This window comes from Hemibagrus wyckioides, linkage group LG08, assembly GCF_019097595.1.
Source record: "Hemibagrus wyckioides isolate EC202008001 linkage group LG08, SWU_Hwy_1.0, whole genome shotgun sequence".
Classification (NCBI taxonomy): domain Eukaryota; kingdom Metazoa; phylum Chordata; class Actinopteri; order Siluriformes; family Bagridae; genus Hemibagrus; species Hemibagrus wyckioides.
In genome coordinates, this window is record NC_080717.1 from 12,472,047 (window position 1) to 12,593,942 (window position 121,896).

The following is a 121,896-nucleotide window of genomic DNA, read 5'->3' on the forward strand; positions in this document are numbered from 1 at the left end:
TTTTTTTTTTACATAATACTGTAATGTAAAGTAAACCAAGGAAGACATCTTGACAGGAACCAGGCTCAGAAGGGAACCCATCATCATTTGGGTGACACTGGACAGTAAATAATGTAAATGTAACTAAACATTGTCATATCTACAACAGCAATCAAGGGCCCATGAGGAACTATTAGGTCAATGTAGTTTTTGAGTTCATTAGACATTAGACACTAATTCCGAGAAGCTGACAGAAGTAATGGCATATCCGTGACGGTGTTATAGTTCCCAAGAGGCTCTGTCCAAGGCTGTCCACATAGATCCATCCACAGCATCAGTGAGCATTACCAAGCGACAAGACTCTGACCAGGGATAGAGCCAGTGGCCACACTGAAAACTCAGAACAATGGGAGCTCGGGAGTGGGACGTATAACCCATACTTTGATATTGCAAGCTATGGCAAATATAGCACATGCCCAGTGGCTCTGTGATGTTTTGGCCATGTCTCCAGAATTTGTTCAGGATTAAAACCTGCTCCAATCTATGTACAAAAAATATGTGGTATTTCATCTGCCTCCATCTGCATAATTCCCAGCAGTACAATAAAGGAGATCAAGTATATTAGAATACTATTAACACACAGGCATGTTTATCAATCAGGTAGAGATTTAGATAATGATTTTCAAAAAGCAATTCATAAAAACTGTAACTCTAGTTCCACTTTGTTAAGGTTGTTCAGGGTGTCACAAAAGTCTCAATACATCATGGAAATTTCCAAAATGTTTCATAACACCAGATCTGGAACATAAGTTCATCATAAATGGGAGAGATGTATGCTTACAAATAAATGGCAGTCATGTAGTAGCTGTATTGTAAATGAAGTAACATTTTGCTAACGTGTTAATTTCCTCTCAGTATGGAGACTTCAGTGACAGCCTGTATAGAGAAGAAGTTCTCTATTGTAAAGAGAAAACCTTTTTAAATAAAGTTTTAGTAGTTTGAAAGTTTTTACTTTTTAACTTTGAATTTAATTGCCTCTGTCCTTATTTGATAATGCTAAAAATGTTAAGTACAGTATGGGCAAACATTAAAGGGTATTTAAGTATTCTTGAAATACAGTAAATGTTGTCAAATATGAATGTTAGTGAAAAATAATTATAAATTACTGTAACTTTCAGAAAAGAAATAATGAGCCATATATTAGAATTACAGCCATTTGTTTTAAAATTTACTCTAAATAAATACTATGCTGATGCTGGTAAAATTGCTGTCATTTAAACTACTGTGAAGCTGCTGAAAATTACTGTAATTTTACAGAAAGATTTTTACAGTGTATGTTTCTATATGCAATGGCAATGAGAGCTGTTAATGTCTTCCACGTCTGCTCACAGTCAGTGCTGCCAAGACTCTAGTAAGGACAGAAATCTCCAAATTTAGAAGAAATATGAAAATTGTCAATTGTGCCTTCCATAGCTGAAAAAACACACCCACCTCCAGCTTGAGTGCTCCTCCCCAGCTGCAGCACACTCCATATCCTCTCCTACTCATACACTGTGGGTCACTGCCTGGGGTCATGGAGGCTCACACACATGGAGCCAATCACAGTCATCTGGAGGATTTCCCTTTTTACTTGCTATTAATGTATGCCTGCCTCTTGCCTCATATAAGGTAAAAGAAAAGTTTTTGCTCCCCAAGTGATGCATCATTCAAATAAGAGGTTTCCCTGCGAAACTCCATTAGTAGAGACATTAGATAGCAGGGTGCATTTGAAGTACACAGCTGCCATGCTCTACTTACACATGCCTCCACTAATGTCACATTTCTCTAGGCAGCAGCACTCTTCTGCTTAGGCTGTGTGTTGAAGACATACCTTTATAAATTCCCTTCTCTGCTACGGACCAGTCTAAGGTAAGTTTTCCTCATATGCATCACATTGTTTTTCACAAGTTTTTAACCCAGCATGATTTATGGTGGTAAATGTATATTTTACATTTTTAGACTTTGAGTACTTTAACAAGTTTCAACATGTGGCTAATACTTTTTTCATCTGCTACTGTAAAACATGTATGTCAAACTTGTAAAATCACTAAAACCAAACTATTAATATATTTAAAGCAAAGATTTAGCACCTTTCTGCAGGTTATGTGTTATTAGATTGTCAGTATATGTATAAAACAAATGCATACAACCAGATACTTCAAGCAGGTTACATATTGCATCGAGTGGGTACTAGATCTAAATAGATTTTTCTATCTAGATTTTTTGACAAATCAAAATATATAAATAGCATACAAATTTTAATTAAAAATATTTTGCTTTTATAATAACCTTACTGCTAATTATCAGAGTACAGGAATCTCCACCCTATCTAGACCAGAAAGTAAAACAAAGAATGAGGAACACAAACAGTGTCAGCTTTCTACTGTGCATACCAAAACCTGTTTCTCTCAAAGAAAATAGTTATATTTGGAAATTGCTTTATTAAATGGTTCTGGTCAAATGATAGATAAATAATCCTTTTATTTTACTGAACAATATGTGTTGCTAAAGGTACATTGACAGATTAATAGATTAGACAGTAAGGTGGAGGAAGTTCATGAACTGGAAACTATGAAGGAGAGAGGAAGCACATTATTTTCCTAGAAGTCTGGGATCCATCAGAGCCAAGTGCTTTCACATGACCCAAAAGTCCCAGATTTCCCTTACTTGTCACATGCCCCCCTTCTCAAGCCCCTTGAAATCCTTGATCCCAGGGTCAGTTTCACATGAACAGAAATGTATCTTGGTTTTTCATTTGGGATTTGGGATTGCCAAACATCTTTAAAATGACACCAATCCAAAATTAAACAAATGGCTTACAGTTATTCTCATACTCAGAAGCTAGGGTTAAGTTATGTGTGTGTTTTGGAATGTTTCCACACATCCAGTGAATTGAAATCCTCATTACTTCCAGTTAAGAAATTTTCTTAGGATTAAGCGATTTTTTAAACAATCTTTGTCACCACAGCATTGATTTTACATAAAGGTTTGCCAAACAATAGGTCATTTATTTCAACCTAATGTTTATTGTACCTGATAAAAAGAGAAGTAAAAATGAATTTAATAAAAATAAATAAAAAATATTCCTTATCATTAGTGTAAATGTACAACAATGAGAGAATAAACTTCAGGTATAAACTTAGACTGAGTGTTTAAGGTGAAAGAAACTTTCTACAGGTTAAAACAGTTAAAGTTCAAAACAGACTTCAAAATAAAACAAAAACATATATGCAATTAAAATCAGAAAACAAAGAATATAGTCATAGCATTATATTATATATTATCTGCTTGAATGTGACAGAGGAGAGAAAGAAGTTTTGTGACTAGCAAAAGCAAGCCCACCACCCTTTATCCCTCATGTTTCTTGTTGTGATTATTTGAGGAGATGAGAAGAAACATGACCTTAAAAGGCAATGTTTGCATGTGCAAGAGCATTTGCTCTACATTATCAGCACAGAGTCTATGACTATGTAAACACTGTATCTCCCATGTTGTTGGAGGTGAGCACTTTGCACCAAGCCAAATCTGAGACTTGAACAGTAGTAAATCTCATTTACTGACTTTCTAACTTACACACACACACACACACACACACACACACACACACTTCCACTCAAATTCTTTTTATTTACAGTAGCTGTCTTTATACAATGTCCATGTATATTCCAAGAATATACTGTTGGACTAAGGGTAGATAACATGATGTCATGTATGTCACAGGGCCTAATTATATATATTTTAACAATTATTTTATGATATCCTCCAGCATTTTCATACATGAATAAAACTCATGTGGTTCATAAGTTTAAATAGATATCACTAGCAAAGGCAGAATCTCAGACACAAAATCAGAATCTTTGCAGTTGCAAGCAAGCCAACCTTTGCTTATGGTTATGGTCGAGTCACATATGAAACTTTAGGTATAATATTGTTTAGTAATGTTATTCTATAATAATAAATACTTAGCAATGGTAATGACTTCATTTCTTGGCTTCTTCATCACCTTTGCTCCTTTTTGCCTTTTATGTCATACTGCAGCTGACTGTGACTAGAAAAGGGAATGTATGCAGTCAGCACACAGAGACAGAAGGGGAGGGACAGCTACGCTTAGCAGTGACAAACCATCTGCTTCCACAATCACTAGCCATAAGAGGTTGAAGTGTTTATCACAACCACAGCTACATTTTCCATTATCCCAAAATAAGATTCTTTCAGAATTCCTTATATGGGCTCAAGGAGACTCCAGATGAGGTTGCTGAGGCAATCAAATCCTCCTGTGTCTTGGAGAATGCTCAAAAATAGCCCAGGAATTTTTGTGTAGCATTTTTATTGAATTTTCTGCTATTTGGGCAAAGTAAATACAATTTCTACTAGTGGAGATTTCTATGTTGTTTATGTAATCAAATGTAGATTATTTAAAACACTACAAATATTAAAAGATGTGATTTTATAATTTTATGATGAATTCTACTCAAATGCAGATATCACATATGTTTTCTTGTTTGCCACTGCAGGTAGTGACAGTTGTACCCCATGGTATTCCACATACCATAACAACAGTGAGTCTGGCATGTTTATCACCATCTTTCTCTCTCTCTCTTTCTCTCTCTCTTTCTCTCTCTCTCTCTCTTGCACAAACTAATAGTTACAATAAAGTAACTGAACTGTATATTACTTTTGGGCTAGTTTAAAATAGCAAGAAATTTTAGACCAGTGGTATTCAACTAAAATTTGACTTTAAATAATTTTGTCTTATTTAAAGTCATGTTTAAAGTGATTATATTTTGTTTCACAGTGGTGCTTCATGTTACTGCTGGTTACGGAGCAACCTTGCTGTTCTACAGCTTGTTGATTTAACATAATGTATGCCTAATGCTGGGAAAGTAAAGACCATTGTTTGTTCTGTGGTACAGTGAAAATACAGCTTACAATTTACTTGTGAGCTGGAAATGATAATAAGTATTTAACTGTTAATGCTTTGACTGACAAAGATCAGAGGCCTAGCACATATTTTAATATCCTACAAGTACAAAAAAGAAATCAGCATCCAGTGCTCTACAATTTGGGAAAGAGTAGGAATAAGAACTTGAAAAGATATACTATGTATTCAGCCTGGGGTTACTGTGTTCATTCTTTCATCACTTTCAAGGATGAAAGTACATTTTTCCTGCACAGTGTGAATCAGTGTGAATGTGAACGAGTCCTCAGGCCCAAGGTGCAGTGCTGCATCTCTGGTCAGTTGGGAGTCTGAGATGAAGCACTGTAGCACGGGAAGAGGGACACTGCAACTGTAAGCACACATCAGCATTTGAATTATCTTTATCATCTTTTTATTAGCTTTAAAGTGTGTACATTAAAATGTTATTTATTATTATTTTTAACACATAAAAGAAGATCAGTGCTCGGTATAGGTAGGCAGTTTTGGGTCAATATTTAAGGATCTTAGTTTCTAATCAAAAGGTTGTGAGTACAAATAACAGCACCACCACTTGCTATTACTCAGCCCTTTAACTCTTTTTGGTTCAGTAATTTGCTTGAATAAAAAGCTTCTGTTAAATGTATGAATGTATGAATATTGTATATAGTATTTACCTCTTGATTTCATTTTGTCTAATACACACGTTCTTCCCTTTCCCCAGGGTCCAGTTTTCCCAGGAATCCCTTGGGAATTTACAAAGGGGATTCCTGGAAATACTGTTCTTGGGGGTGGGGTTACACATCATAAATGTCTATAATACTATTCTTTCTTATTATTTTTGTGGGTAACATAAGAAAAACAAATAATAAACATGCCTCTGAAAGAATATTTTGTCTTAAGTATCTTGCAATTTGTTAACAGAATCTGAACACTTAATAAATATGTGCTTGATTTAAAACATGTTTCGAATTTAATGAGTTACTAACTAGTCTCAATTTAAAAGTATCAGGCTAAAGATATGGCATGGCAATCACTATAATAACAGAAATATTGCACTGGTTTTGTGCATCAGAAACAGTTGATCTTAAAGTGTTGCAGATGCAAGTAAAAGGTTTTAGTCTACTGGAGTCCTTGACTCTCATCAGGCTTTGGGTGTGCCTAATTGTGTCTAAATAATTTAGACTGTAGCAGGAATCCTTCCAGAGGGATTTTAGTACCCTAGTAGAGAGCTTTGGTGTCCATGAGCTTACACTGGAGAAATTAGTCAAATGCTGACATTGTCTTGAATATTTATCTGGGTGTGCAATGAGTGAGAAAGCAAATAGGAAGGTTGCTTCTGAATAAACTAGAGAGAATGAGGAGCTGTGATGCATGACTCTGCATGGCTCTCTGGTGCTGGGTGCTCTATAGGTATTGGTACTCTATACTAAAGTGTGTCTGTCTGCTTAACTGTCTATATAAATATATCTATACAATTGTTGTCATCCTATCTATCCATCTGTCTATCTCTACAGTTTTTAGCTCTACAGTACAGTGTGTCTGTCTGCATGTCCATCTATCTATACAACTATCTATACCAACTCTGCAAGTCAAATTCAAATTTTATTTATCACATACAAAATCATACACAGAACGACGTAGTGAAATGCTTTTTTTACGACTATCCTTGTTACAAGAGAGAAAGAATAGAATAAATTTAAAGTGTATAGACATAAAAAAAAGTTATATGGATGTAAATAAAATAAAGATTTAAGGAAAACAGAAATATAAAACTAACAGAATAATAAAAATAGATATATAAGATATTAGATATGCATATATATATAAATAATATATATATATAAAATGACGGTAGAAAAACAAAGTAAAAGCAAAGTAAAAAAATGTTCAGTATAAAAATGTTCAGCGAGTGTGACCTGTGCAGAGTAGTGCAGTTATTGTGTGTGCAACAGTCTGCTGAGGTAGTATGTTAAGTGTGAGGAAGTCCAGAGAAAAGTACAGAAAATCCAGGTTCTAGGTTTACTGGTTGAGGGCCCGAATGGCCTGTGGGAAGAAGCTCGACGTGTGGAGGAGGACGGTGGTGGCTCAAGTGGTTAAGGCTCTGGCTCGTTGACCAGAAGATCAAGCCCCAGCACTGCAAAGTTGTCACTGTTGGTCCCTTGAGCAAGGCCCTTAACCCTCTCTGCTCCAGGGGTGCTGTATCATGGCTGACCCTGCACTCTGACCCCAACCTCCAAGGATGGGATATGTGAAGAAAAGAATTTCACTGTGCTGTAATGTATATGTGACAAATAAAGGCTAATTATAATTATTCTTTCTGTGTTTGCCTTCAAGGAGCAGGAATATTTCCCTGACAACAGAGAGAAGAGCCCATTGTTGGGATGGCTGAGGTCCTTCATTATCTTCCTGGCCTTGGTCCAGCACCATTTGCTGTATATAGTCTTCATGTCAGGGAGCTTGGTGCAGATGGTACTCTCTGCTAATCGCACCATCCTCTGGAGAGCTTGCCTGTCCTGCTTGGTGCTGTTTCCAAACCAGGATGATCTTAATGGTGCAGGTGTAGAATGTCTTTAGTACAGGACTTTAGTTTAAAGTCCTTTAGGCATCTGAGATTATTAAAGATGCTGCTGGACTTGACAGGACCATGACAGGTCCTGCGTGATGTGAACACCTAGGTACCGGAAACTGTCCACTCTCTCCACTGGGGTCCCATTGATAGTGAGGGGCTGGTAATTTCTCTCCTGCTTTGTACTGAAGTCCACTATCAGCTCCTTATTCTTGCTGATGTTCAGGAGGAGATTGTTGTCCTGGCACCATGTTTCCAGGTTTTTAATCTCCTCTAGGTAGGCCGTCTTGTCATTGTTGGAGATCAGGACCACCACCACAATGTCGTCCTCAAACTTAATGGTGTTGTTGGAGCTGGAAGTGGCCACACAGTCCTGGCAGGCAAACTTTTGTCTTCCTGTCTGTCAGCCAGTTATCAATCAATCAATCAATCAATCAATCAATCTATCTATCTATCTATCTATCTATCTATCTATCTATCTATCTATCTATCTATCTATCTATCTATCTATCTATCTATCTATCTATCTATCTATCTAAAGAAAGAAAGAAAGAAAGAAAGAAAGAAAGAAAGAAAGAAATATACAAACAGATTATACTAGTAGCAACCAAAGCCCTTCTAAATATAATAAATTCTTCCGTTAGTACTGGTAAATAACCAACTACTGGCAGGGTTGTAATTCAGGGTTGTGTCTCCTTGCTGGTGTTGCTTGACCTTAGTGCAGCTTCTGACACCATTTCTGCTTGATCAGCTTAAAAATGTGGTAGGTTGGAAGGACGTGAGTTTGAATGCAGGTCCACCAAACTGTCACTTCTGGGCCTACGTGAGACCCTTTTCTTTTTTGTATAAAATGAGATAAAAAAAAAAACATAAGTCTGGATAAGTAGTATACAACAACATAATATTGTTATGATGCTGAAATCCACAATTAATTTTTTGTGTCTGCTTTTCCATACATTTAAATCAGATTTTTGAAAATGTTAGTTTTAATAAATGCTTCATGGATCATTTTACATGTCTTTATTATGAGACATACATTTAGCTTCCTTTTAGTTGTTTGTAAGTTTTTCCTCAAAAACATTTAGTCATTAACACTCTTAGTTGACATTGAATTGTTTCTGGAAAACTATTCAAATATTTTATTTGTATTAGGAAAACTGGACATTTTCATGTATTTTAAATAAACATTTAAAAGAATGTTAGAATATAAAGTTAAAAATTCTAACATTATTCTAACCTTGCAATAACACTCTAATGTATCAGGAGAGCTTAATATTAAGAGCTTAATTAAAGATAAAGATTTTCAAATAATGTTATATTTTGTTTAAAAACAAAGTTAGGTGAATGTTGCAAGAAACATTTTTGTAATATTCAAATAATGCTAGAGAAACTAGAATTAAAACAAACTATAACCAAAATCTCACCTCAAATATAAAAATAAACAAAATAAATGAGCATAAACACAATATTCCAGCAAACAAAGAAGGGAAAGACAAAACTTAAATAAAAGATAAGTTAAAAGGGAAAGTATAAAAGAGGTATGCAATAATCAAAGAAGGAAATGGAGCAAACAACAAAAGAAGTAGTTCAAACACTGGGCAAGGGTGCCCTCTGGTGTCTGTTGTGCCGATGACTGGTAGAAGTGAGGCCAAGAGAAATCCCCTAAGTAATTGGTTCAGCTTCACACCATACCTTGTCTCCTCAGACAAGCAGGCCCTTTCCTTCAATGCAATTTGATTAAAGAAAATAATAATAATAATAATAATAATAATAATAATAATAATAATAATAATAATAATAATAATAATAATGATAATAATAATAATTTGTCTCTGTTTGGAAAGGGCTGTAAAGACAGGATTTAGATCTGGATCTGCCAACAGGTTTGGCCTAAATGAGAGAGAGATTAAAATGCTGAATGTTAAAGTGAAACACTACTGTGCTAAACCCTGCAATTCTTCTTCCCAAAGAAGCTGATGGAGAACAGAAAAGTTTGCAGGAGACACCACTGCAGAATACAGACCTTGAACTGTTTATTGACAGATCAGCCTTCAGAGACCAGAAAAGAGGCCACCATTGCGGGGGGTATGCACTAATCACACAATACAATATAGTGAAAGCTGAGCCATAATCTGGACACCTCTCTGCACACCCAGCAGAGTTGATCGCCTTAACAAAAGCATACAAATTAATACAAGGCAAAATTGTCACCATTTGTACTGACAGCAGGTATGGAGTAGTACATGATTTTGGCACGTTATGGAAACATAGAGTTCCCTTTCGAGGGAACTTGACGCTGCGTCATGGCTGATGCTATGGGAACGCTTCATTGAGGAAGTTGTGTCTAAAGCAATTTTGCAATATATTGTCTCAGATAGGACACGTGATGAGGGAAAATATGTGCCAAATAAGGGCATCTACATCACATTACTCTGTGTATGTTTGTTTCAATGTCTGTACTGCTTGTCTAGACTAGGGAAAAGATTTTATGCATATATATATATATATATATATATCGAACCAGAAGAGGATATGTGACTATTGTGGGAGATAATTTTGTAAATGAGAATATATGTATGAGGTATGTGTGAAATAATCGGGGGACAGCAGGAGTGAGTTCTCAGGTAAGGTTTATTCGTTAGGTCGTTTGAGCTTAAGAACAATATAAGGTTTAACACGGCATGTTGGCCTGTCACGGGCCTTGCACACAGGCTGCAAGGGCTTTGAAGAACAAATAGTTGTATCAATGATGTCAGTCTGGCAGGCTTTCTCTGCGGTACCAGGCCTTCCAAATTTGGACCAATCAGTGGCAGAGACGCACCCTAGATTGTTATGGTCAATCTTCGCTCCACTGGTACCTTGAGCGGTAGTGAGCTCATCATGAAGTAAACGCAGCGCGTGCTGGATGGCAATGGTGGTACCAGGCGAAATATCTAGAGTACATACGTAGAAGACAGCGGATAAATCAGAAAATCCGTGAGGTGTAAAAGTTAATAAAAGAAAGGGTGTTGGCCCCTGAAGAACTGAGAACTTACCCATGCTGTCTCCTGAAGAAGAATGAGGTATTGGCGAGAGTGAGGCCAAAGACAATCCCACTGGTGGGGGCGGAAACGCCCAATTTTTAATATAATGATTCAGGAAAGTTTAATTATAATGGTATTCGAAAAGTTGTAAATTCAAAGATAATGGTGTAAAAAAAAGAATCTAAAAGGTCTAAAAAAGAAAGATGGGTGGGATTGTCTAGGTAAAGAACCAGTGACGTGTTGCATTGGGAAGATAAGGGAAATGTATATAAAGGCTGTAGTTGGAGTTCCCCGGAGAGAGGTTGTTGGGACGTTCATGCGTGAGCATCTCAATTCTTGTGTCAGCGCTGATTACAAAATAAAATCTCTTATCTGCATTCATCTAGTCTGCTTGATTGGCTTATTTAGTTTTGAGGCCTTACTAACTACGAGTCTCACTCAGACTGAGCTGTCGGGTCAGTGTGGAGCTGGAGTCAGATTCTAGTAGTGAGTACAGGAGAATTTTTATTCCACACTATAAACTGCATTAAAGGAGTTCCTTGAGGTGGTAACGTGGAGTTGGTAAGCTAAATTTAAATTGGCCTGAAGAGGAAGTTGGCGTTGCTCATTGGCCGCTTCCTTACAGGCTGTGTACCGCCCCCATGCAGGCAACTCGTGCCGTTGCTAAGCTAAATTTAAATTGGCTTGGCCTAAATTGGCTTGCTCAGTAGAGATAAATAGTTTAAAATGTTGTCATTTTTATTCTATATTTTTATATTTCTGTAAAGTTGCTTTGAGACAATGTCCATTGTTAAAAGTGCTTTATAAACAGAATTACTTAGCTTACTTCTGATTGTTAGCAAGCAAACATGATCAAATGTCCTTTACACATTCTTCAATCTCATTAAGTTGATATATATCTCATCTGGCTTTGCTAAAACATTGTCATCAGGATAACAGTGGAAATTAATACCATGTTTATGAAAAATTGTACCAAGAGGTAGCATATAAGGAGAAACAGGGCCTAAAACAGAACCTACTGGAAAACAGAGCATAACCTTGGTATGCATTGAAAAGTCACAATTTACATATACAAACTGAAAACAATCAGTGAAATAAAACATGAAGCCAGGAGACAAATAAAAAGAGAGCCAGGAAACTGCGTTTTCGTTGGCTTTTCCACTTCTTGTCTTAGTCTAATGATTTGTTTTAGTTTTTCTAGCTTTTGTTTCTTTTCCTGTCTTTTTATTTATTAGTTATATATTTGCTAAGGATACTCTATGTGGGATATTTCAAATTCTGGAAAGTATGGTTTGCATTCTTCCAGTGCATGATGACGACCAATTTCAAGCCTTTCCCAAATATTGACACTTAAGAAGATTTGGAGTACCAGATATTATAAGCTGATTTTCTGGTCTGTGTCTGTAGCTGACTGACTGGCCTGTTTTTTTCTTCTATTTTCTCATTAGATAACGTACACACAGTAGATATGTATTTGAATACAAATAAGCTGAACAGATTCCGTGTTCTAAACTAATACAGATACAAATACAAAGTCCAATTTCTGTTGCTTAAGTTCAGAATGTTTCCAAGAAGTCTTCACATTGAGACTGTGTGTGTATCAAGTTGGCAAGTATCAGCAAAAATTCCAACTCAACTACGACTAAAGAAACTAAGCTATACACAAATAGCCTTAAAACCAGCAGTTTCTACTTTTTCTGAGTCTGCAAATACACTGCTCAGAAAGAGTTAAGGATATTTGGCTTTTGGGTGAAATTTATGGAAAATGTAAAAAGGCCATCATTTCTGCTCAACGTGAATCAACATTCATCAGAGAACAGCACTGAGGCTCACTGGTCCCTTGTCCAGCGTAAATGCTCCCTGGCCTGACGCCTCTGCCTGGTGGTGTGGTCAGGTACCCTTGCAGGTCGTCTAGCACGCAGACCACGCTGATGTAAACGGTTTCGAATGGTCTGACGTGATACTTGGGTGCCTCTCAAAGGCCAAAGGACATCCACTTCTATGCCTTTCTGTGACTCTTCCAGTCTCTCTGTATCTCTGTCGCAACCTGCTGATGACACTCTGTGACACTCTAAGCTCAGTGGCCACTTCCCTCTGAGAACATCCTGTTTGAAGCCTCACAATGGCAAGGTACTGTTGATCAATTGTTAGTTGTCGTCTTGGTCTCATGATGTCAAAATGATGTCAACAGCATGATGAAGAGGACTGTTTAAATACCAATTCTAATTGAACCAGAAAATTTGATTCTTGGATCAAACACCAGTTGTGAATTTTGCCGTTAAGCACCTTGTTAAAGAACAGCAAGTTATGCAAACTGTACTGAAACACTGAATAGTTAGACATGTGCATTCAAAAGTGTAGAGAAGGTCAAATTAAGTTCACCTGTAAAGGTTATAGTGCATTTTAGGTGCATTCTGATATTTCACCTGAAAGCTGAATATTCTTAACTTTTTGTGAGTAGTGTATATACTGGCTAATACTACTATACTAATATAGAAGTAAAGTTTTGACAACATGTTTATGCTGACAGTTTATTACAGATGTGAACAATTATGTGATTGTTTTCTTTTTCATTTTATTTTTTATTTTATGTTTGCACTGGAATTTCATTTATACTTTACTGTGCAGGTCACTACTGCATGGATCATATATTCATAATATATTCATATTAATTCATGAAACACTCCATTCTCCAAAACATTCTGCAAACAGTTAGAATTAAGCATTTCTAAGCATCAAGTTTCAGGACATCTACATATTTTACCTGACGTTCCATTTTTATGCAGTGCAATGCAGTTAAAATATATAGAATTTTGAATTAGTCATACAGTCATATAATGATATCTGGATCTGATAATGGACTTTATAAAACATTCAACTAGAAAGTTTTGAAAAAAATCATAAATACTAAATAATAATTGTAAATATAGCTGCAATTCAGGACCCAGTGTTTTTATTTTTGCAGGGCTACCCTTATAAACAGACATTTCCTGCCACTAGGTTGGTGGTCTAGTGCAGATTGTCAAGCAAATCCTGAATGGCCATCACAAGATCCTGAAATGTGGGCCGTTCATCTGGCTTCTGAAAAGAAAAAGAAAGGCTTGTATCAGTCACTAACTCCTTTGATTTTTATAGATTTTCATCAACCAGCATATATTTACTATTTCAATACTGTCCAGTCTGTACCTCATGCCAACATTTGGTCATTATGGAGTAGATTCTGTCATTGGCCATCTGAGGGCGATACAGTCTGTATCCAGCAGTAACTTCATTCACTATTTCAGTATTATTCAGTCGTTCGTATGGCATTCTACCTAGTGTGTAGACTTCCCACATTAAAATACCTGTGGAAAAACAGTTGTAGTATTTTTTAATCCTGTTCATTCAAAAAAGCAAATGTATGTTGAAAATGTGACACATACTAACCAAATGCCCAAATGTCTGACTTGCTGCTGAATTTGTGGTAAAGGAGTACTTCAGGAGGTGACCAGCGTACAGGGAACTGTGAGCCAACAGAGCTAGTATATTCATCATTAAGGACATACCTACAGTAAAAAAAGTATATTTTAAACTGTTTTTGTAACTGGTGAAGCCCTAAAGAGTGGTGTTTAATGAAAAGTTTAAAAGTACTCTAGATAGAGAAGATAGAGATATGAAAGGGCAAAAAAACATTTTACCGTGACAGTCCAAAATCAGTCACTTTAACAGTCCCATTTGAATCCACTAAACAATTTCTGGCAGCCTAAAAAGACAAATATACAACTAATCATAGAACCATAGATCTATGCCATAGATCATGTTTAATCTTTTGGGTTTGCTTTTTGTTTCTGTGTTTTTGTATAAAAACTCACAAGGTCTCTGTGAATGTACTGCTGGGATTCTAGGTAGGCCATTCCTTCACTCACATCTTTACACATCTCAAGGAGCTGAAGAGCACAGGGGTGTCGCAGGCACTCCCGTAGGTAGGTCAGTAGGCATCCATTGGGAAGAAACTCAGTTACTATGTAAATAGGTCTTTGTTTTGTGCAAACACCATACAGCTGAACTAGATTTTCATGATGAAGTTTCCTAATTTTATAAAGAACAGATGTATTATATATACATAATATATATACCAATAGGCATATATACATAATATATATATATATATATATATATATATATATATATATATATATATACATACATACAGATCTGGAAAAAAAATAAGAGACCACTGCAAAATAATGAGTTTCTTATGTTGTTGTTTTTTTTTTTCAGTTTTGTTTCATTTTTTGTGAACTGCCGACAATATTTCTCCTGGATTCAAAATATAATTATTGTTATTTAGAGTGTATATTTAAAGGAAATGACCATCCATCTTCCTCTTGATGACATTCCAGAGGTTTTTAATAGGGTTCAAATCTGGAGATTGGGCAGTGGTCTCTTATTTTTTTTCCAGAGCTGTACATACACTACTCACAAAAAGTTAAGGATATTTGGCTTTTGGGTGAATTTTATGGAAAATGTAAAAAGTTCACACTACAGTGATATTATATCATGAAAGTAGGGCATTTAAGTAGAAGCATGCAATGGTTATTTCCTCATCTCAAACAATTTATTGAAACAAAAGCCAACAACAGTGGTGGGTATACTACAACAAAAAATGTCAATGTCTCAATAATTTGTCATGCGCCCTTGACCATCAATTACAGCTTGACAATGATGTCTCATGCTGTTCACGAGTCAACTTATTGTCTGCTGAGGCATGGCATTCCACTCTTCTTGAAGGGCGGCCCTCAGGTCATTGAGGTTCTGGGGTGCAGGGTTACGAGCCTCTACACGGCAACTCAGCTGATCCCATAGGTTTTCTATGGGATTCAGGTCTGGAGAAAATGCAGGCCACTCCATTTGAGGTACCCCAGCCTCCAGCAGCCATTGCCTAATGACCTCGATGAGCTGGAGCATTGTTGTCCTTGAAGATGAAATTAAGCCTGTGTTGTTAATGCAGGGGCACAATGACTGGATTATTGATGTTATTCAGGTAGTATTGGCTTGTCACTGTACCATTCACAAGATATAGGGTAGTTCTGTATTGAGTAGACACACCTGCCCAGACTGTAACACCAACACAACAGTAGCTGATGCATAGTGCTCTCCTTGATGTCTCCAACATTGTTGGCGGCCATCATTTCTGCTCAACGTGAATCGACTTTCATCAGAAAACAGCACTGAGGCTCACTTGTCCCTTTTCCAGCATAAATGCTCCCTGGCCCATGCAAGACGATGACGTGTGTGGTCAGGTACCCTTGCTGGTCGTCTAGCATGCAGACCACGCTGATGTAAACGGTTTGGAATGGTCTGATGTGACACTTGGGTGCCTCTCACCTCCCTTAAATGTACCATTCATCACCTGGTTCCGCAGGGCACTGTTCACAATGAAGCGGTCATCAATGTGGGATGTGGCCAAAGGACGTCCACTTCTATGCCTTTCTGTGACTCTTCCAGTCTCTCTGTATCTTTGTTGCAACCTGCTGATGACACTCTGTGACACTCTAAGCTCAGTGGCCACTTCCCTCTGAGAACATCCTGTTTGAAGCCTCGCAATGGCGAGGTACTGTTGATCAATTGTTGGGTGTCGTCTTGGTCTCATGATGTCAAAATGTGAACAGCATGATGAAGGGGTTTAAATACCAATTTTAATTGAACCAGAAAATGTATTGGTCGATTCATGGATCAAACACCATTTGTGAATTTTGCTGTTAAGCACCTTGTTAGAGAACAGCAAGTTATGCAAAAAGTACTGAAACACTGAACAGTTGGACATGTGCATTCAAAAGTGTAGAGAAGGTCAAATTAAGTTCACCTGTAAAGGTTATAGTGCATTTTAGGTGCATCCCGAAATTTCACCCGAAAGCCGAATATCCTTAACTTTTTGTGAGTAGTATATATACTGTATATATTCACAATATAGTGTATATATATATATACATATATATTTATATATATATATATAAAATACACAAACACACGTATGACAATTTCAGTTGACTTACATCATAACTTTAGCCTCTTCGATGAAATCATCCTCTGACATAGAACCCTCCTTGATCATTTTTATGGCCACATCATGCCGACCCTGCCACTTTCCATACTTAACAACCCCAAATTGTCCATTACCTAATTCTTTAATAAACGTGAGTTGGCGGGGATCAATCTCCCAGACTCCTGAAATGGATAAAAGATACAATTTTTAACCTCTTCTTAACCTTCCCTTTCTTAAACACTTATTAAAAGATTTAAAAAAGCAGGAATGTTAAACCCATAAAAAAATTAATTTTATGATTTATAAACTTTCAATAAAAATAAAAAATTTCAATTAAATTAAAAACTTACCATATCCTAGGCCTGCGGTGGAGGGAGCATTCTGAGCTCGATTTGACACAATGTATTTTAGTCTGCTCACCAGTCCTAAAGCCACAAGGAATCAAACAACTGTTAAATTAGTAATTTAGAAAACTGCTTTTGTATGTGAGTAGCATGATCAGGTTTTACCTGCAGCATTGTGTTGATGGTAATTGATGAGGTCTGGAATATTACTGAAATAATGCTTCTCTGCCAGGTACAACTGTCCTTTTTGAGTAGATAATATGTTGTAGTGTCTGCAGCTGCCAACCACTTCTCTGAAGAGAGACCAGAAATTCTACTGTGTTCAGGCTACTCTAGATACTAGTTGTCCAACCCTATGCATCATTATCCAATTACTGTGGGCACATTGGTTAATATATGAAATGAGAATATTGTGAAATATGTTATATGAGTAACATATAGGGACAATATTGATTTATATCATTATATGTTATATGTTATATTAGTAACATTTGGGGACAATATAAATTTATTTATACACAATAGTCCTTTATAAAGTTGTGTACAGTCATTCCTTCATGTACACAATTCCTGAATGAATTTGAATAGCTTCCTAATTCCCTTATATTTGGTGTGATATGATAGGTATGATAAAACCTCTAGTTAAAGTGTTTGTAAAATTGTGCATACTATTCCAGCAAAAACAATAAAAATAGCAAATAACATTGATAATTGAAATTACATTTTCATCCCTACTAAAACATAAGAAATGGGATTTAGTGTTAAAATGAAATTTGTAAATGATCATACAAGGATATTTATTAGCTCATAAGTACATGTTGGGTAATAAGTCATTTGCTTCCAAGAATATGCTGACATGAAGGCAGAGTTTTGGGGAGCTTTCTGAGGTTTTTTATTTAACAATAAAACACACAGAGGCAACTTTTTGGGTGGTAAGTTTTTAAGTGTTTAATTTCTATATACAATGGGAATTAGGCTCACCTATTTTTTGCGTGAAGCTTTAAATAAATCTGGCCAGTTAAATCTGATCTATTCAAATTCTTCAACTGACATTTTACAGAAACCTTGCTCAGTTTCACAGAAATGTATTTTTCTTATCTCCATTCTTATCTCCAGACAACAGTAATGAATCTCTTCCTGCATTTCCATGCTATGTGAACAGCACTGGAACTGCAATTGTAGTTTTTAGTTTTGCTAATACTAAAGACATTTGAGCTTGAGATCAAAAGATGAATATTAGATGAATTTCAACTTTCATTTCCTGCAGATCAGATCCATCTAGAACATGGCATCATTGGCCTCCATGGATCAAACTTGTTTGTCCAGCACATCCCACAGATGCTTGATTGGATTGAGATCTGGGGACTTTTTAAGTCCATGTCAACACCTCAAACTCGTTGTTATGCTCATCAAACCATTTCTGAACCATTATTGCTTTGTGGCATAACACGTTATCCTGCTAAAAGAGACCACAGCCATCAGGGAATACTGTTTCCATGGGTGTACATGGTCTGCAACAATGCTTACGTAGATGGTACATGTCAAAGTAACATTACACCCACTTACACTCAAGCACCCACAGTTTCCAAGCAGAACATTGCCCAAAACATGACACTGCCTCTGCCGGCTTGCCATCTTCCCATAGTGCATACTGGTGCCATGTGTTCTCTTGGTAAGCGACTGTGTATTCTGACACCTTTCTATCAGAACCAGCATTAACGTCCTCAGCAATTTGAGCAGTAGCTCGTCAGTTGGATTGGACCACATGGGCCAGTCTTTGCTCCCCACATGCATCATTGAGCCTTGGCCACCCATGACAGTCACTGGGTCACCACTGTTCATTCCTTAGACCATTTTTGATGGATGCTGACCACTGCAGACCAGGAACATCCCACAAGTGTTGCAATTTTGGAGATGCTCTGATCCAGTCGTCTAGCCATCACAATTTGTCCTTTTTCAAACTCGCTGAAATCCTTACTCTTGCCCATAATATATCCCACCCACTAACAGGTGCCATAATGAGGAGATAATGATGAGGAGAGTTTTGTTATTCAGTCACTGTCGCTGTGTGTTTTTTGGATCTCTCTTCCCTGATATCAGCTCAGAGGTAGTGGCAGCAGTGTGACTCAGACTTTTTCTCTGAGGGCAGTTGAAAATTTTTCAGACTGGTAGTACAGTTTCTTTCAGCTGTTGTCAGTTTTGGGGGATTTCTACCTTTAATCTTCTCTTTAGGAGGTGAGATGCATTCTCATTTAGGTTAAGGTCTGGTGAGGCTAATGGTCAGTGTAAAAACATTCCATTATTCCCCCTTTTATAGATTTCTACAGACTTCTACAGAATGCTACCATTATAAGTCATGTCGTCAATAAAGGTTAGTGTGTCCATTCTAGAAGCAGCCATGCAACAACAAATGCCTAGGGCTTAAACCAAGATATAGAGTTCAGTGGCATGTTCCACTATTGTTATTTTATTTACCACTTATCACACCATATCAAAGAGTCAAGAAGCATATCCCAGAAGTGCACAAGCCTGAGGGACAACCTGGACTGTGAGCCAACCCACTGCAGGGCACAATTACACACACCATGGGAAATTTAGAGATACTACCATGTCAACCCTGTGTTTGAACCCCATTGCAAAGCCACACTTTGGCAAGGGCTCAACCTGTAACTGCTCATAGAGATGGCATGCCATGACGAGCCACTAATTCTTGATTCTCTTATTTACCTTGCCAAATACCTTGACTACTTGCTTAACATCTGTTAGTACTGCTGAGATACCAGGAGCCCCAAGAGAGCAACCACCCCACCAGAACCCATGCACCTGAGCACACCAGAAAAAGGGAGGGAGGGAGAGAGAGATAGAGGGGGGATAGATGCTGCAATGGCTGATGAATCTACTGGATTTTGTCCTCTGTACCCAAACCTATAGCTAAGACAAACACCTTCGTCACACGGGAGTGCCACATCCCACACTGAAACAGTGTTTAAATACCAATCGCTTTCTCACCAATTGTTCACACTCCTTGTTAATGTGAGATTTTCATGTGTGAATTCCCTGTTAACAGTATTCAGTTAATCAGCGATTCTGGATCACTGGGTAATTTTATGGATTTAGGAACTGTAACCATGCCATGGTTACAGGAGCTCCCATCGGTGGAGGCACCATCTGCACACAGTCCCTCCTGCTGAAGGGCAGTCTACTCCACCAAGAGTAAATGCTCTTAAATACAGTGATCTCTAAACATCCTAATGTCTTGGGTTTCCCTTGTCTGCGATTCCACAATGCTCAAACCTCTTGGTGGTGCATGGAACTCACTCAGTGGTTTGACCAATGTCAGTAGCACTGCATTCTGCTTCCTAAGCTCTGTGTGGGCTCGACATCTGTGGAGAGTTCAGAGCAGACTATACACAGGTATTCCAGGTAATACCAAGGACTTCATGAAGCCATCTTTATGTTTGTGCTATTGAGCTGCATCATGGAACCACACCTCCCCATAACTGGATTTACCCACTTTCACTCACCAAACAGAGGGATATGGAGTATTATATGGAGTATTATATCTAGGAGCCACTGAACCAAGGATATACATGCCATTCCACAGTCCTCATCCTGAAACACCATAAGCCTTTGAAACCTTTCATTTTTAGCCTAGATTTAGATGTCAATAGACTAGAGTCTAGGATATACACACGTGGACAATAATTAGTACCCTTCAATTAAAGAAAGAAAACCCACAATAGTCACTGAAATAACTTGAAACTGACAAAAGTAATAATAAATAAAGATTTACTGAAAATTGACTAATGAAAATCAGGCATTGCTTTTGAATTGTTGTTCAACAGAAGCATTAAAAAAATAATGAAACTGGCCTGGACAAAAATGATGGTAACTTAATATTTTGTTACACAACCTTTTGAGGCAATCACTGCAATCAAGTTATTTCTGTAATTTTCAGTGAGACTTCTGCACCTGTCGACAGGTATTTTGGCCCACTCCTTGCGAGCAAACTGCTCCAGCTGTCTCAGGTTTGAAGGGTGCCTTCTCCAGATATGTTTAAGCTCTTTCCACAGGTGTTCAACAGGATTTAGATCAGGGCTCATAGAAAGCCACTTCAGAATAGTCCAATGTTTTAGCTGTGTTTTGGGTCATTATCCTGTTAGATGACCCATCACCTGAGACTGAGACCAAGCTTTTTTACACTGGGCAGCACATTTCGCTCCAGAATGCCTTGATAGTCTTGAGATTTCATTGTACCCTGTACAGATTCAAGACACCCTGTGCAAAATGCAGCAAAGCAGCCCCAGAGCATAAATTGAGCCTCCTCCATGTTTCACAGTAGGTACTGTGTTTGCATGTGTGAACGTAGAGCTGATGTGACTTGTCAAAAAGCTCCAGTTTTGTGTCATCTGTCCAAAGAACATTCTCACAGAAGCTTTGTGGTTTGTCAATATGCATTTTGGCAAATTCATTTCTCAGTGATGTTTGGTGTGATCTGACACTGACACACCTTGGCCTTGGAGTTCACCTCCAATCTCTTTGGAAGTTGTTCTGGCCTCTTTGATTAATATTTGTATTACCTGTCTTTTCAATTTTCAATTTTTCAATTGACTGTCATAAATTTTCTTCTTCCGGCCATGTCCAGGGTGGTTGTTCTGAATAATATGCGCAACTGTAGTCACAGAAACATCAATTAATATTAACATTTAGATGGTCTTATAGTCTTTACTTTTAAAAATGCTTGTCTATAATTTTCCTTCTAATCTCCTGAGACAACTCTCTCCTTAGCTTTCTGTGGTCGATGTTCACAGCACAGTAACTACCTTTCACCCTTTAAATAGGGAGACTGACTAATTACAAGTTTGAAGACACCTGTGATGATAATTACAGGACACACTTTAGTTTCCTATGGTCAAATTATTTTCAATTTTTTCTAGAGGTACCATCAATCTTTAATGGAAGGGTACCAACAATTTTGTCCATGTGTGTATTTTCCCAACAATTTGGGGGAAAACCCAAGTTCCACCTTGTGGCTTATTATTCTAAGAAACTCAACCCAGCTGAACAAAACTATGACACCGGAAACAGATAACTGCTTTCAGTCAAACTGGCACTTGAAGAGTGACACTACTGCATCCATTTTCCTTTTTTACTCAATACAATGTAATCAGGATTAACTCAAAAAATGCCTGAAACCTTGGTGAGCTTTCCGAAGCTATTTCCTGGAAACTGGACTGAGTGATTGCTTGCATGCCTCCAAAGAGGATTTGTTGTAGATACCTCCCAAACAGGTTGTTTTCAACTCCTAATATGTGCCTTCAGACCAAAAGCCCGCGGCCATCTAGAAAAGTAGCGCACTTACTATATGCTACAAGAGAGGTACTGGTAGCCCCACATGCTCACATTCATTCATCCTGCTCTACTTGTGCTCAAGCTAAGGTCCACAGAACCATACTAGAAAGCTCCTCCCCTTGCAGGTACCACAGAGTCCTGGTTACAGTCCTAGAAACCCAGGGTGACAACACAATCCTGGTTGTCACTGACCAGTTCTAAACCTGCTAAATTATCCCACTGCCTAAACCACAGTGGAAATCTACAGCCATGTGTTTAGACACTTTGGGTTCCCTGAAGACATTATAAGTGACAGGGGTCAATTATGGCATCTCAGATTGACATCTCAGATTGGCCCCTTAGAGCCTGCACTTGACCCGCTAACAATTGTATTCATAAACCTCATCAACTTCTCTATGGCACAGTTGGAAAATTCCCATACGCTTGAAACATTCAACTATCCTTTCTTTCCCAAAGGAACCCTATCCCTACTGACTTAATAACAATCACCTAGGTCTGACTTCAGTTGTGATGATTATCTCTTCATTACCTGACATGCTGGACATAGTTTGCATACTATCCCAAGTGCTCAACAGGTGAGGTGATCACACAACTACTATACACACTGTCCCTAAGACAATGGATCTCTAACTTCCTGATAGGCAGAGCACAAGCAGTAGTGGTGGGCCTACATGTCCCGAACAGGCCCTCATTCTCAGAACAGGAGCACCATAGAGATGTCTCCTGAACTTTCCATACCTATTGTACATTTATGACTGCATGGCCACTTCCAACTCTACCACCGCTTTCAAGTTTGCTGATGACACTATTATGGTGGGGTAATCCCTGATGATGATGAAAAGGACTACTTGGAGGAGATTAAGACCAGGAGAGCTAGTTCCAGGAGACCTCCGCCTTGAAGTCTTGTAGAGTTGATAGCGGAAAGAAGGAAAGGAGGCACCACCCTGGCCCTGTGACATTAACACTGATGTGTGTGTGTGTGTGTAAAATAAAATGGCTGAAAAGTGAAAATAAAACATATAGAATAAAGTGTATTTTAAGTTGTACCAAGCCTGCCTCCCACTTCCTTGTTTCTTTCCTGAACTTGGGAAGTGTCAACCCATGTCATTAAGTGTTTTGACAAATTTGACGAGTTTTGAATGTTTGTTTGGAATGAGAAAACTCAGTCTGCTGTTCTTTTTCTTCTTCATTTTTCTTCTTCTTCTGGCTAAGTTGCATATGGCAACCCACGAAACATTCATCTGAAAGTTGTGAAATTCACTATTCTTTTTTTCATGACTAATTTGGGCAGTAATCAAAATAATTTTAAATTCTCCAAACATTTTTCCCATAATGGGACAATGGCTCTTACAGCAAAGCACCAAACAGGAAATGAGGCTGTGTATACTGACACAAAACTTGGTTGAATCATAACCAAAGTAGAACCTGTATTTCAAGAATCAGAAGCAAAAACAATTACAAATTATTTTTGCATTTGAAATGGCTAAAAAAAAGTAAATAATTCTAGTAAAATAACTAAATACCTAAACTAAATAACTAACTTAATATTTGGTTGCATATCCTTTGCTTGAAGTTACTGCATCAAGCTGGTGACTTAATTCTTTTCTAGGCTTGTACCACAACTTTTTTTTTCAGTTGTTGTTTGCTTGTTTTGGGGGGTTCTCTCTTCAGTCTTCTGAGCAATTAATGACACACACACACATACACACACACCTTGTTTTGCTCTGTTTAGAGCATGGTATTATTTGATTTTCCTATACATTTTCTTGTGATTAAAATCAAGGGTGTAACTTTGGTTTGAGAAGTGGGGAGAGACACAAAATGGGGAAAAATGTTTTTCATTCGAATCCCATTTCCTGCATTTACATACATTTAGGGACTATGGTGATACAAAATCCAGGAAACAATTAAATTGACTATAATGATAAATTCTGCCAAAAAGAATAGTAGGCTACTAAACTACATATATTAAAAAATGTCTTACTTTCTTTATTGTTTAATAGGGGCTGATCACCAAGACTTGAGAGAATCATTTATAAAGTCAAAAATGTTCACCATTAATGTTTTGTGTGTAAATAAAATTTAAATAATGTGAGACTCAATTTCCACTGTTAAACAAACTTTTATTTTAAACTAACCACTGTACCTGAAAATGTATAATAAATCAGAGACACATCCACCAAACCAAAAGTGTTTAGAATAGAAAAAGCAAATGAACTGTGTGTGTTTAATCACTATTTTTTGTAATATCAAGTGCAGATAGACAGCAAAATTAATATGTGATTATATGAAAATGTTGATCATTACTTTAATAATTGTCTTTCAGGCATAAACAACCACCTTTAGTTAATGAACAAATTAAAATATTTACATTCCTGGTGCCAATTTTCTATGCAGCACAAATGCTTAAAGTAGATCATTTTTATCCATCCATCACTGTATTATAGCAGGGTAGGAATTAATGATCTGTAATCCTTACTTCTGTAATCCAAAAGGATGGGAAAATTGATAACACAATAGACACACTACTTATTTGGTACACAGGATGCAAGATTGTCGCACAATTTCACAAACGTAAAAAAAAATTAACTTTAATATAAAGAAAATTTTTCATTGTCCTCTATCTATCCATTCAATCCCATCTCTCCATGCATCCTAACTATCCACCTCATCTGTCCTCTGATATGAAAATGTCTGAGTGAATTTACTGAATCAATCAACTCACATCTCCTTCCTTTCTTTTCATCCATGATGAGAGTTGGTACGGGCATTCCGGTCTCAGCAGCACTACCTCGCTCACAGTCACCTGTTTACTGATCGCGCCACCTGCACTTAATTTACCCGGTACCTATTTAAAGCACTCACTTGTCAGTGACAACAGCGAGTATTAAGACTGCATTAGTCAAAGCCACTAGTCTCCTCTCTTGCATAAGAGTATTGTCCAGTCTGCCTGTTTTTGCCTTAGTTATGTTTTATGAGTTATGTTTTATCTTCTGCCTGCCTGTGTTGGATTAAAGTGGCACTGAACTTGCTCTCTGCTTCCTGTGTGTGTGTGAACTGTGACAGAATACTCGCCCCTCAACAAGTTAACTGGGTCCTACCTGCGAGATGGAAGGTCAGCACGACGGCGCACCTCCTAGACCAGATCAGCAGCAGCTGCAAGCTGGCCCGTCTCCTGCACCTGATCCGGTTGCTGCACTGGTGGCCGCGCTACAGCAAGCCGTACTATCCGCGGTGGCTCCCGTGGTCTGTCCCGTGGCCAAACCAGCATTGTTATCAGGTGAGGTATCGGAATGTCCTGGATTTGTGATTCAATGCCAACTCTATTTTGATGCTGTTCCCCAGCAGTTCCCCGATGACCGCACGAAGATCGCCTTCATCCTCTCGCTACTGTCCGGGGAGGCCAGATGCTGGGCAGAGGCGCTGTGTACCACCAAGATCCCAGTCTTCGCCTCCCTAGCTGACTTCCTGGCCCACTTCAAGGCGGTCTTCGGCACGAGCGCATCTGCCCTCTCGGTTCCCGATGAGCTGTTTACTCTGTGGCAAGGAAAGAACACCACCCGCGAGTACACGCCACGCTTCCACACGCTGGCGGCATCCAGTGGCTGGAATGAGGCGGTGCCACTCGCGGCTTACCGGCGGGGTTTACGGCCCAACATCCGACGGCAGATGGCGATATACGATTACTCTGCCAGCCTAGAGTCCTTTCTGCTGAAGGCGCAGAGTGTGTCCCAACACTTGCCGTGGTCACCGTTGAAAGGAACAACAGATCCAACTCGCGGCTTACCGGCAGGGTTTACGGCCCAACATCCGACGGCAGATGGCGATATACGATTACTCTGCCAGCCTAGAGTCCTTTCTGCTGAAGGCGCAGAGTGTGTCCCAACACTCGCCGCGGTCACCGTCGAAGGGAACAACAGATCCAATACCTCACCCCATGAGGATTTCTCCGCACCAGAGCCCATGCAGACGGACGAGTACCATCTGTCCGCAAGCAAGCGGCAGCACCGGCTCCAGCGTGGACTCTGCCTGTACTGTGGACAGCCTGATCACTCCATCCAAACCTGCCCAGTTTGTCCTCCCCACCCAGCGGTAAGTACAATCCACCTTAGTTCTATAATAACCAACCCGCGGTATCATGAAGCCACACTAATGCATGGGTCTCAATCTCACGCAGTTACCATGCTGTTTGATTCCGGTGCGTCTGGGAACTTCATCTCCTCTCGTGTCTTATTCCCCTGCCACATCCCACGTCTACGAAGCCTGACCCGTTACAGGATTACGACCATTCAGGGAAAACTGCTGGGTCGCAGGCTGGTGCAGTGGATCACCCCAGAATTGACCCTCTGACTCGGCTGTCTACATGAGGAGACGCTCTCACTCCTGGTGTTGGAGGATGCCCGGGTGGACATCCTCCTGGGGCACCCCTGGTTAGTGCTCCACCAGCCCTACATCAGGTGGAGCAACTGGAGCATCGATCGATGGAGCGACTATTGCTTCCAGTCATGTCTACAAGCACTCCCCATCCCGGTTCCTGTGACAGGCATGCTGCGGGCAACCACTGTAGAGAGCCCTCACCAGAATGCCGAGGTGGACATCCCTGCAGAATACGGGAGCTACAGGGATGTATTCAGTAAAACAGCCGCGACGAAACCACATCGACCCTGGGACTGTGCCATAACCCTTCTGCCCGATGCTAAGATGCCCAAGGGGCGTGTTTACCCTCTGTCCATCCCGGAGCAAAAGGTCATGGAGGAGTACATTCAGGAGGCGCTACATGAAGGATTTATATGTCCATCCACCTCCTGTGGGCAAAAAGGATGGAGGGCTTCAGCCATGTATCGACTACAGAAACCTGAACTTGCAGACAGTAAAGTTCGCTTACCCCCTGCCTCTGGTCCCTGCGGTGCTCGAGGAACTCGTGGATCTCGCCTTTTCACTAAACTCGATCTGCAGAGCGCCTATAACCTGATCCGCATTCGGCGTGGAGATGAATGGAAGACGGCATTCATTACACCTTCTGGGCACTATGAATACCGGGTCATGCCGTATGGTCTCTTCAACGCGCCTGTGGTCTTTCAGAACTTTATGAATGAAGTCTTCCGTGACATGCTCCACCAGTTTGTGATTGTGTACATTGACAACATCCTCATTTATTCATCCAACCGTTTGGAGCATATTCGCCATGTCAAACAGGTGCTCAACCACCGACCCATCATCCAGTTCTTGGGCTATGTCATCTCCACAGTGGGCATCGCGATGGATCAGTCCAAAGTGGAAGCGCAACCTCACACTATTAAAGATCTTCAGCGCTTCCTGGGGTTTGCGAACTTCTACCGTCGCTTCATTGAAAACTTCAGTAAGCATACCGCGCCTCTCATCTCCACCTTCAGCTCTGCGCCCATCTTAATCCACCCAGATCCTAGTCGACCCTTCGTAGTGGAGGTGGATGCTTCAACTTCAGGAGTAGGGGCGGTATTGTCTCAGAGAGGAGGTGACCCACTTGCACTCTGTCCGTGCGCCTTCTTTTCTAAGAAATTGTCCCCGGCAGAGCAGAATTACGACATAGACAATTGGGAACTTCTCGCCATTAAGCTGGCCCTAGAAGAGTGGCGGCACTGGTTGGAGGGAGCTAACCACCCTTTCGAAGTTATCACTGACCATAAAAACCTTCAATACCTCAAAGAAGCGAATACCTGAATCCGTGACAAGGTTTCGCTTCACTGTCTCATACTGACCAGGAAACCGAAACACCAAAGCCGATGCACTATCTAGTCCATTCACCCGAACCTCAGCCGGAAGAAGACACGCCCATACTCCCTCCTGATCTTTTCGTCTGCCCTCTCCTATGGTCCATAGATGAAGAAATCCGTGCCGCCTCCACTTCCAAACCTGCTCCGCTGGGAGGTCCGGAAGGGAAAACCTACGTCCCAACCTCTCATCGCTTAACCCTTCTAGACTCAGTACACTCCTCTCCGGGCTCTGGACATCCGGGCAGACAGCAAACCCTCTCACTCCTCACGGGCAGATATTGGTGGCCCAACATGTCTCGTGACGTCGCAGGATTCGTGAGAGGATGCCCAGTCTGCGCCGTGATCTCGACACCATGACGTCTACCAGAGGGTAAGCTAGTGCCCCTACCGATCCCTCAACATCCCTGGTCCCATCTAGGGATCGATTTCACCACCGACTTGCCCACGTCCAACGGCTTTACCACTATCCTCGTCGTGGTAGATCGATTCTCCAAGGTGTGCAAACTGATACCTCTCAGGGGCCTGCCCACTGCCCGAAGACATTGTGTCGGATAGAGGACCTCAATTCATCTCCAGAGTATGGCGAGCCTTTTTCAATCGACTGGGGGTATCAGTAAGCCTGTCGTCGGGTTATCATCTGCAGATGAATGGACAGACTGAACGCAAAGTCCAAGAGATCGCACGCTACCTCCGCGTGTATTGCCATCAGTATGACTGGAGCCAATATCTCCCTTGGGCTGAGTATGCACAGAATTCACTCCGCCAGGAAGCCACCGGACTCACTCCATTTCAGTGCGTACTCGGCTTCCAGCCATCTCTGTTCCCGTGGTCAGGTGAACCATCTGAAGTACCAGCTGTTGACTACTGGTTCAGAGAGAGTGAGAGGGTCTCCACCTGCATCCACACATCCACCTGTGCCGCGCGGTGTGCCGACAGAAAGGCCAAGCAGACTTGCGGCGGAGAGAAACTCTCCAATACCACACAGGTAATAGAGTCTGGCTCTCCACACGGGACATCCGCCTCCGACTCCCATGTAAAAAGCTCAGTCCACATTACATTGGCCCCTTCACCATCCGGCGGCCCACGAAGTGACTTATGAGCTTGATCTCCAGAGGAGCTACCGGATCTTGCCATCCTTTCACATTTCACTGTTAAAACCGTTCACTAACCCTGTTCTCCCTCCTTCCACAGAGCCCGAGGTGTTGTCACCGCCCGAGATCGACCATCTACCAGGTCCGGGAAATCCTGAATTCCAGGCGTTGAGGCGGCTGCCTGCAATATCTGGTCGACTGGGAGGGGTATGGACCAGAGGAAAGATCCCGCTCCTAGAGGCCATGGCTGCCCCGATCACCGTTCCCAGACGTCTGGAGATGCCCGTGGGGGGGTACTGTCATGGGCATGCAGGCAAACAGTCACCTGTTTACTGATCACACCACCTGCACTTAATTTACCCAGCGCCTATTTAAAGCACTCACTCGTCAGTGAAATTGGAATTTGGAAAGTGGTTGGGAAATGTCCCCCTGTCCCCAGTGGAAATTATGCCCCTGCTTAAAATATGTTTTATTCTCTTTATGCTGATTCTTATTATTTGTGAGTGTATTCTATACAAGGCTGTTATGACTTGATATGGCACACCATAAGGTTTGTGGATATAAGCCCATGTTCTTTAAGCCCAGCTTAGCTTTGAAGTCAAACCAAAAGAAGAGAGAAAACAATATGTGCTAGTTATTATTTAACACATTTTTGGACTCATCCATGTGCATGCAGTTGACCTTTTTTCAAAGGAACCTCACCATAAGTCCCTAAAAGGTTTGCTGTTTTAGGACCTCTTAGATATCATCACTTTTCTATTATTTACAGTTGCACCACCAGTGACCAATCTGTCTCGCAGATGACACTACCCTCATTGGGCTTATCTCTGAAGGGGATGAGTCTGCCTACAGGAAGGAGATTGACCATCTAGTAACCTTGTGCAGTCAGAACAACCTGGAGTATAATGCTGTTAAAAAAGTGGAAATGGTTATAGACCTTAGGAAGAACCTAGCCCCAATCAATACTGTGGACTTCTACACCTCCATTATCAAGTCCTTCATCACCAACTGGTATGCTGCTGCCACTACCAGGGACAAAAACAGACAGAGTGTCATTTGCTCTGCTGAAAAGAGTGATTGGCTGCACTTTGCCACCTCTTCAGGACCTGTACACTCACTTCAAGTGAGGCACTCCTCTACGGCAGAAGGCTGTGGTCCATCAAAACCTCACACAACAAAAACAGCTTCTTTCCATCCACAACTGGCCTCATAAACAATATCCTGGACCCAGCATGATTTCTTATCCGCCTTCTTGGACATTAATATACAACCCCTCTTTTGCTGTTTTCATATGTGTTACATTAACACATACAACTCAGACTTCTATGCTGCACCTGCACCTTCTTACATTCCTACCTCAAACTATCATTTTCACTAGTTTACTAATGTACAGTTATTACTGTACCTATATGATATTACTTATATCATATTAATGCATCATGCTAAAGCAGCTCATTCACAGGGACTTGCATGGCATTATCATTTAGGTTTTGTTGTTCTTTAACAAAAATAAATTTATTATCATTTTTATGGAGCTAGTTATTGTTATTATGTTATTACTTATGGCATCTATATAAAGACATTCCCTCACCAGCCTCCCTGAGTTTCTTGAACTTAATGAGACAAAAAAAATCACACAGAAACCAGAATGCAAGTCATATGGCATAAACAAACAAGGCTCATGGATATAATATTAAATGTAACATTAAAGAGTTAAGAAGTGCAATAATTTATTCATTAGTATATTTTAAAAATTGTACACCCATGTAAGATGCCCACTAAAGCTTTTCAGATATGCATATGGAACTTGGGTAGTCACACTCATTATATGTCTGGTGTAAATTTTAGAAATGGCTGAGCTATCGCGATAATGATGAGTAGCAGGTTCTAGGTTTCTAAGTTTTTGCAGGCAGAATGAAATGTGGCCTCTGTTGTAAAGAGACTTGACAGCAATTAGTGGTTCCCTTACCACTAATTAAAACCTTTGTTCAAGGTTTGCATATATTTACATTTATAATTTTTAAAATAGCTTTTTCATATTGTGTACATTATGCTCACCCAATACCCTTGGTGTAAACAGAGACAGTATATTTTCCAGTGTATCTTCCTGAGTCTCGCACCAGAAAGCCACCATCTTTATTCTGTATGTAAAAGAAAGGTATAAAAGCTTTAGTAAAGTGTGTAAAAAGAGCATAATTGTACAATAAGAGTTCTATTTTAACCCTCTTAAACACCAAGAGAAGTGCCTTCATAGTCACCTGCTGTGACTCAGTAAGCCAATGTTTGATGGAGCAGCTAAAGAACTCCTATTGCTGGTGGATGCTGAGAGATATCTCTAGCTTTAGTAGCTTTAGATCCAGTAGACAGTTAGCAAGTTGACAGTAGCTGAAGTGGTGGTATGGTAGGTATTTATCAATTCATGACATTTTTTTTGACTGTCTCAACATGGTGCACACACTAAATCAGTTCAGGTATTAAGCAGAACCCCTAATGGTTATCTAGTGTTCACAGGGTGCTCACAGACACACAATGACATTATTAATAAGCATTTTGAAACATCAGGCTTTCAATATTCATAATGCCTAGTCTAGTCTTATACTCACCTCAGTCTTAAGTAAATTTTCTGCTTGACTGCGGTTCATGTTTTTGCAATACCATCTATATAAAGATGAAAAACCCATATGTATTATTTATTTAGTTGCCACTGGATGGCATGTATCAATAATCTGTCTTTATTAAATTATGTTAATAAGAGATTAATTTGTAGATTAATCTCATTAAAATGGTGAACACAAACTGACAGAAACATAAAATTTGGCACATGCTAGTCTGTTGATGTGTGCATTACTAATCATATTTGCACGACAATAGTTTTTAGTAAATATTGCATGAAACATACTCACTCAAACTTCTCCAATCCGTTCAAGGCCTCAACCACATAGTTACTTGGAATATATCCCTCTTTACTGCAAAATACATTCAGACAAATCATTTTTGCTCACAACATCTCAGAGACAGAATTTTTTTCAGACACTAAAAGCAGAGCTGTTCTAGCATGTCTATTCTAATCTGTGGACATTTTGCTGTTCTAGCATTTGTTGAAAAGCAATGGTATTTTTTTGTTCATCATTCTTCATTTTGTCATCCAAGGCTTACCCATGTTTGTCTCTGGCTCTAAACCAGTTGGCATCACATATTTCCAAAATTGTGTATTCATCATCCTTTTTCAACTCCAGGTCTTGGGGTGCCATGGGGCTGTAGTCATATTCAGCAATGACTGTCATACCCACCGAAAAGCCATGCTGCTTTGGTAACTCATGGGGCAAAGATATAGAGGGCTTTTCCTGAGGCAAATAGATAACAAATATCTAATATCAGAAAATATAAAAATAAAATATGAGATCCTTTGACATGGTGACAGAATAAAAATTAGCTGACCTCTTCAGGTGTAGGTGGGAGAGGTTTTCTAGATTTACGCCGGGATCCAACAGAAAAACCTTTAAAGGAGATGGATATTGACATATTATTAGAATACCACTATAGAGTTACTATAGAGAAATTTATCAACAGAATATTTCAATAAATACGTTTAAAACTGTGTTCAGAAATGACATTGAAGGTAAACTTATTGTCTTTTTTTCCTTTACAGACCTCCATTTCTCATTTCCAGCACCTTACAGCCCATAGCCTGCTTGACTTCCTGCTGGCAACACTTCCACACACCATCCTCCCAAAAACAAGGGTGGTATTTTTGCATGAGGTCTTTGTTGAACCGGACCACTTTAACAGATATAAGACATTAATATAATGTCTGCACATAGTGAATTCAGAGATCTGCAAAAACTTTAGCCCATATATTAAGAAACTGACCATGCTTAAGTTTATGTATCCACTGCTTTCTTATATCATCTGTTTTGGCAAACATGTAGAGTGGTCCCTCATCATAGACTATCTGTAATGAAAAAAAATTTTACTTAAAGATTTTTTAAGACATTTTACTTGACTTAGTTAATTTATGGTTCCAACTGTTTGTAGTAAATGAAAGTTTCACCACAAACACCTTATCAAACATTTGCCATTCTTTTCTCTACAATAATTCTAGAATTATTTAGATATTCATTCTTATTTTAATTCTGGTTGAAACAGAGTAGGCTTCTCAAACAATTGCCCAGTGTTCATCTTGTGATTTGATCAAATTCCAAAAGAAATATTATAATAATGCTATACAAATTTCAACATCTATGTATAGCAAAGATGACTGAGTTGCTTAAATTATTATGTTGATGCTCATTGGCAGATGCATGTTTCTCTCCACTTACTCAATCCACACTGATTTCTTTACTTTGCAGTACAGCTTCTTTTAAAAAAGAAAAACACAGGCTGTGATCAAAACATGGCAGGCAAACTATCACAGGCTAGGCAAGGGTTGAGAAAATAGGCTGTGTATATACATCTCAGTTAATACTAATCAGTCATCCCTTGATTGACTCAGCCTATTTGAGTATTGTTGACCATGTGCTGGATTATGGACTTCTTAACAAATCGACCTCTTTCTGTAAGGTTGGGTAATCACATATCCTCAACCCTAATCCTGAACACCAGCGTCCCACAAGGCTGTGTGCCGAGCCCACTGCTTTACTCCCTGTTCACCCATGACTGTGTTCCGCAGCATAACTCCAACATCTTCATCAAATATGCAGATGATACCACAGTTGTTGGCCGAATCAGCAACAACGATGAATCGGCCTACAGGGAGGAGATCCATGGTGTTCCATGAACAACCTCACCCTCAATGCCACAAAGACCAAGGAGCTCATCGCGGACTTCCAGCAGCAGCAGACACTCCCCAATCTACATCAATGGGTCTGAAGTAGAGCGTGTCTCCAGCTTTAAGTTCCTGGGTGTCCACATCTCTGAGGATCTCTCTTGGCATCTGAACACCTCAATTCTGGTTCAGATGTCTGTCTAATTATATGTATGTATATATATTTATATATATATATATATATATATATATATATATATATATATATATATATATATATATATATAGTCTATTCTGGACATTTCATAGTTTTTCTCTTGGTTGCGCTGCTTCCAGTAGTGTATATTTATGATAAGAGTATTTATCCAATCATATTTCAGCTAGTGGCTGACATCATGTGTTGCCCGGCCTTAAGGCCTTCAGAATCAATAGTGCCGACCCCCGTAGCTTAAAATAAGTGGCAATGAAATTGTTACCTTAACCAATCAGATTTTGAGTTGGCGTCACTGGGGCCATCTAGCAGGCATACGATTACGTCAGCAATTTCCCGCCCTTTGATTGGATAACTGGAGTAGTCAGAGGCAGCGACCTGCCCATATACACTGTTTCTATATTCGATCCGTCTCATTTTGGATGCTGTGTCCTCCGGAGATTGCAGTTTGCTGCATACTTCATCAAGAATGTCTTTTTTGAGAAAAGTAACCGTAATAAAATGGACTATTCCTTGTGAGGTGTGAAATACTGTAGTCTAATTTCTTTTTTACTTTGTTATTTAATTAGTATCTATTGCCATGGCTTCCAGGGGCAATTCTACTATTTTTATTTAAGGGCCATCAATGAGGATATGTTAGTAAAAATATAAATAAATAAATGAAATAAAATAAAGGTTTGACTAACAGGGTAGGATGGTAAACCTATTGCAGCATTCCACTGTACTGCATAGATGTGTATAACATTTGAGTACTGAACAAGCCAAATATGAGTCTTCCTGATCACACACACACACACACATACACACACAAACACTTGTCCTCTGATCCTCACTCTGCTATGCCGTGGTCTGCGGATTGAAGAACACGCTGAAAGACGGGAAGGAGCCGAAGTCTGCCGTCGTTTTCATATGGAATTTAAAGGAGACTGAGGCGATCATGAACTTGTGTACAGTTTATGGAGAATCGCAGAATTTTAGGGGGGCTGAGTAGAAAATTCAATTCAGTTCAATTCCAAAAACCCTCGGGGCAATTAAAGGCATGTGAGCCGCATGAAGGGCATAATAACAATAATAAAGATAATAAAAATACAGTTAAAAAAATATATATATATATATGTAAATTAGATGGTGGACTTTTTTGCATCAGTGTAAGAATCTGAAGAAGCCTAGCTATTTTTTTATCATGCCTTTACCAAAAAGGTAATTTGGTCTTTTCTTCGAAGGGTAGGAAAATAGAAAGTAATAAAAATGTTGACTCTTAAATGCTGTGCCTTTCAGTTAAGTCCTGTCACTTGGTGCTTGTATTGTTTTTATTCTCCATGTCTTGTGTTGGATGGTTTTTCAGGCAGATTATAGTATGTTTGTTATTTACTATCAACAAGATAATTTTTTTTAATTTAGTTATTAATTTATTAATTTAGATTTTTTGAATATCCATTTAGCTAAGAATTTAATCAAAGTTGACAAACATTCTTGTTTACACAGCATAAATGTTGTAAGCACCAAAACAAATTACATTACAAAATTACATTACAATTTTTACAAACATTAACAAAAAGTCATATTTTGTATAAAATGTTAAAATATAACTAAATCGTATTTACTTTATCACTAGGCAGAAAAAGTTTGAAAAAATTTGTTTAACATGTGGTTAGACTATAGAGCTGCACATAGCCAGCAGTTCACCACCCCTGGTACACAGTCTGCAGACATTTCAACAGGAAAAAAGTGGCACATACTGTTTGAATACACTGACTAAGGAATATACAAACCTTCTATCTGACACAATATTTATCACAAACTTAAGTGAAATGTAATAATGCAATAATGTCATAATCAGTGAAATTAATTAATTATATTGACACTTATCATTACAATCACAAAACTTATTTCAAGGGGCTGTCACCTCACCTGAAATGGGAACAATCGTTCAGGAGGAGCATTGTCTTCTGGAATCACAAGCTCAACACATTTAATCTTCTCAGTGTCAACAAATCCCTTCAGTCCTTTTTTTTTCTGTATTCAGAAGGATTATAGTTAATAATAGCTATCAAGTAAAAGTAATCAGATTGCACTGCAGTTCAATCATTGCATACAAATACTCATCTCTCTTTACTAGAATATACATTTTGCTAGTGAACATTTAAAATATTAAAATACATTTCTTACCCCTTTTTCAAAGTCGTAGTCATAGTATGCAATCTTTTCCTGTGTGAGTACAAACAATCTCTCTTTGAAGTTCAGGGGTGAAGTTTTCTTCTTTTGCTGAGAGCGTTTTATGAATACCTCTTCCAGCATGATATCTGACATTTTTCATTCAGATATGATCATATGATCTTAAACACAAATAAATGTTATTAAACAAAGGAATTAATTAAATAGAAGTATATTGAGAGTCTCTTTAGGAAAACCAAACACACACACACAGACACACACACAACACACACTCACTTGCATCTCTACATGTACAAGCTTTCTCATTCACACTCTCACACTCTCAGTAACTGAAAACTAACTATGAGTACTAACTGTGCACATAACATCATGTTACATGAATTGTATGTCTAGGTCCTTCAATACTAATACTATTTCCATGAACAAATCCTAATGAACTTTATTGTCATAGCCCACAGATGCCCTGCCATGACACCACTTCTACACTCCACCCTCTGCAATTTTTACTTTGTAATTATCTTGTTTCTTATTTTCTTTCCCTCACCTTCTGGTGTATTAAGTGCACTGTATAATGCCCACCCCTGATAACTTAGTCAGTAGAGTGCTTGATTCTACTCATCTGTATTTAATCCCTGCAGTCACATGTTCTCTCTCTTATCTAATTCTATCTGTTCTCTGATCTCCCTGGTTTCTGCCATTCCTGACACACCATCTGTTAATTCACTTTTGACTGCCCAAACTCTTCCATTTTTCGGCATTCTGCACACAAGCGGATTTTAAGACACTTATTCAGGATATCTTACAACTCTGTTACAGCACTACACAAAGTAGAGACATGACGGACCTTAAGAAAGGGCTTTATTTTCATTTATTATTATTTTTAAATTTCGCAAAATAGCCAATGACCACAGAAAAAAAGTGAAACAAAGTTGCAATTTTACTTGCTTGATAGTGATATCACAGTTAATACAGCAATAGATATGTTAGCTACATGTTTGTAGAACAGACTGATCAGATCTATATATTGTAAAATGTAAAAATATCTGTTATTATTTGGTAATAAACTAGATACAGATACTGCTCAGATACATTTTTAGTTGAATTTTCATATGGTTCTAAATATTTTCTCTTCAATATTAGCTATGGAAATAGTGAAATTTTGAAACAGAATACATCTTTGAGAATAATAAGTCTGACTAACATAACTCTGACAGCCTTTGAAATGAGCCTTTGTTCATGCAGAACAAGCAACGTTAATGTTGACATGGCAAACTACTGTATATTGTTTACCCCTAATCTTTGAGTGTATGTACAGTGATGTGAAGTTAACGTTTCTGTTACTGAACAGAAAAAGTTTACTGAACAGTTGTGTTCAGTACTTTTTTCTGGCTCAATTTGATAGACCAACTTTCAAGGCCTGTTTTTTTTAACTGACCTGCAACATCTAATTAAATGTTTCCTCTTTTGTAGTTGTTGCAAAGCTGACAATAAGCAAGGTATTTGTCTCTTTTTGTTTTCTTGCAACTGGAGAACTGCTTATATTTAGCTCTAACCTCCAAGTTTTTTTGTGGACAGTCTAACTTTTACAAAGCAGGCCAAAGAAAGGGAATGGCAATTGTATGAGAACAGTAGTTATATTATATAATATGTATTACAGTCACTTTTTAATGTTGATGAAGTTGTTGTATGTGTGTGTGTACATTACGACCACTGCAGCAACTTATTGACTGGATAATGCTTGTTAGAGAGGACTAGCCCAAGCAAGAAGAAAAATCTATAAACTTCAGTAATTTTCCATTGATTAGGAATAACATACTTGTCTGTGAGAACTTTCCTTGGCTACAGAACTGAAATACTGCAAAGGAATTATTTTTTTCTTGAAAGATACTTTATATATACTTAGAGCCTCCTCAAATATAGTGCTTTTTACCTTTTACCTTTTTCATACTACTAACACTTTTAGTTAAATGCTGAGCATTCTTCTGCTAATTCTGTCTGCTTGACAATAGAGGAAATGAATTGCCTATTTTTAAAAACAGTCTAAACATTTCCTGGTGTCAATCATTTCCTTGTTTATCACTACTACATAAACCATTGCAACTCAAAATATTTAGCCTTTCTACCACTTTAACTTTGAAGATGAAAGTTTGAACAGTCACACTGTTTAGTTTATTAATTAAAATCACAGTACACAAATAATTTGCATATTAATTACTCATCTACACTTGTACATTAAATATCAATTGTGATGATTACTATTAACCTTGTTTATTTTATGCAAGAAAGCAAGAATTATGTAACGTCTACTTTTGTTTGTACCCCTTGGCAGACAAAGAGGATACTCAGCAAGCCAACAAAGCCAAATGCATCTATTTTCATGGAAATTAATTACTGATTATCCTGTTATATCGATGAACTAAATATTCAAGTTCAAAATCTTTACTTATATACATTGTGTACTTCAGTGAGAAAAAAATGATGTGAAAATGGTCAATGGAAACCAAAATCATTAACCATGCAACCAGGAACAAAATGCACTTGGTTAGTTGATCATTAGGATACACAATCAACTAATACAGCAGTTTTGGATAATGTTCACACCATCCATCAAAATCGGAAAAATATGTGATCTCAGTGATTTTGACCATAGCTGAAGATTGGAAAAACTTAGCTTGGTCGGAATCTTGACTTCTGCTCAGGCACACAGTTGGTAGGGTCAGAATTTGGCAGCAACAGCAGGAATGCATGGACCCAACCTGCCTTGTCAACAGTCTAGTAGAGGTGGTAGAGGTGCTGTAATAGTGTCATACTATTAATACCATTTAATCATTTCTTGAAAAATATAGCCAATTTATATATTGTTGCTGACCATGTGCATCTCTTCATTGCCACAATTTACCCATCTTTTTGCTACTTGCAGCATCATAATACAATTTGTCACAAACCATCTCAAACTTGTTTTGTGAACATGACGATAAGTTCAGTGTTCATCAGTGGCCTTTCCAATCACTAGATCAGAATCCAAATAGAACATATTTTAGGATGTGCTAAAATTTAAGATTTGCAGCATTAAAGTTCATCTGAACAATCTACAGGATTTGCATGATGCAAGCATGTCAGCATGGACCATAATCTCAAAGGAATTTTTCCAACATCTTGTGGAATCCAAGCCATAAGGAACTGAGACTTGTTCTGAGAGCAAATGATTACAGTAGATTGCACATACTGTTAGATGGAAAACATGGCATATTACCACAAACACCGCAGGGTAGTGGTTTGTTGATGGTTTGTATTTTGCAGCCATGGCACAGGGCACATTAATCTTAATCAGATGACCATGATCTTTTCATTATACCAAAGCATTCTGGAGGCATAGCATCAGTCCAGAAGCTGAATCTTAACTGAAACTGGGCAATACAACATACAATGATCCTAAGCTGTTTAATGAAAGAACAGCTAAAATGCTGATAGAGAAAAACCAAATCAAATTTCTGGAATTGTCAATTCTGGACCTCAGGGTGTGGGCCACTGAATCCTGACCTAGCGGACTGTCCAGCTTCTCCAAAAACATATTTGACAATTAGTTGATTTGGAATTGGTGAGAAGGTCCACAAAATGCCCTTCCCATTCCAAGATCCAGAACATCAAGCCACTCTGCTGCACCACTTTCATCCCAGCAACTGACCATGGGGACAAGAGAGTGTGCCATCTGGCCCTGCCTCCCTGGCGACTGACGTACACTATGGGTTTTTCAAGGTATTGAAATTAGTACATTTTGCTGCCTCAGGACCTCAACAAATAAGCATTTGTTGGATGGATAGGCCTCCCTCAGTTGCATTGGGGATGCTCCTCAATGATCCAAGATTGTAGCATGCCATGGTCCAGAATATGGCTATGTTACAGGTAGTCCATACTAATTGGGATAAATTTATCATGGATGTGCATTGAAAACACTGGTTAACATGTCTATCATCACCATCATTTGCTGAAAAATGGAAAACAAAGCCCAGGAGAAATGAAGAATGATCTGGAGGAGCTACATGACCTCAGGCTGCTACATGAAACAGACAGTGGATTGTGGTATGGCCTGATGCCAGAGGGCAGTAAGGAGGTTGCAAGATATGCAATAAGTGAGAGCGCATCTATGCTAGGCTAAAGGCTAACCCTAGCTGCCTGACTCTTCAATCCATTCTCCTGTCCAATGTTCATTCCCAAGACAATAAACTGGAGCACTCAGGGACTTCTTGTACATATGGAAATATGGCTCAATAACAGCAGTTTGGGTGCAGCCATTTAGATTTGGTGGCCTGTGTGTTTACACCAACAATGAATGGTGCAGTAAAAATGGCCATTCTATTTCTCTCAAATCTAGAATTTGACTTAAACCACCAGCATGCTTCTGAAGTAGGAAGTATGCTGTTTAGAAATGCTTGTTTAGAAACATGGAATCTACTTTTTCCAGTCATGACTGTGTCCAAAGGGTATTAACTTGGAACTGTGTCATAAACCTGGTGGGCTAATTTATGAGACCCTAAATCCTAGAAGGATTGTTGATCAGTGGTGGAGTTTGTACCACTGAACCATTGTCAACAGGACACACAGATGTGATTGACAGTGGAGTAGTTGGTTGCTATATGTCCCGGGATGCATTCATGTCTGTGTCTTGCCCAGCTTGCACTCTGCACACAATGTACATTGTGATCATAAGCATGCTTAATTATTGCTGTCTAGTAACAACATATTGTAGGATATTTATATGTTTGGTTAAGAGCTAAGGTAATTGTTTTTACTGTGGTTAGTTAGTAACATATTTAGACATTTAACTATTTCTGATCAATAGTTCATGAACAGCACATGTTAAATAAAATCAAAGAAGTCTAAGAAATGTTAAATAAAATCATAAAATTCCTGATTCTGAGTTTGACCACCACTTTCTCTAAATACTCTCCAAGATACTGTCTTGGTGCAGACCCCTTAAATAATAGTCTGTAAAAGCACCTTTTGCTCATAATACAGCACAGCGATTTTGTCTAGGAGTCTAAAAACTTAGCTCATCTTGATATGGCAATTTAAATGCAAAAATGTTCCAAATTTAACAAATTGTGAGGGAATCTCCTGTGGCCAGTCCTTTCAAGCTATTCCAATGATTTTTAAATAGGATTTAGACATGGGCTCTGGCTGGGCTATTCCAGTTTCTGAAAGCCTTTCCTTTTATTCAGGAGTATGTAGACTTTTTATATAAAATGTATAATGGGACCATATTGACATGTGAAAGTTTTTCATTATCTCTTCAAAGCCTCCCTCCAGTGTCCTCACTACTCAGTACACCTAATCAGGACTTTACACAGTGCATACTCGGAGGACATATCTGTTTAGATGCACCTGGTTTACTGATCAGAAAGAGTCTGTGAATGCATAGTCTGAGTACAAGTGTCACAGACTTCTTAAATGAGAAATTTGATGGAATCTATCTTTCTTAGTTGGGGATCAAAGGTAGCTCAGTGGTTAAGATTTTGTGTTACAGATAGCAAGATTGTGAGGTCAAATCCCAGGGCTACCAAACTGCTACCAGATGAGACTCTTAACCACTTATAAAGTCAACTCTCCAAAACATATATTTTACTTAACAGCCAGTAAACAACATACTGAATATTATTTTCTTTATATATAAGGTCATGCAGTATATCCTATGGGCTTTTTTTGTAACACTAAATACTGAGAACATTTTCTGTCCATCACAAAATCAATTTAGGTCTCGTATAAAAGATCATAACAGTATACAGTAAGCAATGAACGATATTACTGTAAAGCTGCTTTAAGATAATGTCCATTGGTAAAAGTGCTATACAAATAAATTGAAGTGAATCCAACTATAAAAAAAAAAAAAACGCTGCAACCACAATTCACCTTAATGTAGTCTGACAAATTATCATGGCAACTGCATTTGTTTTTAAAGGGGGGTGGGGGCTGTTCTTATTCGCTAGTGTTAGCACAGTAAACCTTTTATTTGTACTCTAACCGATACAGTACATGATACAGTACAAATGGTCAAGGAAGTCAGATGGTAGCTGCGCATTTACTATGCTATTGGAATTATGATTTCCATCAAACGCAAGTGCTTAGTTAAATCTTACAAATGTTACTTGGTGTCAGGACTGTATTTGTTGCTGATATTATATCAGCCGATTTTTTTTTTCTGTGTATAGTATTATTTTGCTAGGTTGCATGAGCTTAAACATATTCTGGATGTTTTGTTTTTAGCGAAAATAATCTAAGAAAATATAAACATATATGAAGAAAACATTAAATTAGGGAGTGAATGGTTATTTAGATAACAGGAAATTTAGACACAAGATATTTGCATACATGCTCTATGGGTATGTTACTGTTACCTTAAATAAATCCTCATTATTTGAATTAGCAAGAGACAGTGAATATAATATAAAAGTTTGTTGTCTGTTTGCATTATTATACAGTATAAACACATGCCCAAAGAAATATAGGGGGACCCATTTGTCCATTGCTGAAGTCTTTAGAAATCTTTTATTTTTAGAACTCTATCACAGCACATACAGGTTCTAAGATGTAGTAAACAAGCTTATAAAATGTATATTAGGCCAGCTCAATCTTTCAGATTTATCTTTCAAAAAATTTTTTCCTAGTAAATAATTGCAACTTGGTCTAAGTTTCAAATTTTTCTTAGATGCTTCACATAAAACTGTCCCAACTGAAATTGTCATCCTATATCAATAGAATCCAGAACACCTACCTGTTTTTCTCCAGTATGTCCTGTGAACAGTTTTTAGAGACAATCTTGGTGGAGGTAAATACGTTTGACTTCTCTATTCCTCCGATTCAGAAAGTGTCTGTCTGCACAACAGTTGACTAAACCCCACCCTTTCACAGGATTTCTTTACCAGTTCCTCTTTTGCTTCCTGTTAATTTTCATATCACCAGTTGTTTTGCTCTTCAGCACATATCAGCAGACATTCTTGCAGTCTATCTAACTGTAGACAAGTTGTAAGCTTAAGGTTGTCCCTATTACACAAATATTACTGAAATAAAATATTATAAGTAATTATATGTAATTATTTGTACTTAGATATGATTACACAAATCTGCTCTTACAGAAGGTATATACATATATATTTATAAATACCGCTCCCTCAAAAATATCGGAACATTAAGGCCATTTTTTAGGCCATATCCCTTGCTTGCAATAACCACATCAACCCACTTTTTTCATTCATTGTTTGTTTTGGGTGTTTCTCCCTTCAGTCTCCTATCTCAGGAGGTGAAATGAATGCTCAGTTGGGCTTAGATCTGTGACTGACATTGCCTTCCACTAAAACATTCCATTTTTCCCGTGAATAAGGACCTTTTGTTGGATCATTGTGTTGCTGCATGATGAAATGACTCCCAATGAAAGTAGATGCATTTCTCTGTAAATTGTCAGACAGAATGTTTCTGTAGACTTCTGAATTCAATCATTCATATTCACTGTGCATTTAACAAACCCAAAATGTTTTAACTTATATCATGCAACAATCTCATTTATGTTCACCAATTTCAAGTTGTCTTTGATAGATTTCTCTCATAAATGTGTAATGAGAGGCTTAAAATAACAAGGTGAGTGTTTTTGGGTTCAGACATGGAGTTGGCAAATACACAAAATGTGGATTAACTAGCATCAACAGTAACGGCATATAGAGATTAAAACCATTAATTTATTTAAACATTTAATTAATAATTTACTTTCAAGCTATAATTTGGGTGATAGTGCTGTACCTTGAAGTGATCTTGCCAGTCAGTATCACAATATCACTGACAAAAAAAAATGAGATTTATTTTTCTTTCTTCCCGTGATCTTGGCGTAATTTAGATATAGCAAACTCCTGATGAGTATGTGGCTTGAATATTCCAAATATTTATTACAGAGAAGTTTATTCAGGTAAGACGGCTGATTGAATGTTATGGGAAGCATTTTTTTAGAGAATATAATAGATGCTTTGTGGAAATTTTAATTTTTATATTTCAAGTATTGAATAATTCATCTTCAAATTTAATGTTACATTTTAAGCAAACACACAATTCATTTTCAAGTTAAATATTGTTTCTGATTGTTGTAGATCTGTTTAAAGCTTTCAGTTATTTATTTGAAACATGCACATAGACAGTGGTTAAGGACATTTCATCTGTGTTTAAAGAGTCTTCAACCTTTACATTAAATACAGCACATCAGTGGGGCACAAATGACATCTTAACTTTGGTTCAAAATTACCCTTCTATCTATTTTAGCATAGCAGTTAATTTAAATCTCTTTTGTTTACAATTAATGTCATCTTAAAGCTGAAATAAAGATTGAATATAATGATTTGCTATTTAAAATGTATTTATGAAAGAGATTCACAAGTCCCAACAATACCACGGTAACCCGTGGCTGTGATCCAAGGAAGCAAAACTGGTTATGCCCTCTGGATGGGAGGGATGGCATTATTCTCTTGCTCCTGCCAAATCAAAGAGACACTAGCCAATTGTGGGCATCTATAAGCTTGTGTATTCAGATAAGAACAGTTAACATTTTCCGTTGGCCTGTCATGCTGCATGAGCAGCAGTTTGAAAAGATGGTTGGTTTCATATGCCTTTGTAGAACACACATGTTTTCCCTACCCTCCCCACTTTGTAGCTGTTGAGTGGTGGTGGGTAATTTAGCTTGTTAGTGGAAAGTGGCAAGGATAAATCTAGGAAAATTAGGAAAATAGGGTCATAGCCTTTTGCTGTCAGAGACACCTTTAACTGTAAAACGAATTCCACCAACGCCCTCAGTGCACTTATTTTTTAACGTTTAAAAGCGTTTTTAAAAAAAAAAAAAAAAACATATCAGTCTAGAGACTTTATTTTAAATTTATAAGATTGGGGATTAGATTAAACCAATTCAATTCAAGAGGCCAGTCAAATAGGTTAAATAACTATAAAAACTCAATATAACAGCTTTGATAATGTTGGGTTGAGATTTCCACTATTTTAGCAGTTTTAAAAACCATGAAACGTTCACACTTGGTATTTCCATATGTTTATAATATGTCTTAACTGACTGCATGTGAATGCATTTTGTGACAAAACTGGCAAATCAGATGTCACTCCAGTCCCAAAAATATTAATCCAATCCCAAAAAGAAGGATATATTTAGTTGTTATGCATTGATACTTGTAGGTAAACTTTGCCAAAGGCAGACTATGCAACATTGGTTCATCAATTTTTACTTGGTTAATCATACATCATGTGCGTTGAACAACCACATAAAAGTAGTTCTTAACGGAAAGGGAAGGAAGTATATGCAGAAGTAAAGTGTGAGTCCCTCACACATACAGCTGTCACAAACTTGACCGCAGCACATCCTTTAAAGTAATGAAAATTTATGCTGTATTTTTTTTTTTTTTTTGCATGAATCCCTCAAATTATTTAGGAGACATGTGAATGAACAGTAGAGAAGGCAGCTCATTTGTAAGTCTGTGCCTACAAAGTCTATTTTTAAGACTAGTCAAATACAGTGCTAAGTGTAATAACAGTGCTTTTGTATTGTAGCTATTCTGTACATTTTGTCAGGAGATTTATTTGTTGTGAGATTTCTGGCCATTTCCTGGGCTCAACATTTGGATACTGTTTCCTTGTTTGTGCCATTTGGTGGCTAAACATATATAAGGCCAAACTTAAAATATGCACTGTCCAACATATCAATCAGTGTTGTCAGTAAATGTTTTCTAATAAAAGAAAGAAGCAGAAAAATGTTAAAAACACATAATGGGTTGCCACTTTGGCAATCAATTTATACAGTAACAAGAAGTGCTACTGTTAAAAACTATAACAAGATTATGCATAAGAGTGGAGATCACCTTGTGTGTACATTTTTGGCTTTATTTATTAATTTGGCAGCACAGATATACAAAGCTAAAATAAATAGAAGGATATTTTGTATCTCTGCCCCAATGTCAGACAGCAACTCAATAGCTGTGGTGAAAATTGGATCAATCTGTAATTCCTGATCCAATTGTCAATTATCCCGACCCTATGCTTTCATCAGAAATAGCAGCTTTGCTGGGTCGTTCAAGATACAAGATCGTGTTGCAGATACAACATATGTAGAATGTTAGTGTGTGTATTAATTAGGAGGTTGCTGTCATCCTCAAAGTCCACATAGTGTTGGAATTGTTGCTTTGAATACCCAAACCCTCACAAAGCAGAATCCAGCTGGAGGCGGTCCATCTCTGGATGCCTCAGGATCCTCACAGGGTCTTCTCACTGAAGGTCTACTGAAGCTGGCACAATCTCTAGATGCCTCGGGATAGGTTGAAAAGAGGAAACAAGTGGAAAGGAATTAGCATTACTGATGTTCATAATATTAGCAACCACTAGACGATAGTGTGTACTTAATCATACACTATATTGCCAAAAGTATTCGCTCACCTGCCTTGACTTGCATATGAACTTAAGTGACATCCCATTCCTAATCCATAGGGTTCAATATGACGTCGGTCCACCCTTTGCAGCTATAACAGCTTCAACTCTTCTGGGAAGGCTGTCCACAAGGTTTAGGAGTGTGTTTATGGGAATTTTTGACCATTCTTCCAGAAGCGCATTTGTCAGGTCACACACTGATGTTGGACGAGAAGGCCTGGCTCTCAGTCTCCGCTCTAATTCATCCCAAAGGTGTTCTATCGGGTTGAGGTCAGGACTCTGTGCAGGCCAGTCAAGTTCATCCACACCAGACTCTGTCATCCATGTCTTTATGGACCTTGCTTTGTGCACTGGTGCACAGTCATGTTGGAAGAGGAAGGGGCCAGCTCCAAACTGTTCCCACAAAGTTGGGAGCATGGAATTGTCCAAAATGTCTTGGTATGCTGAAGCATTCAGAGTTCCTTTCACTGGAACTAAGGGGCCAAGCCCAGCTCCTGAAAAACAACCCCACACCATAATCCCCCCTCCACCAAACTTTACACTTGGCACAATGCAGTCAGACAAGTATCGTTCTCCTGGCAACCGCCAAACCCAGACTCGTCCATCAGATTGCCAGATGGAGAAGCGCGATTCGTCACTCCAGAGAACGCGTCTCCACTGCTCTAGAGTCCAGTGGCGGCGTGCTTTACACCACTGCATCCAACGCTTTGCATTGCACTTGGTGATGTATGGCTTGGATGCAGCTGCTTGGCCATGGAAACCCATTCCATGAAGCTCTCTGCGCACTGTTCTTGAGCTAATCTGAAGGCCACATGAAGTTTGGAGGTCTGTAGTGATTGACTCTGCAGAAAGTTGGCGACCTCTTCGCACTATGTGCCTCAGCATCCGCTGACCCCGCTCCGTCAGTTTACGTGGCCTACCACTTCGTGGCTGAGTTGCTGTCGTTCCCAAACACTTCCACGTTCTTATAATACAACTGACAGTTGACTGTGGAATATTTAGGAGCGAGGAAATTTCACGACTGGATTTGTTGCACAGGTGGCATCCTATCACAGTTCCACGCTGGAATTCACTGAGCTCCTGAGAGCGACCCATTCTTTCACAAATGTTTGTAAAAACAGTCTGCATGCCTAGGTGCTTGATTTTATACACCTGTGGCCATGGAAGTGATTGGAACACCTGATTCTGATTATTTGGATGGGTGAGCGAATACTTTTGGCAATATAGTGTATGTACTGGAGTACAAGCTTATGGGATGTATTATGTGTATGCCTGGCTAAAGAGACATGTCTTTAATCCAGGTTTAAACTGGGAGACGGTGTGTGAGCCCCGAACACTGTTAGGAAGGCTATTTCAAAGTTTAGGAGTTAAATACGAAAACAACCTACCACCTTTTGTAGACTTTAATATTCTGGGAACTACCAGACATCATGCCAAATCACTTATTTTTGTGGAACCTACTACAAGAGAGTGGTGGTTTCCAGGATTCATAGAACCAATTACATCCTTAATGAGCAATTAATTACACTCATGATCACTGAACACATGCTACAAGGAAAGGGGGCAATGTTGACTTACAGTCTGGAGAAGGCATATTTTAATGGCAGGTAGCTGCAGCACAGATCTCAGTGTCTTAGTGTCACACTATTGTTGATTTCTTTCAATAATGTATTTTTTCACATAAGTAGTGCCTTTTCCCCCCAAGTACATTTGTTACCATTGTTTGATTCAGCCTGTGTCTGGGTGCAGTGCTCTTATAATCATTTGCAATCCATGTGTTAAACAAAATAAAGCAGGTCCAGGTGAATAACAGTAAGCATCTATAATGTAATGAGAAAGAGGAAGTGCTGTGTAGGAGGACCTTCTGACTTTTACAAAGCACATATACTGGAGACTCTTTCCATAAACGTTAGATAGCTAAAGCTGTTAGAGCTGTTATTATAGCAAAGATAACTTATTTACGTCTTTTAACAGAAAAGCTCACCATAATAATTACTACGGTGGCCTAGAGGTGCAAAACAAAATAATAAATCAGTAAACATAATAACAAACTCGAAAACAAAATAACATCCGAAAACACAATGACAATTCAGACAAACCGGAAAAGGTAGGTATAGTTTGCGAATGGAATTCTTACCGCTGATTGGACGAGACATCGGTCACTCAAGATATACAAGCGATAGGAAATTGTGTAGCTAACTTTATTTCTTGTACATGCGTGTTCTGCGCTCACTTTAATTCTTTCAAAGAAAATTACAAACATATATTTATCTTAATAAGAAAACGGAATTCATTAGACGCTACTTTGAAGATGGACATTCATATGCCGTGATTTTAAATATACTGATATATATTTATATTTAAATATACTGCGTATCATGGCATAAAGATTGTTTGCGATGTCTAAAACCTACACACCTAAAGAACGTAAGTATGTTTCGAAGACCAAACTATTCCAGATTAAACGATGTAATAAGCGTTATAAGAGCAGAGCTGTGTTCATATACAAGCCAAATCAGCGTCCTACTGCCGCAGCCAGCTGTACTTCCGTATATCTTGAGTGACAGATGTCTCTTCAAAGGTAAGAATTCCATTCGCGAACTATACCTACCTTTTATTGTTTCTCTAAGTTGTCGTTGTGTTTTTGGATTTGTTATTTTGTTTTCTGATTTATTTTGTTTTTCAGTTCGTTATTGTGATTTTTTTTTATTTTGTTTTTGGATTTGTTATTTTGTTTTGCACTTTTGTTTCGGCCACTGTAAATTACCCACATTTAAACATTTAAATTGTTTTTTGTTTTCATTGAACCCCTGTGAGTGAGCCCAGAAGGAAGAACCCCAAGGAGGTTGTGCGAGAGAGAGAGATTTCAAGATAATAACAGAATAAGCAAAATAACGACCGAGTGGCTTTATACGAGACAGCTAAGGTAACAAGTGAGCACTAAACATACACAATACAAAGGGTGAATAGAAATTGAATACTATTTACAAAGGAAATCTGGTAAAGAAAGAACTTAAACTTAGCATACAACAGGACAGAAATTAACTATAAAATTCAACCAAACAGCAACAGTGTATAAAATAATACACACAAATCATAGAATTAAATACAAAATGTTAAAAATAACGGAAAAAAACTAAAAAGAAAAGCACACAAAATAAAATTTTGATTTAATTCTGAGTATTATTTTTAAGAAGACCATTGGGTAATAACACTAAAATACTATGTTTAATTGTGAGAACAAAATGACTTGTTTATTTAAATAAGAAAGGAGTTAAACAAATAAAGAAAATAAACAAATAAATAAAAATCAGTGACGACATATTTTGGGTTACCAAGAGTTGTACCTTGTGGGGATGACCAAGTAAATTATTTTGGTACTAGTTTTGGGTCCCAGGGTCACATGACCTAGAAGATATTAAAGGAGTAGTGATTTTTTATTTAATAAAATAAATAAATAACTACAAATTAATTCACATGATGCATGATTAATACTATCTGGGTAATTCTCATGAAACCATTGAAACACCATGGCACTAATGATTTTAAATATAAAATGTGTAATTTAGTGATATAAAAAGCATCAGAATAAAGACAATACTGTTCTCTACCTTGCACAATGTGTAATTTCAACATGAAAATTCATTCATTTTTTCTATTTTACTGCATTTTCTACTGAAATTCTCATTAACGCAATGTGTCCGGCTGTGTTTGAATGTGTGTTATGTTGTAATTTAAACAAATTAACAAAAAAAAATTAGAAAAAAAATAAATGGATGTTCTACTAGATTATTTACTGAATATTCATGTATAATCATGTAAAAAAGTAGGAAAATGATGTGTCCATGCCTGATGTTCTCATCCTCCGAATCATTTATTAAGGACTATTTAAACACACATACAGAATGTAAATAAATTTTGATTATGAGTGATGGAGCCCATGGGACAGTTACTTCAAGATGGCTACTAGGTAAAATCATCTCTTCATATCTCTCCAGTTAAATGTTAAATATTCTATTGTCAGAATGTTAACTTTTTGATTATCATTACTGAAACAGGAAGTTTTCTACATTTCAAACATTTTTAGAGTTAAAATTTTTTTATGAAAATGTATTTTATTGAGGCCTAATTATATGCACTGAGAAAAATTAGTAAAGCCATCATGTCTTCTCTATTGTTAGCACCAATACTGAGGCACCTCATCCTCTACAACACCATTCTCATATACCGCAACAATTTAAGGCTAGTTGTGGTTAAGAGAAGTTATGTTTCGGGAATGAGAATTTAAAGCATGTTGTTTGACTTTCAAATATCTCTTATGAATTTGATGTTAATTTAAAATTTACTTACTGTTGATATTTTGCCTTATGATTTATTTCATTGTTGACAGTCAGTAAGTGAGAAAAAAAAAGCTTTAGCAAAGGCCAGGTTGACAAAGTTAAGAACCCAGAACTGCTGGAGGAGTACAGAAGGAAAGATGAGGTTAGGTTTGGGGATGTTACAGCAGGTGTAATTAGCAAAAAACACCCTACAGTGTTAGGAAATGTACATGAGAGTACACAGACAGACACACACACACACACACACACACACACACACACACCCCTTTAGCCACTACTATAACAGGACTTTGGTGCTGGATTGAGTTTACTGTTCATACTGTGGGAAATTCCCACCACACTAAGGCATGTAGGTTGTGTGATTCTTAAAGTGACAGCAGCCTAATAAATTTGCTGGACTCTGTCATTAATTTTAATTAAAAATAAACTTCAGTAGTTTCAATTGTTAATAATTTTGTTATTATTTAGTAATAATTGAATTACATAATAAATAAACAGTTATTTGTTCTTCTATTTGTAATTTGTTTGTTTTTTATTTTCTTGTTTACTTTATTTTTCAATTCATTTCAAAGACTAAAATTAAGCTCTACCCCACCCCAAAACTTCAGGCCCAGTACACACAGTACACACACACAGAGTAAGCATCAAGTCTATACTATATGATGATGCATACTTAAAATGTTTTTCCCCATGTTATGAGACATGCTAATTTAATGTAATGCTTTCTTTCTGGTTTCAGCTATCAAAAACGAAAACAAACTGGCAAAATAAAAAATAAGAACAGCTGACTAAGAAGCAACATGAAAAGAAAAAAAAGACAGTGGTCAGTTATTTTTTAGTGCCATGGTAAAATGGTTCATGTTTTTTTTTTTTTAGACATATTGAAATCTACAGTATCTCACAAAAGTGAGTACACTCCTCACATTTTTGTAAATATTTTATTATATCTTTTCATGTGACAACACTGAAGAAATGACACTCTACTACAATGTAAAGTAGTGAGTGTACAGCCTGTATAACAGTGTAAATTTGCTGTCCCCTCAAAATAGCTCAACACAGCCATTAATGTCTAAACCGTTGGCAAAAAAAAGTACACCCCTAAGTGGAAATGTCCAAATTGGGCCCAAAATGCCACCATTATTTTCCAGCACTGCCTTAACCCTCTTGGGCATGGAGTTCACTAGAGCTTCACAGGTTGCCACTGGAGTCCTCTTCCACTCCTCCATGATGACATCACAGAGCTGGTGGATGTTAGAGGCATTGCGCTCCCCCACCTACCGTTTGAGGATGCCCCACAGATGCTCAATAGGGTTTAGGTCTGGAGACATGCTTGGCCAGTCCATCACCTTTACCCTCAGCTTCTTTAGCAAGGCAGTGGTCGTCTTGGAGGTGTGTTTGGGGTCGTTATCATGTTGGAATACTGCCCTGCAGCCCAGTCTCCGAAGGGAGGGGATCATGCTCTGCTTCAGTATGTCACAGTACATGTTGGCATTCATGGTTCCCTCAATGAACTGTAGCTCCCCAGTGCCGGCAACACTCATGCAGGCCCAGACCATGACACTCCCACCACCATGCTTGACTGTAGGCAAGACACACTTGTCTTTGTACTCAATTCAATTCAATTCAATTGCACCTTTTACAATGAACATTGTCTCAAAGCAGCTTTACAAAAGAAGAAAACAGAGGAAGGGGAGGGGAAAAATGAAAAATAATAATAAAAAATAAAAACAAAAAATAACTAATTAACTAGAAATAAGAATAAATTATTAAATTCTATAATTAGACTATTTTATCCTATTTTATCCCTAATGAGCAAGCCTGTGGCAACAGTGGCAAGGAAAAACTCCCTGGGATGGAAAGGAAGAAACCTTGAGAGGAACCAGGCTCAGAAGGGAACCCATCCTCATTTGGGTGACACTAAACAGAAAATAATGTAACTGTAGCTGATTAATGTCCTTTCTACAACAGCAATCAATGACCCATGAGGAACTATCAGGTCAGTGTAGTTTCTAAGGTCATTATAAACACTAGTTCTTTGCTGTCATGGGCTGACAGATGAAATGGCATATCTGTGATGGTGTGAAAGTCCCCAAGTGGCTCTGTCCATGGCTGTCTCCTGGTCCACACAGATCCATCCACAGCATCAGTGGGCACCATCAAGCGGTGAGACTCCGACCAGGGGTAGCGCAGCGGTCGCACTGGAAACTGGCAAACACTGGGAGCTCAGGAGTGGGGTGTATAACTCGACAGAGAAGGTAGAGAGAGAAAGAGAAAGATATTAAGTTTCTGATCATGTGATGTTTAAGGACAATGTAGATTATGTGTAAAGTGCAAGCAGGGACTCCAGCAAGACTAGCTATGACAGCATAACTCCTCACCTGGTTGCCGCCACACACGCTTGACACCATCTGAACCAAATATGTTCATCTTGGTCTCATCAGACCACAGGACATGGTTCCAGTAATCCTTGTCCTTAGTCTGCTTGTCTTCAGCAAACTGTATGTGGGCTTTCTTATGCATCATCTTTAGTAGCTGTTGGCTATTGTCCCACCTTCTGGGACAACAGCCATGCAGACCAATTTGATGCAGTGTGCGGCGTATGGTCTGAGCACTGACAGGCTGACCCCCCACCCCTTCAATCTCTGCAGCAATGCTGGCAGCACTCATGCATCTATTTCCCAAAGAAAACCTCCGGATATGACGCTGAGCACGTGCACTCAACTTCTTTGGTTGACCATGGCGAGGCCTGTTCTGAGTTGCGGTTGCTGTTTTCTTAGGACTTATCCTAGAAATTATGTTCAAAAAGGTGTTAAATGGTAAGTAAAAGTTTTTAAATTAATGTTCACAAATACTCCAGACTTTGTTGCTAATGTCTGGAAAAAAAAGTTAATTTAAGCATTTTTAAAATTTTCATGTTTGAAATTTTTAAAACCAAGATTTTGTGAGAATCACCCGTCTATTAATTAAATTATTATTAATAAATTAACAAAAGCTGTATGCAATGATGCATGGAATATGTATATTTAAGAAGAAATTAACAAGTGCCACATTTCATTTGAACAGAAATTTTTCGACGGTCCCTAAAATACAGCTTCCAAATATCAAACTAACTTCACCGCAGTTGTAAATAAAATATATCGACATTACAAAACAATACTCATTTTAACATAAGTGATATAAAAGGAAACGATAAATCCAAACGTAGACCTCTGTTCTGTTAACTTCATCTGTTGTGACTTGAGTCTCCAGCTGATGATGTAGCTTTGAAGGAGGCCTGCCTGGGCCTGATTACCATGCCCCAATACCTTGACTCCACTCCCAAGTCAAAACAGTGCCAGAAAGTCAAACGTAAAGAAACGTGAAGCGCAAAGAAAAAACTGTATCGCAAACTCACATTTCACTGAAGCGCAAAATAAAAGCAGCATCGAATATAAATTTAAGTCATTTATATTTTGCAACTCTATTTTTGTTTTGCAAAACTTCTCTCACAAATTTCATTTTTTCGTTTGCAATACATAATTCTTTTGCGAATATATGTGGCAATGAATTGACTCCATACATATCTAATTTACATTTTCAACTACTTAGAATAAGGAACAATTATTAAATTATTAATCAACATAATGATTACAACATTTAAAAAATTGTTTTTTCAATTCAGTATAAAATTAGAATAAAGAATAAATGCAAATTACAGGAACCTCAAACAATATGCATTTTTTGGGACTTGAGTGAATCTGTTCTCTCTCAACCCATATAACAGCAGCTGAGAAGTGAGCTTGAGAGCCATATTGTGTGCAGGACAGTCACTAATATCTGTTACTAGATTTTTTTGCTAGGCCCTATATACCTTTGAAAAGTAACATTTTAAGCAGTCTCTCAATGAACACAAAAACAATCTCCAAAATGTTGACAAGACTAAGTTTTAGATAACATCTGTTTAACTTATAACATGAAAGTAAGGTTAATAATATAACTTAGAGAACAAAATTTTCAGTTTTACTCAAATTAGGGTCTCTGGTCAAGTCTCTGGAACAAAGCTAAATCTCGCAGACATATCCAGGTCGTCCACGGAAGTTAACACCTCGACAGGAGCGTCTTTTGATGAGAAGTGTTGAAGAAAATCGGCATCTAAGTTCACTGCAGTTATCTAAAGAAGTAGAAAGCCAAACTGGGGTGACTTTTCCTGTGACATAATATGGCATACACTGCAGAGGAATGGCATGCATGGGTGCCGTCCATGAAAGAAGCGTCTCCTAAAGCCCAGGCACAAAAAAGCGTGTCTAGATTTTGCCAGGGCCCATGCTGACAAAGATAAAGACTACTGGGACTCTATACTCTGGAGTGATGAGACCAAGATAAATGTTTTTGTAACTGATAGCCTTAAAACTGTATGGCATTGCAAAGGTGAGGAATACAAAGAAAAATGCATGGTGCCTACAGTGAATCATGGTGGTGGCAGTGTCTTTATGTGGGGCTGCATGAGTGCTGCTGGTGTCGAGGAGCTGCATTTCATTGATGGCATCATGAATTCACAGATGTTATGCTGTATACTGAAAGAGAAGATGCTACCATCACTCTGTGCCTTTGGTCGTTGTTCACTTTTTGTGCACTACTACAGCAACAAGAAGTATACAGTTTTATGCAAAAGTTTGGGCACCCCTGAAAATTATCAATTTCAATTTAGAATCTGCTGGGTTTTCGAAGTAGCAACTTCATTTGGATATAATTTATAGATTATGGAAACAGCAACATTTCAGTTTTGAAATAACATTTATTTAATCAACAGATACAATGCAATGTAAATCATAAAAACAGACAGGTGCAAAAATTTGGGCACCCCAATGAAATAATGACATCAATATTTAGTAGAGCCACCTTTTGCTGAAATAACAGCCTGTAGATGCTTCTTATAGCCAGTGATAAGTCCTTGAATTCAGCCTGCATGTATTTTGGACCATTCTTCTTTGCAAAATTTTTCCAGTTCAGTCATGTTTGATGGCTGGCGAGCGTGGACAGCCCTTTTCAAATCAATCCATAGATTTTCGATGATGTTCAAGTATGGGGACTGGGATGGCCATTCTAGAACACTATCTGTGTCTGTGCATGAATTCCTTGGTAGATTTGGAGCAATGCTTTGGGTCATTGTCCTGCTGAAACAACCAACCCCGGCGTAACTTCAACTTCTTGACCGATTCTTGAACATTGTTCTTGAGAATCTGCTGATACTGGGTGGAATCCATGTGACCCTCAACTTTGACAAGGTTTCCAGTACCCATGCTTGCCACACAGCCCCACAGCATGATGGACTCTCCAACAAATTTCACAGTAGGGAGCAGGTTCTTCTCCTGCAATGCTGTTCTTTTTCCACCATGCAAAGCGCCTCTGGTTGTGACCAAATAACTCAATCTTGGTTTCATCTGTCCAGAGGACATTATTCCAAAACAATTCTGGCTTGTCCAGATGAGCCTTTGCATACCTTAAATGACTCTGCTTGTTAGCAGTATGCAGAAAAGGCTTTTTCCGCATCACCCTTCCATTGAGCTGTTCCTTGTGCAAAGTTCGCCGGACTGTAGAATGATGTCCAATGATATTGTCAGCAGCAAGATGTTCTTGGAGCTATTTGGAGGTGGTTTGTGGTTTGACCGTGACCATTCTAACCATTCTTCGTCTTTGCCTTTCAGATATCTTTCTTGATCTGCCACATCTTTCTTTCACAAGGACTGTTCCTGTGGCCTTCCATTTCCTAACTATATTTCTAACTGTGGAGACAGACTTTAAACCTTTGTGACAACTTTTTGTATCCTTCTCCTAAATAATGTTGATGAATTATCCTAGTTTTTAAGTCATTAGAGAGTTCTTTTGAGGTTCCCATGTTGCTACCTTTCCATAGAGATGAAGGAAAAGCACAACTACCAATAAGCTACCATAAATATATTTTTTCATGATTGGTTTCACCTGTTTCTTTTTTCCTTTCTATTGCAATCAATTAGTATTAAGTATTAAGTGACGACATGTATTCAAATCCACACAAATGAGAGGGTGGCCAGACTTTTGCACACCCTTTTTTTCACTTTCAATTTTATTTTACACAACACAGTACTGCTACACTGAGAATTTCTGTCTGAAAAACATCACATTATCCAGCCTTCTCTAAAAAAAAAAATAATGGCATATCACTACAATCTTTTTTTTTGTAGAGAAAGAGCACATTATTATAAAGCCATAGAGGGGTGTCCAAACCTTTGCATAAAACTGTATATGGGATACATTTGAGTTATAATAAAACTCCTAACCTTAAATGTAGAAAGCATATTTATAAACATTTAACATTAAATTTATGAAATCAATTCAATTTTTAATAAACAAAAATATTTCCATTCCAGTTGGTATGCTTCAGTTTCTGTTATATACAAACTTTTGTCCTTTTGTGTTAAGCCATTTTAAATTTTAAGGGAGTATTAATGGTTTTCTTCTTCCCTTACAGTCACTCCTTGCATTTAACAAGAGTTAATGGAAGCCTCCTGTGCAAGTATATGTTCATACTGATTTATTTCTAAGATTTTTCTAAATATAAATCAGGCACTTTGAGAGAATCAAAAATGTTTTCTTTGACAGTTTAATGAGTTATTTTACTGTGAGTAAGGGGAACAGATGACTTTTTTCTGTTGAGATTTTAGGTTCCAGCTAGTCAGTTATAGTCTCTGAGAAGGAGTCTCTTGTCTTCTGAGTTTGTTCAAGTCTGTTGAGGATAAACTGGCTTGTGTCAATGAAACGTTCGACACAATTTATAAAACACACTTCTGTCCTTGAGTCAAGCTTGGGACCAGGCTTTTCCGTGCACTTTTCCTATACAGAAAAACAAGTACAAAACCACAAAGATTACAAACACTCACATTGTATTTACATTGGGCAAAATTACATCATGTTTAAAAACTAATGAAGAGAACCACAATAAATATAATAAGAAAATAAGAACCTACATGACTCATACTGTAAATGCTACAAGATTAGCAAAGAAGGCAGCTTCAATATATTGTATGAAATGCTAGCAAAATCAAGTAGTCAATAGGCTCTCAACCATGGGATGGAGCCATAGGAAGTTAACATAATATGATCATATACATTCACTGGCCACTTTAAACCATGGTGAACAGAAAAGCATCTCTGCATGAACAAATCATCAAACCTTTAGGTGGGTGGACTACAAAACAACAGAAGACCACATCAAGTTTCTCTCCTGTCAGCCAAGAACAGGAATCTAAGGCAACCATGAGCTCAGACTCAGAAAAAATTACCTGTTCTTTTAATCATTTGTTCCATTATAGCCTTAGATTCTTGTTGCCTAAAAGGGTTTAGATATTTTTGTGCATGCTGAGATGCTTTTTTGCTCACAATGGTTATAATTTGAGTTACTATATCCTTTCTAGCAGCTCAAAGCAATCTGGCCTCTTGCCTCTCAATTTCAAGTCATTTTCAACCATTAACTGTCACTCACTAAAGGTTTGTTGCACCATTCTACTGTTTTGTATGAAAATCCCATGCAGTTTTAAGACCAGCCTGCCCAATAACCATGCCATGGTTAAGTCACAAAGATACATTTTTTCACAATTTAGATATTTCATGTGAACAGTAACTAAATCCTTTGACCTGCAGGATTTGTGCGGTATGCTGCTGCCACATGATTAAATGATTGTAGTAGTACATAAAGAGCAGGTGTACATGTGTTCCTATTAAAGTGCACAGTGTGGGTACAGTGGAAATGCATGCTTATATCACTATAAACATGCATTACCACTGTACACACACTATGCACTTTAATAGGAACACATGTAATGAAATAAAATGACTGGCCCTCTTCTGGCTCTGGTTTTATTTGACTGAGCTTTATTGCTTTGAAGATAATTAGTAAGATAAGTAAATGGTGGGGGGTGCTGTTGAGCACGTAATGGAGTAGGACGTGGTTTAGGAGGCTCCGGTGGATTTTTGACATAATTGTTATTAATTTACACTTTCCAGTTTTAATTTCGCTGTTACTCTTCCCCGTTATCAGTTTTGTTTTTATATTTGATTTTGGAGGCGGTTATGATGTCCGGTAAGAACACCAAAACCCGCAGTACAACTCAGACACAAGTGAGGCCTAATCCACAGGTCATGGCCTCACCTTCGCATGATTCACCACCGCACGCTGATCCCTCTATTCTCCAGACAGTTTCTGTAATTGACACTGGTGCGTTGAAGCTTGAGATATTGTCTTCTTTGAGGAACGAAATTGCCGAATTCTTTAAGGCGGAGCTACGTGCTGCATTGGGGGATGATCTCTCTACAATAAAATCTGAATTACAAGCTGTGAAGACACAACTGGCAAATGATAAGGCTGCCATCGATGCCGGGCTGTCTGCGCTAAAGGGTACCGTAGGTGAGATGGAGCGTTCGCTCTCTGATTGTACCGATGACATTACTTCCATGCAAATTACGATACAACGTCTTACTGCAGATTTGGTTAAACTGGACAATAAATGGGAACAACTCTGTGACGTTGAGGGCATGCGCTATGGTCCGTTTTACCCAGCACAACTGCGGAACACCTACAATGGTGTAGGGAAAGATTTTCTTTCCGCGGATGAAGCCAAAGACTACGTTAAAGCTATCCAAACTGTGTGAAGTGCAACAGTGCAAATACTTCACGTTTAATTGTGGCTTATTGTTGAATAGTTTTTTTTTCTTATTGAATCAAAATGTGTGATCTGTTTATATTCTCTAATGCTGCTTCTGGCTATGCCAGCTTCTAATTTAGTAAAGTTAGTGTTTTTACCTTGATATATTGCACATCTGATCCTAGGTTGTCTTGGGAAACAACAGATTTAATTTATGATAAATATGCATAGTTTATTTTATATATTTGGATAAGGTATGTGGGGTGTTCCTAGAAATATTCACCTCTAGGGTTGTTTTCCCCCTCTTCTAAGACCTTAATCATTTATCTATATGTTCTTCTAAGCTGGGGATGAGAAGATTTAAATAACTTGCATTTGCCCATAACTCTTGGCTTTATTTAATCTGTGGGAGCCTTTCTGTTTTGTTTTTTTTCCTTTTACATTAGGCTCACTCTCCGAGTCGTGGTCACAGTTACTGTGAGAGCGACTTTTGTTTCAGATAGTTTACATTGCTGTCTCCTAGGGTTACTGTTAGGAATGGAGACTAGATTTGTGTTTGGTTTTATTTATTTTTGTGAGAGGGGTTTTTTTTGGGGGGGGGGGGGGCATCCTTCTGGCTCTTTGCAATTCTTTGTCACTCTACATCTTTCTGGATAAATGGCTAATTCCTGTGTAGGCCCAAGTTTGGCTGGGAGTCGCACACCTGTCCGTTTTCTTAGCTGGAACATCAGAGGTATGGGTAATCTACTAGCGTTTTTATTCACCCGAAACGTTTACATGCTGATATAGTGTTTTTACAAGAAACACATTCAAGTTAAACCACCATATCACCATAGACTTCTCCGTCCCTGGGTAGGTCAAATTTTTCATTCTAACTTTAATTCTAAATCATGGGGTGTGGCCATATTAATAAACAAAAAGATACAGTTTTCACCTACCCATATAACTGCTGACAGGAATGGTATCTTATTGTTGCAGGGACACTATTCCAGACCAAGGTTTTGCTAGTAAATGTATATGCTCCAAATTTCAGTGATCCAGGTTTTGCAAATAAATTACTTTTATTATAAAATTACTTTTTGGGGGAGATTTCCGATCCAGTTTTGGATCGCTCTAGCTCCTGCCCTGTGTCCCAGTCTGCCATGTCTAAAACATTCTTTAATTTCATGTCCCAGAAAGGCCTTGTAGACCCATGGAGATTCTGCAATCCTGAGGCAAAAAAATTCTCATATTTCTTCTCAAGTGCACCATTCATATTCTAGAATTGATTATTTTTTTATTGACAGTCTTAATCCCTCTGTTGTCTCTTCAGATTATTTAAGTATTGTAATTTCTGACCATGCTCCCTTATCACTGAATATCCAATTTTCAACTCCTAACCCCATCTTCTTGGCGGTTTAACTCGCTTCTTCTAGCGGACAAAGATTTTTGTTTATTCATTTCTAAAGCTATTGACGAATTTTTGTTGTTTACCCATCTAGATTCCACTTCTTACACGTTATTATAGGAAACTCTCAAAGTTTATCTTAGCGGGCAAATCATTTCATATTCTGCTTTCCTACATCGAAGTCGCAGGACTAGGCTCAATGAACTTTCATCTATTAGCAAACTCGATCATATGTATGCATCCAATCCTTCTCTGGAGTTGTACAAGCAGCGCATTGATTTGCAAACAGAATTTGATCTTTCAACAGAAGAAACTGAACGTATGTTATTACAAACTCAGGGAACGTATTATGAATATGGTGATAAATCAAGTAGATTATTAGCACATCAGCTAAAACGACAGGCTGCTTCAAGCATAATACCACAAATAAAAAATGATTCAAATATTATTACTACTGATCCCATAGAGATCAATGCAGTTTTTAAATCATATTATTCCTCCCTCTATACAGATGTGGCAGTTAAGAATGCATGTCAGAGGGACAGGAATCCCGCGACGACTCGCGGCATTGTGAGTCACACTCTCGCGCAGGAAAGATGAGACCAGTAGGCGGCAGTCATTTTTCGTGTACATTGAAATCGATGAACATAACGTGGCACTGCGGAGAGCAATTGGCGTATTCAAAAGCTATTTAAAAGCTTACGGAGCAGTCTGTTCTTGCAGTAGGCTACTTTGATGTCATAAACCGATTGGTCTGTGAAGCGCTGCATGAAGACAAACACATTAAATGATGTGCTTGGATCACGAGATTCGTAGCAATATGGGATTAAATTCGTAATATTTTGAGATTAATGTCATTATTTACATTAACGTGTTTAGAGTGATGAATATATTAGGCCTATTTGTGTATAGTGAAATTAATGTATTAATAAAACGACTTAATGCATTAAGCTACGTTGAGAATACGCGTAAAACTGAAACTTTACTCGTTGCATGCGCATCTACCTGTTTTAATAATAAGGTAGGTATAACTTATCTGCTTTGAACATTACTCCAAACACGATGTATATGGCATTATAAATAAAACATTACAACTTAATCCCTATATTGCATGAGTTTAATAATGTTGCATGAAGTCAAATACATTAAATGATGTGCTTGGCCACAGAGTTTCTCTCAGAAGCAGATTAAAACAAGCAACAAAGAAAGTAAACATGTGGAATTCATATTTAACATTTTCAGCTGTGAGTTTTCAATGTGATAACATGGAGTGAGGTTTTATTGCGTGTGATGGTAGTGGGAAGAGCGCATTGCCCTGCAGGCAGCTGAACACGGTGCGCGAGCATCCATCAGGATACGTTTAAAAAAAATCTCAAGATTCTACAAATGCGCCCTTCTTCTACTTACACACTTGTTTTGAGTGTAATGGGTAAAACATATTGTGCCTAAAAGCTATTTTAAGCCATTGTTATAATATTATAGCAATATGTAAAAATTTGTTTATGGACTGGTCAAATGGCTCTAACATTTTTGTGGCTCAGTTATTAATAGTTTTTACATCATACGCGTTTGATCGTTACTGTAGCACTTATATATTATCTTATGTCACGTTTATATATTCTCTAAAATACTTCTAACTATGAAATACATCTATCTGAACATGGTCTCTGTTTAATAATCACTGCGGCATCTTACTCCTGCAGCCCGCTGCTATGTACAGTACTGTAAACTCGTGCACTCTGATTCTTACTTCCCACATTCATCCGAGTTTATGTAGCGCATTTCTTTGACATTAAATGGCATATAAAAAGCTTTACAGGAGCCTCCGCCTATTACAGTAGTTTTGATATACTATCTGATTTAATATTGTTCGTTAATTGTTTCACAGCTTAAATGTACATTAATATACATAGACTAACCCAGACAGCTGTTTGTTAGTGGATTAAAATATCGGAAGTTTTACGATGTTTTTGAGGCGATCTCTTCGCCTTTCTTCCCCAAAGAGGTGCTAAATGTAATTTACATGTAAAAACCGGTTTGAGCAGTGTTCAGACGATCTGAGATATCTTCCCCCACAATGCTTCCCCCACATTGACTTTTAGGGTTGGGGAGGGTTTACTCTTATAAGTTAGATTGTCAGAACACGGTGCCAAATTCGGGGATAAAACTGTATAATAACTCACCTTTGTATGTCACAATCTAGTCTTTAGTTAGTTTAATCGGTTTAATATTTCCTAACCAAAATGATGAGCAAGCTGAAGAGTCTGCGTAATGTTTATTTTTGATTTAATGCAATCAGACCACGTTTTTATTATTTTAAGGTTTTTATTGAGTGATTACATTGGGCGGCGGTTTCTTTTATGATAGTTTCCTCGAAGAAAGACCGGTCCATTATCCCTTCAAATATTGCAATCGGTCCTGGTCCAAGTCTGGATATTGCCCCCCAAACAGTGCTTAATTTGTAAATGAATAATTTCCGGAACAAAACCAGCAGTCTCTCGCTGCTGTGACCGACACCAACCACACAACTTCAGTTTTCCCGGAACATGACGTCACTAACTGGTGGTAGCGCAATTATAAACATTAACCCGTTGCTGAATGGTTTTGTGTATTATTCTGTTCCATATCGATCATATATTTCAGATGATATGTGTTCCTAAATACTGACACCCGCTACATTAGAATGTATATACGCCCCAAGTCGAAGCCATTTAACTCTTTGCCAGGGGCGATTCTAGGATTCTCTACACGCACTCTATGAGGGTAAATAGTAAAAATAAATTAATTAATTAATTAACAGGCTAGGATGGTAAACATTTGAGTACTGAACACACACACACACACACGTCCTCTGCTCCTCGCTCTGTGACACCGCGGTCTGTGGATTGAAAAACGCGCTGAAAGACAGGGAGGAGCCAAAGTCTGCCGGTGTTTTTATATAAAATTTAAAGGGGACTGAGGAGATCAATTTGTGTAGAGCATGGGCTTCGCTAGGCCATGGTGATCTCCTCAGTCCTCTTTAAATTTCATATGAAAACAGCGGCAGACTTCGCCTCCTCCCCGTCTTTCAACGCATTCTTCAATCCGCAGACCATGGCGTCACAGAGCGAGGATCAGAGGACAAGTGTGTTTGTGTGTGTGTGAGATCAGGAAGACTCATATTTGGCTTGTTCAGTACTCAAATGTTATACACATCTATGCCATACAGTGGAATGCTGCAATAAGTTTACCATCCTACCTTGTTAGTCAAACCTTTATTTTAATTAATTTTTTTTAACTATTATACCCACATCGGGGGCTGAGCCCACCTTAAGTGAAAATCCTAGAATCGTTCCTGGTGTAGAGTTTATGGAGAATGGCAGAATTTTAGGAGGGCTGAGTAGAAATGTTAGGGGGGCTAAAGCCCACCTAAAAATGGCCTAGCGTCGTCCATGCTGCTACCATATGCTTTCTGCTATCTGCATATGCGATTTAGTAGGACTGTGCTCAGTATCATTTATCTGATCAGTGGAGGTTTCTGTCACCGATGACGTGGTTGCGTCCTCCGTTACTGACTGGTGTAACTCGCTTTGCTTCTGTCTCCCACTATCTTGATAAAAGGTGTGCAGTTCCATTTTCCATTTGTTCCATGATCTCTTTTGATCAGGCACACCAACTTTTCTCGTGGATTTTAAAAAATTAAAAAATATGTTTGACGGTCTCTTTGACATTTTTAAAATATCATATCATATTTATTTAGGTAGATCAATAAACCATTCTTTTTTCCGCTGCTCTCTGCGCGCGAAACAATAATCACCAACCAGTGAGTAATTGTAAATGCGCATGCAACGAGTAAAGTTTCACTTTTACGTATATTCTCAACGTAGCTTAATGCATTAAGTCGTTTTATTAATACATTAATTTCACTATACACAAATAGGCCTAATATATTATTCATCACTCTAAACACGTTAATGTAAATAATGACATTATTCTCAAAATATTACGAATTTAATCCCGTATTGCTACGAATCTCGTGATTTTTACTTTAGTCTCATAGTGTTAACTTTATTCGCGAAATATTACTACTTTGTCACAATTTTATTTAGTTTGACTTTTTTCTGGAATAACTACCAGTTAAATTTTGCATTATAATGACTTTAATCTCAAGAGGTTTTCCATTTTAATTTTTATCTTTGCACAGGCATCTTTAAAGTTGAACAAAAAAAGTTATGCGCAGATGGCAGGAAAACACCAGCACAATTAAGTATTTACAAAGCACATAAAAATACTTCGCAGCTTTACACTCACACAGTCACAGGTAAATTTATACATATTCATTTAAAATGTAAATATTACTATATATGTATTAAAGTATTAAAATATATATATAAGAACTGTGTTATACTGTATAATGTGCTCTGGCCAGAGTTGTACCATGTGCCACCTGGTGAAAATTCTGTGAAGTACAACACATGCATTTAAATACCAAAGCACCGACTCACAGAATCTCACGGCAAACTGCGGGCGGAATCGCGGCATTTTAAAATGACCATTCTTCCTAAATTTCTTTATTTTTTTCAATCACTTCCTTTATTTCTACCTAAATACTTTTTTGATTCATTCGATAAAATCATAAGCTCTTATCTTTGGGGTGGGAAACCTCCTAGAATCCGTAAGACCTTATTACAGAGATGTAGACTTAGTGGTGGACTTGCTCTGCCTAATTTTCAAATATATTACTGGGCTGCACACATTCAAAAATTAAATTTTTGGATAAACTCATCTGAATCTCCATGGTGCAAATTAGAATTACTGTCTTGTAAATCATCCTCTATATTAGCTCTACTTTGCACTTCCTTTCCAATCAAGCCCACTCAATATACTGATAATCCAGTAGTATTTAATACACTTAAAATGTGGTATCAATTTAGACGTCATTTTAAATTTGGAACTGCGTCCATTGCAACTGCATTGGAACTGCAAATAGGTCCATTGAATAAAAATCATTTGTTTCCCCCATCACTTCTAGATTCATCATTTTCAACATGGTACAAAGGCATCACGCATTGTTATAATTTGTATGAAGATGGAGTCTTTAAAAGTTTTGCTAGTCTGTCCTTGGAGTATGAGCTGCCTGCATCTCGTTTCTTTCGTTACCTACAAGTCCAGATGTTTTCCTGATTTTCCTTCTGTACCTCCCAAGCAGCCCTGGGAAAGCCTGCTCACATTTAATCCATATCAGCGAGATGTTATTTCAAGAATATATAATTTTATATTATCGCTTAATAATGGTATAATTACTAAAACCAGGACTGCTTGGGGAAAATGAATTGGGATTGCAGTGGAGTGAGGAATGCTGGGAGAAAGCCATAGACAGGATACACTCCAGCACTTCCTGTGCCCGCCTCAGTCTTATTCAGTTTAAGGTTTTGCACAGAGTACATTATTCCAAATCTAGGCTGGCTGAAATATATCCTGATGTTGAGGATAGATGCGACAGGTGCCATGCCTCTCCCTGTAATCTAAGTCATATGTTCTTTTTGTGCCCAAACTTGCAGGACTTTTGGACAGGTTTTTTCAATATCATGTCCACTATACTTGGGGTGCAGTTAAAACCATGTCCATTAATTGCCATATTTGGCATTCCGGATGATTCAGTCCCTTTGAGTTCTGCACAAAAAGATGTTATCGCTTTCTTTCTTTATTGGCCAGATGCTCCATACTCTTACACTGGAAGTCCATTGAGTGTCCCTCTATCTCTCAGTGGATTAAAGATTTATTATTTTTTCTTAAGTTGGAGAAGATTAAATACACACTGAGAGGCTACTGATATGTTCTTTCACAAATGGCAACCACTAATTTCTTATTTCACAAATTTACAGGTATTGCCTGAAAGTTTGTCTGAATTAGGTCATGCATCCGAGTAACCTTTCTGATTCACACAGATTCGAGCTGGAGGATGTGGGGGGTGGGGGGAGGGGGTGTGAATGTGCGTTTGCGTGTGTTTTTGGGTTTGTTCTCATTTCATTTCTCTTTTTTCTTGTTTTATAAAAACAATAATATACTTCACTCATTGTTCTTTGACATATTTGTATATAATTGTTCTATAAAAATAATTTGCAAAAAAAAAAAAAAAAGATGTAAATGGTGACTTCTCTAGTTTACTATGGTAACGTTTGGTGTTCCAAAAGGCTCTGTTTTAGGGCCACTGGTTTGTTTATACATGTTTTCTTTGGGAAAATTATAATCTAATCATAATATTAGAGTTCACTGCTAATGAGAACTGTATGCTTCAGCAAAGCCAAATAAGCGATAGTCTTAATAAGTAAAATATATAATGTGTAGGCTACTGTAAAATATAATGTTGATTATCATTAATTTAATATTTATTGCTATGTATTATCTAGGTCATACACTAGGTCATAAACAGGAAATATAGTTACAAGCAACGATGATTGGGCCCAAGCAATGGTGGCATCGCCGCCCAAGCACACCAGACAAAGTAGGCACAGTGGGTACATGCATTTAAAGGGGAAATATCAAAAGGACAAGAGTGACAATTTGGGTCTAATGAAAGTGATCACAGCAATGTACACTGATGGCAAAAAGACAACTGCCTCTCGCTCTAAACTATATAAGGGCAAAAGTGACAGTTTGGGTGTAATGAAACAGATCATAGCAATGTCCAGTGATGTCAAAAGGGACAATGACTCTCCCTCTAAACTATATTACTATATCAGTTACACTATATTGCCAAAAGTACTCACTCACCCATCCAAATAATCAGAATCAGGTGTTCCAATCACTTCCATGGCCACAGGTGTATAAAATCAAGCACCTAGGCATGCAGACTGTTTTTACAAACATTTGTGAAAGAATGGGTCGCTCTCAGGAGCTTAGTGAATTCCAGCATGGAACTGTGATAGGATGCCACCTGTGCAACAAATCCAGTCGTGAAATTTCCTCGCTCCTAAATATTCCACAGTCAACTGTCAGTTGTATTATAAGAACGTGGAAGTGTTTGGGAACGACAGCAACTCAGCCACGAAGTGGTAGGCCACGTAAACTGACGGAGCGGGGTCAGCGGATGCTGAGGCACATAGTGCGAAGAGGTCGCCAACTTTCTGCAGTCAATCGCTACAGACCTCCAAACTTCATGTGGCCTTCAGATTAGCTCAAGAACAGTGCGCAGAGAGCTTCATGGAATGGGTTTCCATGGCCGAGCAGCTGCATCCAAGCCATACATCACCAAGTGCAATGCAAAGCGGCGGATGCAGTGGTGTAAAGCACCTCGCCACTGGACTCTAGAGCAGTGGAGACGTGTTCTCTGGAGTGACGAATCGCGCTTCTCCATCTGGCAATCTGATGGACGAGTCTGGGTTTGGCGGTTGCCAGGAGAACGGTACTTGTCTGACTGCATTGTGCCAAGTGTAAAGTTTGGTGGAGGGGGGATTATGGTGTGGGGTTGTTTTTCAGGAGCTGGGCTTGGCCCCTTAGTTCCAGTGAAAGGAACTCTGAATGCTTCAGCATACCAAGACATTTTGGACAATTCCATGCTCCCAACTTTGTGGGAACAGTTTGGAGCTGGCCCCTTCCTCTTCCAACATGACTGTGCACCAGTGCACAAAGCAAGGTCCATAAAGACATGGATGACAGAGTCTGGTGTGGATGAACTTGACTGGCCTGCACAGAGTCCTGACCTCAACCCGATAGAACACCTTTGGGATGAATTAGAGCGGAGACTGAGAGCCAGGCCTTCTCGTCCAACATCAGTGTGTGACCTCACAAATGCGCTTCTGGAAGAATGGTCAAAAATTCCCATAAACACACTCCTAAACCTTGTGGACAGCCTTCCCAGAAGAGTTGAAGCTGTTATAGCTGCAAAGGGTGGACCGACGTCATATTGAACCCTATGGATTAGGAATGGGATGTCAATTAAGTTCATATGTGAGTCAAGGCAGGTGAGCGAATACTTTTGGCAATATAGTGTATATATATATTATATATATATATATATATATATATATATATATATATATATATATATATATATATATATATACACACATATACATACATATTACACATACACAGACACACGGGTTGGACAATGAAACTGAAACGCCTGGTTTTAGACCACAATAATTCATTAGTATGGTGCAGGGCCTCCTTTTGCAGCCAATACAGCATCAATTCGTCTTGGGAATGACAGATACAAGTCCTGCACAGTGGCCAGAGGGATTTTGAGCCATTCTTCTTGCAGAATAGTGGCCAGGTCACTACGTGATGCTGGTGGAGGAAAACGTTTCCTGATTCGCTCCTCCAAAACACCCCAAAGTGGCTCAATAATATTTAGATCTGGTGACTGTGCAGGCCATGGGAGATGTTCAACTTCACTTTCATTTTCATCAAACCACTCTGTCACCAGTCTTGCTGTGTGTATTGGTGCATTATCATCCTGATACACGGCACCGCCTTCAGGATACAATGTTTGAACCATTGGGTGCACATGGTCCTCCAGAATGGTTCGGTAGTCCTTGGCAGTGACGCGCCCATCTAGCACAAGTATTGGGCCTAGGGAATGCCATGATATTGCAGCCTAAACCATCACTGATCCACCCCCATGCTTCACTCTGGGCATGCAACAGTCTGGGTGGTATGCTTCTTTGGGGCTTCTCCACACCATAACTCTCCCGGATGTGGGAAAGACAGTGAAGGTGGACTCATCAGAGAACAATACATATTTCACATTGTCCACAGCCCAAGAGTTTCGCTGCTGGCACCATTGAAACCGACGTTTGGCATTGGCACAAGTGACCAAAGGTTTGGCTATAGCAGCCCGACCATGTACATTGACCCTGTGGAGCTCCTGACGGACAGTTTTGGTGTAAACAGGAGAGTTGAGGTGCATATTTAATTCTGCAGTGAGTTGGGCAGCTGTGGTTTTATGTTTTTTGGATACATCCCTTTCAGACAGCTTCCTCTTGCGTCCACAGTTACTCCTGTTGGATGTGGTTCGTCCTTCTTGGTGGTATGCGGACATTACCCTGGATACCGTGGCTCTTGATACATCACAAAGACTTGCTGTCTCAGTCACAGATGCGCCAGCGAGACGTGCTCCAACAATTTGTCCTCTTTTGAACTCTGATGTCACCCATAATGTTGTGTGCACAGTTTTTAAGCAAAACTGTGTATATAAAACTGTGTATTCACCCAGAAAAATGTCTACACATTTCAGGAAAGGAAAAATTTGTATAAATATTTTATTACTAAATGTATTGCTATATATTGATGTATATGATGATATTATGATATGATAATATATTAATTGTGAACATGAAGCCATATTTAAAAAATAAATAAAGGGAAAAGAGCCTCTAGTGGACATAGTCTAGCACTGCAGGAGTCAGGTCAAAACCATGTCTAGTCAATTGACAAATGTATGGATAAATGTAAAAATTTGTTGTGAGCCACGCGAGCATCACAAAATCATGAAACTAAGCAAACTTACTCACAACCAGTTGTTCTTTCTATATAATATGTTTTGAAACAGTAGGACTTTCCACTGTTAAGATATAAGAACATTAATTTTCTTCAATTATGTTCTTATTTACATCCTCACCATAGCAACATCATTCAAAATATTACAAATTCCTTCACAGTTTCACATCAGCCATGTCTTGAAATTATTCTGTGACTAAATCAGGTGAAAGTAAGGGACAAAACATTAGATTTCTAAAAGTGACACACTTCCTGCTGCCAGTTGGTGGCGCTATGACTGAGATTCACAGTAGTCATGTCCGTGTGATCAGCTTTCTTCTCTTAACATAAAGTTGAAGTTTGATTTACATCACTCAGTATACACCGAAGTTATTAGTCCTTTCCTGTTTCCTTTTATTCGCCATAAGTTTAAGGGCTCCTCCCAGCTGAACCGTTTGAGATATTAAGAATCCCTTAACAATTTTAACTCCTCAATGTCTTCAGATCATACTGGACCCTGTTTGTGCCACGCCCAGGGCTGAGCCACAGTGACGTCCTAATGGCCGTAGGTTCCAACCTGTCTGCTGATTTTCAAGAGTTTTTGAGCATGTTAAGGGGTCCGAAATGCCCCGAAAGGTTGAAAAAAAAATATATATATATAAAATTCTAACGAAAACAATAGGGCTTCCGCACCTACGGTGCAAGGCCTCTGGCCTTGCTCCTTCGGTGCTCAGGCCCTAAAAAAAGAATAATCCTTAGAAGAACAAGAGGGCCCTTCGCACTGCTAGTGCTTGGGCCCTAACAAGTATTAAGGACTGCATCCTCAAAATCACTGCATGGAGTTATGATGACTAAAATTTCAGAGTTCAGTGATATTAACTATGTTAATTTTGATTGAAACAGTATGGCTGTTCATCTGCCTGCTGCTTCACACTTGCAACACATTTATGGTCTGATTTTTGCATTTTGGTATATATTTGTAATGTGTCACTCATACAACCAGTGATGGTGAAAACATTATATTCCAATGCCAAATCAGACACATATGTGGTTAAGAAACCAGTCTTTCCAAATAGATCAGAGCCAACATTACGCTATTCTTGAACTGCACACAGAGCAACAGCAGTGTTTGGAGGCTCTCCTCCAGGAACAGTTTGATGATCAACAGGTGCTTCAGAGCTTGGTTCACCTGGTGGGTACTCCAGTAACAGCTTATTACATGTCTAAAAAAGGATCTCAGGATGAGCCAAAAACCTTTATTGAGCTCTTCCAGTGAGGTGGCAATGTGGGCCTGCCCAGAGACCCAGTGAGCAGTTTGTCATCTACCCCTAATATCTGGAGAAGCCCAGCTTGGAGGAGGTGTTCCAATAGGCTAAGGTGCACTTGATGGTACATTAGGGGACTGGCAGCTGCTTTTCAATTAAAAAAAATTGAATTTCCTTTTTCATTTAAAATAGGAAAACTATTAATTACACATTTGTGATACTATGTTAACTTTGTACAGTGACTACATCAGGTTTTAAAGGAAATGTGTGTGCAAATTTAGTTAAGTCTAACTAAAACCCAGTATAAAGACAAAATGTTTTATTGTGCAATGAGTGTTGAGCACAAGTGTTAACACTTACTCACACAAGACAGATCGATATATATTTTGAAAGTCAAAATTGTAAAATAAAATATAATTAAAAAATATCTAAAACATGAATTATATTGGTATTTTGCAAATTTCCAATTTCATAAATAATTCAACCACTTAGTTATTTATAAGCACTTTTGTCCTCCAGAGTTGTGGTCAACACTCATTTGGCAATAAGACCATTTACTTTACTTTTTATTAGGTTTTACTTTTTCCAAGGACAATAATCCTTATAGTTTTGAACACTTTTCTCCAACATATACATGCAGTGTATAAACGGTGGTAAGAATGGTGCAAAAAACAAAAGATCATACTGTGAGGTTGTGCACTCTATTTAAAAAAAAAAAAAAAAAAAAAAAAGGGGGGTTCCTTGAGGTTCTATATAGAACCCTGGGGTTCTGTACTTGGCCAATAGAACCTTTTACCAAATAAATGGTTCTATGTAGAACCCTTGGAGAGCAAAGAACCTTTTTTATTAAAATGGTTCTATAATTCATGTTTTATGACTGAAATGTAAACTAAAGATTACACAATAATTATAGGCCTACACAACACATTCACAAAGCTTTTTGAGTCAAGACCCAGGAGAATGACTGCTGTAGTGAAAAACGAGAGTCAATAAATATTAATATCTAGTCAATGTATCATTTGAGCTTTTTTGTGCAAGTTTGTACATTAGTATGAAACTTATATTTCCTAATACATTATAGTTTGCCTTTTTGACGAATCATTTTGCGAAATAAATAAACTAACCAGGTGTTTTCTTTATTTCGTACTATACCATATTGTGATGGTTAACCCGAAGGGGGCATTAAAAACAAATAATGGTAAAAATGCCCTCTGCTGACGTAGATGTGTTTCATCATCCTTGAATTCCTATTGGTGTATTGGCGAAGATGAGCCTCGAGACAGCGACAGTTAATTTTTCAAACTGAGGAGTCCGCCATTTCTGCCCGTTCATACCCTCAGGTAAGTTAAGTTTTTACATTTTTGAAATCATATTACTGAAATATTTAGTATCATCAGTTAATATTTCTAATTGTAAGAGTAGCCCTTGTGTTAAATAGTAATACTAGAAGCAAAATGGATAATATTTACCTCAGTTAAAAATACTGCTGGGTAGCACTGACGGGCTTCCTCAGCCGTCGGTTCAGAAAGCCCTGTTAAATTGATTTTGCTCCGGTTTTTAAATGAATTAAGTTACAGTCTCCCTTTATTTCCTTTTCAATGTTAATTAAATTGTCAACAACAATTAGACAGCTGTGTTATAAGGAGACGAGCTTCGAGACAGAAGCGTGAATATTAATTTCAATGAAGCGCGCGCGCTGTTCGCTAACGGTAAGCTAACGATAGGCACCGATTTAAAAAAAAGTGAACCGGGTGGAAGGCGGAGGGTATGATATGTGAATGTTTGTCGCAGTTTCACACATACTCAGTTTGCGGTGAGTATGTTTCTCAGGCCCATGTTAACAGGTGTAGTTCAACAAGTTATTAACTTTGGCCCGCGAGGTCCACTTTCGTGCACTTTTTAGCTCCAACATTGATCAGACTGTTACTTTTCAGTATTGTATTTCATTGTATTTTATAACAGGTAAATGTCAAACATGTTGGTTGTTGGGTACTGAAATAATACATTTTATTATATTTCTTAGGTACCCAAATCATAAAATGTATGGAGATGTTCTGGGGAGTTTGATCACCCGCTTTCCATTATTGAAGGATGACAGCTCCTTTGGTTATGTATGTACATATTGCTGCTCTTTTAAAACTGTGAAAACATTGGGGTCATTGCTCATTAAAAAATCTCACAGAAAAAAAAAAATCTACTTTAAAAGAAAGTATAAATGTGTCTACTGGATACCTTGTTGGAATGCCTTTAAAAAAAAAAGGATTCCCTTGGTTAGCTCATCAATCGTCCTGCAAATGAAGGAGAAGTATGGGATCAAAAGGAAGTGTGCTGGACAGACAGACTCTGAGGGACTTAGTCGACAATAAAAGGCAAGTTCAGTTAAATAAATTTTGTGTCAAGGCAGATTAAATTTGTCTTAACATGAAAAACATGTTGACTATTATTTCAGAGTGCAAAATGTAGAAGAGAACCATTGGATATAACAGCATATAATGATTCTGCTTGTTCACAGGAGGTATTTGGTTTAGTTTTCCTTAAGTGATACATCAGTTTTTAAGATTGATGTTTCAATCTTAAATATTTTATTCTGTGACTTTGATTCATATTTACATACTGCACAATACTGTCTTCCTACTTCAGATTGTGTTGGACCTGGAAGTAACGGGTTAGGATGAGAAAAGTTTCCGGGAACACATTAATGCCATCACCCTGGAGTTGCGTAAAAGCAACCCCAGTTAATCTGAGGTCAAGAGCCAGATGAAGCGCATTCTTTTCCAAAGAGTACAGATTATGGAGAGGCCTGCAGCTGAAGTAATGAAGCAGTTTCCTTTTCTTGGAGTGCCACAGCTTGTGAGTAAACACTGTTACATTTTGTGCCAGGCAGATAAGAAAAATCAATGTATATTATATTTTTGTGAATTCCTATGGCTCATTTGGTACAGCAATGCAATGCAAAAGGATATCCCAGGGAACACATACTGATAAATGTATAGATTAAATGTATTTTAAGTCCCTTTTGATAAAAGCGTCTGCCAAATACAAAGTATATATATATATATATATATATATATATAGCTGTTAAAAATTGAGGTCACTCAGAAATGTCAATGTTTTAATGAAATTTCACAACAAATGAATTGTAAATTGAATAGAAAATATGATCTAGATGTCTACACTGTATTTCTAATCAAGTTCATGTTATTTTAATCATATGGGCTTCAATGCCTGGAGTAATTTTGATTACTTTACCATGGCCACTCTTTTTCTTATTGAACATTCTGTCTCGGAAATACATCACTATATGGTAGTCAGTTGCAACCTCCAGTTTATGCTGACTTTAAGGAACTTGTTTGACTGAAAGTGTGTAATTTGGATATATGCACCTGAAGTAAACAAATGTTTTGTATTTAAGATGCTGCATGAAATGACGATGAGGTTTGGCACAGACTTGCCAAAGAACATGGAAACATCTCTAAATGAAATGGCCCCAAACATCATCAGGATTGCAAAAGAAGTATAAATTGTAGTGCTATTTAATAGATGTTTTAATTGTTCATGTATTGGTTTTATCTGCATTGTGATTTGTTTTTCCTCATTTCAGAGATACATGTAAAAGTTAAGTACTGTATATGTACATACAGTACATAAACAAGCTTATGTATGTTTATTAAAAATTGAAAATGCTTAAGTAAAATAATTAAAACTAAATGATTGAACATAATTAAACATTTTAAATGTAAAATAATTTAAAGTTTTGCTGTCTAATACAGAGGTGCAATTTTAAATATGACACTAATATTTTTGTATAATAAATTCAATAAATTTAAACTTTTTTAATTTTCTGGATTGGTTATATTTTCTTATTCAATAATAAATAACTCTTTCAATAATAAAGAACCCTTAAATGGTTCTAAAAAGAACCATCTCACTTGGATTCAAAGAACCATTTGGGGTTCTAAATAGAACCATTTGTTTTAAGAGTGTGGTGACAATCCTTGGTTGAGAAATAGGTCAGAGGAGACTGGCCATACTGGTTTGAGCTGACAGGAAAGTTGAATGAGCCTGTATGTGTTCTGAATAAAATAAAATAACAGTGCGTGCATAAAAGGATGCAGTTAAATTAAAACTAAATATTTATGTTTGTGCTCTGTAATGAAAAACGGGAATTTACATTGATGTTATTTCAATACACTTAACTGACAATAATAAAAATTTTGATAATAAATAACCCACATCTTATCTTAACAGCAGCAACTTTACCAAAATAGAGTCGCGTATCATATTAACTCAGAAAGCTAAAGCAATTTAATGCTAATATGATTAGCTTGCTTTGACTTTACTTACCCAACAGACTTCCGTCATTTGGTGAACCAGCTGCTGAAATCTTTGCTTTTGAGACTCAGTTTCAATGAACTGCTGCAGCTGGGGGTCAGTCCTCACGCCTTCACTGTCCATTAGATTAACGTATGTTCAATTTAAAATTACTGGAAAATAGCGCCTTAAATCTCGTGATCCTACCCTTCATGTGTTACATGCCTTAGTCGAGGAGAAAAAAGGTTTCCTTCTTGAGCTTTGTGGCGGTTGGCAAACAACAATATGTGTATGTACGCCATCTACTGGTGTGGAGTGCGCACTGGTATTTACGAGTCGGATTCATTCCTACTAGGACCACATGCAGCCAGAAGTAATCTTTCTGATTACAGGGTAACTGGATGGTCGTTCGGTTTCATCATGTCCAGAAGTAAACGATCTTGGTGTGATTATTGACTCTGGTCTTTCATTTGAAGCTCATGTAGATAATATCACAAGGGTAGCCTCCTTTCAGCTCAGAAATATTGAGATAAGAAATATGATGTCACTCCATGATGCAGACAAACTTTGTCGTAAATAAATAAACTTTGTCGTGAATAAACAGGCTCTAGTTAGTCCAGAACGCAGCAGCTAGAGTGCTAACTACAATCAGAAGATATGAACACATCACTGCCACACCTACTCCGATCAAAGGGTGTCGCCTTACCACCCTAGCAAGTCGCTCAGGTTTGCTGACTATGAAATGGTTGGATGCTTTATGTCTCTGGAAGCCTTTATGTTTGTCACCTTCTCAAATCAAATCAAATCAAATCTCTTCATTGTCACATCATAAACACACAAGTGCAGAAGTGAGTGAAATTCTTTAGTGTGGCTCCAGACATTGCAGTTGTAAATGTGTAAACGCTTTGATATGTACAATTGAGGTTAAAATTAAGAGAGAAAGATAAAAAAAATAATCACAGTGTAATGTGTGTAGCAGCATAAATGTTATGTACTTCAACAGTGTTCAGTGTGCTATGTACAGTGTACAGATACAGTATGTTCAAGACTGGCGAGGTATAAAGTGCGGTGCTTTTCGCTGTTAAACTGTGAGTGATGTGTGGTGTACTGTTTGTCCTGATTGTTTAGTGGGCTGACAGCCTGGGGGAAGAAGCTGTCATGGTCATGGTGATGTAGCTGGTCAAGATGCTCTCCACAGTTCAGACTTCAGTATGTTGGGGTTTGCACCGAAGAGTGAGCCTTTTTCACCACTGCATCTGTGTGAACAGTCCATGTGAGGTCTTCAGTGATGTGTATCCCGAGGAACTTTATGCTGTTGACCCGTTCCACTGGAGTTCCCTTGATGGTGATGGGGGTGTGTTCTCTTTCCTGTTAACTGAAGTCCACTATTAGCTCCTTGGTCTTTTCGATGTTGAGAGAGAGATCTTGGCACCAGCGTGTCAGAGTGCTCACCTTTTCTCTGTAGGCCATCTCATAATTATCTGTGATCAGGCCAGCCTTGTGGGGCTCCAGTGCTGAGGATGAGTGGGGAGGAGATGGGTTGTGGGTTATTGGACTCAGCAACAGAGAGAGATTCACAAGGGGAAGAGGCAGAACTTGGGGACCTCTCAACAGCAGTTACTGGCTCAGTGGGGCTAAGTGAGCTGCTGAGGTGCTCTTCAGTAGCAGTCAAAGTTGAGGTAGACAAAGTGTGAAGTTGAGATGCAGTGGTTGAAGAGGCTGGATCACTTTGGTCACTGGGAGCAAACTGAGATGACACTGATGGAGATTGAAGACGCTTGTAGGTATTTTAGGAGTGAATCTGTTAAAATATTGAAGAGACCAGAAATGAGCAATACTCCCAAACAGAGAAATGCAACCCAATAGCATACAGTGACAAGTACTTATTACAACAAAGAGTAATAAAAGAGAAATATAAGCAATATAAAATGCCTAAAATAGTCTAACAGACAACAAAAGCAAGAAAATAAAGGCTACAAATTGTAAATTATTTGTAGTTATTAGCCAGCAAGCTAGCTAGTTTGTCTAATTAGCCCCCTACTTTTCATTTCCATTTTGTGCATACAGTGAAAAATGATATAACTTACAATATTTCAATTCATGAATGCTAGATTATAGTCATCAAAGACATTTAGACACTTTTTGGTGAATTAAAAGCAAGCAGTAATGTAACTGAAATTAAATCAACATTACAAAAGCTTACATTTATTTCAAAGAAAATAAAGTAAAATAAAATAAAAAACGTTCCACAGTGTCAGTGTTGCCAGTTAAGATGATCTAAAAAGGCTATTTCAAAATACTACAAAAACATAACAAGCTAATACACAGTCGTTAACTTGTGATTCTTACCTCTATTTTGCTTTTTTCTGCTCCTCTTCTTTGCGTCGTTTCCTGATAATTTTCTTTTTTCAATCATTTTTTGGACAGAATACTTTAAGAGCACACAAACGGCAAAACTAATATATATGGTAACTGCGTGTGCATGCATAATTAATCTCATGATTTTTTGTTGATGTCAATTTTATTTTGTTATAACAATATTTTAATCAGTTCTGCGGTTAGTTGAAAATCAGTATTAAAATTATGTTAACTGGCAAAAAATATTTTTGCTTAATATATGGGTGTAGGAGTGCATGATGGTCACAAGAGGGTGCACTGTGGACAGCCTGTTACCAGGAGACAGCTGTGGACAGAGCCACTTGGGGACTATCACACCGTCACTGATCTGCTGTTACATGTGTCTGCTTGCAACAGCAAGGAATTAGTGCCTATAATGAACTCAGAAAGTACACTGACCTAATAGTTCCCCATAAGCCCTTGCTGTTGTAGAAAGGACATTATTTATTTACATTTACATTATTTACTGCCCAGTGTCACCCAAATGAGTATGGGTTCCCTTCTGAGCCTGGTTTCTCTCAAGGTTTCTTCCTCATATCATCACAGCGAGTTTTTCCTTGCCACTATTGCCGCAGGCTTGCTCATTAGGGATAAAATAGGGATAAAATAGTAACTTTAATTTACACTTGGAATGTTTAAAGGATTAATGAATTAATTAAAAAATGAATTAATGGAACAATCTCCAATTTATGTTCAGTACACAGTACAATTCTAAAAAAGTATTTGTTTAGTCAAGCCTTTTGAATAGTTTTTAACCCTTATGTCTGGTGATGTTGTCTTACTGGCTCTCCCTTTTAGCTATGCCTTCATAGTTAGGATCTGCCTGTCTATATAGGATCTCTATATAGATGCCATATTTCTGGTTGGAGTTGTAATTAGACAGTAACTAAACAGTGCATAGTCCAAAATGCCTACAGATACATGCGATTACTATGGATGGTAACACTTAGAAACCATACAGATGGCTTTGGTCTGCAATTGATATCATCAATAAATCAAACTTGAATAGATTTACTGGTTACATAACTGCACATTTTGACCATATAATAAATAGAAACAGAAAAGAAAGTATATATAATTGTCCTATTCAGTGTAACCTAAGTGAAGGGTTCCTTTAGAGTCTGTTTCCTCTGAAGGCTTCTTCCTAATATCGTCTCATGGAATTTTTCTTTGACAACACCTCTGCTGGCTTCTGGCCAAAACAGTCCATTACAAACTTTACGCTTTCATTTTTTGTAATTAATTTCAGTTACCTTAACTTTTAGCAAATTGCAACAAATATCAACTTTAGTTTGAGGCTTTTCAGAAGTCAGTTTAAATGTTGTGCATTATTATGCATTTTAAAGGCAGTCAACATTTGATTTCATCTATGTTTTAAAGAATGCTTCTTGGAACATCTTTAAACTGAAGAAAAAGCACAATTCCAAGAGTTTATATATACAATATGCAACCTCTATACAGGCATATCATAATAACTGTAATAATTGTAATAATTTGTAATTTGCTCTGGTACAAGACCATTTGCTACACCACAAGACCATTCAGTGATTTAGAAAATTAGAATTTTATAATCAGTGATAAATTTTAATGAAAGCCAGTGCAATGTGGATAAGATAGTGTTGATGTTATCTTTCTGGTTTCTGATTAAAGTGAAGACTCTGTCTGCTGCATTCTGGAATCGAGCTTGTTTATGCTGCTTTAGCATCAAGACAACAAAATATTGCAATAGTCCATCCCAGAGATAGCAAAAGCATAAATTCATTTTTTTGTGTTATGTAGTAAGATTATATTTAACATTATCATATTATGACAATTTAACAATATGTCAGAGATGAAAGAAGGCTATCCTAAAAATTATTATTTATCTGAGTTTCAAATAAAAGACTGTAGTCAACAATAACACCAAAGTCACTTATTGTTGCACATGATGCAAATGAAAGGCTATCCAGGGTTATGTAGTTAGAAGGCTTCCTTCTAGCTGCCTGTGGTCCCAGAAGAAGTAGCTCTGTCTTATTAGAATTAAGAAGGAGGATGTTACTCAGCATCAACTTTATTAAGCTGGTGTCTCATATCCAACTTTACTGATACAACTGTGTATCATCAGCATACCAGTGAAAGCTAATACCATGTTTACAAATAATTATACCCAAGATCATATATAAAGATCATACATTGAACTGGGGGAAGGCAATTCCTTTCAAATCCAAATATATGCTAGCAAGTTCCACTTTATTTGTCTATAAAAATGGCAGTTCACCTCGATTGCTTCAGAACTGAAGATCATCCCAGGTGCTTCTGGGAAATTGAGACAAGTATTTATGATTTTATTGAGAAATGGTTTTCACCTCACTACTGTTGTAATGTCTTCTACTGCAGTTTCCCCTCTGCCTCATCAGAGGAAACAATTGCCTAAGCTTTGAGTTTTGAGAGAGACAAGTGGAAAACTACATTCCACACCACTAAGGGCACTATAAGTACCTAATGCCGTATGGCCTGACCAACACGCCCGCCATATTCCAAGCTGTTATGAATAAACGACATACATCATTGTATACATAGATGACATTTATATTAATTCTGTGAATTCCACAAAGACTACATTACCTTCCTGGGTTACATTATCAGCCGGCAGGGACTGGAGATGGATGTCAGCAAAGTGAGAGCAGTTACAGTGTAGCCCACACCGACAAGCATCAAATAGCATACATTCATCCCATTCATCATGGAGGTAGACGCATCCAACTGTGGCATTGGGGGTGTGCTTTCACAACTCTGGGTTAGGTGCTAGAAGAATGGAGGCACTGGCTGGAGGGGGTGTGGCATCCCTTCCAAGTCATCATAGACCACCGAAACTTGAAGTACATTAAGAACACTAAACGGCCTAACCCCCGTCAAGCCCGGTGAGCTCTTTTCTTTATGAGATTCCTCTTTACAGTTACCTAACATCCTCAAAGAACAGCAAGGGTGACGCCCTCTCCTATCATCATGATCCTGTCAACAAGCCCTTGACTCCTGAACCCATCCTCCCACCTTCTATTGCACCTTCATGGCGCAATCATGGAGGAGATTCATCTTGCACTGGCCAACGAAATGATTCCCCCAGGCTGCCCACCCTCCAAACAGTATGTCCCTATTGACCTACGTCCCAGGGTCATCCAATTGGTACACTCTGCTCTGAGTTCGGGGCACCTGGGGATCCACCGCACCGCCAAGTTGTTCCAGAATGCCTTCTGCTGGCTCTCCATAACCTTTGACATCAAAACAAATGTGGAAACCTGCCTGGTGTGTACACAAGTGAGAACCCCATGACAGCTACTCTGTGGCCTGTTAGAACCTCTCCTGATATCTTGGCGTCCACATCTTTGTCGACTTCGTCACCCACCTCCCAAGCTCTCATGGATACACCAGTTGATTGTTTCTCCAAGGCCTGCAAACTGGTACCTTTGAAGGATCTCCCTACATCCATGGAAACAGTGAAGGATCTAGACCACATTTTCAGAAATTATGGCATGCCAGAGGACATTTTATCTGATCAAGGGCCCCAATCTACCTCACAGGTGTGGTGGGCCTTTTGCAAAGGGCCACCCCCAGGCCAACAGCCAAGCTAAGCATGACAACCAAGAGCATGGCCACTTCCTACAAACTTAATGTAGCTGGTAACAGCAGCGTTCCTCACCTTCATTTTCTAAATCTTTATTTGCATATTGCAGTTAATTGTTCTTTTGTTTTCTCTCGGGAGAAGCCTTTTTTCCGGTTTTCATACAGCAATCGGAGGAAAACCATCTCCGGATCTCTTTATTATCAGGATAAACTCACTCAAAGGTACGTGATCATACAGTATGACTAACTTTCAGCTTGTACAGTGTGTGAGCTGCAGGATGTTTAGTAATTCTTCCTCCGATAAGTGATAGTGATAAGTGTACGCTAGTTAGCTCTCTGACGGAGAAGATATTAGCTTTAGAGGTGCGCATCCAGACACTAGAGAGGGTTATTGACAGTGAGAGCAGTGTAGTGTCTGTAGGAGGAAGTCTGGATGCCTTAGGTGGAGTTAGTAATCCCCCAACTCCGGCATTAGAGCCCTCACAGTGGGGTGAATGGGTGACGACTCGGCGGCATAGTCGCGTAGCCAAGGCTAATGCTAAGGCTCGCCCACAGGAGCACCACTCCTCTCTGCTTCACATGTCCAACAGGTTTGCTCTCCTCAGTGAAGCACCCGCTGAGAAACCTGAAAGAGCTCTGGTTATAGGAGACTCCATTTTAAGGCATGTGAAATTAGCTAGGCCTTTAGGGGCTCCAGCAGCACATTCAGGTGTATTCTGGGAGCCAGGGCGCCGGACATTGCAGGTAATCTTAGGGTCCTAGGCAAGCACAGGTTCTCGAAGATAGTTTTCCATGTAAATGCTAATGATATACGCCTTCGTCAGTCTGAAGTTACTAAGAGTAATGTTGTAGAGATGTGTAAATTAGCGAAGGTGATGTCCAATGCTGTAGTATGCTCTGGCCCCATCCCAATGCGGCGTGGCGATGTATCTTACAGCAGGTTATGGTCGCTGAACTGCTGGATGTCCATGTGGTGCTCCGAAAACAATGTGGGCTTCATAGATAATTGGAGCTCTTTTGAGGGCAAGGCTGGCCTGTTAGGACGGGACGGTGTCCATCACACTCAGGAAGGTGCTGCTCTCATTTCTTGCAGCATAGCACATAGTCTTAGAGCAGATCTAGTTAATCTGTGACAATCCAGGGCCAGGGCCAGGGAGCAGACAAGCAGGCTAATCCGACCGTCTGCTAGCTGCAATGAGTCGTCACTCAGGGTTCATAACACTGAGACTGTGTCTATTCCCCGAGCCAAATGAAAATGTTTTAACAGAAATCAGAAAATTTGTTTTAGTAACCTGATTAACATAAAACTAGATCATAGTGAATGCACAGCCAGCACCTTTGATCTGAAGCTAGGACTGTTAAATATAAGATCTCTGTCAACTAAAGCAATTATTATTAATGAACTGATTACTGATCAGGAGTTCAGTGTTCTTTGCTTAACAGAAACATGGATTAAACAAAACAAGTATGTAGCATTAAATGAAGCTTGCCCGTCTGGTTTTAGCTATATACATCAACCACGTCTAACAGGCAGGGGAAGAGGTGTCTCAGTTAATTCATGATAATAAGATAGGCGCCACACAAAAACTCATACATCAATTCAACACATTTGAAGTTCTTTATACTAACCTAACATATGCAACTACAAATAATAAGTTCACAGGGTCAATTCCACTAATTGTTGTTTACAGACCCCCAGGGCCATACTCTGAATTCCTCAGTGAATTTGGAGATTTTACTTCAAACCTTGTTGTTTCTTTAGACAAAGCATTAATAGTAGGAGACTTCAACATTCATTTTGATAAGCCAGAAGACCCTCTGAGAACAGCAGTTGTGTCCATCATAGATTCATTAGGTATTAATCAAAATGTAATAGGACCCACTCATAATGGAGGTCACACTCTGCACCTCATAGAAAACATAGTCACTCTTCCACAGTCGGAAGCAATCTCTCACAATCTCAGATCACTATCTTGTTTCATTTAAAATGTGTCTTAGACACGAGATGCTCGATTTGCCACATTACCATATGAAGCATACATTTACGTCTGCTACTGCAGAGAGATTTACCAATAGTCTCCCAGAATTATCACGCATGATTGGTTCACCGTCTGACCCCACAGAACTTGACCAGGCGACTGATTACTTGGAGTCAATGTTTTGGAACACCCTAGACACTGTAGCTCCACTTAAATGGAAAATAATTAAAGAGAAGAAACTAGCACCCTGGTACAATGACCACACACAAGCTTTAAAACAGTCTACTAGGAAACTAGAACATAAATGGCGTCAAACTATCAGTATTTCAGTTAGTGTAGAAGGAAAGCCTTCTTAGATACAAAAATTCTCTTAGTGCTGCTAGATCAGCGTATCTTTCTGCCCTAATCGAAGATAACAATAACAATCCTAAATATTTATTTAGTACTGTAGCAAAACTAACTAGGAGTAAAACCACTGTTGAAAAGTGCACACCATCTATATTTAGCAGCAATGACTTCATGAATTTTTTCAATGAAAAAATTGACAATATCAGGCAAAAAATTCAGACTATAAATACTTCTTCAGATAATAAAGCTATTTCTGATCTAATTTCGCCAATTTCCTCTTCAAAACTTTCTACCTGCATTCTAGATCCTTTACCCACATCTTTCCTTAAACAGATATTACCAGTAGCTACCCCTCTAAAAATCATGAATTCTTCCCTAAGCACTGGCTATGTGCCTAAATCTTTTAAGCTAGCAGTTATCAAACCTTTGATTAAAAAAAACGGACCTCGACCCCTGTCAGCTGTCTAACAATAGACCAATATCAAACCTGGCCTTTATCTCCAAGATCCTAGAAAAGGCTGTAGCACAGCAGTTATGTTCATACCTGCATAGAAATAACATTTATGAAATGTATCAGTCAGGATTTAGGCCTCATCATAGCACAGAGCCAGCACTGGTTAAAGTGGTAAATGACCTGTTATTGGCTTCTGATCAGGGTTGTGTCTCCTTACTGGATCTGCTACTGGATCTTAGTGCAGCTTTTGACACCATTGACCACACTATTCTACTTGATAGGCTAGAACATGTTGTTGGTGTTAAAGGAATAGCCCTCTCCTGGCTCAGGTCTTATTTGACTGACCAACATCAGTTTGTAGATCTAGATGGTGACTTCTCTATGCATACCAAGGTTATGTTCGGTGTTCCACAAGGTTCTGTTTTAGGCCCACTGCTTTTCTCCCTATATATGCTACCCCTTGGTGCAATTATTCATAAACAGGGTATTAGCTTCCACTGTTATGCCGATGACACACAGCTATATGTTTCAGCTAAGTCAGATGAGAGACACCAGCTTATTAAGATAGAGGAATGTGTAAAGGACATAAGACACTGGATGGCCACTAACTTCCTCCTGCTTAATTTGGACAAGACAGAGGTGCTAGTACTAGGACCACATGCAGTTAGAAGTGAGCTTTCTGATTACAGAGTAACAGTGGATGGTCTTTCTGTTTCATCCTGTCCAGCAGTAAAAGATCTTGGTGTGATTATTGACTCTGGTCTTTCATTTGAAGCTCATGTAGATAATATCACTCGGGTAGCCTTCTTCCATCTCAGAAATATTGCTAAGATAAGAAATATGATGTCACTTCATGATGCTTTTGTTACCTCTAGGTTGGATTATTGTAATGCCTTACTGTCTGGATGGTGCAGTAGGAGCATAAACAAGCTCCAGTTAGTCCAGAATGCCGCAGCTAGAGTCCTAACTAGAACCAGAAGATATGAACACATCACTCCTATTTTAGCCACACTACATTGGCTCCCAGTCAGATTTCGCATTGATTATAAAATACTGTTACTGACCTATAAAGCACTAAATGGTCTCGCGCCACAGTACTTGAGCGATCTTTTAGTCTTTTATGATCCGCCACGCCTACTCCGATCAAAGGGTGCTGGTTACTTGGTATAGTACCTCAAGTAGCAAAGGCTACAGCAGGGGGAAGAGCTTTCAAAAGCTCTTTCAAAGCCCAAAATTATGGTACAGCCTTCCAATTAGTGTTTGGGATTCAGACAGAGTCTCAATGTTTAAGTCTAGGCTGAAGACACATTTGTTTAGTCAAGCTTTTAATATATAGTTCTTAGGTAAGGGAGCAGATCTGAACATAGAGTTCATGGGCATAGAGTTTTTGGTGCATTGGGATGTTTGGATGCTGTCGCCTTACCACCCTCGCAAGTCGCTCAGGTTTGCTGACTGTGAAGTGGTTGGATGCTTTATGTCCCAGGAAGCCTTCATGTCTGTCACCTTCTGGCTCTCCCTTTTAGTTATGCTGTCATAGCTAGTCTTGCCAGAGTCCCTGTGTGCACTTTATACATAATCTTACATTGTCTTTAAACATCACACGATCAGAATCATACTTAATATCTTTCTCTTTCTCTCTCTGTCTTTCTCTGTCGAGCTGTACACCCCACTCCTGAGCTCCCAGTGTTTGCCAGTTTCCATTGTGACCACTGCCCTACCCCTGGTCGGAGTCTCGTCGCTTGGTGGTGCCCATTGATGCTGTGGAGGGATCTGTGTGGACCAGGAGACAGCCATGGAGAGAGCCACTTGGGGACTTTCATACCATCACAGATCTGCCATTTCATCTGTCAGCTTGTGACAGCAAAGAAATAGTGTCTATAATGACCTTAGAAACTACAATGACCTAATAGTTCCTCATGGGCCATTGATTGCTGTTGTAGAAAGGACATTAATCAGCTACAGTTACGTTATTTACTGTTTAGTGTCACCCAAATGAGGATGGGTTCCCTTCTGAGCCTGGTTTCTCTCAAGGTTTCTTCCTTATTCCATCCCAGGGAGTTTTTCCTTGCCACCGTCACCACAGGCTTGCTCATTAGGGATAAAATAGGGATAAAATAGTTTAATAATTAAATTTAATAATTTTATACTTATATCGAGTTATTTTTTATTTTCATTTTCCCCTCCCTTTTCTCTGTTTTTCTTCTTTTGTAAAGCTGCTTTGAGACAATGTTCATTGTAAAAGGTGCTGTACAAAATAAATTGAATTTAATTGAACAGTTTCAGTGTGTTTGGGTCAAGGGACATTTTTATTTAGCGTATTTTAAGTGTTTTAGGTGCTTTTAAACCATGCTCACGCTGGTCATCGGGGCAAAGTATTGTGATTTATATTACAGTTATATTACATACAGAGCCGTTATATCTCCGCTTTCTGTTGTGTTTGCCAATTGTGTACAGACCTGTTTAATGTGTTTTTGACCACGTGTTTTTTATTTGTGTTTTTGGATTTGTTTGCTCCGTGGATTGTCTTATTGTGCATTAAACTCTGTCTGCTTTCTTGATACTGTATTTTTGGATTACATTTTGGATTGTTTGCCTTGGATTATTTAATAAAACTCCACAAATGGAATCCAACCAGCTGGGTCCCGACCCTTCTTTACAACTGCACCATGGATTTTTGCAAAAGGTCTTTCTGATAGTAGTCATAATAATCCTAGCCTAAAGATCTTTGGATATTATTCTAGGAATCTTTGTAACTTCCTTGATAATTCTACACCTTGCTCTGGGTTAGATTTTTGCAAGACAATTAGTCCTGGGAAGATTGTAGAGTATTCAAATGTTCTACATTTGGATGCTATGGAGTCTTAGAAATGTATCTGGCTTCAGTAATTTTTGCAGAGGTCTTCAGAAATTTTGTTTACAAGAGGAGTATTGTGCCTGACCTGTTTGGGGAGTTAGATTCATATTCATATTGTAGGGATGGCTCAAAACCTCTGGTTTAAAAATGTGCCCAAATTCAGAAATTCAAACAGGGTGCAGAGACTTATTTCATAATAAGTAATAATATATATGCCTATAGTTCCCATATATTATATTTTTTCTGGGACTCCAAGAATCTAACCTTTAACCATTTTCAAATTAAAGATTTATCACTTTTGAATACTGTAATATTTGAACATTTCATATCAGTAACACACTGTATATGTACATTCAATGACTAAAACCCAAAGCAATATACCTTGCTTACCAAACTAGTGGGGAGGGTGAGCATGAATTTATACTGGACTTTATGCGGAAAAGTGTGTAGAGTAGCATTGTTTACACACTCCCACACATAAATTACATGTAATTTGTGTACATCTGGAGGTATAAAAAGGCACATCCACTATAGTCAGAAAATAATTACCAACTAATGTAACATTAACTAAAATATAAATGAACTAAATCATCCCTGTCAGTCAGGTTTTCATTTCGAGATTTAAAATGTTTATAAATTTCATGCACACTGGTATTAGTCATCATTTTGCTGTTACTGCTATTGTTGTGATTGTGCTTTCTGTCAGGAGCTATGTTTTAAATAAAAAAAATCTGACCTTACAGTTTTATTAATTTAGAAAATCGAAAACATAACTTTTAGTAGGTTTAAGGCTAGAGAGGAGGTATATACATTTTAAACACTAACTGTAAGGAAAAAAGCCAGTTAGTGTTACTTCTCCATAATGATAATACATGCTATTTTAGTTTCATTTCAGGATGGATATAAGTTAACTTAGTACAGACACGTTTTAAATATTTATTATGAGGGTAAAACATTAAATCCATATTTAATATTTATGGTGGATGCAGTCTTTGTGTCATCAAACATTTATTTTATATATAATTATATTAATGCATATTATAAATGTGTTTCCAAACCTAACCATGCAGTTTTACAATCTTCAAACGTCAAAGAGTGAATTAAACTCTTATTAACCAATTAACTAAAATATTTGTCAAGCTAATTTTTATCAGTATTTTAATCAGTTTATTCTTTTATCATTTTTATTGTACAGAATTATCATAATAAAGTGTGGTATTCTGTACAATTGGTTGTCACTTTCAATGTCTGCAGCTGCTGCATTACATTATATATCATATTATTATTATGATGATTAGTAGTAGTAGAAGTAATAGTAGTAGTAGTATATATCATATTTTTTTCTGTGACGTCACACTTCAAGTGTAAGGATGCATCAGTGTAGATTATGTCCTTGTCTTAATCATTCTGTGGTCAACTTCTTCTTTCTTCTTTTTATTCCTATACAAACATATACACATGACAGTTAGACAGATTGATTCGAATGACAGAGTAAATATGAATAAAGATACTAGCATGCATTAAGCCAAATAATAGATAATTATGGTTATAGTAAGAGAAGGGTAAGAGGAACCACCCCAAGTTAAGAAATCATGTACAGGTCAAATAATGTAACAGGAAAAGACAATCATTTTATTTGGTCCAGAGTGCATAAGGGCATATAGAAATGTAATGAGTGAATTATGTTAAAATGTTATACTTTACAAGACCATTATGACAACATATGGAAAAAAGTTCAGTTAAAACAAGAAGACACACGTCATTTTCTTTTCATGAACCCCACACCCAACCCCAGACAACAGACACTCTCTCTCTTTCTCTCTCTCTCTCTCCCTCCCTCTATCACACACACTCACATATTTCTTTTAGTTCTGCCCTCCCCCACTCTTATTAATAGGTGCTTTTAAGCATGAGAGCCAGAAAAACTTTTCAACAGATGGCTTAGGAAGAACTGGGGATCCAGCTAGGGTAATGCACTGTGTAATGTGCCAATTCCTGCAGTAAGTGAATTCTCCTGGTTCCAACTCGCGTGCCTTCACCCTGCCCTCTGCCCTGAATGGCGCCAGCAGGACTTCCTAGCTAGCTTTGCAAACATCTGGTGTCTAGGACTGCCAGAAAGAGGGGGAGGAGTGCCTGGCTATTTTCCTTCTGACTGTGCTTCACACAATGGTAGCACAGTATTTTACATATGAAGCAGATTTCTTTGGCATTGTATGTAAATTGCAAATGGTAAATTATAAACCAGTATTATATTTGCCCTTTAGAGTGTTTTATATGTTCCTTCTCAACTGGCTTTAAAATAGAAACGTCTATAAACATGATTATGATCATTACAATGATCAATGTTACTCTTTCTTAAAAAATAATGTTATTGTAACAACATGAGAAACATGAAAAGAAAAAAAAATAGAATATGTAATTCAAAAGTCCTGCACTTCAGTTTTGGGTTAAGTAAGTTGTTTTAAAATAAATGTTTTTTTAAGTAGGCTGGAATTACAAGACATTAAATATATTTCCCTTGCTTTCCTGATTAATAGGGTGCTACTTCAAGTAGCTGAACTTCATAGGGCATGAAGGTGAGCTTTTAAAGGTTATAACCAGCAGAATTTAAGTCTAATTCAAAGGTGAAAAAGTTCGGTTCATTTAGCTAAGAAAACTACAAATATTACAATTACAGTTGTCTATTTAAATTCTAAATTGTTGAATTAAATATCTAAACTGTCATAAATATTGTGTGTATGGAATTACATTACATTACAAGCAAAGAAATAAAAAAAAACTTTGAATAAAACTAACAATATAAATAAGGAGACATTTGTGTCAGGAAGGGCATCTGGCGTAAAACATTGCCAAACTTAATCATGCAAATCGTCAGTACTCTGAATTTCATACTGGATCGGTCGAGGCCTGGGTTAACATTGACCGCCATCAGTACCATTGATCTACAGGGCGCCGGTGGAAATTGGGCTACTGTTGGTTGAAGAAGTAGAGGAGGGAGGAGAGTGCATAGACAGAGTGAGAAGAGGAAAGGTAAGAGTGTAGGACTGAGAATCGGAACTCTGAATGTTGGTACTATGGCAGGGAAAGGTAGAGAGCTGGCTGATATGATGGAGAGAAGGAAGGTGGATATACAGGAGACCAGGTGGAAGGGTAGCAAGGCTCGTAGTATAGGAGCAGAATTCAAGCCCATTATTATATTTATTATGGTGTGGATAGTAAGAGAAATTGGGTAGGTGTGGTCCTGAAGGAGGAGTTTGTGAGGAATGTTCTGGAGGTGAAGAGAGTGTCAGATAGGGTGATGAGTCTGAAGTTAGAGATTGAAGAGGTGATGTTGAATGTTAGTGGCTATGCCCCACAGGTAGGTTGTGAGTTAGAGGAGAAAGAGAGATTCTGGAGTGAATTAGATGAATTAGAGGTGGTAGAGAGTATTGTGCAGAGAGAGTGGTGATAGGAGCAGATTTTAACTGACATGTTGGTGAGGGGAACACAGGAGGAGGTGATGGGCAAGTTTGGAGTTAAGGAAAGGAACCTTGAAGGGCAGATGGTAGTGGACTTTGCTAAGAGGATGGACATGGCTGTGGTTAACACTTATTTTCAGAAGAGGGAGGAGCATAGAGTGACTTACAAGAGTGGAGGTAGGAGCACACAGGTAGACTACATCCTATGTAGAAGAGGCAATCTGAAAGAGATTAGTGACTGTGGTAGTGGGAGAGAGTGTAGCCAGACAGCATAGGATGGTGGTGTGTAGGATGACTTTGATGGTCTGTAAGAAGAAGAGGTCAAAGATAGAGATAGAGAAGAAAACCAAGTGGTGGAAGCTGAAAAAGGAGGAATGTTGTGAGGAATTTAGACAGAAGTCAGGCTCTGAGTGGTCAGGTAGTGCTGCCAGATGACTGGGAAACTACAGCAGAAGTGATCAGGGAGACAGGAAGAAAAGTGCTGGGTGTGTAATCTGGAAGGAGGAAAGAAGATAAGGAGACTAGGTGGTGGAATGAGGAAGTTCAGGATAGTATTCAGAGGAAGAGGTTAGCCAAGAAGAAGTGGGACCTGGACAGGACTGAAGAGAATAGACAGGAATACAAGGAGTTACAACACAGAGTGAAGAGGGAGGTGTCTAAGGCCAAGCAGAAGGCATATGATGAGTGGTACACTAGGTTAGATACTAGAGAAGAGAGAAGGACTTGTACAGGTTAGCTAGGCAGAGGGATCGAGAAGGGAAGGATGTGCAGCAAGTTAGAGTAATAAAGGATAGAGATGGAAAGGTGCTCACAAGTGAGGAGAGTGTACAGAGGAGATGGAAGGAGTACTTTGAAGAGCTGAGGAATGAGGAAAATGTGAGGGACAAAAGAGTAGGGGTGAACTCTGTGGAACAGAAAGTAGATAAGATTAGAATGGATGAAGTCAGGAAGGCTTTGAAGAGGATGAAAAGTGGAAAGGCAGTTGGTCCTGACGACATCCCGGTGGAGGTCTGGAAGTGTCTAGAAGAGGCAGCAGTGGAATTTTTAACTAGTTTGTTTAACAGCGTTTTAGAGAGTGAGAAGATGCCTGAGGAATGGAGAAGAAGTGTATTAGTGCCGATCTTTAAGAACAAGGGTGACGTGCAAAGTTGCAGCAACTATAGAGGGATAAAGTTGATATGCCATACAATAAAGCTATGGTAAAGGGTAGTGGAAGCTAGGTTAAGGAAGGTAGTAGAAATTTGTGAGCAGCAGTATGGCTTCATGCCCAGAAAGAGCACAACAGATGCAATTTTTGCTCTGAGAATTTTGATGGAGAAGTATAGGGATGGTCAGAGAGAGTTGCACTGTGTGTTTGAAGACTTGGAGAAAGCATATGACAGGGTGCCAAGAGAAGAGCTGTGGTACTGTATGAGGAAGTCAGGAGTAGCAGAGAAGTATGTCAGAGTGGTGCAGGACATGTATGAGAGGAGCAGGACAGTGGTGAGGTGTGCTGTAGGTCAGACAGAAGAGTTCAAAGTGGAGGTGGGACTGCATCAGGGATCGGCTCTGAGACCCTTCCTGTTTGCTATAGTGATGGACCAGTTGTCAGAGGAGGTCAGACAGGAGTCTCCTTGGACAATGATGTTTGCAGATGACATTGTGATCTGTAGTGAGAGCAGGGAGCAGGTGAAGGAAAATCTGGAGAGGTGGAGGTATGTGCTGGAGAGAAGAGGAATGAAAGTCAGTCATAGTAAGACTGAATACATGTGTGTGAATGAAAGGGAGGGAAGTGGAACAGTAAGATTACAGGGTGAAGAGGTGAAGATGGTACAGGAGTTTAAGTACTTGGGGTCAACAGTCCAGAGTAATAGAGAGTGTGGGGAAAGAGGTAAAGAAGCGAGTGCAGGTAGGTTGGAATGGGTGGAGAAAGGTGTCGGGAGTTCTGTGTGATAGAAAAATATCAGCGAGAATCAAGGGGAAGGTGTACAAGACAGTGGTGAGACCGGCCATGCTGTATGGTTTAGAGGCAGTGTCAGAGCTGGAGGTAGCAGAGCTGAAGATGTTGAGGTTCTCTTTGGGAGTGACAAGGTTGGACAGGATTAGGAACAAGTACATCAGAGGGACAGCTCATGTTGGACGTTTGGGGGACAAAGTTAGGGAGCCCAGATTAAGATGTTTTGGACATGTTCAGAGGAGGGAGACTGAGTATATTGGTAGGAGAATGTTGGACATGGAGCTGCCAGGCAGGAGGCAAAGAGGAAGGCCAAAGAGGAGGTATATGGATGCAATAAATGAGGATATGAAGCTAGTGGGTGCAAGTGTTGAGGATGCAGAAGATAGGGATAGGTGGAGAGAGATGATTCGCTGTGGCGACCCCTGAAGGGAAAAGCCGAAAGAAGAAGAAGAGGATGGTACCATGACACTTGAGATTACTGCCAAAGCATAAATCATCCATAGAAATGATGAACCTGGGTGGGGCAGTGGAGCAACTCTATTCTGTTCTGCAAGCATGGCTCATCCTGGCCTACCATTCCTCAAGACTCAAAACTGTAGTGACACCCATGTCTGTCAGAATAGATGAGCAACTTTAGACCCCCCTACTTCATAATCAAGTTAATCAGGTTATAAGCCACTATAAGGCACTTATACAATAATATAAGTATATAATATTATTATATTATATAGTAATAATAATAATAATAATAATAATAATAATATTAATGTTATTTACAAACTTAAATAACATAGGCTGGTCAAAATGCTGTGTAATTAACTAAAACTGACAGGTAACCAGCTAATTCAAGATCTGTGTAATATGTGCTTGCTTTTTTGGTCTTGGTATAGACTGACTATTGCATATTGTTTAAGCTGGAGGAATTATTTTGTAGGGGAATTATTTTCTTCCTAAGGAGCCCACTAATCAGAGCTTTACACTAAAAAAATTATGCGATAGGTAGAAATGGCCCACCAGTGTTTCTTGATTGATAAAAGCATGAGGAATAAAACAAATATATTTTATACATCTAAAGCCTAATTTCTCATTAATCCATTTTCCAAGAAATCACTGGATTTTCCTTGACTGATCTGCAAAAGGTTTTGTGACCTTGAGATCCATTAAGAGATATTTGATATACTATTATTCCATCAAATCAAATATTGAAATACTGTTAGTCTACTAAATATGACTCAACCCATTCAAACACCTACACTGAGACACCTGCCCTGTTCAAACTGATTCGCATACATCCTTGGTGATCGAATCACAAGTGGTCACCTGATATTATCACACCTGTTGTTTTGAATGCCTATCCAAAGACCACTTGTGATTGGATTTTTCTGCTGGAGAAATGCTATGCATACATTTTATTTCTAAAGTCTTCACTGCCTTTATTTTCAGTCAGACATGTCCCATCATATCTTATGTATCTGTGCTCACTGTTTCAAACATTTTAATTGTGTGGTCTGCTAATGAAACTTATAAATTAATAGAGATGAGATTAGGAATGCAGTTATAGAAAGCAGCTGCTGTTATTCGATTCAGAAATTATTCTGATCCTCATATTCATAAGTTGCTCAAAAGCAATATAATTTATATACAGAATTTTTATATTTAACCCATTTACTCCACTTTAACACACAGGACACATGTTAATACCAGATGTGAGCAGGACTTATAAAAGAAACTGGATCAGGGTGTGTGTTAATGCTGTAAAGGTAGATAAGTTAAAATTAAATAGGATAAAATATGATGAGGTTTTTCATCCAAGATTTTTTTTTGCCAGCAGCTACTCTATAAATATTACAGAGACAGAAGTAACAGAGATAAATATTAACAGATATATTAAAAACAGCAGATTTGTTGTATTTTACAAATTGTTACTGTTTGTAGGATTACAAGTTTTCTTGAAGTGCATATGGTGAAGAGTGTAGGACAGTGCAAAAGTACAAAAGTGTCCATAGTACAGCAACTCCCTTGCTCAGTCATAGTAATCTAGCTCACTGTGGAAGAACGACAAGTGTTTTGTTTTATAACAACGGGGAGGTATGATTACCTAGTGTTCTGTGGACACCTTGTTGGTCTCAGCCTCCTGCTGAAAGTACTTCTGTACTGTTGCACTCTGCTCCAGTGTGTGTGAGTCTTTATCCAGGATGTCTAGGAATCTATGAACCATGCTTCTTTATGACACCTTCTCCAGAGAGTTGAATTGACCCCAATAACAGAGTTGGCCTTTCTGATAATCCTTTTCGATCATAAGCTTTAATCCTGCTGCCCCAGCACACCACAGCATGTATTAGGTCACTGGGCACTTCTGCCCGGTACATGACTTCTACTGCTATGTTTCTGCAGATGTTGAAGGACAAGAGCCTAATCAACAAGTAAAATTAGACTTTTTTGTGCAGTATGTTCTTTGACCAGTACAGCTATTTATAATCCTGAACCATCTCCACATGCATACTTATGAAGGAAACAATTGCCAAGTATGTGTTTGCTTCTCTATCTCACGTCTCAGCCTCTGTGCTGGCCTTCATGCCCCCTATACATTTTTGTACTTGCCATTTCTTTCCCAGTTTCATGCTGTATTTGCCCTTTCCTTGTCCACACAGAAGCTAATGTAGTCTTCTACTCAATGAGTCATTTTTAATATCCAGTGTGTGGACTATAGATTTACATCCCAGTCTGTCAACTCCAACAGCCGGGTTTTAGCAGTCTCCTGTGGCCATTTTCTCACTGTGAGGGCAAGTTGGAGTAGAACCAGGTTCTAGCCTGCCAATCCTCCTTTAACATTTGCGTAAAATAAGTCTGTTTTCCATTTTCCCTGGCTTATTGAGAGTCTTTCTGAGAAAGCATAGTTAAAGTCCCTTGAGATTGCAGGTTAGGTTTTGTGTGGAAAATGTTTTCATCATCTCGGAGCACAACATTAGAAAGGCAGTCACCAGAATGAATACCAGAAAGGCAGCAGGACTAGTCGCAATCTCAGGTCCTGAGAGCCTGTGTTGACCAGCTAGCACCAGTGATCACTGATATTCACCCTGTCCCACGAACAGTCTCCAAACCCCATGTGCTTTAAACAGTTCATTATTGTCCCTGTCTTAAAGGAACCCCAGCCTGCCTGCCTCAATAATTATTGCCCAGTAGCCTCAGTTGTGATGAAGTGCTTTAAAAAGATTAGTCAGAGACTTCATCATCTCTTCATTACCTGAAACCCTGGATCCACTACAATTTACATTCTGTCCCACCCACTCTAAAGAGGATGCCATTGAATACCTCCTTTAAATAGCCCTGAGCCTCCTGGATAGGAGAAAGGGGAATTTAGACTACAAGCCCCACTGGGATGTAAACCCCCTGCTGTATTCACTGTACACCTATGGCTGTTTGTCCACTTCCAACTCTATCGTCAATATCAGGTTTGCTGACAACACTGTTGTGGTCGGCCTCATCTCTTACAATGATGAGTTTGCCTAAAAAAAGAAATTAAAAAGCTGGAGATATGCTGCTAGGAAAGCCAGCTTCTCCAGTACATCAGCAAGGCAAAGGAGCTCAGCACAAAGCAGGAGAGGAACTACCAACCACTTATAATCAATGGGACCCCAGTAGAGAGAGTGGACAGTTTCTGGTGTATAGGTGATCACTCAGGACCTGTCATGGTCCTGTCACATCACCAACCAGGTGAAGAAGGCCCAGCAGCGTTTTTACCACTTTAGATGCTTAAAAGACTTTAAACTTCACCCTCCACTGATACTATACTTATGCATCACAAACTGGTTTGGTATTGGTCTAGAATGACTTATAAATAAAGTGCATATGTCTTGTAAAGTGGATATAATTTGTGTGCAGTTTTTAGTGCATAAAAATGCAAAACGTGATCGATATCAGTGCATATCATCAGTCATTGTATTGTTTTCATATGCTTGATATTTTATATTTTGTCTATTTATTTTCCTCTGGTCAAATGTACATCTAATTCCATTCCTTTTGATTTAATTTCATTTTATTTTAATTTAAATTAAACCAAATCAACCCATTCCAATAGGACAAAAGAACTTTCAAGGGAGTAACCTGCTAAGCATTCCATTCACCAATGACAAGCCAGTCCGATGCGTGGATTAGCAGTAACCACAACAGTTGCCATCTAAAAAGCAAACTATGTTCAAGTGTCAATCTAGCTTCAGTCAGTTCCTAGCTGAATGACTAATTACAAGCATGATGCATGAGTCAATGAAGACTGCATCAGACTCATTTCTACAGCTGCATTCAATGCTTTGGCAGCATACAGTGGGGCATTGTGTATCTACCAATGATGTATTGCAACAGCAGGCATGTGACCCAGGCACAATACAATAAATCATGTTGTCTAAGCCGTATGCTATGAAACCCAGATGGAACAGAACCTAACATTCTCAATATAGTCTTTGCAGTGTGAAAACCTTTGTTCTTCTGTTTTTCTAAAATGATCAATACAGAAACATCAGGCAAAAAAATCTCCCATTCAGAACTTAGCCACTGTCTGCACAAGCATAAATTTTACATGCTGGCTCATTAATCACTTGAAGCTGACACTGTATAAAGTGGAGTCAGTGGTTCACCACAGGGAATGCTCCTTTGGCAGAAACCCACCCTGTACGATAGCAAGTGAAGCCACAGGCCCACTATTTGTGAATGACCCATGACCAGAATAATCTGGTTTTAAAAGGTGAATGAATGAATATGCTGAACCTGTCTGGGGAAAGAGACATACATATTTGTATTGTTAACAAGGTTGTTCAAAATGACTTCTAAAAAAGTCGGGTTTGGAAAATGGCAGCTATTGGTAACTGGTTCATTGTAAGATACTTCAGTACAAAAGTAATTCAAAGTATTCCTTCAGAACCACAAAGAATGGGGCAGAAAGCCCAAAATAATTATATATATTTGCCCTAAACCTCACCAGGACCTAAAGTGAGGACACCAATCAGGACCAATGACTGAAAGAAAGAAAGCTGTTAAATTAGCTAAAGCTATACCGTTGTATATGGGCATTAAAATTATGTTAATCATATGCTGTGGTCTTGTCACCAGATCCAAATGTGATGGATTAACAAAAGATTTTAGAAGATTCCACCACCATCATTCATCCAATTCAATTCTTCAAGTGCAGTTCCAGAGACTATTCAAATTTATTAAGAGAATTATTGAAGTTCTCATAGTCGCCCCAAACCTTACATGTTGATTGTCCCCTGTATATTTAGAATTCAATTCAATCCAATTGTTTACAGTCAGCAAATATGAACTGTATTTTATATGATAAATAATATAATTTTTTGGTTTAACTTAAGGGTATTTATATCCAATTCAGATGAACAGTGTAATTACAGCAATTTTAATTTTAATTTTTTAAATTAAATATTTGGTTGCAAATGTTTTGCAGTCAATTAAGGCATGACGTATGGAACCAGTAGACCTCAACATATGTTAGTGTCTTTAGTTCCTTTGTGTTCTTGGGGCTTTTTTAGTTCAATACATGAAATTTATGATAAATTTGTTTTTTTATTTTAGATGATTGAATTGACATTTACAAAACATTACTCTAGTCAGTCTTGAGCTGTTTTCAAAGTTATTTGCTTTAGGTCATCTGCATTGTGAAGCTCTGTCCAGTGAGTTTTGGATGATATTCTAGAACTATACAAGGTATTTAGTGGTTTTCTGCAAGGACTAAACTACTAAAAGTGGTTTACAGTAGTTTACATCTTGTGAGAAACTCCCTGTATGTACTCTAGTGAAGACCTCTCTTGACTGTTGTCTTACTATCTACAGGATGGTGTTTTTGATGTGTGGAAATATCATGGAAAGAATTTCTGTCATCAATCCTAGTTGTTTTCTGTTGACTTCTAGGGCTTTTAGTGTTCCTGACCTCACTGGTGCATTCTTTTTTTTTGAATAATAAATTTAGCAATAAGTTTTTGCCACATTTTTGTAAGTGCCATTTGTATGGTGTTGGGGTCACATTCACCTGTTTTATAATTTTGCTAAAAGTGTTTTGCATTTGTTGTAAATCATTCACATTTGCCTGTGCATTTTTGAGAGCTGTATTTCAAAGCCAGTGACTGCAATACATTTTTGTTTCACATGCTTCCATATTTAAGAACAACTCTAGAAATTTTGTTTGCTAACTTGTAAGTCTGGAATGTCTGGAATGTATGGAATTCCTACACAGTTTTCGGTATAAATACCCTCAAATTAAAATAAAATGACTGCATAAAATGTCATTTAATTTCAACTTGTAATTTGAAATGATTTAATATCATATGTTCTGCGGTACACAGTTAAAATAACAATAAATTTGTCAGTGTCCATATATTGATGGACCTGACTGTATATAGTGGTTTTAACAATGGATATTTTCAAAAAGAAATCCAGTTATAGATCTATGTTAGGTGACAATGAGTAAGATAGATTTGACCGTCTAAAAGAAGTATAATATAGATGTGGGTAAGCATGCATTTTTCTGCATCTATTTTAGGCTTTGAAAATAATTATAGAACTGCATGGTCTAGTACCTTGTAAATCATACTTTACTGAAGCTCACATTTGAAAATCTAAAACGAAAAACATGCAGCATTATTTACCTTTCTCTTCTTGGAGCGACCCTCAGCCTGCAAGGTTCTGGTGCACTGCTCAACACACTCTCTGAAGCTCATGTTGCTGTGGTCTGGTGTATAGTCCAGATCTACAAGTTGTGCCAGTGACAGTATATAGTTGCAAGCAATTCTTAATATAGCCAGTTTGGAAAGCTTCTGTCCATAAGAGTAGCAGGGCACCTAAAGAAGCAGTGTTGAACACAGGTTAAAGGTAGCTTGGTATAATTTCAATTACATTAACTCCATAAGAGGTTTATATGAAATGCTCATACATTCCACTTTAAACATGTGTAGTATTGGTCAAGCAGTTCTACAGAGCTTAAAAATACAGCATGACAAAATTTCTACATGATTACATGTTAAAACATTCATCCTCAATAACAGTTTTAGCAGCTATGAAAATGTCCACATAGCACCTGCACCTTTACATCATTGTCAGAAGACAGAAGAGTGCTCATACACTCCACACTATAAAACAGTGGACAATGTTTTAAAATGTTTGAATGACCTAATGTAAATATGAAAAAAATATACAACAAAAAATGTATACATATTTCTCATAAACCTGTAATTGTTTAATAATAAATGAGGTACAGTCTTAAAGATTAGGTTATAAATGTAGCTCAGGATAATATTAAAATAAATTAAGATAATTCCAAAATAAAGAAAATATATGATATGAAAAGATATAAAAACATTTTATAAATATTTTGTATTTGTAAAGTGCCTGTACTAGAAATATTATAAAGATATTGGAATTAAACTGCTTTACTACTTCTACATAGGCTGTATTTGTAAATAAATAAGTCTGTAGGTTGACGAAATAAATCTATTGCTTTAAGACAATTGGTTAGATAATTCAGTCACTTGGAGTGATTTTTCAAAATGCTGTATGTAAATGCAGTTTAGAAAACTTATAGTAGAATATATAGTAGAACATATGCCTAATGTCACATTACATACAAAGAATACATGAGGAAACACAAAATAAAATATAAAGCATTTCTTTTATTGAAGAAAAGATTTTGACACATCTTTGACACCCATGTGTAATTCCTGACTGGTTTTGCCCCTGTAATGGAAGTTCAGATCAAATCTAGTAAACAAATAACAGGTCATACACATAGGCAAAATGAAAGCAGAAATACAAGGCTTGGTATGTAGATACAATGAGGGAAAAAATTATTTGATCCCCTGCTGATTTTGTACGTTTGCCCACTGACAAAGAAATGATCAGTCTGTAATTTTAATGGTAGGTTTATCTGAACAGTGAGAGGCAGAATAACCACAAAAAATCCATAAAAAAACATTTCAAAAAAGTTATACACTGATTTGCATTTTATGGAGTGAAATAAGTATTTGACCCCTTTGCAAAACATGACTTAGTACTTGGTGGCAAACCCTTGTTGGCAATCACAGACGTCAGACATTTCTTGTAGTTGGCCACCAGGTTTGAACACATCTCACATCTCAAGGAATTTGGGCCCACTCCTCTTTGCAGATCCTCTCCAAGTCATTAAGGTTTTGTGGCTGACCCTTCAGCTCCCTCCATAGATTTTCAATGGGATTAAGGTCTGGAGACTGGCTAGGCCACTACAGGACCTTAATGTGCTTCTTTTTGAACCACTCCTTTGTTGCCTTGGCCGTGTGTTTTGGGTCATTGTCAGGCTGGAATATCCATCCACGACCCATTGTCAATGCCCTGAAGGAGGTTCTCATCCAAGATTTAACGGTACATGGCCCCGTCCATCGTCCCTTTGATGCGGTGCAGTTGTCCTGTCACCTGGAGATGGTGTACTTGGGGTCATAGGCAGCATTCCTCCTCCTCCAAACACGGCGAGTTGAGTTGATGCCAAAGAGCTGGATTTTGGTCTCATTTGACCACAACACTTTCACCCAGTTCTCCTCTGAATCATTCAGATGTTCACTGGCAAACTTCAGATGAGCCTGTACATGTGCTTTCTTTAGCAGGGGGACCTTGCAGGTGCTACTGGATTTCAGTCTTTCACGGCGTAGTGTGTTACCAATTGTTTTCTTGGTGACTATGGTCCCAGCTGCCTTGAGATCATTGATAAAATCCTCCAGTGTAATTCTGGGCTGATTCCTCGCCGTTCTCATGATCATTGAAAGTCCATGAGGTGAGAACATGCATGGAGCCCCAGACCGAGGAAGATTGACAGTCCTTTTGTGTTTCTTCCATTTGGGAATAATTGCACCAACTGTTGTCACCTTCTCACCAAGCTGCTTGGCGATGGTCTTGTAGCTCATTCCAGCCTTGTGTAGGTCTACAATCTTGTCCCTGACATCCATGGATAGCTCTTTGGTCTTGGCCATGATGGAGAGTTTGGAATCTGATTGATTGCTTCCTTCTGTGGATGGTGTCTTTCATACAGGTAATGAGCTGAGATTAAGAACACTCCCCGAGAGTCTCCTACTGTAATCTCAGCTCGTTACCTGTATAAAAGACACCTGGGAGCCAGAAATCTTTCTGATTGATAGGGGGTCAAATACTTATTTCACTCATTAAAATGCAAATCAATGTAGAACTTTTCTGAAATGTGGTTTTCTGGATTTTTTTGTTGTTATTCTGCCTCTCACTGTTCAAATACACCTACCATTAAAATTACAGACTGATCATTTCTTTGTCAGTGGGCAAACGTACAAAATCAGCAGGGGATCAAATAATTTTTTCCCTCACTGTAATACTAACGATATTTTGAGAAGCTATGTTTAGCGTGAGTGTGCTTGTATGTCCATAATTCCAGAAGTGAGATACCAGAAGTGAACCCTGTAAACCGGAAATCTAGTATTTAGTTAAGAGGCGGGACGGAGGAGGCATTGTGTGTGCATTTGTGACAGCCCCCTTTAGCAGCAACCACTGCAACTTGTCATCTGTCACCAAATTGATGTCAATCTACAGTTCCCAGAGAACAACACAACAAACATGGCCCCAAGTTCTCCAAATCCCATGACACACATTCCAAGCTTGCCTGATTAATGATTACAGCAGGTGGTCTTGATTAATTCAATTCAATTTATTTGTATAGCACTTTTAACAATGGACCACCAAGCGACAAGACTAATTAAGTACATGTAAATTACACATATGTAACATAATACAATTATATAAAGACTCACAGTTCATTCAAATTAATGAGTCTTCTTTTACAGTGCTGATTGAATCTGCTGTGGCTAGATATTTCATTGATTGCACAGTAAAATTCTAGCTGCCATAGCATCCACTACAGAATCTCTTTTAAAGTTTTTGTCCTGAACATAGAACATATAGCAGGGGTTGTCATTCACACATTGCACAGTACCAATCACTCTCTATGTCAGAGCCATGCACCAAAAGCACATTTCTCTTCTTGTCTAAGGTCCCAGTGGTGTTGGGCTTCAAAAGGATGTGGTCCCACAATCCTTAGAGCTCCTGGAAGGAAGGTGAAATGATGCAGGAGTGGCAAGTGCCTCCGTGTCCCCACCTTCAATGTGCACTTCACAGAAAGCCCAGAAACACAAATTCTAGTGGAAATCCCACCAGAGCATCAATAGTTCCATGAGGTATTCGCCTACTTCAAATTTACTCTCTCATTTTGTCTTGTGTCCAAAAAACTAAAACGGTCTGTCTATCCCACATAGACCCATCTTCTCCTTGGGAACACTCAGAAGAATGCATTAACTGAATTATGCCTTGTGCTTCTAGAACGCTAACTGGGGACACTGACACCTCTAACCTAGGACATTGCCAGAGAGATTGAGAATGTTTGGGGGTGAGAGTCGCAAAACAATCCTCAGTGGGTAAAGATTTTGTGGCCTCTGCTCTCTGAGTGAAATCAACCATGTGGCACCCAGGCACTCATAGACCACATTAACTACAACTACTATAATGGCCATTATCACATCTAGCTGTATATTTCAAGACTGATCTTATTGAAACTGATTTTGAATACTGATGGCTGTGTTGTGCTACTCATCATAGCACAACACAGCCATCACAGCAACCCTTGACTGATTTTCCAAGTCCCTGTGATTACCACCACTCCCTGTATCGTCAGCTGTCAATAAAGTAGAACAGTTCATGGAAAAACTAGGTGTCTCTGTGAGCCTAACATCCTGCATACTTCTGTGCAACAACCAGGAAGGCTGGGCACAATTCCTCCAATGGGCAGAATATGTGCAAAAATTACACATACAAAGCTCCACCATTTTACGATTTCACGATTTTACAGTGAAGACCCCATTTTCTGATGGTTAATTAGAATCTAATTCATGTTACATGAAAATTAAGTGGATGTGGACACCCTTTAGTGCCCTTTAGTGCTTTAGTGCCAGATTGTGAAGGGAGGGCAGAGCCAGAGAATGTGAGTGGTTAGGAATGCACACCTGCAGGGACATTCATTCATCGACATTCATTCTGTGTTGCAGTAAGCTATGGCAAGGATAAAATGAGAGTGGTGAGTCTTTGAAAGAGAGAGAACCAACCAACACATAGCTGTTTACATGAGTGTGTTTAGAAAATAAAATAGCCAAAATTTGAAAGTAACAGATGAAGAACAAAGCACCTTTTGATTTGCCCCAAGCCCGCATTCCATCCTCAAACCTTGGAAAGTGTTACAACCATGTTGTCTTGGTTTGCTTTTATAAAGCATAGCAGCTGTTGACATCAGCCTTCAGAGTTGTCAAGTATGGACGTGAATAGCATAGTATCAGAGCTCTGCTGACATCAACAATCATATCTAGTTAAAGTAGGACACAACTACATGTTTCGTATAGTATTTTTTATAGTATTTAAAGACATAAATTTGTGGATACATGCTTTTTTAGATTAATCTTTAAGCAGTTCCCCAAAAGTATCTTTTCAAGTAAACTAAAAATAGGAACATGCGGCAGGTATTTTTGTTGCCTGGATGTGTCCTGTTAGATTGATTTTAACTCTGAATGTCTACCCTTGGATTCAGCCCTGTGTGAAAAAGAATAAACCAGCATGAAAATGGGAAAAAAGCAGCCATTTTGAAGCCGAGAAAAGAAGGAAATTTGAGCAGAGCAATTAGACATGCATTTGGCATTGACAATATAACAAATAATAATGTCCTGGAAAAAAACCCTAAAAACGGGTCATCCAAAAAAACAGCAGCAGTTGATGACAGAAAACTTTGAAAGCTCAAATGACTCAAGTTTTTCTTCAACTGCTCCCTCTAAGGGGTCATTTCACCTGATTATCTGGTCCATGTATTTGATCTGGCACAGGATTTATGCCCTCTTTGGTCTTGAGACTTAACCCCTCAGTGGCTGGTTTGGTTCCCTTCCTGGCTACTGCTCAAAAGTTTGGGATCGCTCAAAAAATTTTATTGTTTTCCAAGGAAACACACACAAAATTAGTCTTAGTAGAAAATATACCAAAAGAACAGGACATGCTGACATGTCAGAGCTAGAAAAAATGATTTTGATGGAAATGATGAAAAAATGAAATAAAAAAAAACAAACACCTTCAAAAACAATCTTAATCTGGCCTCCCTAACGTTGTCCCCCAAACGTCCAACATGAGCTGTCCCTCTGATATACTTGTTCCTAATCCTGTCCAACCGTGTCACTCCCAAAGAGAACCTCAACATCTTCAGCTCTGCTACCTCCAGCTCTGACTCCTGTCTCTTCCTCAGTGACACTGTTTCTAAACCATACAGCATGGCCGGTCTCACCACTGTCTTGTACACCTTCCCCTTGATTCTCTCTGAAATTTTTCTATCACACAGAACTCCTGACACCTTTCTCCACCCATTCCAACCTGCCTGCACTCGCTTCTTTACCTCTTTACCACACTCTCCATTACTCTGGACCCCAAGTACTTAAACTCCTGTACCTTCTTCACCTCTTCACCATGTAATCTTACTGTTCCACTTCCCTCCCTTTCATTCACACACATGTACTCAGTCTTACTACAACTGACTTTCATTCCTCTTCTCTCCAGCGCAAACCTCCACCTCTCCAGATTTTCCTTCACCTGCTCCCTGCTCTCACTACAGATCACAATGTCATCTGCAAACATCATTCTCCAAAGAGTCTCCTGACTGACCTCCTCTGACAACTGGTCCATCACCATAGCAAACAGGAAGGGGCTCAGAGCCGATCCCTGATGCAGTCCCACCTCCACTTTGAACTCCTCTGTCTGCCCTACAGCACACCTCACCACTGTCCTGCTCCTCTCATACATGTCCTGCACCACTCTGACATACTTCTCTGTTACTCCTGACGTCCTCATACAGTACCACAGCTCTTCTCTTGGCACCCTGTCATACGCTTTCTCCAAGTGCAACTCTCTCTGACCATCCCTATACTTCTCCATCAAAATTCTCAGAGCAAAAATTGCATCTGTTGTGCTCTTTCTGGGCATGAAGCCATACTGCTGCTCACAAATTTCCACTACCTTCCTTAACCATTTCCCATAGCTTCATTGTAATCAACTTTATCCCCCTATAGTTGCTGCAACTCTGCACGTCACCCTTATTCTTAAAGATCGGCACTAATACACTTCTTCTCCAGTTCTCAGGCATCTTCTCACACTCTAATACCCTGTTAAACAAACTATTTAAAAATTCCACTGCTGCCTCTCCTAGACACTTCCAGACCTCCACTGGGATGTCGTCAGGACCAACTGCCTTTCCACTTTTCATCCTCTTCAAAGCCTTCCTGAGTTCATCCTTTCTAATCTTATCTACTTTCTGTTCCACAGAGTTCACCCCTTCTACTCTTTTGTCCCTCTCATTTTCCTCATTCATCAGCTCTTCAAAGTACTCCTTCCATCTCCTCTGTACACTCTCCTCACTTGTGAGCACCTTTCCATCTCTATCCTAAATAACTCTAACTTGCTGCACATCCTTCCCTTCTCGATCCCTCTGCCTAGCTAACCTGTACTACTTAAGTCCTTCTCTCCGTCTCTAGTGTCTAACCTAGTGTACAACTCGTCATATGCATTGTGCTTGGCCTTAGACACCTCCCTCTTCACTCTGTGCTGTAACTCCTTGTATTCCTGTCTATTCTCTTCAGTCCTGTCCATGTTCCACTTCTTCTTGGCTAACCTCTTCCTCTGAATACTATCCTGAACTTCCTCATTCCACCACCAAGTCTCATCTTCTTTCCTCCTTCCAGATTACACACCCAGCACCTTTCTTCCATTCTCCCTAATCACTTCTGCTGTAGTTTCCCAGTCATCTGGCAGCACTACCTGACCACACAGAGCCTGCCTCAACTTCTGTCTAAATTCCTCACAACATTCCTCCTTTTTCAGCTTCCACCACTTGGTTTTCTTCTCTATCTCTATCTTTGACCTCTTCTTACAGACCATCAAAGTCATCCTACATACCACCATCCTATGCTATCTGGTTACACTCTCTCCCACTACCACTTTACAGTCATTAATCTGTTTCATATTGCCTCTTCTACGTAGAATGTAGTCTACCTGTGTGGTCCTACCTCCACTTTTGTAAGTCACTCTATGCTCTTCCCTCTTCTCAAAATAAGTGTTAACCACAGCCATGTCCATCCTCTTAGCAAAGTCCACTACCATCTGTCCTGCAAGGTTCCTTTCCTTAACTCCAAACTTGCCCATCACCTCCTTATCACCTGTGTTCCCCTCACCAACATGTCCATTAAAATCTGCTCTTATCACCACTCTCTCACCCGTGGGAATAGTCTCTATCACCTCATCTAATTCACTCCAGAATCTCTCTTTCTCCTCTAACTCACAACCTACCTGTGGGGCATAACCACTAACAACATTCAACATCACCCCTTCAACCTCTAACTTCAGACTCATCATCCTGTCTGACACTCTCTCAGAAAATTCCTCACAAACTCCTCCTTCAGGACCACACCTACCCCATTTCTCTTACTATCCACACCATAATAAAACAGCTTGAATCCTGTTCCTATACTACGAGCCTTGCTACCCTTTCACCTGGTCTCCTGTACACACAGTATATCCACGTTCCTACTCTCCATCATATCAGCCAGCTCTCTAACTTTCCCTGTCATAGTACCAACATTCAGAGTTCCTATTCTCAGCCCTACACTCTTACATTTCCTCTTCTCTCTCTGCCTATGCACTCTCCTCCCTCCTCTACTTCTTCGACCCACAGTAGCCCAATTTCCACCAGCACCCTGTAGATCAATGGCGCAGATGGCGGTCATTGTTAACCTGGGCCTCGACCGATCCGGTATGAAATTCAGAGTACTGACGATTAGCATGGTTAAATTTGGCAAACCTCTCTATTTATCCGGGCTTGGGACCAGCACAGAAGTCATTGGACTGTGACCCCCATGGCTAGATTCATTTTTACTGTACTAATATGTAAAAAATACACATTGTTACTGTGAAAATAGAACATTTTGGTAAAATTAACAGTAAATTTCCATAACTTCATAAACAATTAATTACCCTAAAATCAATGGTATTACTCTGTCTAAATTACAGATTGTGCTGATATGTTCTTTTTTAATTTACAGTGTAAAACATTTCACCATTCAGCACAAAATACATTCATTTCTACATAAACAAGATGTTAAAAATATGAAATGTGTTTGTTAAATTAGATTGATTTCAAATTAAAATATGTTTAAATATGGGTTGAATCTGATAATTAATGTGAAAATGAAAATTATTATAGGCTGTAATTGTTTGGGTGTATGTGGTTGTTTTGTGGTTTTGTGTTTGTTTATGTTGTGTTTACTTGTGTCTGATATTGCCCCAGTTTATTTTTTGTTGCTGAAGCTTTTCTAGTTCTGGGCTAGCTGTAAAAATACACAAAACATTAGGCAGGTGCCCTAATTAAAAGAATCAATATCCTAATTAACAGACTTAAATATCTTTATTGGCATAGTGAGAATAAAGATATTGTACTGTGTATTGTTGTATTCTACGAACACTGATTTAACCGCCCACTGCGGAGGTCACGTGAACTGTAAACTTGTTTATTTTGTCTGCTCATGTGTGTGTGTTTCATGAGTGCTCAACTTTTAAAATTACTTCAGAGTACTTGATGATTTAGTACGAGGGAGGAGAAATAGATTATCGTGCACAGAAAAAAACATTTTGTTTTTTGGTTACAAAAATATTTTGTAGATATCTATCGTTTAAGGCCATTAAAGCCTGAGCTCATTTAAGGAAATGTTACGTGAAATGCTCTATTATCTTTTAAAGTGGTAGTTAAGGTTGTTTCCCACCCCTTGAATGGAGAAGAATCACAATCAGTGGTGGCTGTTAACTGACAATCTGCTGAGTGGTAATGAGACTCATTGAGAATGCTCTAATCACATGAGGCCAAATATATAAAAACAACTTTGATTCGTTAACAAAACTGGGAGGATTCATGGACAATTTGAAACAAGCCAATCAGAGCTCAGCCTCAAGTCACGTGCTTTTCAAAAGTTTACAGACCTACATACACACTAGGGATGGACTATTATAGTTTTTTAAACCGATACAATACCGATACTTTTTGTTACGACACAGATACTGATACCGAAAGTACTTATTATTTTAAATGTGATTTTTCAAAATAATGTTCATTTTTAGAAAAGAAATCATTACATGTAAAGGCATATTGCAAACACATAATGTAAATTATGCACATTAATAGCAAATTACACAAAATATACACACTGTACACACACAGTATATATACATATACACACATACTGGTATTGCTAACATTGAGGGGACATTCAAAACAAATTTTTTTTTATACAAATGTACAAACTGTATATTCAATCTCTAGAAGGTGAGAATTTATTGGTATTATTTAACTTGTGGGGACTTTTGGTCTCTATAATGTAAGGAATACTAGTCCATCCCCATACATGCAGAAGTGCACACACACACACACACACACACACACACTTTTATATTAATTCTTATTCTTCTAATGGTAACGAGAGAGAGAGAGAGAGAGAGAGAGAGAGAGAGAGAACAGTAATTACTGTGCTCTTTGGTGTGTGTGTTGAGTATGTAGCTGAACGGCACATGATTGCTCACGTTTATTTCATTATTAAATAAAATAAATTATACTGCAACATTTCAGGTATGCATTTAAACTCCTATGAGCGGTTATAGACTTAGAGGAAACAACTGGCTGCCCACTGTGACACCCAGGAAAATGGTGAGATTCTAAACTTTAAACTCCAAAAAGCAAGCCATTTTTTGTATTTTAAAGGCATTTTTACTTTTTTTGGACAGTGCCAGTAAAAACACAGTGGAGAGATATGGGATGATTTGCAGCAAGGGGCCTAAGCTGGAACTGAAGCTTGACTGCCTGAATAACAGTATGTGGTACACGTTCTACCAGGTGAGGCACTTGTTTAGCTATTTATTTATTTAATATAGCCATTTGATTGTAGTTTACAACCTACGTAGAGATGCTTGAGGTGATTTTACTTTCAGTTAAGACAATATATTTCTTACTCTGTTGCTGTCATCTGCCAGCAGTTGTTCTTGAAATGGACCTCATCAATCTCTTTCCTGTTCTACAAATCCCCCCTTTTAATCAGACGCTGGTCTTGTCGAGGATAAATATTGGTAAGTGGTTGTATTTTTGACTGGTTACTGGTCAGTGTTGTAGTAAATTTGATTACTGATTGCTTCAGTGGAGGCAACTGTGTTTAGACTCCATGTCAACAGACATAAAATAAATGCTTATGATGACTTACAGGTGAAATGTTTCTGAAATGAGAACTTTCTTCCTGACACCATCAATTATAAAAAATAACCTGCAAAACTATATTAAAGGGTGCCTTCATCAATGTATAATTCATTGAAGCAAAGTTTAACATATTTGAACCAATTTTTGAACAACTAGAAGGCTGTTTATCTCTGTGTAGGCAACATGCTCAAACACTGTATCAATCTAACATTTGCTTTGTGTTATGTTTTCTGGGTGCAGAGAGGATCATATCAGCCCACAGTGGACAACATGCAAGTCCTCAAGCTGAACTAGTGACAGTACATGCTGTAGGTTCCAGTTTCTCGAACATCATGTCCAAGTCAATCCCATGTCTTCACACAACTCTGGACTAGTGACTTATTCCTCTTGTTCAACCAGGGCAAATAAGCCCTGATACATAATGTTTATTAATTTCACCATGGATTATCCAATAATATGGACATGCGCTGTTTTTTCAAGATTTCATTACTAATTTTCGAGTATTGGACAAGATATTTGATCAGGTATTTGAACTGTTTTAACACTAAATATATACATGAAAAAATAGTTTCTTTAGTCTGACAATAATATTTTTGTGCCTTGGTAATTTATCATAAGACGTTGTTGACCATAAAATCAAGGCAAACCAACTGTAATGCATTATGTGTTGTACTGTATTTTTTACAATAAAATTCTGGCAACCACAGCTGCCAGTAATTTACTGTAAATTTGAACTTTACGATAAAATACATAATATGATCTCCCACAAGATAGATTCCTCCGTGGCTGAAATCAAGCTGAAATATGCAAGTGATCCCAAACCTTTGAGCAGTAGTTTATGTCTACCAATGATTATAGTAATTAAAAAATGGCATTTGAGGGGACTCAGCTTTTGCGACTGATCTGTTCTTTCTTCTGGTGAAAGTGGAATTCAATGATGATGGCCCTTGGCCTCACTCCTGGCCTCAATTTATCAGTAAGCACTCTGCTGGTGCAGTCAAGCTCTAGAGGGCTCAGAATAGAATATAACATGGCAGGGCCCCTTAATAGATCCCAGTAAACCAATTACTTAATGAATTTTGTTTTGGCACCTGTGAGATTCCAGGTTGGTAACTTTATCAAGTATCATTGGAAGTGGTAGTTTAGTGAAGTTAAGACACTAGAATACTGATTGGGAGGTTGTTCAAATCCCAGGATCACCAAGCTGAACTGCTGGGCTCTTGAGCCCTTAAACCTCAACTTCTATAAAATGAGATAAATGTAAGTCGCTTTGGATAAGGATGTCTATCAAATGCCATAAATGTAAATGCAAATTATTATTATCATGCAATCTTCTATACATGTTCTGAGACCTTGGTTTGAATATAGTTCAGCTTTGTTTCAAGTGACAAGATAGTTTTAAATTAAGCAGAGAGGACTTATCACATTTCCTCCAGCAGGCCAGCAATGGACACCATATTGAGTTTACTACTAGTAAATTCAATCCTTTGTGGGGTCAACTTTGACATTCAATTCCCTTTTACTTTGTTTGTTTGATTTGGCTGCCATATATTGTAGTGTACAGTATAGTCTATGAACATAATCTTGTCCACATAGCATCAAGTTAAAATAGAAATACAGGATATTAAATGTCAAAGTTGCACAAATGAGCCTTAATATATGTCTGCTTTGGCTAGTCTCAAAATAGAAGACCCAGCATTGTTTTTTTTCATGAATCACTGTTATCCAGTGTTATACAGTATACTCTACTTCTATGCTATGAGGAGTAGACAAAACACACCTATTCAGTGTTGAATTTGTACTTTTATTTATGAGATAATATGCAAAATCGCAAAACAATTGATAAGCCATAGTCTCCAAAATAATTTAATGCCACTTCCACCAAGGAATTTGGAATTGCTGAAATCATCTGTTCTAAATGATACTGTCTTTAGTTGACACTGGGTAATCTGCCTAGGAGTAAATGCACTTTATATCTCAAACATCCATTTATTTATTAAGCATCAAGCCTTTTTTACATTTGAGATCAAATCAGAGCATATCACATTTGGGACATCAGAAATACTCATGCCCCAATTAGGAAGAATTGTGTTGTATTTAATTAATAATTATATTTATAAGTCAGAAAAGGATAGAATTATGATCCAGTGTGTGAATCAACTGCAATACATTTTTCCAAGTACAGACACCTGCTTTTATTAGTGTCTAACACCAGTAAAACACACATAAACACTCTATTTTAAGAGCACTTCTAAGGCTAATTTTCAGAAGGGCTCAGTGTAGAAGAAATTCTACTTATTCCATTTTTAATTAACTCATTACACACAAATTTTAATTTGAAAATAAAATGTGTATATTATCTTCTGGTTAATCAGTTCAACTGTGCACAATGCATTTTAGCTTACATCAAGCTTTCCAATGCTTACAAATTCTTTTCTGATTAAAATACATGATTCTGGTTTCAGGTCTACAGATCAGTTCAAATTAATAAGCTTTTTATGGTCACTTAAAAAATCAGCTCACTATTTGCTGATTGTTATCAACTATTTAAACCATATAAGTCAAGCTCTAGCAAACTGAGCTATATTAAGATGTGAATGTGATCATTATTTATACAACTGAAAAATACACTCATTAAGCACTTTATTAAGTAATGCTTTACCATTATTAAATAGGGCCTCCTGTTCTCTCAAAACATCCTTAATTCCTTATGGCATGGATTCCGCAAGATGTTGGGAAAACATTTTTGAGGTTCTTGTCATGTTGGCATGATGCATGCAATCCATTTAGATTTTTCAGGTGCACTTTCATGCTACAATTCTCCCATTCTACCACTTCAAGATGTTCTACATGTGACTGGGAAGACCACTAAACTCATTGTCATGTTCATAAAACTAGTTTAAGATGACTTGTGCTTTGTGACATGATATTATCGTACTGGAAACAGCCATTAGATAATGGGTAAATTGTGGCCATGAAAGGATGCACATGGTCAGCATCAATACTTAGAGAGGCTATGAAGTTCAAGTTGAATGGTATTAACAGGCCCAAAGTCTGCCAAATCTGCCGACACCATTATATTACCTCCACTAGCCTGGATTGTTGAAACATGCTGCTGACTCCAAATTCTGACCCTACCATCTGTGTTTAGAAACAGAGAACATTCATCATTTATTCATCATTCATCACCATTCATTGTTATGTTTTTTCAGTCTTCAACTGTCCGGTTTTGGTGAGCTTGTGCCCACTGTACTTTACCACTGTTCTTGGTTGACAGAATTAGAACCGTCGTTGTTGTAGCCCATTCACCTCAAGGTTCAATATGTTGTGCATTCCAAGATGCTTTTCTGCTTGTAACAATTGTACATAGTTGTTATCTATGGTACAGTAGCCTTTCTGTCAGCTCAAACCGGCCTCACCAATGACCTGTCTCATCAACAAGACGTTTCTGTCTACATGCTTTTTCTTTATTGCATCATTCTGAGTAAATTATAGAGACTGCTGTGAATGAAAATCCAAGAAGATCAGCAGTAACAGAACTGCTCAAACCATCCCTTCTGGCACCAACAATCATGCCATGGTCAAAATCACTGAGATCACATCTTTCCCCATTATTATGATGTCAACATTAACCAAGGCTACTAGGTTAAATAGGTGCACCTAATTAATTGCTCAGTGAGTGTACAAGTCCTAGTTCATGACATAAGCAAAAACATTATAGGTTGCCTAATATAGTTAGGTTGCCATACCTAATCATGTGGTGTGCTTTCTATATTTTATGTTGTGTAAGAACCTTTAAAGAACCCATAGCAAACAATTTTTTTCTTATTTAGTATAAAAAGGGTTTTAAAGGGTTTTTAATTAAATATTCTTAGTTTAAACCGTTCTTCTTGAACAATAAACCACACACTACACACAATACACTCCGGTTTATACAGAACTCTCAATAAACTGAGATTTGCACAGGACATGCAGTTTTTGCACATAACAATTTTTGCACATCACCTAGGTCTGTAACCTTAAACACTTGTTTTGCACATTACTTATCTTGTTTTTCATCTCATTCTCCATATTTATTCCTAAATATTTGTATATCTTTAATATCTTTAGTATTTTTCTGCTATATTTTGTTATATTATTATATTCTGCTATATTTTGTAATATTTTATATTTTGTTATTTGATATATTTTTTGTTATATTTTTGTACCCTAATTTGGGTATTTTAGTATTTTTGTTATATTCCTTCCTGCTTTATCTATTACCTGTGTTTGTGGATACTGCTGGAAACTGTAAATTTCCCTTTGGGATGAATAAAGTATCTATCTATCTGTCTATCTATCTATCTATCTGAACCTTTACATGAGCATACACTGTAGGATTCTATATAGCATAACCAAATATCGCTTAAGGGTTCTAAATATTCTATGCATGAAGAATAAATTAACTTAAAACCATACAGAATAGAATATAATCAACCTGAGAAAACCAGAGACACGTTTTTTAGCTAATATACTGATATGCTGTCTTTCTGCAAGCTTAAAATGGCTGTCCCTAAAGTGCCTTTACTAATCTACAGTAACCAGTGTGTAGTAGAGAGCTGTATAGCAAGTGATTTTTCCAAATATTGAATAAAATAGGGATACCTGCTTTCGCAGTGCCTCAAATGCGGCACTGATTGTATGAACCCTGGTCCTTTCTCTAGCATTTGCCAGGAGTCTTCTTGTCTGCTGAATTGCTTTGATCTCGGTGACAACGCCAGCAGATTGCTCTTCTGATCGTTTCCTAACTGAGTCGGTAGGGTCAACACTGTTAGGAAGGTATGGACCCCGAGAGGTTGAGCAGAGAGAACTTTCAGAGCGTTTGCACAACAAAAGATTCGATTGCGGAGGACAGTTTTTTGAAAATGCTTGCTGATTATCGAAGACTGAAACTTGTAGGGATGCTGTGTCGTTTCTGTTTTTAAGTGGTGTTTTTGAAGTCGACCATGGTGTTTCCGTTTCATTCCTAGTCAGTGATGGCAAAGTATACATTTTCATGTCAAGAGCAGTATTTAAAATGTCCGGTTGCCGTATGTATTCTCCAGCTGGATCAAAAGGCTGTAACTTTTTTTCCCTCAGCAAAGGTGCCACTGAGTCGATTTTTTTTTTAGATTCATGTGAGCTCTTTCCCTCGCGTTTAACAGAATCCCGAACCTTTCGTTTTAACTTCTTACACCCATCTGCTGGATTACACCGATCCATGTTTACATGACTGTTCTTCATTTCCGATGAGCTTCGGTCTGCGTATAACATATAACTTCAATCTGCGTATAACTTTCTTAAATTTCCTAAAGCACTTACTATTTAGCCGGACAGTACTCGAATAATTCGGGGGGGGGGATCCGTGTTGTATTTTAACAAGAGCACGCTGCTGCTTTCCGTGTTTTCTAAAACCCGTCTAATGTGATCCAGGCATTGCCAACATTCTTCATCCGTATTTACATAAAAGACCGTTACCCCGCCTGCAGGAGGAGACTGCCGAAATAAAATGAGGTTTACCCATGATGTGGTTCATGGCCGGACACACGTACAACGGAGTGTAGTCTGGCCAAACAAAGTATGCCTAATTTTTCCTCCTTTGTAAGCTGAGTCATGGTCGGTGTATAAAGTTTGCCTTTTTAGTTTTGCACTGGAGTATGTGTGCCATTTTTTGTGTGACAGTCCTTACAAAAATTGCAGGCTTCTGGCAAACGGTTGTGGTAAACCTCCCAATGTTGCCGCAAATTTATATTTTCATATGCAAATAAGGTTTGTAGCAAACCTCTGATGAACGTTGGCAAAGTCTGGGGTAAACCTATGGCAAACAATTTATTTAATATGTACTGTTTGCAGCAAGTTGGCTGCAAATTCACATTTTGTGTGTTTCTGGCAATTATTCTGCTAACTTTACAAGAAAATACAAAACTGATGATTAAACAAAATGTAATTTATTAAATAAATACAAATACAACCTGCAAATAATGCAGTAATACACAACTTACAATACAGCCATACAAAAATACACCATAAACTTATTAGTAATAATAGTAGTAGTATACGCATACATACAATATTAATACCAACAACAAAAAACATAAGAAATGCAACAAAACAATTCTGCAACAAACAAACAAGGGACCAAAAGGAATAAATATTAGCTTTTTAAATAATAAATTGTAGCATTTATCAGGAACCATAATGACATCCATGATTGTTTCCTAAGCCTTGATCTCCAACAGATATCATCTGTCATGCTATCGTCATGCTAGCCTCTCCTGTCATTTAATAAAATGTACCTGGAATTTATCACTACAGAAACCTACAAACCACTGCAGGCATGTGAATGGTGCTTTGTATAGTCTGATGAAATTGAAATGGAATATTTTGGTAACAAATGCTAAGAGTTTTAGGTTTACTACCCACCATTTTCTTTTTAGCAACTGGGGGTTTTAAAAAGACTTACAGGTTTTTGAGTGATGGCACTTCCTGACATGTCTGTAAACACAGACATTAAAGACTTTTATTTTTTAAATAATAATGAACACCATGCAACACTATTTTTTGTAGAGCATCACAGCTGCAAGGAGATGAATAAATTAAAATTATAGGGCCATTTGTGTCACCGTTACTATGTCGCACAATTGTAGAAGTAATTGGTACCGACACAAACATTTGTTATTCACCTTCATCAGGAAGCAGTATGAAATCTGCTAGCTAGCTAACTACTTGTTTGCAGTGTTAAAAATATTACTATAGGCTATATTACAGGCAGGTTTGTAAAACATTTCAGCCATAATGGTACTGCTAGTAGGAGTAATGTGTTTAAAATGAACAATTAACTTACTGTTTAACAAATCACCCAAAATATTTTGTATACTACAAATGCTGTTATGCTTTTTTTTTTTTTTTTTTACAAGGCAATTGTTGTGGTGAACATAGCAAGATCCTTAGGCTTATGCATTCCTGTGCTGCCAAAGCACATGTATGTACTAGCCTATAATGCACAAACAAATATATCTGGCTACCTAAGACCAGAGACAGTTTAATGAAATTAGCTCATATTTGGATAGTTTTAAAGATTAGATCATTGTGATTAGATCAAAGTGAGCAGCTTCCAGGTGACAAACCCATTTTTTCTTTTGTTTATAAGTATGTTTATCTGTGAAAATGGGCAAAAATACATATTACTTATCTTTATATTAAAAACACATCTGTATATATCTCAATACTTATACCATTAAATACATAATATTTAAAATATATATTTAAAAAAATCAATTTATGAGACACAGTGAGACCCCAGAGTACACAAACCTGACCACCACAGAACACAACACATAAGCTGATACGTCAAGACTTGGCCAAGAAATATCTAAAGATTTTACAAAGGTTCTTTGGCCTGATAGGATGAGTGAGACCCTTGACAGACCTGATTGATGGGCACATGGCTGGAACAGTAATGGGCACAGAGCTCCACTTCGACTCAAGGAGCAATGTGGACAGGTATGGGCTGGTATTACTGAAGATGAGCTAGTTGGACCATTTCTGGTTGAAGATGGACTCAAAAGCAACTCCCAAACCTACTGCCAGTTTTTTAAAAGACAGTGGTTATTAATAAGACGGTCTTCAGGGTGAGGGTTCTTCAGCAGGGCAGTGGCCAGAACACAGGGGACAGAGGTTAGTGAAGGATTTCAGAGCCTGGCTGATAATCTCACTAGGCAGTTTCTTGGGGAGTCAACTCAGAAACAGTAGTGACAGCACGCTGGGACTGAGAACAGGAAAGTGAGTGCTGAAGGAATCCAAGATGAAAACCCAGCGTGGCTAGCCAGTAAAGGCCTTAAAGATGCAAGAATAATGACATGGCCCCCTTCTTCACCTGACCTAAACCCTATTGAGAACTTGTGGGCTCTTCTTAAATGGGAGATTTACAGTGAAGGAAAACTGTACACCACTCTGAACAGTGTCTGGGAAGCTGTGGTTGCTGCTGCACAAAAAGTTGATCCTCAACGGATCCAGAAACTGACAGACTCCATGAATGGAAGGTCATTGAAAAGAAGGGTGGCTATATTGATCACTGATTTTTTTTTTTTTTTTTAAATGTCAGAAATGTTTATTTGTAAATTTTGAGCTGTTGTTTATTATTCTCACTTTAACCTGTGAAAATAAACAAGTGAGATGATACACTATATTGCCAAAAGTATTCGCTCACCTGCCTTGACTCACATATGAACTTAAGTGACATCCCATTCCTAATCCATAGGGTTCAATATGATGTCAGTCCATCCTTTGCAGCTATAACAGCTTCAACTCTTCTGGGAAGGCTGTCCACAAGGTTTAGGAGTGTGTTTATGGGAATTTTTGACCATTCTTCCAGAAGCGCATTTGTGAGGTCACACACTGATGTTGGACGAGAAGGCCTGGCTCTCAGTCTCCGCTCTAATTCATCCCAAAGGTGTTCTATCGGGTTGAGGTCAGGACTCTGTGCAGGCCAGTCAAGTTCATCCACACCAGACTCTGTCATCCATGTCTTTATGGACCTTGCTTTGTGCACTGGTGCACAGTCATGTTGGAAGAGGAAGGGGCCAGCTCCAAACTGTTCCCACAAAGTTGGGAGCATGGAATTGTCCAAAATGTCTTGGTATGCTGAAGCATTCAGAGTTCCTTTCACTGGAACTAAGGGGCCAAGCCCAGCTCCTGAAAAACAACCCCACACCATAATCCCCCCTCCACCAAACTTTACACTTGGCACAATGCAGTCAGACAAGTACCGTTCTCCTGGCAACCGCCAAACCCAGACTCGTCCATCAGATTGCCAGATGGAGAAGCGCGATTCGTCACTCCAGAGAACGCATCTCCACTGCTCTAGAGTCCAGTGGCGGCGTGCTTTACACCACTGCATCCGACGCTTTGCATTGCACTTGGTGATGTATGGCTTGGATGCAGCTGCTCGGCCATGGAAACCCATTCCATGAAGCTCTCTGCGCACTGTTCTTGAGCTAATCTGAAGGCCACATGAAGTTTGGAGGTCTGTAGCGATTGACTCTGCAGAAAGTTGGCGACCTCTTCGCACTACGCGCCTCAGCATCCGCTGACCCCGCTCCGTCAGTTTACGTGGCCTACCACTTCGTGGCTGAGTTGCTGTCGTTCCCAAACACTTCCACGTTCTTATAATACAGCTGACAGTTGACTGTGGAATATTTAGGAGCGAGGAAATTTCACGACTGGATTTGTTGCACAGGTGGCATCCTATCACAGTTCCACGCTGGAATTCACTGAGCTCCTGAGAGCGACCCATTCTTTCACAAATGTTTGTAAAAACAGTCTGCATGCCTAGGTGCTTGATTTTATACACCTGTGGCCATGGAAGTGATTGGAACACCTGATTCTGATTATTTGGATGGGTGAGCGAATACTTTTGGCAATATAGTGTAAGTTTGTTGTTTTTCATTTAGGTGCATAATAATTCTGCACACTAATAGTTGCCTAATAATTGGGCACACTAAGACATTCTTATAGGAAAGCCAAACCCTCACTTTTACTTCCTTAAATATTCAGGTTTTAGTTTTTTGTTTTTTTTTAACATTTTGGACTAACCAAGACCACTGTAGTTGTTCAATAATGAAATTAATCCTCAAAAATACAACTTGACTAATAATTGAGCACACAGTGTATGAGAAACTGTGGTCACATGCAGGTAGTGACCAGTGCTTGTCAGATATTCTACAGCTAATGCTGCGGTAGGTCTCTTAGCAGCCTCCCTGATAAACTTTCTGTTTCTCCATTTGTCAGTTTTAGAGAGATGTCCTGTTATTGGTAGTCACTGTGGTGCCCCACTTTCTTCTTTTGTTTACATTTACATTTATGACATTTGGCAGATGACCTTATACAGAGCAATGTTTAAATGTGCTTTGAAGTCTCTTTCATTGAATACATCACCACTGGTTCACTAGGTTACAGACTTAGGATAGCATCAGCCTAAAACTCTTTTGGGAGAAATTATAGCACTTTTTTTAATACATAAAACATACAGGGGAAAAATAAGCACTTATGTTTCAGGAACACCTGTCTTCACCTGTCAGCTGTTTGGACATCTTGTTTCTACCACCTCAGTGCCAGAAGTCATGCCAGAAGACTGTTCCTACATGCCTCAAGACAATGGCCATCGTCCCTGTGGTGAAGAAGTCTATGGTTTCTTGCCTCAATGACTATCATCCCATCACACTCAAGTCAAGTCAAGTAAAGAAGCTTTGTCATTTCAACTATATTTAGCTGCCGCAGTACATAGTGAAACGACCCTGGTGCTACATAGACAACATGCAACATATGATTACAAAACAGAAACAACAACACAGAGCTAGGGACAGAAGTTTGTCCTAGCTACATATAGTGCAACATGTGCAAACAGTGTGCAAACACAAGACAGGACACATAGTGCAGAAAAACATGTGCAACAGAACAAAATAGAATGTGCAAGAAACTGTAAAAGCAGTAGTATCTTATACATTATACACTACCAGTCAAAAGTTTGGACACATCTTTTAATTCCATGGTCTTTCCTGATGTTTATTTCTTTCTACATTGTAAAACAATGCTGAAGGCGGCCGAAATATGCAATAATCTCGTTTGAACAGCTGATATTGAGATATGTCTGCTACTGATGCTCTGTAAAGCCGTCATAATGGCTCTAATCTGAGGTGCTGTCAATTGGTGATTTCTGAGGCTGGAAACTCTAAATGAACTTCCCCTCTGCAGCAGAGGTAAATTTTGGTCTTGCTTTCCTAGGATGGTCTTCATGTGAGCCAGTTTCATCATGGTGCTTGATGGGTTTTGCAAATGCACTTGACAATACTATTCTTGCAAGAACTATTCCAGAACACCTGACCTTCGTGTCTTATAATAACAACTGACTGTTTTTTGTTGTCATTACATATGGATTACTTAAGTTCATGTGTGTTATTTGAAATCTCCAGTATTGTTCTAGAATGTAGAAAATAAATCCCTAAACAAAAAACATTGAATTAAAAGGTGTGTCCAAACTTTTGACTGGTAGTTTATGTTAGTAAACATATATATAGCAGCATGACGTGCAAAAATGGCAGTAGCAGCAGTTGAAATAAAATGTACAAATAAAATGTAAACATTTATATTGTGAGTCAGTTCACACAGGTGTGTGTGTGTGTGTGTGTGTGTGAGAGAGAGAGAGAGTTGATACAGATCAGTTCTGTGTGTTGAGGAGCCTGATGGCTTGAGGAAAGAAACTGTTACACAGTCTGGTTGTGAGGGCCCGAATGCCCCGGTACCTCTTTCCAGATCGCAGGAGGGTGAAGAGTGTGTGAGGGGTGTGTGGGGTCATCCACAATGCTGTTGGCTTAGAGTGTGGT

At 38.4% G+C, this 121,896-nt stretch overlaps 3 protein-coding genes and 3 long non-coding RNA genes across 11 annotated transcripts; 3 read left to right on the top strand and 3 right to left on the bottom strand.

The window, feature by feature from the left end:
- The first annotated feature begins 1,655 nt into the window (after positions 1–1,655).
- LOC131357537 (uncharacterized) lies at positions 1,656–8,028 on the top strand. Its single transcript, XR_009205290.1, has 4 exons — positions 1,656–1,887; positions 4,057–4,171; positions 4,533–4,577; positions 7,271–8,028. It is a non-coding gene; the product is annotated as an uncharacterized LOC131357537 (long non-coding RNA).
- A 2,087-nt stretch (positions 8,029–10,115) lies between these two features.
- btk (Bruton agammaglobulinemia tyrosine kinase) lies at positions 10,116–43,154 on the bottom strand. 2 transcript variants are annotated; one of them, XM_058396548.1, is made up of 18 exons: positions 43,011–43,154; positions 36,236–39,034; positions 35,978–36,082; positions 32,961–33,042; positions 32,742–32,870; positions 32,529–32,587; positions 32,247–32,434; positions 31,994–32,056; positions 31,694–31,748; positions 31,149–31,231; positions 17,060–17,187; positions 16,901–16,975; positions 16,561–16,732; positions 14,377–14,593; positions 14,203–14,267; positions 13,952–14,070; positions 13,712–13,869; positions 10,116–13,606 (listed from the first exon to the last, which is right to left on the bottom strand). In XM_058396548.1, exons 2-18 carry the CDS (start codon positions 36,374–36,376, stop codon positions 13,535–13,537), a joined length of 1,911 nt encoding a protein of 636 aa, XP_058252531.1. In that variant the 5' UTR covers positions 36,377–39,034; positions 43,011–43,154; the 3' UTR covers positions 10,116–13,534. The 2 variants fall into 2 exon arrangements, with proteins under 2 accessions (XP_058252531.1, XP_058252532.1); XM_058396549.1 differs by having other exon boundaries at positions 36,236–36,402; positions 43,011–43,150.
- A 6,131-nt stretch (positions 43,155–49,285) lies between these two features.
- Positions 49,286–55,898, top strand: LOC131357779 (uncharacterized). Its single transcript, XR_009205320.1, has 2 exons — positions 49,286–49,622; positions 51,776–55,898. It is a non-coding gene; the product is annotated as an uncharacterized LOC131357779 (long non-coding RNA).
- On the bottom strand, positions 55,048–76,403 carry timm8a (translocase of inner mitochondrial membrane 8 homolog A (yeast)). Of its 3 annotated transcripts, none has more exons than XR_009205319.1 (3): positions 76,152–76,403; positions 57,673–57,885; positions 55,048–55,186 (listed from the first exon to the last, which is right to left on the bottom strand). XR_009205319.1 is itself a non-coding variant. In XM_058397067.1 (2 exons), exons 1-2 carry the CDS (start codon positions 76,260–76,262, stop codon positions 57,724–57,726), a joined length of 273 nt encoding a protein of 90 aa, XP_058253050.1. In that variant the 5' UTR covers positions 76,263–76,402; the 3' UTR covers positions 57,640–57,723. The 3 variants fall into 3 exon arrangements, 1 of the variants encoding a protein (XP_058253050.1); XR_009205318.1 differs by lacking the exon at positions 55,048–55,186 and adding an exon at positions 55,450–55,589; XM_058397067.1 differs by lacking the exon at positions 55,048–55,186 and having other exon boundaries at positions 57,640–57,885; positions 76,152–76,402.
- Positions 76,404–89,024: 12,621 nt separating this feature from the next.
- Positions 89,025–116,042, bottom strand: atoh8 (atonal bHLH transcription factor 8). 3 transcript variants are annotated; one of them, XR_009205317.1, is made up of 4 exons: positions 115,142–116,042; positions 99,795–99,986; positions 95,243–95,532; positions 89,025–89,190 (listed from the first exon to the last, which is right to left on the bottom strand). XR_009205317.1 is itself a non-coding variant. In XM_058397066.1 (3 exons), the coding sequence occupies exons 1-3, from the start codon at positions 115,787–115,789 to the stop codon at positions 89,185–89,187; spliced, it is 846 nt and encodes a 281-aa protein (XP_058253049.1). In that variant the 5' UTR covers positions 115,790–116,036; the 3' UTR covers positions 89,025–89,184. The 3 variants fall into 3 exon arrangements, 2 of the variants coding, with proteins under 2 accessions (XP_058253049.1, XP_058253048.1); XM_058397066.1 differs by lacking the exon at positions 95,243–95,532 and having other exon boundaries at positions 115,142–116,036; XM_058397065.1 differs by lacking the exon at positions 89,025–89,190 and having other exon boundaries at positions 95,242–95,532.
- LOC131357780 (uncharacterized) lies at positions 108,055–112,815 on the top strand. Its single transcript, XR_009205321.1, has 3 exons — positions 108,055–110,143; positions 110,284–110,373; positions 110,738–112,815. It is a non-coding gene; the product is annotated as an uncharacterized LOC131357780 (long non-coding RNA).
- Positions 116,043–121,896: the final 5,854 nt, after the last annotated feature.

Coding starts and splice junctions, on each gene's coding strand:
- atoh8 (XM_058397065.1), bottom strand. CDS start 115,789: ATGTTATACGCAGACCGAAGCTCATCGGAAATGAAGAACAGTCATGTA. Junction 99,987..115,141: donor TTGAGGCACTGCGAAAGCAG/GTATCCCTATTT, acceptor CTGCTTCTTTAG/GTGCCCTGCTACTCTTATGG. Junction 95,533..99,794: donor GTCGCTCCAAGAAGAGAAAG/GTAAATAATGCT, acceptor CAACATCTGCAG/AAACATAGCAGTAGAAGTCA.
- btk (XM_058396548.1), bottom strand. CDS start 36,376: ATGTCAGATATCATGCTGGAAGAGGTATTCATAAAACGCTCTCAGCAA. Junction 33,043..35,977: donor AACGATTGTTCCCATTTCAG/GTGAGGTGACAG, acceptor TTTTCATTACAG/ATAGTCTATGATGAGGGACC. Junction 14,594..16,560: donor GAAGAGGCTAAAGTTATGAT/GTAAGTCAACTG, acceptor TTATAAAATTAG/GAAACTTCATCATGAAAATC.
- timm8a (XM_058397067.1), bottom strand. CDS start 76,262: ATGGACAGTGAAGGCGTGAGGACTGACCCCCAGCTGCAGCAGTTCATT. Junction 57,886..76,151: donor AAATGACGGAAGTCTGTTGG/GTAAGTAAAGTC, acceptor TTTTCTGTATAG/GAAAAGTGCACGGAAAAGCC.